The 138,871-nt window shown below is 46.2% G+C and overlaps 1 protein-coding gene and 49 non-coding genes across 50 annotated transcripts; 32 read left to right on the forward strand and 18 right to left on the reverse strand.

Moving 5' to 3' along the window:
• Window positions 1-5,647: 5,647 nt before the first annotated feature.
• Window positions 5,648-5,740, reverse strand: trnar-ucu (transfer RNA arginine (anticodon UCU)). The gene is made up of 2 exons: window positions 5,704-5,740; window positions 5,648-5,683 (listed from the first exon to the last, which is right to left on the reverse strand). It is a non-coding gene; the product is annotated as a tRNA-Arg (tRNA).
• An 8,413-nt stretch (window positions 5,741-14,153) lies between these two features.
• trnav-cac (transfer RNA valine (anticodon CAC)) lies at window positions 14,154-14,226 on the forward strand. The gene has a single exon. It is a non-coding gene; the product is annotated as a tRNA-Val (tRNA).
• Window positions 14,227-15,941: 1,715 nt separating this feature from the next.
• On the forward strand, window positions 15,942-16,014 carry trnaf-gaa (transfer RNA phenylalanine (anticodon GAA)). Its single transcript has one exon. It is a non-coding gene; the product is annotated as a tRNA-Phe (tRNA).
• Window positions 16,015-16,123: 109 nt separating this feature from the next.
• On the forward strand, window positions 16,124-16,196 carry trnav-aac (transfer RNA valine (anticodon AAC)). The gene has a single exon. It is a non-coding gene; the product is annotated as a tRNA-Val (tRNA).
• A 1,332-nt stretch (window positions 16,197-17,528) lies between these two features.
• trnav-cac (transfer RNA valine (anticodon CAC)) lies at window positions 17,529-17,601 on the forward strand. Its single transcript has one exon. It is a non-coding gene; the product is annotated as a tRNA-Val (tRNA).
• Window positions 17,602-18,834: 1,233 nt separating this feature from the next.
• On the forward strand, window positions 18,835-18,907 carry trnaf-gaa (transfer RNA phenylalanine (anticodon GAA)). The gene has a single exon. It is a non-coding gene; the product is annotated as a tRNA-Phe (tRNA).
• A 109-nt stretch (window positions 18,908-19,016) lies between these two features.
• On the forward strand, window positions 19,017-19,089 carry trnav-aac (transfer RNA valine (anticodon AAC)). Its single transcript has one exon. It is a non-coding gene; the product is annotated as a tRNA-Val (tRNA).
• A 1,340-nt stretch (window positions 19,090-20,429) lies between these two features.
• On the forward strand, window positions 20,430-20,502 carry trnav-cac (transfer RNA valine (anticodon CAC)). Its single transcript has one exon. It is a non-coding gene; the product is annotated as a tRNA-Val (tRNA).
• A 621-nt stretch (window positions 20,503-21,123) lies between these two features.
• Window positions 21,124-21,195, reverse strand: trnad-guc (transfer RNA aspartic acid (anticodon GUC)). The gene has a single exon. It is a non-coding gene; the product is annotated as a tRNA-Asp (tRNA).
• Window positions 21,196-22,219: 1,024 nt separating this feature from the next.
• trnaf-gaa (transfer RNA phenylalanine (anticodon GAA)) lies at window positions 22,220-22,292 on the forward strand. Its single transcript has one exon. It is a non-coding gene; the product is annotated as a tRNA-Phe (tRNA).
• A 109-nt stretch (window positions 22,293-22,401) lies between these two features.
• Window positions 22,402-22,474, forward strand: trnav-aac (transfer RNA valine (anticodon AAC)). The gene has a single exon. It is a non-coding gene; the product is annotated as a tRNA-Val (tRNA).
• Window positions 22,475-23,048: 574 nt separating this feature from the next.
• trnay-gua (transfer RNA tyrosine (anticodon GUA)) lies at window positions 23,049-23,120 on the reverse strand. Its single transcript has one exon. It is a non-coding gene; the product is annotated as a tRNA-Tyr (tRNA).
• A 686-nt stretch (window positions 23,121-23,806) lies between these two features.
• trnav-cac (transfer RNA valine (anticodon CAC)) lies at window positions 23,807-23,879 on the forward strand. Its single transcript has one exon. It is a non-coding gene; the product is annotated as a tRNA-Val (tRNA).
• A 1,233-nt stretch (window positions 23,880-25,112) lies between these two features.
• On the forward strand, window positions 25,113-25,185 carry trnaf-gaa (transfer RNA phenylalanine (anticodon GAA)). Its single transcript has one exon. It is a non-coding gene; the product is annotated as a tRNA-Phe (tRNA).
• A 109-nt stretch (window positions 25,186-25,294) lies between these two features.
• Window positions 25,295-25,367, forward strand: trnav-aac (transfer RNA valine (anticodon AAC)). The gene has a single exon. It is a non-coding gene; the product is annotated as a tRNA-Val (tRNA).
• Window positions 25,368-26,707: 1,340 nt separating this feature from the next.
• trnav-cac (transfer RNA valine (anticodon CAC)) lies at window positions 26,708-26,780 on the forward strand. The gene has a single exon. It is a non-coding gene; the product is annotated as a tRNA-Val (tRNA).
• A 621-nt stretch (window positions 26,781-27,401) lies between these two features.
• Window positions 27,402-27,473, reverse strand: trnad-guc (transfer RNA aspartic acid (anticodon GUC)). The gene has a single exon. It is a non-coding gene; the product is annotated as a tRNA-Asp (tRNA).
• Window positions 27,474-28,497: 1,024 nt separating this feature from the next.
• Window positions 28,498-28,570, forward strand: trnaf-gaa (transfer RNA phenylalanine (anticodon GAA)). The gene has a single exon. It is a non-coding gene; the product is annotated as a tRNA-Phe (tRNA).
• A 109-nt stretch (window positions 28,571-28,679) lies between these two features.
• trnav-aac (transfer RNA valine (anticodon AAC)) lies at window positions 28,680-28,752 on the forward strand. The gene has a single exon. It is a non-coding gene; the product is annotated as a tRNA-Val (tRNA).
• Window positions 28,753-30,092: 1,340 nt separating this feature from the next.
• trnav-cac (transfer RNA valine (anticodon CAC)) lies at window positions 30,093-30,165 on the forward strand. The gene has a single exon. It is a non-coding gene; the product is annotated as a tRNA-Val (tRNA).
• Window positions 30,166-30,786: 621 nt separating this feature from the next.
• Window positions 30,787-30,858, reverse strand: trnad-guc (transfer RNA aspartic acid (anticodon GUC)). Its single transcript has one exon. It is a non-coding gene; the product is annotated as a tRNA-Asp (tRNA).
• A 1,024-nt stretch (window positions 30,859-31,882) lies between these two features.
• trnaf-gaa (transfer RNA phenylalanine (anticodon GAA)) lies at window positions 31,883-31,955 on the forward strand. Its single transcript has one exon. It is a non-coding gene; the product is annotated as a tRNA-Phe (tRNA).
• Window positions 31,956-32,711: 756 nt separating this feature from the next.
• Window positions 32,712-32,783, reverse strand: trnah-gug (transfer RNA histidin (anticodon GUG)). The gene has a single exon. It is a non-coding gene; the product is annotated as a tRNA-His (tRNA).
• Window positions 32,784-33,469: 686 nt separating this feature from the next.
• trnav-cac (transfer RNA valine (anticodon CAC)) lies at window positions 33,470-33,542 on the forward strand. The gene has a single exon. It is a non-coding gene; the product is annotated as a tRNA-Val (tRNA).
• A 1,233-nt stretch (window positions 33,543-34,775) lies between these two features.
• On the forward strand, window positions 34,776-34,848 carry trnaf-gaa (transfer RNA phenylalanine (anticodon GAA)). The gene has a single exon. It is a non-coding gene; the product is annotated as a tRNA-Phe (tRNA).
• Window positions 34,849-34,957: 109 nt separating this feature from the next.
• trnav-aac (transfer RNA valine (anticodon AAC)) lies at window positions 34,958-35,030 on the forward strand. The gene has a single exon. It is a non-coding gene; the product is annotated as a tRNA-Val (tRNA).
• An 8,774-nt stretch (window positions 35,031-43,804) lies between these two features.
• LOC138216494 (5S ribosomal RNA) lies at window positions 43,805-43,923 on the forward strand. Its single transcript, XR_011180206.1, has one exon. It is a non-coding gene; the product is annotated as a 5S ribosomal RNA (ribosomal RNA).
• Window positions 43,924-44,522: 599 nt separating this feature from the next.
• LOC138243655 (U1 spliceosomal RNA) lies at window positions 44,523-44,687 on the reverse strand. Its single transcript, XR_011192305.1, has one exon. It is a non-coding gene; the product is annotated as a U1 spliceosomal RNA (small nuclear RNA).
• A 7,696-nt stretch (window positions 44,688-52,383) lies between these two features.
• Window positions 52,384-52,456, forward strand: trnaf-gaa (transfer RNA phenylalanine (anticodon GAA)). The gene has a single exon. It is a non-coding gene; the product is annotated as a tRNA-Phe (tRNA).
• Window positions 52,457-53,205: 749 nt separating this feature from the next.
• On the reverse strand, window positions 53,206-53,277 carry trnah-gug (transfer RNA histidin (anticodon GUG)). Its single transcript has one exon. It is a non-coding gene; the product is annotated as a tRNA-His (tRNA).
• A 694-nt stretch (window positions 53,278-53,971) lies between these two features.
• Window positions 53,972-54,044, forward strand: trnav-cac (transfer RNA valine (anticodon CAC)). The gene has a single exon. It is a non-coding gene; the product is annotated as a tRNA-Val (tRNA).
• A 1,227-nt stretch (window positions 54,045-55,271) lies between these two features.
• On the forward strand, window positions 55,272-55,344 carry trnaf-gaa (transfer RNA phenylalanine (anticodon GAA)). Its single transcript has one exon. It is a non-coding gene; the product is annotated as a tRNA-Phe (tRNA).
• A 9,696-nt stretch (window positions 55,345-65,040) lies between these two features.
• Window positions 65,041-76,538, reverse strand: LOC138242655 (RING finger protein 112-like). Its single transcript, XM_069198208.1, has 12 exons — window positions 76,466-76,538; window positions 75,324-75,379; window positions 74,900-75,170; window positions 74,345-74,554; window positions 74,053-74,175; window positions 73,117-73,240; window positions 71,272-71,384; window positions 70,576-70,629; window positions 70,311-70,382; window positions 69,991-70,206; window positions 66,481-66,696; window positions 65,041-65,421 (listed from the first exon to the last, which is right to left on the reverse strand). Exons 2-12 carry the CDS (start codon window positions 75,353-75,355, stop codon window positions 65,041-65,043), a joined length of 1,812 nt encoding a protein of 603 aa, XP_069054309.1. The 5' UTR covers window positions 75,356-75,379; window positions 76,466-76,538.
• Window positions 76,539-94,720: 18,182 nt separating this feature from the next.
• trnal-aag (transfer RNA leucine (anticodon AAG)) lies at window positions 94,721-94,802 on the forward strand. The gene has a single exon. It is a non-coding gene; the product is annotated as a tRNA-Leu (tRNA).
• A 1,011-nt stretch (window positions 94,803-95,813) lies between these two features.
• Window positions 95,814-95,887, reverse strand: trnat-agu (transfer RNA threonine (anticodon AGU)). The gene has a single exon. It is a non-coding gene; the product is annotated as a tRNA-Thr (tRNA).
• A 1,678-nt stretch (window positions 95,888-97,565) lies between these two features.
• Window positions 97,566-97,647, forward strand: trnal-aag (transfer RNA leucine (anticodon AAG)). The gene has a single exon. It is a non-coding gene; the product is annotated as a tRNA-Leu (tRNA).
• Window positions 97,648-98,658: 1,011 nt separating this feature from the next.
• On the reverse strand, window positions 98,659-98,732 carry trnat-agu (transfer RNA threonine (anticodon AGU)). Its single transcript has one exon. It is a non-coding gene; the product is annotated as a tRNA-Thr (tRNA).
• A 1,678-nt stretch (window positions 98,733-100,410) lies between these two features.
• trnal-aag (transfer RNA leucine (anticodon AAG)) lies at window positions 100,411-100,492 on the forward strand. The gene has a single exon. It is a non-coding gene; the product is annotated as a tRNA-Leu (tRNA).
• A 1,012-nt stretch (window positions 100,493-101,504) lies between these two features.
• Window positions 101,505-101,578, reverse strand: trnat-agu (transfer RNA threonine (anticodon AGU)). The gene has a single exon. It is a non-coding gene; the product is annotated as a tRNA-Thr (tRNA).
• A 1,678-nt stretch (window positions 101,579-103,256) lies between these two features.
• On the forward strand, window positions 103,257-103,338 carry trnal-aag (transfer RNA leucine (anticodon AAG)). The gene has a single exon. It is a non-coding gene; the product is annotated as a tRNA-Leu (tRNA).
• Window positions 103,339-104,350: 1,012 nt separating this feature from the next.
• On the reverse strand, window positions 104,351-104,424 carry trnat-agu (transfer RNA threonine (anticodon AGU)). Its single transcript has one exon. It is a non-coding gene; the product is annotated as a tRNA-Thr (tRNA).
• Window positions 104,425-106,102: 1,678 nt separating this feature from the next.
• On the forward strand, window positions 106,103-106,184 carry trnal-aag (transfer RNA leucine (anticodon AAG)). The gene has a single exon. It is a non-coding gene; the product is annotated as a tRNA-Leu (tRNA).
• Window positions 106,185-107,185: 1,001 nt separating this feature from the next.
• On the reverse strand, window positions 107,186-107,259 carry trnat-agu (transfer RNA threonine (anticodon AGU)). Its single transcript has one exon. It is a non-coding gene; the product is annotated as a tRNA-Thr (tRNA).
• Window positions 107,260-108,937: 1,678 nt separating this feature from the next.
• Window positions 108,938-109,019, forward strand: trnal-aag (transfer RNA leucine (anticodon AAG)). Its single transcript has one exon. It is a non-coding gene; the product is annotated as a tRNA-Leu (tRNA).
• A 1,012-nt stretch (window positions 109,020-110,031) lies between these two features.
• On the reverse strand, window positions 110,032-110,105 carry trnat-agu (transfer RNA threonine (anticodon AGU)). Its single transcript has one exon. It is a non-coding gene; the product is annotated as a tRNA-Thr (tRNA).
• Window positions 110,106-111,783: 1,678 nt separating this feature from the next.
• On the forward strand, window positions 111,784-111,865 carry trnal-aag (transfer RNA leucine (anticodon AAG)). Its single transcript has one exon. It is a non-coding gene; the product is annotated as a tRNA-Leu (tRNA).
• A 1,012-nt stretch (window positions 111,866-112,877) lies between these two features.
• Window positions 112,878-112,951, reverse strand: trnat-agu (transfer RNA threonine (anticodon AGU)). Its single transcript has one exon. It is a non-coding gene; the product is annotated as a tRNA-Thr (tRNA).
• A 1,542-nt stretch (window positions 112,952-114,493) lies between these two features.
• Window positions 114,494-114,567, reverse strand: trnat-agu (transfer RNA threonine (anticodon AGU)). The gene has a single exon. It is a non-coding gene; the product is annotated as a tRNA-Thr (tRNA).
• Window positions 114,568-120,560: 5,993 nt separating this feature from the next.
• trnal-caa (transfer RNA leucine (anticodon CAA)) lies at window positions 120,561-120,673 on the reverse strand. Its single transcript has 2 exons — window positions 120,636-120,673; window positions 120,561-120,606 (listed from the first exon to the last, which is right to left on the reverse strand). It is a non-coding gene; the product is annotated as a tRNA-Leu (tRNA).
• A 16,839-nt stretch (window positions 120,674-137,512) lies between these two features.
• Window positions 137,513-137,625, forward strand: trnal-caa (transfer RNA leucine (anticodon CAA)). The gene is made up of 2 exons: window positions 137,513-137,550; window positions 137,580-137,625. It is a non-coding gene; the product is annotated as a tRNA-Leu (tRNA).
• The last annotated feature ends 1,246 nt before the right edge of the window (window positions 137,626-138,871 follow it).

Raw genomic sequence — 138,871 nt, forward strand, 5'->3', positions numbered from 1 at the left:
TACATGGGGATAGGGGGCTGCTATTCACGAGTCAATAGCTCTTCAAGCACAACAGCCACAGTGCTGCAACCAGGTGTTTTACACACCAGACAGCTCCCCTAACCTTATACAACCTTGCTGTGGCTGTGGCCCCTTTCTTTATTTTTTATGATTTTTTCAATATGGCACCATTAGACAGGCGGAACATGGGGATGGGCGGGTGGTATTCACGAGTCAATAGCTCTTCAAGCACAACAGCCACAGTGCTGCAACCAGGTGTTTTACACACCAGACAGCTTCCCTAAACTTATACAACCTTGCTTTGAGTTGTGGACCATTTCTTTATTTTTTAATTATTTTTTTACTGTGATCAAGTGTTGTGCTCACTAGGCAGGCCTCCTGACCTTTCACAGTCATGCTTTGTTGTGTGAAACTTTAATTCTCTTTTTAGGATTTTTTGAACATGGCAACTTCCACCGAGATGTGTAGGGGGTGTCACCGACACCGTTTTTTTCAATGTATTTTCAGTACATATTTGATCAAACTGAGAAACAGGAACGTATCCTAGCCCGAGCAGATAAATTATAACCTATAGTATTCATACCGGGAACTCAGATGCAGATAAGAGCTACAGCTATCACAACTAGTGTTTAAAATAGTAATAGCTCCTGTCTATTTACACTGTAATTTACACTAGCGTTTCCATAAACAATTTGCTTGTAAGAATGCTAAAAAATTAAATGGGTATTCTAAAAAAAAATATTCTGAATCTTTTCGCCATTAACAGTTTCACTGTGACTTTGCAGGCAACACGTCCATTATGAAAATCATCTTTCGAACGCGATCAATAACCGCACTGGAAAAAGAATATCGGGGAAAAAATCGCGAAAATCGGCTCTTCAGAAATTGGAAATATATTCCCGAGAGGAGTGCTTTTCTCGACGATTAACACTCTTTGCAGGAGTCACTTCTCCCAGCGAACATCTGCAGGTTTCCGTAATGTGCCTGCAAAGAGTGATTAATTCGAGACTGGCACATGTCCCGATTTTATTTAACAATGCTACAGTAGATACACATTTACTAATGCAGCCTTCATTACAATACAGTTTATTTATCGAAAGCCTGTTATGTAAAAAAGAGTGCAACAAAAATATATGGATTACAATCTTTCAAAGCTGAAGATGTTACTAAATTGACATTTTACGTATCCAGACGCTTTTTTTTATTATTATTTTTATTTTATTTTATTTTTTATAGACGCTTTTCAACCTCTGCTTTTAGAACTTTGCTGTGCTTTCTGAATCATTTTCAGTGTTATAAACTGGGTGTAGAGGGAGCGATCTCTTTGTAGAGCAGTTGATAGGCTGGAGCTGTTCAGACTACTCTCGTTATTTCTCAAATGCTTCAATCATTTTTCTTTCACACTAGGAAGCGAGTGTGTTTGGTTTTCATTTCACTGATTCTCATTGAAGATTTGGGAATTAACGACGAAAGAATCAGTTGCCTAGGAAAGAAGAAGCTCTGGTTCACAACGATCTTGAAGACACGTCCATGTAGAGCAGCGTGTGATGATTCGTACTATAAAAGACCAAGTGCTCAAAGTGACGTCTGCGTTAACCGTTTAGACTTTTCATCTTGGGCGCACTTTTCGAAAGCAAAGATAGAAAAGTTGTGTTGCATCACACTAAGACAGCTGTCAGCAGAGTGGCGCAGTGGAAGTGTGCTGAATATATGAATATCCATATCAAAGTATTTATGTTTATATATATTACAATTAAGGTACATATTTAAAATAGCAATGCACATTTGTATAATACTTATTTAATAATAATTGTCAAGGACCGTCAAGTTCTCCAACAAATCTGTGTTCTAATTTTAAAATATTTTTGCTAAGGATACAACGGGTGTATAAATGAATTCTCCCAACAGCCAGTTGAAGAAAAATTCCCCATGTGAAGATGGTTTTCTTGGACATTGACTTAGGTACTTAATTCTTTACTTGTAGTTCCACACAAGTAAAACACACATTTGCTGCGAAGTTCAAGAGGGTTTGGGAAGAAATCCCATCAATTTTTAGCGATGGTTATGTTACATCATAACAATCTGAAGCATGTCCCTGAGTGTGCTTGAACCACCAGCTCTTTGTTTAATAGCTGCACAGAGACACATTTTCACCATTCATACGTTTGCAGTTTAAGAAAATAAAATACTGGCATTTTCCTGCCAGCTGGCAGTACTTCTTCTGCACTGACGAAGAATAATCAAGAACTTTATTTCATCTTTCACAGGTTTTTATTTTCATTAAAGGGAGTGAATACTTGTATTAAGCTAAATCAAGACGATGGAGATGCACTGCCGTTGTTTTTCTGCACATTTAGTTAAAATGAGAAAAAATCACTGACATTTTTTTGCAGTATTTCTTCTGTCCTGATAAGCAAGATTTGTATTTTATCTTTCAGAAGTTGTATGAATGTCTTGAAGTTCAGAAACAACTTGTTCCAGAAAGGAAATGAACATTTGCTTCAAAGTAAATCAAGACGTATGTCTCTCTCACTGCGTGTGCTCTTATCTGTCCATCTCTCTCTCTCTTCTTCTCTCTGGCAGTCTGTGTAGAGTATCTAAAGGGGATGTAACACCACCTGGCAAAGAAGAAAAAATCTCTTAGGCAGAATAAAAAATCAATATTCTCTTCTCATTCGGATTCACAGTGTAGACTAACATTCAGACTGAAGCTCAACTCCATACTGCTCACTATCTTCACAATCCAGGACCAGAAAATATTCAGACAATCAGTGCTGCTTCATGAATAATATCAGAACAGCCTGGACTCAAGTCACATCTCCCCCTTTTCTCCTTCCTCACAGCCTCTTAGAGACAGAGAAGAGCTCCTGGTTCTCCTCTCTGTGAACTGGGCTCAGGGGTCACTGATCTGGCAGCTGTGGGCTCTGTTCCAGGTCAGAAGCAAGAAGTTTCTATGAACCCTTTCCAGGACTTCCAGCCCTTCGGTATTACTTTCTTTACTGTATGTCAGCCTCCCAAAATTTATAAATGTTTTATAACACACATGAGTGTGGAATTATCTTATTATTTATATATAGTATTTATGTAATAAACACCAGTAGTGACACTATGATCAGTATATTGATTATTTGTAGCCGATGGTCCGATGGTCTACAATAGTGACCATTTGACCAGTCTGTAGCTCTGAGCAGTGGGACTCAGATCACACAGAAGACCTGTCTGTGTGTGATTCCACACCAGCCCTGGGATTCAGTTACTCTCACAAATGTCTCACAGACTGTCTTATAAATTTACAATTAGATGAAGTCATGTAACAGTTTTACAGATAATTTAAATAATCAGACAGCAGTTTTGGCAGTGGATACATCTCCACATGGGGGAAAGGGACAGTAAAATAGTAAGGAAAATACAAAAGAAGAAACTGAAATATGTGCGCTCACTGTAAAGTACGAAGAGGTGGTCAGACAAGCAAAACAGCTTTGCGGATAATGCGATGCGACATTGTTTTGTGTCAATCAGCTCACGGATTCAGCTTCATGTGCCTTAAGCTGTGCATGCCTTCATGAAGACTCTCTTTAAGATGATTGCACCTTTCATTGTCAAATCGCCTTCTTTGCATACAAAAGTTGCACCAATACTAAGAGAAAGGATGAGGAATGGCTTTTATCAAGCGATTGCAGTGTTTGTTTGACTGAGGATCCTTGTGTGCTGAACTGGCCTCTGGAGAAGTGTAGTGCAGTAAAACAGAAGGTTTGTGTCACTCAAGATTGTTACAGAACAGAACAATACAATTACAATACTTTTGTGAGAGTAAATATTACTGGTGCATCACAGTTCTTATAATGGTGAAAACAGGAGCACCTTCTCTACATTTTTGACTGAAGTATTTAAACGGAAAGAAATACTATCACTATGCAATTCATAAATGCAATTGAGCTCCTCTAAATGTTCTAGTCTGATGAAACAATGTATAGAATTAGGTGACAATATCGGAATTCATTCAAATGCATAAGATTAATTTTCAGCAACAAAAAAAGTGCTCGGAAATATTTTACAAGAATGAAACCTTACATTCACCTAAATAAACATTCACCCTCTACATTACCAGAGAACAGTAGGACAGAAGGTTAGTGTCACTGGACACTGCGTCAGAGAGGCTGATCTCTTCTCCCTCATTATGCAGGCTTACCCACTCATGATGAACTGTCCTCCAGCGATACTCAGCTGCCATCATCGACTCAGACATGACGTTCATGTACATATTATACCTTAATATGGCACTGCGTTACAATGATTTGATCAAAACAACTGGTGAATAAATAATAATCAAATATTTTTTTCCTTTCTTTTAGTAGCTAAAGACCAAAAAAGAAGCATTTATTCTTTTCCTCTCCTACCAGCCCTTACAAGTCACCCAGTTTTTAGTTTAGAGCTGGATTAAAGCTCCAGTCTCTTTGAGGGTTGAGTTGGAATCCCACAGCTGCCAAATATCTCCAACTATCTCAGTGTTAAGAAGCAAAAAAACTCACATTTGCTGCAGAAGGAACAGGAGAATTCGTGCCATTCAGCCTTATAGCGTGATGTCATTTTCTCATTCTCGTTTTTAGATGCTTGTGATCGAATCTATGATCCTTATGAGTATGGTCACCCTCCATAAAGGTAGCACAGATACAACGTGCCACGTTTTCAGAGAATCGCATTAATTACAGGTCAGAAGAAGGCGACACAGTGTCCGCTAGGCAGTTCAGCGATTTCAATGGTGTTCTCTGTTGTTTAGGTCCAGAATGACACCCGTTACAACCAGGAAACACACAGTGTCAGGCATCAAAAAGACTTCCCAAAACCCTGATCCTCTCCTTGATCCGGTGATGGCATCCAGACATTTCCTGCAACACAGCCAGGATACGGTCTTCAACAACATGAGTGAAAAGCTAATTCCCAACCTTTGCAATCCTTTGCAAAGAAGGACCGCATGTGCTCAGTGTTAAATGCACTGTTCATTATTAATAATAATAATAATAATCTTTACATTATATAGCGCCTTTAAAGGTGGCTTTTCAAAGCACTTTACAGAATGACAACAATAAAGTTAAAAAAATACACAAGATAAGCAGGATGAGAATACACAGTTAGAGGAGACAATAGATGGTGGTATTAAATACAGTAGGAACAGAGGGGGTAAAGAATAGTTCATTAAAGGCTCTTCTAAAGAAGAGGGTTTTGAGTCTGGATTTGAAGGAGTTTAGAGAAGGTGACTCTCTGATATCCTTGGGGATAAAGATCCAGAGCTTTGGGGCAAAACAGGAGAAGGCCCTGTCACCCATAGAGTGTAGATGGACTGGGGGACAGATAGGAAAACACAATTAGAAGAGCGGAGGTTGTGAGGTGGGGAGTAGGGTGATAACCCAGACTGGTACTGAGGTGCCAAGCCATGGAGAGCCTTATAGGTGAGCTTGAGGATTTTGAAGTTGACAGGAAGCCAGTGCAAGGACTCCAGGACAGGAGTGATGTGATCACAGTCCAGTGCTTATTTCTTTCTTGTGGCTGCTGGTTCATTTTCAACTGTGGACTCTTAAGAAGTCCTGTATTTGACTTGATCAACACCAATCCCTAGAGGAATTTCGAAAGGTTCAATAAAAATGACACATGACTCTGGGGGGACTCGAACCCACAACCTTTGAATGACTTCATTCTATCAAGGCCTAGAAGTCCAACGCGCTCTCCATTGCGCCACAGAGCCAGCTGTGTGGAAAAGTGTTTGCCCCCTTCCTGATTTCTTATTTTTTTGCATGTTTGTCACACTGAAAGTTTCAGATCATCAAACAAATTGAAATATTAGACAAAGATAACACAAGTAAACACAAAATGCAGTTTTTAAATGAAGGTTTTTATTATTAAGGGAAAAAAAAATCCAAACCTACATGGCCCTGTGTGAAAAAGTGATTGAGATTTATCAGTCTGGAAAAGTTTATAAAGCCATTTCTAAAGACCAAAATTACCCCAAGAGCACAGTGACGACTCATCCAAGAGGTCACAAAAAACCCCACAACAACATCCAAAGAACTGCAGGCTTCACTTGCCTCAGTTAAGATCAGTGTTCATGACTCCACCATAAGAAAGAGACTGGGCAAAAATGGCCTGCATGGCAGAATTCCAAGACGAAAACCACTGATGAGCCAGAAAACATCTTGATGACCCCCAAGACTTTTGGGAAAATACTCTGTGGACTGACGAGACAAAAGTTGAACTTTTTGGAAGGTGTGTCCCATTACATCTGGCGTAAAAGTAACACAGCATTTCAGAAAAGGAACATCATACCAACAGTAAAATATGGTGGTGGTAGTGTGATGGTCTGGGGCTGTTTTGCTGCTTCAGGACCTGGAAGACTTGCTGTGGTAAATGGAACCATGAATTCTGCTGTCTACCAAGAAATCCTGAAGGAGAATGTCCAGCCATCTGTTCGTGACCTCAAGCTGAAGTGCACTTGGGTTCTGCAGCAGGACAATGATCCAAAGTGGGCAAATTCTATGCCCGCTTTGATGCTCTGAACACGGGCAATGCTGAGAAGACCCCAAGTGTGCAGGGCGAGTTTGTTCTGAAACTCTCAGAGCAGGACGTGCAGAAGACTCTGAGCAGGGTGAAAATCCGTAAGGCTGCAGGGCCTGATGGGATACCACCTCACGTCCTGAGGACATGTGCAGCCCAGCTGACCACAGTGTTTATGGACATCTTTAACTCCTCCCTGTCACAGTCCATGGTCCCCATCTGCTTTAAAAAAAACACTATTGTTCCAACCCCCAAAAAGACAAAAGTGACATGCCTGAATGATTACTGCCCAGTAGCATTAACATCTGTGGTGATGAAATGCCTGGAGAAGCTGGTGTTGTCACACATCAACTCCTCCATCACAGAGTCCCTGGACCCCTTGCAGTTCGCCTACCAGAACAACAGATCAGTGGATGATGCTGTCTCCCTGGCTCTGCATACAACCTTGGAACAACTGGACACTAAGAACTCGTATGTGAGAATGCTGTTTGTGGACTACAGTTTAGCATTCAATTCCATCATACCCAGTCAACTGGTGACAAAGCTCAGGGGATTAGGTCTGTGCAACTCTGTCTGCAACTGGCTGCTGGACTTTCTTATCGAGAGACCACAGGTGGTGCAGATAGGCAATAAAACATCAACACCACTCACCCTGAGCACTGGAACCCCACAAGGCTGCTGTCTGAGTCCAAGGTTGTACTCCCTATTCACTCACGACTGCACAGCAAGACACAGCAACAACCGCATCATTAAGTTTGCCGATGACACCACTATAATAGGACTGATCAGTGATGATGACAAGTCCACTTACAGGGATGAAGTTGTACAGCTGCTTAGGTGGTGTCATAGCAATAACCTGGACTTGAACATAAAGAAAACGAAAGAGCTAATAGTGGATTTTCGGAGACACAGGCCATACACTCACAGCCCACTCAGTATTGATGGAACGGAAGTGGAAACAGTCACCAGCTTTAGGTTTTTGGGAATTCACATTAAAGATCTAACCTGGACTGTGAACACTGACTCTATCATGAAGAAGGCTCAGCAGCACCTTTATTTCTTGAGGTGCCTCAAGCGATGCGGGATGCCAATACATGTGTTGGTGAACTTCTACCGCTGCACCATCGAAAGCGTCCTCACCAACGGGATCACTGTGTGGTATGGTAACACCTCTTCGCGAGAAAGAAAGGCACTACAGAGAATGGTCAATATGGCCCAGAAGATCATCGGCTGCGGTCTCACCGAGATTAAACAGCTCTATGAGGACCGCTGCCATGGTAGAATTCTGGCCATCACAGAGGACAGTCACCACCCCGGGCATGAGCTCTTCACCCCACTGCCCTCAGGCAAGAGATATAAGAGCATACGGACACTTAACACTAGATTCTTCAATAGCTTCTATCCACAAGCAGTGAGACTGGCGAACAAATTTAGCCATCCCCCTCGGACCACACCTACACCATCACCATCTACCTCTTTATGATTTCTTATCTATTGCACATCTCCAGTCATTGTTTACACGTCTGTATTGTTTACATTCAAACTGTCTACATGTTTACTTGCACATTGTCTATTGTTTGTTTGTACATTGTCTTGATGCACTGTTTGCACTTTGTCTTGTTTTTTACACTTGTTTACACAATCGAGAGACTTTCTGTAAGTAAGAATTCCATTGTACCAGTACCGGTTACATATGGCAATAAAGTTCAAGTTCAAGTTCAAAACACACCAGCAAGTCCACCTCTGAATGGCTTAAGAAAAACAAAATGAAGACTTTGGAGTGGCCTAGTCAAAGTCCTGACCTGAATCCGATTGAGATGTTGTGGCATGACCTTAAAAAAGCGGTTAAGGCTCGAAAACCCTCCATAGTGGCTGAATTACAACAATTCTGCAAAGATGAGTGGGCCAAATTTCCTCCACAGCATTGTAAAAGACTCATTGCCAGTTATCGCAAACGCTTGATTGCAGTTGTTGCTTCTAAGGGTGGCCCAACCAGTTATTAGGTTTAACTAAATGTTATCCACAACTTCAAACACCTGTGAGAAACGGGCAACTGCAGTGTTACGCCTGCTGGCTCCACAGATAATCCTTTTTTGAAGTTTAAGGAGAGGATTTCTTTGTCAATTCAATTAAACGTTTCAGAAATGCTGAACTATTGATGTGTTTCACACGCAGCACGGACTCTCCTTTGCTTACAAATACAGACACATACCGGAGGTAATTGGCTACGGCGTCGCGCATTGTGATGCGGGATGACGCAAAATACCGCGGTACGTGATTGGTTGACCGACAGGGGCACTCGTAGTCCGTTGGTCGGTCGTAGAAAGATTTACAGTAAATGTCTTTACTGTGCCCATTTTAGCATTGAATATTCATATGGAATTTTACCACTGAAGGGAAATCTTAGTACCTGAGCATAAAAAGAATAGGAGCATACTGTAACGCGTGTGAAGGCCATAAACAATATTAATTTTGGAACATAAACATACAGTATATGGCTGGTCTCTGTACTTTAAATAAAAAATACACACCAGTATTCCATTTCTCCCTTAACATTTTAAGCTTCGAAGTCTTTAACTAATGTGATACTGGAGTCAACAAGCATACTTTTAGAATTTGATTAAAAGGGAATATAATATGGAATTGCGTATCTAAAGAAATTAATAACGATATAATTATATTCATGTACCGCAACACAAGAATAGTACATGCTGTACATTGTCTGTTGATAATGTTTCTGTAGTGCTTTTTCAGCACTCTGCATGTGACCTTGCTGGTGGCACTGTGGGTTAGGCTCCTGGCTCCTACCTCACATGCTGTGTGTTTGAATCCTGCTGGAGTCATGACTTTTTTTTCAACAAACATTTCTTTGAAAAAATAAAACATTTCCCTGGGTCAGAGATTAAATAAAACCTCACTCGCACCAAACAAATTTATATTTCTAAATATCACAACATGATCGAATTTAAGTCATTTTAATAACAATGAATAGTCACCTATGTGTTACAATATAAACATTTATATTGATTTAAATCGCGTTTTGATTTAAATCGCAAACGCAGGTTTAAATATATGTGTTTTTTGATTCACAATCAGACAAATGCAACATAAATTGATATCTTTGTCTTCTAAGTATCTTAATTAACGTTCAGCATAGCATTCTCCCCGTTTAGATTTATTTTTCTTGGGATCCTGGGATCAAACATGGAAAGATTAGATTGTAATCGTTTTTTTTTTTAAATACATTTTAGAAAAGTGTAATCTATGCTAAAAAGTTGTACACCACCTGCTATAAAGATACATATTGTAATACTTTCGGGTTTGGATAGGACAGACACGAGAACTCAGACTTGCGGAGTTAAAGCCTTGATTTTATATATCACCTTTAAAAGCGGCATCTCAAAGCAAAGTAAATACCCAACACTGATTGTACCAATCTGTCATGCTAATAAAGCACCTTGAATTGAGAGAGAGAGAGAAGGGGAGGGCGAGCAAGCGAGAGAGCATAGCCAGGACAGACAGGCACTCCACAGACATTCACAACAGCGACATATCATAAAACATTTGCACATAAAGTTAAATTATTATTTGTTTTTCAGGAAGTTAAAAAAAAAACACTTGAATTACTTATCCAGTCTCTCGAAATAAAATTATTTTTCAAGCAATGCAACTAACGTCGGGCAATGTGTTTTTTTTAATCCAACATTGACAGCCACATCTTAAATCTTGTCAGTCAGCTCTTTTTTCTCTATTTGAATTGTGGCAATTCAAACAACCTGGGATAACAAGTGGTCTCAAAGTCACAGAGCTCACAGACCTTTCACAACAGATGACAATTCCCTTAGTCCTTCCTTAGTCTTCCTGAAATTGTCAGATTATGAGTGAACAAAAACATTTTATTAAAAATTTAATAAAAATTATTTTTTAATCGCGTATCTAAGGAAATAGCAGTATAACCTTGTTCATGCAGTGGCATGTTACATTATTAATTTGGGTGTCTCCTCTTGCCAGAAAGCTCTAAATTGCATTTTGAGTGCGGTTTTTGACTTTTTTTAAATTGCAACCCATAAATAAAGCTGATACTGTTTAGACTTTTAATTATTTTAAACTGTATTACAGCAGCACAATGCAACGCAAATTGCAAAAATGCACTTGGAATCTGTCCAAGCCCTGCTTTGTCAGGCATTTTCTTTTACTGTAATGGACATAAAAACTCCCTTGCTTTTAACAGAGCGTTTCATAATATCTAACTACGAAAATTATTTAAACTGCTACACTTATCATTCAACCAGAGCTCGAAATATTACAAGGATCCTCAAGAGCACAGCAAAGACTGTATTAAAAGTATACTAGTGACAAATTAGTATACTTTAGATCTTTTTTTCTGATACGGGGAAAATCTGATCATGTTTCTCTATAACAATAAAAAAACATTATTTTACATATCACCTTTATGTGATATCACCTTAAGGACAGCACATACAAGTGTTAATTGCACAATGGACCGCGCAAATCAATTTAAAATAGTCTTCTTTGGGTGTGAGGGCAGGAGTGGATCGCAGAAGGCATAATCAGCAAATTAGGAAAACAAAGAACAGGACAGGTGAGACGTGTATCCAGAGAGCGGGTGATCAGAAAAAGGAACAGCTGTTATGCCCAGGTTTTACGCTCTCTCTGCTGAATGAATAAAAGCATTCTATTAAAAACGCGTTTGCGTTTGTCTGGGTATTTACTTTGTAATCTGTGGTTTCCATCTACTGTATTGCTTTGAGATGCCACTTTTAAAGGTGATATGTAAAATAAAGTTTTTTATTATTGTTATAGAGAAACATGATCAGATTTTCCCTGGTTCAGAAAAAAGACGATTAAAATCTGTAATCTTTCCACTTGTATGTCATCGGAAAATACAAGAAGTTTCTGCTTTGTGTAAGGATAGTATCAAAAAGTAATCTAACTGGTGAGAAAGCTGTGCTGCTCAAAGCGCTTTACAGGATAAAAACAATAACAACAATAGTGTTAGGCTGGGCAAACAATTTTTTATAGAAATACAAAATGAGATATAATGATGTGTTCCGGCTAAGACATTAACAAGTACAACCCCCCTCTCTGCGGGAGTGCTGGCTGTGACAAATTAAACCGGTTTCACAGGTATTTTCAAAGTAGAAGGGGGCAAGTTTTCCAGCGAAAGACACCCCCCCCCTCCAAAAGTACATTACTTACTAGTTAAGAAAGCTAGGCTCCTCAATGAAATCGCTTTAACATGCTAATGCTTTGGTGTAACAGTCCGGGCGTGGCAAGCTTCTAATGTCTACCCGACTACGGCAAAAGGAACCATTCTTTCATTGGAAGACAATGAACATATTCTAGCCCTAAATGAATTAATAGCAAACATGGTTTACATAAAAGACATTTTTCCAAGAAAGTTTAGCCTTTGTCACTAATGAAACCACTAAATAAAGACATAAATATAGAAATCTTAAGATTTAAAAAATACATGACTTTGCTAAAATTTATTTAAAAATAAAAACGATTACAAACGCCAGCGGAGAGAGAGAACAGGGGAGGGATGTTGGTTTTGCATAAGGGGTGGGGCTATGGAAATAAGGTCTATTTAGGAATGTGGAGTTACATGTTCTGGTTGTTTGTGAATTATCGTTGTTGAGTATGGAGTGTTGAGGTATTGATTTTGTGTAATGCTTTATGTTGAAAATTGAGGTGGATTTTGTTTATGATAAAGAGGATAAACTGGGATGGGAGAAAGGTTTGGTTTTGCATAAGGGGCGGGGTTATGGTAATTGAGGACTTTGCGAGAGTAAAATGGTTTGATTATTTGATTTTGTATTGTGGTTGTTATCTATGTTTTTGGTTGGTATTATGTTTATATGGTTGTTTTTGTTGGTTGGTTGTTATTATGGTTATTAATAATACGATCTATAGTTGAAATCAGAGCCTAAATAAAAAGAAAAAGCAAGTGATTAGGTTTATGAGCAATCTAATTACTTATTCGTTTAAAACGCTATATAAAATAAAGTTTATTATTAATTTGCTGGACAGAGCGGTGAACATTATTATGCATAAGACAAAGATAACGATCCTGATCAGTTTAGAAATCTGTGTACGCTGTAAGGTTTTTACTTCTTAAACTTTTAAAATACACGTTTTGAATAGAAAGAAATCCTCTTCCTGGTACAGTATGTATAGCACACCAGCACGTCTTTTTTCTCCAATCAGAGGGGTGTCAGATGGTGTCAGCCAATCACCATTCTGCGTTGGGTAGCAACGGGTGACTGTTCTCAGGCGGAAGATGTAAACAGCTTAATGTTCGTGTTTTAAATATTTTTTTTAAATTCAATTAAACGGGCACAGTTAAGACATTAAATATACATATACATACTGTATACAGTACAGTTTGCATACGGTAATATGTTTATGTTACGCGATTAAAAAATAAATAAATAAAAATGAAAAGTCCAGCACCAGCTGGATTTGAACACACAACCTGCTAGTTGGCAGTCACACACCTGAACCAGTAGGCTACAAGACAGCTTGCACGAACAAGCAGGCGAAACAGCCCTACACAGCCCTGCCGCAGTACACGGATATAATCATACCGTTATTAAATTTTTGAGATACGCGATTCCATATTATATTCCCTTTTAATCAAATTCTAAAAGTATGCTTGTTGACTCCGGTATCACGTTAGTTAAAGACTTCGAAGCTTACAATCTTTAGGGAGAAATGGAATACTGGTGTGTATTTTTTTTAAAGTACTGAGACCAGCTATATACTGTATGTTTACGTTCCAAAATTAATATCGTTTATGGCCTTCACACGCGTTACAATATGCTCCTATTCTTTTTATGCTCAGCTACTAAGATTTCCCTTCAGTGGTAAAATTCAATATCTACAATGGGCACAGTAAAGACGTTTACAGTAAGTCTTTCTACGACAGACCAACGGATCACGAGTGCCCCTGTCGGTCAACCAATCACGCACCGCGGTACCCCGTGTCATCTTACCTGCGGTATGTGTCTGTACCGCACACTTTGAATGGCTGCATCTGTATGTAGTTTGCTTGCATGATGCCGGGAACAGCATGGCTGCTCGTTGCCATATAGTCTAGCGGTTAGGGTTCCTGGTTTTCACCCAGGCGGCCCGGGTTTGACTCGGTTTTGCCTTCTGCTTTCCAAAAGATCAGCACGCTGTACGAAAGAGCCGCATTAAAACTACTCGAACGTGCAAAACGTGCGAGAAGAGGGGGCGCTTGTTTCCAACCGAAACTTCTCGCGTGTGAGACGAGCTGATCATCGCTGTGGGAGGGTTACTCTGGTAGACAGGGCTGACCTTCGGCAATAGGATTTATAGTCTCCAAGATGATATTTGCACTTTCTGGAGAGGCGATTTTCTCCACTTCAGTAGCCCGATTTCGTCGATTGCGTGGAGAGGGCTGTAGAATGTGGCGCCGCCTTTCCTGCTCCGTCCATGACAGGCGTGCTGGTCTCTGGAGAGAGAGCACGGTCCATCAGCGCACTCCAATAAAGGCACTGGAAGCAGCTGAATCGCATTGGCGAAGCTCAGGGCTGGGCCGCTGGGTACGTCGTACCACCATTTCCGTAGTGTAGTGGTTATCACGTTCGCCTCACACGCGAAAGGTCCCCGGTTCGAAACCGGGCGGAAACAGACATCTTTTGTCGCCAGGCACAAAAGGGGATTGGGGATTCGCCTAGCGCTGTGATCGAACAGACCCACTGGACCCACCTCTTAGTGTGGCGGGATCTGCACAGTGCATGTCACAGCGCATCCTGCTTTCACTTCAAGGCGCTTCCTGATGCACCCCAGTCTCCCACGTGACAGGTGGGGACAGGTGACAGGTCCTATACTAACGAGGAAGACATCGCTCTCTCCGACCCCCGGCATCGTGTCCCGACCCACCGTGCTGGAAGCCGACGCGTGCTGTGATTCCTTTACGGAGCAGAAATGACAACCGAGGAGCCGAGAGATCATTTCAGCATATCGCGTCTGAACGGAAAACACAAACGACCAACTCGGAATGACTTGCCTTTGACGCTTCTCAAAGCGTTCTTTGTGCATCGAACAGACCCACTCACCTCTTAGTGTGGCGGGATCTGCACAGTGCATGTCGCAGCGCTTCCTGCTTTCACTTCAATGTGCTTCCTGATGTCGAGTCGACTGCCGTGCGGAGGCTCTGAAAGCGAGAGCAATGAAAAGGTGCACGACGCTGTGAAAGAAAACAGAGAAGTGAAAGGCAGTCATTTCTCTAAGGAGGTGAAAGAAAAGCTACTCCCCATCGGGGAATCAAACCCCGATCTCCCGCGTGACAGGCGGGGATACTTGCCACTATACTAACAAGGAAGACATCGCTCTCTCCAACCCCCGGCATCGTGTCCCGACCCAGCATGCTGGAAGCCGACGCGTGCTGTGATCCCTTTACGGAGCAGAAATGACAACCGAGGAGCCGAGAGATCATGTCAGCATTTCGCGTCTGAACGGAAAACACAAACGACCAACTCGGAATGACTTGCCTTTGACGCTTTTCAAAGTGTTCTTTGTGCACGACGACTGCGCCGCCTAGCAGATACAAAGGGGTTGTACAACTTTGAACTAGCAAATGGAAGAGGGCTAAGCCCCCTCTCTTTTAGCCCAGGTTCGATCTGTCTCCCAGAATCACCAGGGCGCACACACACACACCCGTGCCGTTGAAGTGCTCTGCTTCATTTCTAAGGGCAACTCAACATTCACTCCTACCCCGAGTGCAGAAAAGACAGCATCCACAGCAACAACAGCTCAGGTCTCTGCACAGGAGCTAAGCTGCCCTCATCTCCTCTGCTCTGCGGCTCCTGTGGAGTGGGGTCCTGCCTGGAGCCGTGTTTGCAGGCGGCGGCTCCCCGCGCCCTGTCTGGGCGTCGTGTCCAAGAGCTCCTGGGAGGAAGAGAGAGCCCTCCCACTCGGGGGCTTTTCCACGGTCTGTGTGAGAAGGGGCGGGTGTGTCCAGTAGCTTATCGAGCGGAAGCCTGGGGCGGCGGAGAGCTGTGATCGTGCAGACCTTGAGGTGTCACCTCTTTGTCTGCTTTCCCGCCCCCCCTCCGCCCAAGCTCTGCTCCAAAGTAGCCCGGCAACCCCTCACACCTGCACGTGTCACAACCTAAGGTGCGGTCATGAGACACCCATGGGGTGTCGTTCTGTTCTTGCTAATTGTTTCCTGCCCGTCGCAGGCAGGAGTCCATGCGAGGAAGATGCGCTGGACAGAGCTCAGAGGGCGCAGCTGGGTGGCTTTCCTTCTGAGTGACGTTCCTGCAACACTCTCCCGCTACTCTTGGTGCGCTCATGCCACAACACAGGAAGGCTGGAGCAGGTGGCTGTGGGCTTTGCGCACTGCCGAAATAGCTCAGTTGGGAGAGCGTTAGACTGAAGATCTAAAGGTCCCTGGTTCGATCCCGGGTTTCGGCATTTTGTTTCATCGCGCCCTTTGTTCCTCTCTCCAGCGCCACCTGCCTAAAGTGACGCGTCCCTTTCTCAGCCCGAAACGCAAGCGAGACACCAGCAGCAGTTCCTTCAGGTTTCCGTAGTGTAGCGGCTATCACGTTCGCCTAACACGCGAAAGGTCCCTGGTTCGAGACCGGGCGGAAACAGCCTTGTTTTGCACGCTCCTGTACTTCACAGAGGTCTTGAGCGACCGGTCATTTGTTCCCAATGTATTTCCGGTGCCTTCGTGCACTCTTGTACCAAACGCACGTTCCTTCTGTACGCGGAGCCGATCATTTGCAATTGGGCTGTGCCGACAGACCAGGTCGAGCTCTGTCGGCTCAAAAGCAGCGCAGGACCTGCAAGAACAACAGAAAGATTAGCATCCAGCGGGGGCCTCTTAGTGAGCCCAAGAGCTCATCAAGAATCGGCTCCAGCAACAGGGCTGGGCGCATTGTTCCATTCTCCGCCCACTCTCGGTGTAAACAAGTCCCTCCTGGTCTCTGCTTGAAATGCACTTTCCTGCGTTTGCTTTGGTGTAACTGGCTTCCCCTGCATGGGCGAATGTGAAGAAGATCCTTAGTAAGTCATTGAAGAAAACCGAGAAGAGGTCGGAGTAGCCTCTGTCGTTCATCAACGATCCAGTCAGGCAGTACTCCTCTGTAAAGCGCCGTTCGTTCACGTCGATTGGCTTTTTTTTGCCTTCATTCGTGCGAGTAGTAAAAGCAGACGCCCCTATTCTGCCGTGACCCGGATTCGAACCGGGGTTGTTGCGGCCACAACGCAAAGTACTGACCACTATATGATCACAGCGAGTTACCGAGACACACGCGGAAAGGGCTGTGCTCTCTTCGTGTGACATAATTCAGAAAAGTCCTGACGTTGCATTTCAACTGAGCCCCAGTATACATCGACCCTTCGACACTCTGAGTGACAACTCTCTTGCGTGTTTTCTCATATTTATGTAGTTTGCTTGCTTGATGCCGGGAACAGCATGGTTGTTCGCTGCCATATAGTCTAGCGGTTAGGGTTCCTGGTTTTCACCCAGGCGGTTCGACTCGGTTTTGCCTCCTGCTTTCCAAAAGATCAGCACCGTGTACGAAAGAGCCGCATTAAAACTACTCGAACGTGCAAAACGTGCGAGAAGAGGGGGCGCTTGTTTCCAACCGAAACTTCTCGCGTGTGAGACGAGCTGATCATCGCTGTGGGAGGGTTACTCTGGTAGGCAGGGCTGACCTTCGGCAATAGGATTTATAGTCTCCAAGATGATATTTGCACTTTCTGGAGAGGCGATTTTCTCCACTTCAGTAGCCCGATTTCGTCGATTGCGTGGAGAGGGCTGTAGAATGTGGCGCCGCCTTTCCTGCTCCGTCCATGACAGGCGTGCTGGTCTCTGGAGAGAGAGCACGGTCCATCAGCGCACTCCAATAAAGGCACTGGAAGCAGCTGAATCGCATTGGCGAAGCTCAGGGCTGGGCCGCTGGGCACGTCTTACCACCGTTTCCGTAGTGTAGTGGTTATCACGTTCGCCTCACACGCGAAAGGTCCCCGGTTCGAAACCGGGCGGAAACAGACATCTTTTGTCGCCAGGCACAAAAGGGGATTGGGGATTTGCCTAGCGCTGTGATCGAACAGACCCACTGGACCCACCTCTTAGTGTGGCGGGATCTGCACAGTGCATGTCACAGCGCATCCTGCTTTCACTTCAAGGCGCGTCCTGATGCACCCCAGTCTCCCGCGTGACAGGTGGGGACAGGTGACAGGTCCTATACTAACGAGGAAGACATCGCTCTCTCCGACCCCCGGCATCGTGTCCCGACCCACCGTGCTGGAAGCCGACGCGTGCTGTGATTCCTTTACGGAGCAGAAATGACAACCGAGGAGCCGAGAGATCATGTCAGCATTTAGCGTCTGAACGGAAAACACAAACGACCAACTCGGAATGACTTGCCTTTGACGCTTTTCAAAGTGTTCTTTGTGTACGACGACTGCGCCGCCTAGCAGATACAAAGGGGTTGTACAACTTTGAACTAGCAAATGGAAGAGGGCTAAGCCCCCTCTCTTTTAGCCCAGGTTCGATCTGTCTCCCAGAATCACCAGGGCGCACACACACACACACCCGTGCCGTTGAAGTGCTCTGCTTCATTTCTAAGGGCAACTCAACATTCACTCCTACCCCGAGTGCAGAAAAGACAGCATCCACAGCAACAACAGCTCAGGTCTCTGCACAGGAGCTAAGCTGCCCTCATCTCCTCTGCTCTGCGGCTCCTGCGGAGTGGAGTCCTGCCTGGAGCCGTGTTTGCAGGCGGCGGCTCCCCGCGCCCTGTCAGGGCGTCGTGTCCAAGAGCTCCTGGGAGGAAGAGCGAGCCCTCCCACTCGGGGGCTTTTACACGGTCTGTGTGAGGAGGGGCGGGTGTGTCCAGTAGCTTATCGAGCGGAAGCCTGGGGCGGCGGAGAGCTGTGATCGTGCAGACCTTGAGGTGTCACCTCTTTGTCTGCTTTCCCGCCCCCCCTCCGCCCAAGCTCTGCTCCAAAGTAGCCCGGCAACCCCTCACACCTGCACGTGTCACAACCTAAGGTGCGGTCATGAGACACCCATGGGGTGTCGTTCTGTTCTTGCTAATTGTTTCCTGCCCGTCGCAGGCAGGAGTCCATGCGAGGAAGATGCGCTGGACAGAGCTCAGAGGGCGCAGCTGGGTGGCTTTCCTTCTGAGTGACGTTCCTGCAACACTCTCCCGCTACTCTTGGTGCGCTCATGCCACAACACAGGAAGGCTGGAGCAGGTGGCTGTGGGCTTTGCGCCCTGCCGAAATAGCTCAGTTGGGAGAGCGTTAGACTGAAGATCTAAAGGTCCCTGGTTCGATCCCGGGTTTCGGCATTTTGTTTCATCGCGCCCTTTGTTCCTCTCTCCAGCGCCACCTGCCTAAAGTGACGCGTCCCTTTCTCAGCCCGAAACGCAAGCGAGACACCAGCAGCAGTCCCTACAGGTTTCCGTAGTGTAGCGGCTATCACGTTCGCCTAACACGCGAAAGGTCCCCGGTTCGAGACCGGGCGGAAACAGCCTCGTTTTGCACGCTCCTGTACTTCACAGAGGTCTTGAGCGACCGGTCATTTGTTCCCAATGTATTTCCGGTGCCTTCGTGCACTCTTGTACCAAACGCACGTTCCTTCTGTACGCGGAGCCGATCATTTGCAATTGGGCTGTGCCGACAGACCAGGTCGAGCTCTGTCGGCTCAAAAGCAGCGCAGGACCTGCAAGAACAACAGAAAGATTAGCATCCAGCGGGGGCCTCTTAGTGAGCCCAAGAGCTCATCAAGAATCGGCTCCAGCAACAGGGCTGGGCGCATTGTTCCATTCTCCGCCCACTCTCGGTGTAAACAAGTCCCTCCTGGTCTCTGCTTGAAATGCACTTTCCTGCGTTTGCTTTGGTGTAACTGGCTTCCCCTGCATGGGCGAATGTGAAGAAGATCCTTAGTAAGTCATTGAAGAAAACCGAGAAGAGGTCGGAGTGGCCTCTGTCGTTCATCAACGATCCAGTCAGGCAGTACTCCTCTGTAAAGCGCCGTTCGTTCACGTCGATTGGCTTTTTTTTGCCTTCATTCGTGCGAGTAGTAAAAGCAGACGCCCCTATTCTGCCGTGACCCGGATTCGAACCGGGGTTGTTGCGGCCACAACGCAAAATACTGACCACTATTCGATCACAGCGAGTTACCGAGACACACGCGGCAGGGTGGAAAGGGCTGTGCTCTCTTCGTGTGACATAGTTCGGAAAAGTCCTGACGTTGCATTTCAACTGAGCCCCAGTATACATCGACCCTTCGACACTCTGAGTGACAACTCTCTTGCGTGTTTTCTCATATTTATGTAGTTTGCTTGCATGATGCCGGGAACAGCATGGTTGTTCGCTGCCATATAGTCTAGCGGTTAGGGTTCCTGGTTTTCACCCAGGCGGTTCGACTCGGTTTTGCCTCCTGCTTTTCAAAAGATCAGCACCGTGTACGAAAGAGCCGCATTAAAACTACTCGAACATGCAAAACGTGCGAGAAGAGGGGGCGCTTGTTTCCAACCGAAACTTCTCGCGTGTGAGACGAGCTGATCATCGCTGTGGGAGGGTTACTCTGGTAGACAGGGCTGACCTTTGGCAATAGGATTGATAGTCTCCAAGATGATATTTGTACTTTCTGGAGAGGCGATTTTCTCCACTTCAGTAGCCCGATTTCGTCGATTGCGTGGAGAGGGCTGTAGAATGTGGCGCCGCCTTTCCTGCTCCGTCCATGACAGGCGTGCTGGTCTCTGGAGAGAGAGCACGGTTCATCAGCGCACTCCAATAAAGGCACTGGAAGCAGCTAAATCGCATTAGCGAAGCTCAGCGCTGGGCCGCTGGGCACGTCTTACCACCGTTTCCGTAGTGTAGTGGTTATAACGTTCGCCTCACACGCGAAAGGTCCCCGGTTCGAAACCGGGCGGAAACAGACATCTTTTGTCGCCAGGCACAAAAGGGGATTGGGGATTCGCCTAGCGCTGTGATCGAACAGACCCACTGGACCCACCTCTTAGTGTGGCGGGATCTGCACAGTGCATGTCACAGCGCATCCTGCTTTCACTTCAAGGCGCGTCCTGATGCACCCCAGTCTCCCGCGTGACAGGTGGGGACAGGTGACAGGTCCTATACTAACGAGGAAGACATCGCTCTCTCCGACCCCCGGCATCGTGTCCCGACCCACCGTGCTGGAAGCCGACGCGTGCTGTGATTCCTTTACGGAGCAGAAATGACAACCGAGGAGCCGAGAGATCATTTCAGCATTTCGCGTCTGAACGGAAAACACAAACGACCAACTCGGAATGACTTGCCTTTGACGCTTCTCAAAGCGTTCTTTGTGCATCGAACAGACCCACTCACCTCTTAGTGTGGCGGGATCTGCACAGTGCATGTCGCAGCGCTTCCTGCTTTCACTTCAATGTGCTTCCTGATGTCGAGTCGACTGCCGTGCGGAGGCTCTGAAAGCGAGAGCAATGAAAAGGTGCACGACGCTGTGAAAGAAAACAGAGAAGTGAAAGGCAGTCATTTCTCTAAGGAGGTGAAAGAAAAGCTACTCCCCGTCGGGGAATCGAACCCCGGTCTCCCGCGTGACAGGCGGGGATACTTGCCACTATACTAACGAGGAAGACATCGCTCTCTCCAACCCCCGGCATCGTGTCCCGACCCAGCATGCTGGAAGCCGACGCGTGCTGTGATCCCTTTACGGAGCAGAAATGACAACCGAGGAGCCGAGAGATCATGTCAGCATTTCGCGTCTGAACGGAAAACACAAACGACCAACTCGGAATGACTTGCCTTTGACGCTTTTCAAAGTGTTCTTTGTGCACGACGACTGCGCCGCCTAGCAGATACAAAGGGGTTGTAAAACTTTGAACTAGCAAATGGAAGAGGGCTAAGCCCCCTCTCTTTTAGCCCAGGTTCGATCTGTCTCCCAGAATCACCAGGGCGCACACACACACACACCCGTGCCGTTGAAGTGCTCTGCTTCATTTCTAAGGGCAACTCAACATTCACTCCTACCCCGAGTGCAGAAAAGACAGCATCCACAGCAACAACAGCTCAGGTCTCTGCACAGGAGCTAAGCTGCCCTCATCTCCTCTGCTCTGCGGCTCCTGCGGAGTGGAGTCCTGCCTGGAGCCGTGTTTGCAGGCGGCGGCTCCCCGCGCCCTGTCTGGGCGTCGTGTCCAAGAGCTCCTGGGAGGAAGAGCGAGCCCTCCCACTCGGGGGCTTTTACACGGTCTGTGTGAGGAGGGGCGGGTGTGTCCAGTAGCTTATCGAGCGGAAGCCTGGGGCGGCGGAGAGCTGTGATCGTGCAGACCTTGAGGTGTCACCTCTTTGTCTGCTTTCCCGCCCCCCCTCCGCCCAAGCTCTGCTCCAAAGTAGCCCGGCAACCCCTCACACCTGCACGTGTCACAACCTAAGGTGCGGTCATGAGACACCCATGGGGTGTCGTTCTGTTCTTGCTAATTGTTTCCTGCCCGTCGCAGGCAGGAGTCCATGCGAGGAAGATGCGCTGGACAGAGCTCAGAGGGCGCAGCTGGGTGGCTTTCCTTCTGAGTGACGTTCCTGCAACACTCTCCCGCTACTCTTGGTGCGCTCATGCCACAACACAGGAAGGCTGGAGCAGGTGGCTGTGGGCTTTGCGCACTGCCGAAATAGCTCAGTTGGGAGAGCGTTAGACTGAAGATCTAAAGGTCCCTGGTTCGATCCCGGGTTTCGGCATTTTGTTTCATCGCGCCCTTTGTTCCTCTCTCCAGCGCCACCTGCCTAAAGTGACGCGTCCCTTTCTCAGCCCGAAACGCAAGCGAGACACCAGCAGCAGTTCCTACAGGTTTCCGTAGTGTAGCGGCTATCACGTTCGCCTAACACGCGAAAGGTCCCCGGTTCGAGACTGGGCGGAAACAGCCTCGTTTTGCACGCTCCTGTACTTCACAGAGGTCTTGAGCGACCGGTCATTTGTTCCCAATGTATTTCCGGTGCCTTCGTGCACTCTTGTACCAAACGCACGTTCCTTCTGTACGCGGAGCCGATCATTTGCAATTGGGCTGTGCCGACAGACCAGGTCGAGCTCTGTCGGCTCAAAAGCAGCGCAGGACCTGCAAGAACAACAGAAAGATTAGCATCCAGCGGGGGCCTCTTAGTGAGCCCAAGAGCTCATCAAGAATCGGCTCCAGCAACAGGGCTGGGCGCATTGTTCCATTCTCCGCCCACTCTCGGTGTAAACAAGTCCCTCCTGGTCTCTGCTTGAAATGCACTTTCCTGCATTTGCTTTGGTGTAACTGGCTTCCCCTGCATGGGCGAATGTGAAGAAGATCCTTAGTAAGTCATTGAAGAAAACCGAGAAGAGGTCGGAGTAGCCTCTGTCGTTCATCAACGATCCAGTCAGGCAGTACTCCTCTGTAAAGCGCCGTTCGTTCACGTCGATTGGCTTTTTTTTGCCTTCATTCGTGCGAGTAGTAAAAGCAGACGCCCCTATTCTGCCGTGACCCGGATTCGAACCGGGGTTGTTGCGGCTACAACGCAAAGTACTGACCACTATACGATCACAGCGAGTTACCGAGACACACGCGGAAAGGGCTGTGCTCTCTTCGTGTGACATAATTCAGAAAAGTCCTGACGTTGCATTTCAACTGAGCCCCAGTATACATCGACCCTTCAACACTCTGAGTGACAACTCTCTTGCGTGTTTTCTCATATTTATGTAGTTTGCTTGCATGATGCCGGGAACAGCATGGTTGTTCGCTGCCATATAGTCTAGCGGTTAGGGTTCCTGGTTTTCACCCAGGCGGTTCGACTCGGTTTTGCCTCCTGCTTTCCAAAAGATCAGCACCGTGTACGAAAGAGCCGCATTAAAACTACTCGAACGTGCAAAACGTGCGAGAAGAGGGGGCGCTTGTTTCCAACCGAAACTTCTCGCGTGTGAGACGAGCTGATCATCGCTGTGGGAGGGTTACTCTGGTAGGCAGGGCTGACCTTCGGCAATAGGATTTATAGTCTCCAAGATGATATTTGCACTTTCTGGAGAGGCGATTTTCTCCACTTCAGTAGCCCGATTTCGTCGATTGCGTGGAGAGGGCTGTAGAATGTGGCGCCGCCTTTCCTGCTCCGTCCATGACAGGCGTGCTGGTCTCTGGAGAGAGAGCACGGTCCATCAGCGCACTCCAATAAAGGCACTGGAAGCAGCTGAATCGCATTGGCGAAGCTCAGGGCTGGGCCGCTGGGCACGTCTTACCACCGTTTCCGTAGTGTAGTGGTTATCACGTTCGCCTCACACGCGAAAGGTCCCCGGTTCGAAACCGGGCGGAAACAGACATCTTTTGTCGCCAGGCACAAAAGGGGATTGGGGATTTGCCTAGCGCTGTGATCGAACAGACCCACTGGACCCACCTCTTAGTGTGGCGGGATCTGCACAGTGCATGTCACAGCGCATCCTGCTTTCACTTCAAGGCGCGTCCTGATGCACCCCAGTCTCCCGCGTGACAGGTGGGGACAGGTGACAGGTCCTATACTAACGAGGAAGACATCGCTCTCTCCGACCCCCGGCATCGTGTCCCGACCCACCGTGCTGGAAGCCGACGCGTGCTGTGATTCCTTTACGGAGCAGAAATGACAACCGAGGAGCCGAGAGATCATGTCAGCATTTCGCGTCTGAACGGAAAACACAAACGACCAACTCGGAATGACTTGCCTTTGACGCTTTTCAAAGTGTTCTTTGTGCACGACGACTGCGCCGCCTAGCAGATACAAAGGGGTTGTACAACTTTGAACTAGCAAATGGAAGAGGGCTAAGCCCCCTCTCTTTTAGCCCAGGTTCGATCTGTCTCCCAGAATCACCAGGGCGCACACACACACACACCCGTGCCGTTGAAGTGCTCTGCTTCATTTCTAAGGGCAACTCAACATTCACTCCTACCCCGAGTGCAGAAAAGACAGCATCCACAGCAACAACAGCTCAGGTCTCTGCACAGGAGCTAAGCTGCCCTCATCTCCTCTGCTCTGCGGCTCCTGCGGAGTGGAGTCCTGCCTGGAGCCGTGTTTGCAGGCGGCGGCTCCCCGCGCCCTGTCAGGGCGTCGTGTCCAAGAGCTCCTGGGAGGAAGAGCGAGCCCTCCCACTCGGGGGCTTTTACACGGTCTGTGTGAGGAGGGGCGGGTGTGTCCAGTAGCTTATCGAGCGGAAGCCTGGGGCGGCGGAGAGCTGTGATCGTGCAGACCTTGAGGTGTCACCTCTTTGTCTGCTTTCCCGCCCCCCCTCCGCCCAAGCTCTGCTCCAAAGTAGCCCGGCAACCCCTCACACCTGCACGTGTCACAACCTAAGGTGCGGTCATGAGACACCCATGGGGTGTCGTTCTGTTCTTGCTAATTGTTTCCTGCCCGTCGCAGGCAGGAGTCCATGCGAGGAAGATGCGCTGGACAGAGCTCAGAGGGCGCAGCTGGGTGGCTTTCCTTCTGAGTGACGTTCCTGCAACACTCTCCCGCTACTCTTGGTGCGCTCATGCCACAACACAGGAAGGCTGGAGCAGGTGGCTGTGGGCTTTGCGCCCTGCCGAAATAGCTCAGTTGGGAGAGCGTTAGACTGAAGATCTAAAGGTCCCTGGTTCGATCCCGGGTTTCGGCATTTTGTTTCATCGCGCCCTTTGTTCCTCTCTCCAGCGCCACCTGCCTAAAGTGACGCGTCCCTTTCTCAGCCCGAAACGCAAGCGAGACACCAGCAGCAGTCCCTACAGGTTTCCGTAGTGTAGCGGCTATCACGTTCGCCTAACACGCGAAAGGTCCCCGGTTCGAGACCGGGCGGAAACAGCCTCGTTTTGCACGCTCCTGTACTTCACAGAGGTCTTGAGCGACCGGTCATTTGTTCCCAATGTATTTCCGGTGCCTTCGTGCACTCTTGTACCAAACGCACGTTCCTTCTGTACGCGGAGCCGATCATTTGCAATTGGGCTGTGCCGACAGACCAGGTCGAGCTCTGTCGGCTCAAAAGCAGCGCAGGACCTGCAAGAACAACAGAAAGATTAGCATCCAGCGGGGGCCTCTTAGTGAGCCCAAGAGCTCATCAAGAATCGGCTCCAGCAACAGGGCTGGGCGCATTGTTCCATTCTCCGCCCACTCTCGGTGTAAACAAGTCCCTCCTGGTCTCTGCTTGAAATGCACTTTCCTGCGTTTGCTTTGGTGTAACTGGCTTCCCCTGCATGGGCGAATGTGAAGAAGATCCTTAGTAAGTCATTGAAGAAAACCGAGAAGAGGTCGGAGTGGCCTCTGTCGTTCATCAACGATCCAGTCAGGCAGTACTCCTCTGTAAAGCGCCGTTCGTTCACGTCGATTGGCTTTTTTTTGCCTTCATTCGTGCGAGTAGTAAAAGCAGACGCCCCTATTCTGCCGTGACCCGGATTCGAACCGGGGTTGTTGCGGCCACAACGCACAATACTGACCACTATTCGATCACAGCGAGTTACCGAGACACACGCGGCAGGGTGGAAAGGGCTGTGCTCTCTTCGTGTGACATAGTTCGGAAAAGTCCTGACGTTGCATTTCAACTGAGCCCCAGTATACATCGACCCTTCGACACTCTGAGTGACAACTCTCTTGCGTGTTTTCTCATATTTATGTAGTTTGCTTGCATGATGCCGGGAACAGCATGGTTGTTCGCTGCCATATAGTCTAGCGGTTAGGGTTCCTGGTTTTCACCCAGGCGGTTCGACTCGGTTTTGCCTCCTGCTTTTCAAAAGATCAGCACCGTGTACGAAAGAGCCGCATTAAAACTACTCGAACGTGCAAAACGTGCGAGAAGAGGGGGCGCTTGTTTCCAACCGAAACTTCTCGCGTGTGAGACGAGCTGATCATCGCTGTGGGAGGGTTACTCTGGTAGACAGGGCTGACCTTTGGCAATAGGATTGATAGTCTCCAAGATGATATTTGTACTTTCTGGAGAGGCGATTTTCTCCACTTCAGTAGCCCGATTTCGTCGATTGCGTGGAGAGGGCTGTAGAATGTGGCGCCGCCTTTCCTGCTCCGTCCATGACAGGCGTGCTGGTCTCTGGAGAGAGAGCACGGTTCATCAGCGCACTCCAATAAAGGCACTGGAAGCAGCTAAATCGCATTAGCGAAGCTCAGCGCTGGGCCGCTGGGCACGTCTTACCACCGTTTCCGTAGTGTAGTGGTTATAACGTTCGCCTCACACGCGAAAGGTCCCCGGTTCGAAACCGGGCGGAAACAGACATCTTTTGTCGCCAGGCACAAAAGGGGATTGGGGATTCGCCTAGCGCTGTGATCGAACAGACCCACTGGACCCACCTCTTAGTGTGGCGGGATCTGCACAGTGCATGTCACAGCGCATCCTGCTTTCACTTCAAGGCGCGTCCTGATGCACCCCAGTCTCCCGCGTGACAGGTGGGGACAGGTGACAGGTCCTATACTAACGAGGAAGACATCGCTCTCTCCGACCCCCGGCATCGTGTCCCGACCCACCGTGCTGGAAGCCGACGCGTGCTGTGATTCCTTTACGGAGCAGAAATGACAACCGAGGAGCCGAGAGATCATTTCAGCATTTCGCGTCTGAACGGAAAACACAAACGACCAACTCGGAATGACTTGCCTTTGACGCTTCTCAAAGCGTTCTTTGTGCATCGAACAGACCCACTCACCTCTTAGTGTGGCGGGATCTGCACAGTGCATGTCGCAGCGCTTCCTGCTTTCACTTCAATGTGCTTCCTGATGTCGAGTCGACTGCCGTGCGGAGGCTCTGAAAGCGAGAGCAATGAAAAGGTGCACGACGCTGTGAAAGAAAACAGAGAAGTGAAAGGCAGTCATTTCTCTAAGGAGGTGAAAGAAAAGCTACTCCCCGTCGGGGAATCGAACCCCGGTCTCCCGCGTGACAGGCGGGGATACTTGCCACTATACTAACGAGGAAGACATCGCTCTCTCCAACCCCCGGCATCGTGTCCCGACCCAGCATGCTGGAAGCCGACGCGTGCTGTGATCCCTTTACGGAGCAGAAATGACAACCGAGGAGCCGAGAGATCATGTCAGCATTTCGCGTCTGAACGGAAAACACAAACGACCAACTCGGAATGACTTGCCTTTGACGCTTTTCAAAGTGTTCTTTGTGCACGACGACTGCGCCGCCTAGCAGATACAAAGGGGTTGTAAAACTTTGAACTAGCAAATGGAAGAGGGCTAAGCCCCCTCTCTTTTAGCCCAGGTTCGATCTGTCTCCCAGAATCACCAGGGCGCACACACACACACACCCGTGCCGTTGAAGTGCTCTGCTTCATTTCTAAGGGCAACTCAACATTCACTCCTACCCCGAGTGCAGAAAAGACAGCATCCACAGCAACAACAGCTCAGGTCTCTGCACAGGAGCTAAGCTGCCCTCATCTCCTCTGCTCTGCGGCTCCTGCGGAGTGGAGTCCTGCCTGGAGCCGTGTTTGCAGGCGGCGGCTCCCCGCGCCCTGTCTGGGCGTCGTGTCCAAGAGCTCCTGGGAGGAAGAGCGAGCCCTCCCACTCGGGGGCTTTTACACGGTCTGTGTGAGGAGGGGCGGGTGTGTCCAGTAGCTTATCGAGCGGAAGCCTGGGGCGGCGGAGAGCTGTGATCGTGCAGACCTTGAGGTGTCACCTCTTTGTCTGCTTTCCCGCCCCCCCTCCGCCCAAGCTCTGCTCCAAAGTAGCCCGGCAACCCCTCACACCTGCACGTGTCACAACCTAAGGTGCGGTCATGAGACACCCATGGGGTGTCGTTCTGTTCTTGCTAATTGTTTCCTGCCCGTCGCAGGCAGGAGTCCATGCGAGGAAGATGCGCTGGACAGAGCTCAGAGGGCGCAGCTGGGTGGCTTTCCTTCTGAGTGACGTTCCTGCAACACTCTCCCGCTACTCTTGGTGCGCTCATGCCACAACACAGGAAGGCTGGAGCAGGTGGCTGTGGGCTTTGCGCACTGCCGAAATAGCTCAGTTGGGAGAGCGTTAGACTGAAGATCTAAAGGTCCCTGGTTCGATCCCGGGTTTTGGCATTTTGTTTCATCGCGCCCTTTGTTCCTCTCTCCAGCGCCACCTGCCTAAAGTGACGCGTCCCTTTCTCAGCCCGAAACGCAAGCGAGACACCAGCAGCAGTCCCTACAGGTTTCCGTAGTGTAGCGGCTATCACGTTCGCCTAACACGCGAAAGGTCCCCGGTTCGAGACCGGGCGGAAACAGCCTCGTTTTGCACGCTCCTGTACTTCACAGAGGTCTTGAGCGACCGGTCATTTGTTCCCAATGTATTTCCGGTGCCTTCGTGCACTCTTGTACCAAACGCACGTTCCTTCTGTACGCGGAGCCGATCATTTGCAATTGGGCTGTGCCGACAGACCAGGTCGAGCTCTGTCGGCTCAAAAGCAGCGCAGGACCTGCAAGAACAACAGAAAGATTAGCATCCAGCGGGGGCCTCTTAGTGAGCCCAAGAGCTCATCAAGAATCGGCTCCAGCAACAGGGCTGGGCGCATTGTTCCATTCTCCGCCCACTCTCGGTGTAAACAAGTCCCTCCTGGTCTCTGCTTGAAATGCACTTTCCTGCGTTTGCTTTGGTGTAACTGGCTTCCCCTGCATGGGCGAATGTGAAGAAGATCCTTAGTAAGTCATTGAAGAAAACCGAGAAGAGGTCGGAGTGGCCTCTGTCGTTCATCAACGATCCAGTCAGGCAGTACTCCTCTGTAAAGCGCCGTTCGTTCACGTCGATTGGCTTTTTTTTGCCTTCATTCGTGCGAGTAGTAAAAGCAGACGCCCCTATTCTGCCGTGACCCGGATTCGAACCGGGGTTGTTGCGGCCACAACGCACAATACTGACCACTATTCGATCACAGCGAGTTACCGAGACACACGCGGCAGGGTGGAAAGGGCTGTGCTCTCTTCGTGTGACATAGTTCGGAAAAGTCCTGACGTTGCATTTCAACTGAGCCCCAGTATACATCGACCCTTCGACACTCTGAGTGACAACTCTCTTGCGTGTTTTCTCATATTTATGTAGTTTGCTTGCATGATGCCGGGAACAGCATGGTTGTTCGCTGCCATATAGTCTAGCGGTTAGGGTTCCTGGTTTTCACCCAGGCGGTTCGACTCGGTTTTGCCTCCTGCTTTTCAAAAGATCAGCACCGTGTACGAAAGAGCCGCATTAAAACTACTCGAACGTGCAAAACGTGCGAGAAGAGGGGGCGCTTGTTTCCAACCGAAACTTCTCGCGTGTGAGACGAGCTGATCATCGCTGTGGGAGGGTTACTCTGGTAGACAGGGCTGACCTTTGGCAATAGGATTGATAGTCTCCAAGATGATATTTGTACTTTCTGGAGAGGCGATTTTCTCCACTTCAGTAGCCCGATTTCGTCGATTGCGTGGAGAGGGCTGTAGAATGTGGCGCCGCCTTTCCTGCTCCGTCCATGACAGGCGTGCTGGTCTCTGGAGAGAGAGCACGGTTCATCAGCGCACTCCAATAAAGGCACTGGAAGCAGCTAAATCGCATTAGCGAAGCTCAGCGCTGGGCCGCTGGGCACGTCTTACCACCGTTTCCGTAGTGTAGTGGTTATAACGTTCGCCTCACACGCGAAAGGTCCCCGGTTCGAAACCGGGCGGAAACAGACATCTTTTGTCGCCAGGCACAAAAGGGGATTGGGGATTCGCCTAGCGCTGTGATCGAACAGACCCACTGGACCCACCTCTTAGTGTGGCGGGATCTGCACAGTGCATGTCACAGCGCATCCTGCTTTCACTTCAAGGCGCGTCCTGATGCACCCCAGTCTCCCGCGTGACAGGTGGGGACAGGTGACAGGTCCTATACTAACGAGGAAGACATCGCTCTCTCCGACCCCCGGCATCGTGTCCCGACCCACCGTGCTGGAAGCCGACGCGTGCTGTGATTCCTTTACGGAGCAGAAATGACAACCGAGGAGCCGAGAGATCATTTCAGCATTTCGCGTCTGAACGGAAAACACAAACGACCAACTCGGAATGACTTGCCTTTGACGCTTCTCAAAGCGTTCTTTGTGCATCGAACAGACCCACTCACCTCTTAGTGTGGCGGGATCTGCACAGTGCATGTCGCAGCGCTTCCTGCTTTCACTTCAATGTGCTTCCTGATGTCGAGTCGACTGCCGTGCGGAGGCTCTGAAAGCGAGAGCAATGAAAAGGTGCACGACGCTGTGAAAGAAAACAGAGAAGTGAAAGGCAGTCATTTCTCTAAGGAGGTGAAAGAAAAGCTACTCCCCGTCGGGGAATCGAACCCCGGTCTCCCGCGTGACAGGCGGGGATACTTGCCACTATACTAACGAGGAAGACATCGCTCTCTCCAACCCCCGGCATCGTGTCCCGACCCAGCATGCTGGAAGCCGACGCGTGCTGTGATCCCTTTACGGAGCAGAAATGACAACCGAGGAGCCGAGAGATCATGTCAGCATTTCGCGTCTGAACGGAAAACACAAACGACCAACTCGGAATGACTTGCCTTTGACGCTTTTCAAAGTGTTCTTTGTGCACGACGACTGCGCCGCCTAGCAGATACAAAGGGGTTGTAAAACTTTGAACTAGCAAATGGAAGAGGGCTAAGCCCCCTCTCTTTTAGCCCAGGTTCGATCTGTCTCCCAGAATCACCAGGGCGCACACACACACACACCCGTGCCGTTGAAGTGCTCTGCTTCATTTCTAAGGGCAACTCAACATTCACTCCTACCCCGAGTGCAGAAAAGACAGCATCCACAGCAACAACAGCTCAGGTCTCTGCACAGGAGCTAAGCTGCCCTCATCTCCTCTGCTCTGCGGCTCCTGCGGAGTGGAGTCCTGCCTGGAGCCGTGTTTGCAGGCGGCGGCTCCCCGCGCCCTGTCTGGGCGTCGTGTCCAAGAGCTCCTGGGAGGAAGAGCGAGCCCTCCCACTCGGGGGCTTTTACACGGTCTGTGTGAGGAGGGGCGGGTGTGTCCAGTAGCTTATCGAGCGGAAGCCTGGGGCGGCGGAGAGCTGTGATCGTGCAGACCTTGAGGTGTCACCTCTTTGTCTGCTTTCCCGCCCCCCCTCCGCCCAAGCTCTGCTCCAAAGTAGCCCGGCAACCCCTCACACCTGCACGTGTCACAACCTAAGGTGCGGTCATGAGACACCCATGGGGTGTCGTTCTGTTCTTGCTAATTGTTTCCTGCCCGTCGCAGGCAGGAGTCCATGCGAGGAAGATGCGCTGGACAGAGCTCAGAGGGCGCAGCTGGGTGGCTTTCCTTCTGAGTGACGTTCCTGCAACACTCTCCCGCTACTCTTGGTGCGCTCATGCCACAACACAGGAAGGCTGGAGCAGGTGGCTGTGGGCTTTGCGCACTGCCGAAATAGCTCAGTTGGGAGAGCGTTAGACTGAAGATCTAAAGGTCCCTGGTTCGATCCCGGGTTTTGGCATTTTGTTTCATCGCGCCCTTTGTTCCTCTCTCCAGCGCCACCTGCCTAAAGTGACGCGTCCCTTTCTCAGCCCGAAACGCAAGCGAGACACCAGCAGCAGTTCCTACAGGTTTCCGTAGTGTAGCGGCTATCACGTTCGCCAAACACGCGAAAGGTCCCCGGTTCGAGACTGGGCGGAAACAGCCTCGTTTTGCACGCTCCTGTACTTCACAGAGGTCTTGAGCGACCGGTCATTTGTTCCCAATGTATTTCCGGTGCCTTCGTGCACTCTTGTACCAAACGCACGTTCCTTCTGTACGCGGAGCCGATCATTTGCAATTGGGCTGTGCCGACAGACCAGGTCGAGCTCTGTCGGCTCAAAAGCAGCGCAGGACCTGCAAGAACAACAGAAAGATTAGCATCCAGCGGGGGCCTCTTAGTGAGCCCAAGAGCTCATCAAGAATCGGCTCCAGCAACAGGGCTGGGCGCATTGTTCCATTCTCCGCCCACTCTCGGTGTAAACAAGTCCCTCCTGGTCTCTGCTTGAAATGCACTTTCCTGCATTTGCTTTGGTGTAACTGGCTTCCCCTGCATGGGCGAATGTGAAGAAGATCCTTAGTAAGTCATTGAAGAAAACCGAGAAGAGGTCGGAGTAGCCTCTGTCGTTCATCAACGATCCAGTCAGGCAGTACTCCTCTGTAAAGCGCCGTTCGTTCACGTCGATTGGCTTTTTTTTGCCTTCATTCGTGCGAGTAGTAAAAGCAGACGCCCCTATTCTGCCGTGACCCGGATTCGAACCGGGGTTGTTGCGGCCACAACGCAAAGTACTGACCACTATACGATCACAGCGAGTTACCGAGACACACGCGGAAAGGGCTGTGCTCTCTTCGTGTGACATAATTCAGAAAAGTCCTGACGTTGCATTTCAACTGAGCCCCAGTATACATCGACCCTTCAACACTCTGAGTGACAACTCTCTTGCGTGTTTTCTCATATTTATGTAGTTTGCTTGCATGATGCCGGGAACAGCATGGTTGTTCGCTGCCATATAGTCTAGCGGTTAGGGTTCCTGGTTTTCACCCAGGCGGTTCGACTCGGTTTTGCCTCCTGCTTTCCAAAAGATCAGCACCGTGTACGAAAGAGCCGCATTAAAACTACTCGAACGTGCAAAACGTGCGAGAAGAGGGGGCGCTTGTTTCCAACCGAAACTTCTCGCGTGTGAGACGAGCTGATCATCGCTGTGGGAGGGTTACTCTGGTAGGCAGGGCTGACCTTCGGCAATAGGATTTATAGTCTCCAAGATGATATTTGCACTTTCTGGAGAGGCGATTTTCTCCACTTCAGTAGCCCGATTTCGTCGATTGCGTGGAGAGGGCTGTAGAATGTGGTGCCGCCTTTCCTGCTCCGTCCATGACAGGCGTGCTGGTCTCTGGAGAGAGAGCACGGTCCATCAGCGCACTCCAATAAAGGCACTGGAAGCAGCTGAATCGCATTGGCGAAGCTCAGGGCTGGGCCGCTGGGCACGTCTTACCACCGTTTCCGTAGTGTAGTGGTTATCACGTTCGCCTCACACGCGAAAGGTCCCCGGTTCGAAACCGGGCGGAAACAGACATCTTTTGTCGCCAGGCACAAAAGGGGATTGGGGATTTGCCTAGCGCTGTGATCGAACAGACCCACTGGACCCACCTCTTAGTGTGGCGGGATCTGCACAGTGCATGTCACAGCGCATCCTGCTTTCACTTCAAGGCGCGTCCTGATGCACCCCAGTCTCCCGCGTGACAGGTGGGGACAGGTGACAGGTCCTATACTAACGAGGAAGACATCGCTCTCTCCGACCCCCGGCATCGTGTCCCGACCCACCGTGCTGGAAGCCGACGCGTGCTGTGATTCCTTTACGGAGCAGAAATGACAACCGAGGAGCCGAGAGATCATGTCAGCATTTCGCGTCTGAACGGAAAACACAAACGACCAACTCGGAATGACTTGCCTTTGACGCTTTTCAAAGTGTTCTTTGTGCACGACGACTGCGCCGCCTAGCAGATACAAAGGGGTTGTACAACTTTGAACTAGCAAATGGAAGAGGGCTAAGCCCCCTCTCTTTTAGCCCAGGTTCGATCTGTCTCCCAGAATCACCAGGGCGCACACACACACACACCCGTGCCGTTGAAGTGCTCTGCTTCATTTCTAAGGGCAACTCAACATTCACTCCTACCCCGAGTGCAGAAAAGACAGCATCCACAGCAACAACAGCTCAGGTCTCTGCACAGGAGCTAAGCTGCCCTCATCTCCTCTGCTCTGCGGCTCCTGCGGAGTGGAGTCCTGCCTGGAGCCGTGTTTGCAGGCGGCGGCTCCCCGCGCCCTGTCAGGGCGTCGTGTCCAAGAGCTCCTGGGAGGAAGAGCGAGCCCTCCCACTCGGGGGCTTTTACACGGTCTGTGTGAGGAGGGGCGGGTGTGTCCAGTAGCTTATCGAGCGGAAGCCTGGGGCGGCGGAGAGCTGTGATCGTGCAGACCTTGAGGTGTCACCTCTTTGTCTGCTTTCCCGCCCCCCCTCCGCCCAAGCTCTGCTCCAAAGTAGCCCGGCAACCCCTCACACCTGCACGTGTCACAACCTAAGGTGCGGTCATGAGACACCCATGGGGTGTCGTTCTGTTCTTGCTAATTGTTTCCTGCCCGTCGCAGGCAGGAGTCCATGCGAGGAAGATGCGCTGGACAGAGCTCAGAGGGCGCAGCTGGGTGGCTTTCCTTCTGAGTGACGTTCCTGCAACACTCTCCCGCTACTCTTGGTGCGCTCATGCCACAACACAGGAAGGCTGGAGCAGGTGGCTGTGGGCTTTGCGCCCTGCCGAAATAGCTCAGTTGGGAGAGCGTTAGACTGAAGATCTAAAGGTCCCTGGTTCGATCCCGGGTTTCGGCATTTTGTTTCATCGCGCCCTTTGTTCCTCTCTCCAGCGCCACCTGCCTAAAGTGACGCGTCCCTTTCTCAGCCCGAAACGCAAGCGAGACACCAGCAGCAGTCCCTTCAGGTTTCCGTAGTGTAGCGGCTATCACGTTCGCCTAACACGCGAAAGGTCCCCGGTTCGAGACCGGGCGGAAACAGCCTCGTTTTGCACGCTCCTGTACTTCACAGAGGTCTTGAGCGACCGGTCATTTGTTCCCAATGTATTTCCGGTGCCTTCGTGCACTCTTGTACCAAACGCACGTTCCTTCTGTACGCGGAGCCGATCATTTGCAATTGGGCTGTGCCGACAGACCAGGTCGAGCTCTGTCGGCTCAAAAGCAGCGCAGGACCTGCAAGAACAACAGAAAGATTAGCATCCAGCGGGGGCCTCTTAGTGAGCCCAAGAGCTCATCAAGAATCGGCTCCAGCAACAGGGCTGGGCGCATTGTTCCATTCTCCGCCCACTCTCGGTGTAAACAAGTCCCTCCTTGTCTCTGCTTGAAATGCACTTTCCTGCGTTTGCTTTGGTGTAACTGGCTTCCCCTGCATGGGCGAATGTGAAGAAGATCCTTAGTAAGTCATTGAAGAAAACCGAGAAGAGGTCGGAGTGGCCTCTGTCGTTCATCAACGATCCAGTCAGGCAGTACTCCTCTGTAAAGCGCCGTTCGTTCACGTCGATTGGCTTTTTTTTGCCTTCATTCGTGCGAGTAGTAAAAGCAGACGCCCCTATTCTGTCGTGACCCGGATTCGAACCGGGGTTGTTGCGGCCACAACGCAAAGTACTGACCACTATACGATCACAGCGAGTTACCGAGACACACGCGGCAGGGCGGAAAGGGCTGTGCTCTCTTCGTGTGACATAATTCGTAAAAGTCCTGACGTTGCATTTCAACTGAGCCCCAGTATACATCGACCCTTCGACACTCTGAGTGACAACTCTCTTGCGTGTTTTCTCATATTTATGTAGTTTGCTTGCATGATGCCGGGAACAGCATGGTTGTTCGCTGCCATATAGTCTAGCGGTTAGGGTTCCTGGTTTTCACCCAGGCGGTTCGACTCGGTTTTGCCTCCTGCTTTCCAAAAGATCAGCACCGTGTACGAAAGAGCCGCATTAAAACTACTCGAACGTGCAAAACGTGCGAGAAGAGGGGGCGCTTGTTTCCAACCGAAACTTCTCGCGTGTGAGACGAGCTGATCATCGCTGTGGGAGGGTTACTCTGGTAGACAGGGCTGACCTTCGGCAATAGGATTTATAGTCTCCAAGATGATATTTGCACTTTCTGGAGAGGCGATTTTCTCCACTTCAGTAGCCCGATTTCGTCGATTGCGTGGAGAGGGCTGTAGAATGTGGCGCCGCCTTTCCTGCTCCGTCCATGACAGGCGTGCTGGTCTCTGGAGAGAGAGCACGGTCCATCAGCGCACTCCAATAAAGGCACTGGAAGCAGCTGAATCGCATTGGCGAAGCTCAGCGCTGGGCCGCTGGGCACGTCTTACCACCGTTTCCGTAGTGTAGTGCTTATCACGTTCGCCTCACACGCGAAAGGTCCACCGGAGTAAAGTTAGCTTGAAGTTCGAAAACGATTTTGGCACGCCTGTAGCGTTTACACGAAACCTCTTAGAATCGCGAGAATACTTGCTTTGTGTATAAAATACATTGTGAATGCTTTCTCAGCCTTTACTTTTTCGTTTATATGACATTTTTGTGACCAATCACGAATATTATTTTTTCCATATCTTCGCAACGGAAGCACAGAACGCCTTCAAACCAAATACATTTTAAAGACCACGACATGTGGATATTTCCACAGCCTCTACATCAAAGTATCAGTGAGCTAATTATCTTTTTTTAAACCTCCGGTTTTTCATCGATGCGTAATTACGCACTAACTGGAACCTGGGGGACCGCTGTATACACAAGATCACAACGCGAGAAATACTGTTCAATACGGCTTCATGCGAAAAACCCGTATATGACTATAGGCAACAGAATAGTGCAGTCTCCAATTACTCAGACTGTAAGCACGCAAATAAAGCTTTGTCTGAATTCTGAAACCCTTTCTTTACGTCCTGTTTTCATTCAGGTAAGGGTCAACTATATGCACAATACTACTGACAGCAGGAAGATTAAAATATTCTTTACTCAGCAGCTTATTAAAAACAGCTCCCATGATGTTCAAACCGATTTTTTACACAGAACACTGACACAGCTTTGCGTTCTGAATCTCTTTTTCTCGTGCGTTTATTTAATGTGGCACAATGCACTGGGATAGGGGTATTCTGTTCACAAACCAATAGCATTTAAACCACAGCACCCACAATGCTGCAAGTAAGTGTTTTGCACACTAAGCAGAGAGCGATGTCTTCCTCGTTAGTATAGTGGCGAGTATCCCCACCTGTCACGCGGGAGACCGGGTTACATCAGGACGTGCATTGAAGTGAAAGCAGGATGCGCTGCGACATCCACTGTGCAGATCCCGCCACACTAAGAGGTGAGTGGGTCTTTTCGATCAGAGCGCTAGGCGAATCCCCAAACAGTGTGCGTGGCAACAAACGAAACAGGCCTGTTTCAGCCCGGTTTCGATCCGGGGAAATCGGGCCCAGTAGTGGCGGGATCTGTACAGTGCATGTCGCAGCGCTTCAATGTGCTTCCTGATGTCCTACCCCGAGAACAGAAAAGACAGCATCCACAGCAACAACAGCTCAGGTCTCTGCACAGGAGCTAAGCTGCCCCCATCTCCTCTGCTCTGCGGCTCCTGCGGAGTGGAGTCCTGCCTGGAGCCGTGTTTGCAGGCGGCAGCTCCCCCCCCCCCCTGTCTGTGGGTCGTGTCCAAGAGCTCCTGGGAGGAAGAGAGAGCCCTCCCACTCGGGGGCTTTTCCACGGTCTGTGTGAGGAGGGGCGGGTGTGTCCAGTAGCTTATCGAGCGGAAGCCTGGGGCGTCGGAGAGCTGTGATCGTGCAGACCTTGAGGTGTCACCTCTTTGTCTGCTTTCCCGCCCCCCCTCCGCCCAAGCTCTGCTCCAAAGTAGCCCGGCAACCCCTCACACCTGCACGTGTCACAACCTAAGGTGCGGTCATGAGACACCCATGGGGTGTCGTTCTGTTCTTGCTAATTGTTTCCTGCCCGTCGCAGGCAGGAGTCCATGCGAGGAAGATGCGCTGGACAGAGCTCAGAGGGCGCACCTGGGTGGCTTTCCTTCTGAGTGACGTTCCTGCAACACTCTCCCGCTCCTCTTGGTGCGCTCATGCCGCAACACAGGAAGGCTGGAGCAGGTGGGTGTGGAGAGTGTTAGACTGAAGATTTAAAGGTCCCTGGTTCGATCCCGGGTTTCAGCGTTTTGTTTCATGGAGCCCTCTGTTCCTCTCTGCAGCACCCCCTTCCTAAAGTGACGCTTCCCTTTCTTGTTTCAGCGTTTTGTTTCATGGAGCCCTCTGTTCCTCTCTGCAGCACCCCCTTCCTAAAGTGACGCTGAAACCTGAAAAGTCCCCGGTTCGAGACTGGGCGGAAACAGCATCGTTTTGCACGCTCCTGTACTTCACAGAGGTCTTGAGCGACCGGTCATTTGTTGCCAATGTATTTCCGGTGCCTTCATGCACTCTTGTACCAAACGCACGTTCCTTCTGTACACGGAGCAGATCATTCGCAATTGGGCTGTGCCGACAGACCAGGACGAGCTCTGTCGGCTCAAAAGCAGCGCAGGACCTGCAAGAACAACAGAAAGATTAGCATCCAGTGGGGGCCTCTTAGTGAGCCCAAGAGCTCATCAAGAATCGGCTCCAGCAACAGGGCTGGGCGCATTGTTCCATTCTCCGCCCACTCTCGGTGTAAACAAGTCCCTCCTGGTCTCTGCTTGAAATGCACTTTCATGCGTTTGCTTTGGTGTACCTGGCTTCCCCTGCATGGTCGAATGTGAAGAAGATCCTTAGTAAGTCATTGAAGAAAACCGAGAAGAGGTCGGAGTGGCCTCTGTTGTTCATCAACGATCCAGTCAGGCAGTACTCCTCTGTAAAGTGCCGTTCGTTCACATCGATTGGCTTTTTTTTTGCCTTCATTAGTGCAAGTAGTAAAAGCAGAAACCCCTTTAGCCTGTCAGCACATGGAGTTTTCCCCTTCTGAAGCTCTCCATAGCCTCTCAGCTCTTCTACTGTCAAATCCCCCTCAAGTACTTCCCTATCTTCTTCACTCAAAACATTTTCTAGCTTTGAGGTAAAAAAATGAATTTCTTCATCCTTTACCTCTGTAGAGTTGTACAGTCTTGAGTAGAAGTGTCACGCCCTCTGCAGCCAGAGGGCGGTATTCTCTGTCCTGTCCCTAGTTTCTGGTCTGCTGTCCTTCCTGTCCCTCTCTTTCCCTTGGGCTAAATATTTCAGGGTCTTGCACTCTGTCCTCGCTCAGCACTGACGTTCGGATGTCCTGAGACCCGCCTAGCACCAGGGCGCACAGGTTTCTATACGGCATTCCTGAACTCTTTGCACTAATGAGCCTGGGCCTTTTTCCCGTCTCGCCGCTACGCATATGGGTCTTTTTCCGCCCTCCTGCTCCCCACGGTTAGTCCCCTTGGACGTCCGTGACAAGAAGGCCTCGATGCAGGAGAGGATAGCACTCAGCTCTGTACTCTCTCTTCCCTCCTCATCAACTACACTTTCCATGACAGACTTGGAGCCTACCACTTTCCTGAAAAAGAAGCAAGTACACTTCTCATTTTCTTCCGAGAACTGCACTCAGCTTCTTAACAGCACTCCTCGACTACTTTCTTCCGCTATGCTCCGGATGTCCTTTTTTAAAAGGGTGATATCCTCGAGCACATCCAAGCCACTGTCTCGTGTAGAGACGCTGCAGCTGCCTCTGTTTCCTGGCTAGCACTCCTCTCCGTCTGGCAGCAGCCTTCCTTCCCTCAGCCATGAAAAAGGCCCTTGTCCTCACCTTCACCTCCTCCCACCACTCTCCTACTGACCCGTACAGACACTGCAAGGACAGCCACTGTGATAGTTTCTCCTTGTAGCGGGATACTACCCCCTCGTTCTCTAGCAGCTTTGTGTTGAGTTTCCAGAGGCCTGGGCCAAAGACAGTCCCGCCCTGGAGTTCCACTCTACACCCTAAAGCCTGATGATCTGAGAAGAAGACAGGCTGAAGAGCGACCCCAAAAACTTTCACTCTCTCTGAGACAAAGCAATAGTCAATTCTGGAGCTGCTATTCCTCCCTGACCATGTATATCCTGCTGTTGTGGGATATATACATCTATATGTGTCTGAGAGTTTAAAGTCTTGAACTAAGTTTTGCAGGGCCAGTGAGCTGGAATCCAATTTTATCGGAGAGCTAGACTGCCTGTCTGTATGCTTTAAGATACAATTAAAATCCCCTCCCACTATCACGTCTGTGCTACATAACAATAGGGGAGAGAGTGCCTTGAGTAGCTCCACCCTTCCTCCCACGTTAGTAGGGCAATACACATTGATTAGCCGCAGGTTAACGGTCCCCCATTCCACATCCACACACAGCAACCTGCCATCTATGACCCTCTGAATACTTTTCAATTTGAATGCCCATCCTTTGAAAAGAATGGCCATGCCAGAGGTTCTGTTGTTATTGTCCCCTGACCAAACAGAAGGCCCTTTATCCCACCTATCTTCAAAGCTTTTATACCTCTCTTGATTTACTTCTTTTTCTTTTTCTTCTTACCAATTTCCTGCCAGCCATCCTCTGAATGAGCCTTCATCAGGGTGGCAGCAGTAAAAGCGTTCACGGAGTCCATTTCAAGGAAGGGGGTAGAGGGAGGGGTGCAGGGGTTCCAGCTGTCCCCATCACCATGCTCTCCTTCCTCCTCGCTCGGGGAGAAAACAGAGTCATTTTTCCTTTTCCTCAAGTCCAGCTCCTGGGAGCACTGAGGGGGAAAGGGGTGCAGCCGATTCACCAGTCTCCTCTTTCCTCTCACCCACCAGCTGCTGCAGATCCTCCGTGATGGACTGGATGGAGGAGAGGAGGACATCTCTAGCACTTGCAGAGTCTGAGAAAAGCAGCTCCGCTGAATCCTGGGTATCCTCGCTGGACCCGCTCCACTGGGGGACCCCACACTGGCCCTCGTTCTGAGGAGCAGGAGTGGGGGAGGGGTCCTCGCTGTTCTCGGGGGTTTTCAAACCCTCGTGCTTGTCTGGTGCAGTCTGCAGTTGTGGGGGCGTAGTGGATCTCTCTTCCACCGGCCCCGGAGCCACAGCAGGACTGATCCTGGCTGGAGGCTGAGAGTCTTTGTCCAACAAGGGTTCTTTGTTTGACTTGTTGTTTGCTTTGGATTTTCGGGCCGGTTTGGCTGAAGCAAGCACTGCCTCATCCTTTCTCATTTTGAGTTTATTGGCATAGGCGTGAGGGCAGTTCTTAAAAACGTGTCCTTCCGAGCCACATAAATTGCACTTTGGCAGCATTGAACAGTCAGAGGCTAAATGTCCCTGTTTGCCACAGGTCTTGCAGCATTTCACAGTGCAGGACAATGCCAGGTGTCCCACAGCACCACAGCGCCGACACACCTTTGGTTGTCCCACATAAAAAACATAGCCATTGCATGCGCCCAGCAGGATTGTAGAGGGCAGGTGCCTTAAGCCTCCATTTACATTGTCCGGTAGCAAGCGAACCTCAAATTTCCTTGCTCCCGTTTTTATACCGTCAACATCTCTAACCTCAGTTCCATGGTGGACGGTGCAGTACTGGTTAAGCCAGGTGTGAATGTCCTCCGTCTTTGCCAGTTCCGAGAACATAACAACATGCACCGTTTTCCTCTCTCTGTGTGTCAGAGACTGCAAGTTGATCTTCTCAAGGGCAGGAACTTTCCCTCTTTTTGCCTCAAACACATCCACACATTGTTCAAACAGAGAATAGGTAGCAAAAACAACCTCAAATGCTTTCTGACCTGGGAGAGCAAAGATGAAATCCAAGTGCCGAGGTTCAAAGCCAAGTTCCTTCTGCAACACTTTTCTGCTGAACTGCATGCGATCCATGAAGAGGTCATCCAAAAGCTCAAAACGCACAGGATTCTTGCGGGATCCAAAAGTTGCCATTTCGTAAACTGCAAAACAAACACTGCTTCCACAAAACAAGAAAACAATCCAACTACTCTACCTACAGGATGATCAAAGTATCACCCCTGCCAGGTAAGTATGAGCTGTACAAGCCCCTGCAAGCGGCCCGCACCCACAGCACAAAGCACGCAGCCTAGGCCAGCTCCTCGCCCCGCACACCACCGCCTCCTGCTGGGCCCACTCTTTCGCACACTCACACGCCACACTAACACTCAAAAGGGTGGGCAAAACGAGAAAACGAGCGCACCGTTTCCTACACATCTGCAGTCGCCAATGCGCATTCGCAGCATGTCCCAGGATGCAATTCGGCCTCATTTGGATAACACCAGACCCGCAAATCGCTACGCAAGCTCACGTCATGCGCCTGCCACTCACCGAACAAACACCGGAGCCTTTTCAGCAATTTCCAAAAAACGGGCCTGCTCGCCTGCCCACAAGGCTCCGTCTCTTACCCGCTCTCCAGAGCCTGCTGCCTTCTGTGCTGTTCTCTCGGCATCGCTGCAGCGCACACAACACGCTCCGCCGCAGGGAAGGCTCGCTCCGTGCGCACACGTCCTTTCAATGCCAGTTCAACAAGTGCTCCGCATTAGCAGCGTCGGGGCTCCAGCATGTCGCACCTCACCTCACCTCGCACAGCCCCCTCCTCGAAAGTCTGGCGCTGGGCATGCCCCGCTCTCCTCCACCTTATCTTACCGCGTGTGACCACCGACAATGGCCACAATGCCGGGGAATGGCACCTGTAAAGTGTTAATTGGGGCACAGGAACAGCCCGTCTCGTCCTGGGGGCCGGCTTCAAAGACAATACAGCAAACACAGCGGGGCGGGGGAAGAAGACAACACGACACATGCAGGTACATTCAGCTCCGGTGGGAACGAGTCATTTGTCGGTCTTTTCAAGTGCTGGGAGCCGAGTAATCCTTCGCTTGTATCGTTTCTCCCCGGTGACTAGATCTCACCCTGCGACTCTCGACTGGGCTCACCCACGGCAGCCCAGCAGGTGTGAGCCTAGCCGGCACCCGGATGGGAGATTCCCCCCGGAAAAGCTCAGGTTGCTGCTGCTCCTACAAGAGGTGTGACTGGGACCAGTAGGGAGTGCTCACCCTGCGGTCTGTGTGGCTTTCTTATGCCCCAGCATCCTGATGGCGACACTCTGCTGCACAAACAGGCGCCGTCCTTCGGGGGAGGCATAAAACCGAGGTCCCGATCCTCCTTGGCCATTAAGAAGGGTGTCTCTCTGGTGTTAGTGTTCCCCTTTACCAATCAGTCGGGGTCTCCTCCTAATCCCCGTCTCATATGTAACAATCAATGACGAGGCCCCCCTGTCCCGCGATATTGTATTTGTCTCCTGGCCGCTGGCTGGCGCCATGAGATTTAGTACTCGCGCAAGAGACCGGGGGCAGAGCGCGAACGCGGTCCCCCGCCCCCCACAAAGTGTGCGCTCCAGGTTCCCTCTCGGGGCTCTGCAACACAGCGAAAAGGCAACGAGAAGGAGCCTCTTGCTCTGACGCCGCAAGGCCACAAGAGGGCGGAGGCGCCGCGCGCCCGGCCAACGTGTTGGACTGGTGCGCTTTATGTGCTGAAATAAACACGCAACAGCCCAGAAATGTTTTCAGAGTGCTGTGCACTGGAGGTTTTTGTCTTGTGAAGACTTGCCTTGTGCTCCTCCGTGCAGTTTGTTTGTTCTCCTCCAGTGCGGGACAAGCCAACACAAGGGAGCACATTTGCCAACATCCAGGTACGCAATGCGATTTGGAAAGAGGCTCCTTTCCAAAGAGTTGCACACGAACGATCCTTCAGTCCCGCTCGGGGGGCACAGAGCCCCAGCCACACACAGCTTCAAGTAACGAGTCAGGGGCCATGGCTTTCGCTTGCAGCCACACCACCCTGAATGTGCCCAATCTCATCTGATCTCAGAAACTAAGCAGGGTTGGGCCTGGTTAGTACTTGGATGGGAGACTTCCTGGAAATACCAGGTGCTGCAAGCTTTTGCTCTCTCGGCCAGCAGGGGTCGCCGTTGGTGCCGTAGGCTTTGGGAGGAAAACCTGGAGGATGGAAAGGTGATCTATAGCCTCATCCCTAGAGATGTTTTGTTGCTATGGCATGTGTGTGACCCATATAAAAAAAAACCCGTTTGTAAAACGAATATCGAAGCTGCTTCTAAATCTGCAAATGAAGATGAGTCGATAAACCACTTGTTTTTCGTATAACTATACATATATTCATTTATTACTGATTTCATTCATTGAGCACAGATCCAATAGAGGTACAGCCATTCACTGTTTGACATGTCTGCACTGGTACAGAACCTAGCAATCAGAAAACGGGTGAAACTGTCTTGAGAATTAGCATACAGTACCGAGGCCCCCATGACCAAATAAATTGGCCTTAATAATGCAGACTACAGCAAAACGACTGACTTTGAAAAGGGAATGAATGTCCGGAAGGAGTAGTGTAACCAGCTTGAAATGCTTCTCCGGACCTCTAACTAAAAGAAACCGGGAACCAGCAGTGGCTTTCGAACTGGGATCCTATCGCAGCACGTGGTGTCGTAACTCTTCCGTATCTGATTTTGGACCAAGCACATCAGGGGAGAGCGCGAACGCAGTCCCCCAATACCAGAAATTATGCAGTCGAGATTCCCACATTTGGGGAATTCGCAGGGGTCAGCACAGCCGGAGTGCAATGGCCGAGCCTCGCCTTGGGTGAATCGATTTTTTAAGAACTTTATTTTCTTTTCACAAAAAAATACAGGACATCACAAATTAGAAAGCTTTACATTAATATACATACTTAAAACAGTATATATGATCACATCTCATTACATTTTGACACGGTACCAGTTACATAGCAACAATTGCTTTTTTTCTGGTGCAAATCACATTCTTTACTTAAACATGATAATGTTTTTCACAGTTTCTTGAGATATTGACCTATGCTCTCTATTTCCCACAGATTTTCTGCTTCCTCCCTCCCTTCTCTCCCTTCTCTGAGGTAATAGTTCTCTCGGGTGATGAACAGGGCCAGGCTACCTGCTCCTTGACTGGGACCTTGATGCCTTTGAACAGCCCCATGTTCCTCACTCTCCACGGGGCGTCTTTCCCACTGTTCACCATGGCCCAGATGTCAAACACGTCAGGAGGAAGTTTGTCAGGAGAGATGCCGTATATGACAAAAGCAGCGGTCAGGGTAAATTGGGGCGAGAGAGCTTGCAACCAATCTTCAAACTGTGCCCAGAAGGCCTTAGCAAAAAAGCAGGACCACAGGAGATGGGTCACAGTCTCCTCCTCGCCGCAGCCCACCCTAACGCAGCGAGGGCTGGGGGTGAGGCCCCTACGGTACAAGAAAGTTCGTACCGGTAAGCACTGGTGGACGACACTCCAGGCTAAATCTCTGTGAATGTTGCACAGAAACTTAGAGGATGTGTGTTTCCACACCTTCCTTGTTTGGGCTGATGTTAAAATGCCCACAGGGGTCTGCCCATTGTTCTGGGTTGCAACGAAATCTTCCAGTTTTTGGATGCTGACATCTCGGAGGGGAATATGGCCAATTGGGTGAGATCTTAGAAAACTTTTAACTGTCCCATAAATTGCAGGGCATGTGTCAGAGAGTGGGACATCAAGCTTGGGTCTGACACCCCACACTCTGAACACCTCCCTATCTACCCAGAGCCTGGAAAAATAAGTCCAGGTACGTGCTGCAAGTGCTGTTGCAATGCCTCTCAGCACAGAGGCCAGGAAAATGCACAGCAGCTTCGTAAGAATATCTGGGACAGACTTCCCCCCTCAGGGTAGCGGCCTGTACATTATTTCCCTTCTGAGTCTTTCCTGCTTCCCACCCCATAGAAATTGAAACATCAATCTCCTTGGCACCGCCGCAACACGGTGTGGGATTGGGAAGGTAGAAGCCAGAAAATTCAAGACAGGCAAGAGCTCGGCTTTGATGACCAGCACCTTCCCTGTCATGGTGAGGTCTCGGTCCTTCCATTGCATCAGTTTTTTGTTTAAGATTGGCAATTTGTTCTGCCAATTTACTGTTCCCACCTCTTCTCCAAAATACACCCCCAGGACCTTAATTCTCTTCTCTTGCAGCCTTAGATCATGTCCTTCTTTTGGCTCCCTCCAGTTCTGATAAAAAATCTCACTCTTAATGGTAATTCTTTCAGGTGGCTTGGCAAACTTCCTGCCCCAGCTAAGACAGGTACTTCAGATGTTAATGCTTGAAACTAGACATCTTTAGAAATGGTCATTCTTTCCGAGGGCTTGGGAAACTCTGTTTCTTTGAATGCACCTGCACTGTTGAATATACTTTAAAGCCATGCTTAGCCATGTTTTTAAAATTATATTATAACGATTTCTGTGTTTGATAATGGTAGCAAAGGCTTCATCCACCCACTGCTTTGCCAAAGGGAAGTGCTGTTTTCTGGGAGGGGTGGAGTCTTTGCTCGGGGTAACTTTCTGCTGAGTGCAATATACCTTTCACTTTTCACCTGCAATCGAGACAGGAGGTACAGTAACTCTGAGACTTGACTAAGGTCCTGGATATTGAATCACCACTACGATCAAGAGGTAAGACTTGACATTTTTACTTTTAAATGCATTTGCTGATAACCTTTTAAAACTAATATGCAGTCAGGCAGATGCATCTTTATTCTTAAGCATCTCTCAGTGCATTGATATTGTTTTTACTAATCTAATATCAAGAATCTCATCATGTGCATGCTGAGGTGTGGAATATATCTTTGTGTTAAATGGTATTGTTTTATATATTGTATAATTGAAATACAGCCTCTTTCTGGTTACAAGTATTGGCTTAGAAGACTTTTCCTTGCATTGTATAATCAGGGCCAGTTCAATGGGGCATTTAATTAATTGAGAGCTGTTTCTAGTAGATATGAATGCAGAATGGATACAGATTAATTGCAATAGTGTAACTGCAAATTAATATAGATGAGAATGTATGTTTGTTCTTACACAATGGCAGGAGCAGTTTCTCATTGCAGTGGATTTTCAGGGCCAATTCATCTCTCCATCTTATACTGAATATGAAAGGTAGTTGTTTCTATATGGACTCAGTCTTTGGAATTTGTATATATATATATTTTAGTGATCCCTCAGCCATTCTTTCTGTATTGTAAGTCAATTTCTCTTTTAAAATTCCTTCCCCACTTCTAGGACCTGCAGTTGCTGAACTCCACAATGGCTCCTATTAGAAAGTCTGTGACTGAGACCAAGTAAGTGTTCACTTTTTTATGAAACCATTATTTATTTTGGAGCAATGAGCATTTCTTATATAAATGCAATAAAATCATTATGTTCAAACTATGAGAGAGAAAATTAAGGATAATTTAAGAAATCAGTCTTAGCTTGTTTCTATACACAGATGGTATTATTTATTTTCAAAGGAAACCCGCGAGGATTCCCCTGGTGTGCAAGATGTGCCTGAATACTTTTGATCAGCTTCCTGCTCACTTGAAGAGGGCGTGTATGAAGCACGCCACGGCAGAAGAGATCAGGATGGCCTCTCAACAGGCGAGGAAGGACATGATAAATCACCTGAAGAACGGGTCATCGTGGATTACAACAGAATAGAGATCGTGTCTGGTGAGGCAAACAGGATAGCGGTTGTAAGACTGCTAGAGTCCTTGGGCCTTTTTGTACGTGGGAAGCCTGAAGACACATTGGCAAGGTGAGATATTATTAATCTGTAAGGCTTCTGTAGTTTCTTTTTGAAATCATTGTTACAACACATTATGTAAAAGCATGTTGAAAAGAATCTACCTGCATTCCAGCGGCCCAGAGCAAGAGGCCACTGTCCAGGAGGAAGAGATGCCAGAGGCTGCTCTAGAAACTGAAGCAGAAGCGGATAAGGAAGGGGAAGATGTGAGATCTGAAGAACTCTATCAGCAGTAAGACTTTTTAATTTTCAGATCTATTTTTTACTAAAATTCTAATTTGTCTTATAGGTATAAAATGTTTAAACCGGTGTTTTATATCCTTACAGGCCCCAAGTAGTTAAAAAGTATCAGCAGGCTCTCCAGAAGAGAGCGGCCCAAGCTGGACTCTATAGATGGATGCTCCTCTCCTGATTGGATTCAAACAGTACCTTACCACGGATCTGGTAGTGGCAAATTATTCTCAGGAGGTATTTATTTTTTAAAGGCATTTAAAATTAAGCAATGGTATCTTCATTGTAAATGTTTTTATTTCTTAGCTTAAAATTCACCCATGTGAAATGATGTTAGCCATAAACATCATGACTCTATATTTTCTACCTGAATCTATTCTACTTAAATTATTACATTATACACAATTTGAGTTCATTTTAAAAAGTAAAAGGTAATGAAAGGAATGCATTTTCATAAGAAAGATAATACCGATATGCATGTGATAATCTTCCTTATATCATGTAGTGCGTCATTTGGACACTTTGTGGGCTTGAAATACAAAGATAAACATGTTCTATGGTACAAGATAAATACAAAACTTAAGCTTTTATTTTAATTAGATTTGTTTATAAAGCATAAGCAATAATTTATTACATCACTTCTTGAATTAAATCTTTTGACAATAGGTAAGACTTCTATTTTACATTTAAACCCATGTTTAGCTGTGTTTTTTAGATTTAACTGAACCAATTTCTGTGTGTGATAATGTCCTTGAATGTCCTTGAACATCACACTAAATTACATGATATAAAACAGCTAATGTTTCTAGAGATAAAGTTTCTGGGATGCTTCTAATTACTTTGCATTACCAGTGACAGTTTAATTCACCTTGTACAGTACTGAAAGACCAAGATGCTTTTTTTTAAAGTTATTTAACATTTTATAGAACTTTGTCTACTATGCAACATGATGAGCTTGGTGAAACTTGGAAAAATACTGCTTGGCCACTTATCTTAAGATAAAGATAGGATAAAGGTTTATCTTTTGCACCTACCTGCCCCCCAGGGAAGGCCAATGCTTTCTAAGTTGATGGTTCCCTACAGTAGACTGTACCTTATCTTCAAAGGTAATGTATATTGACCCAAATCAGTTTTGGAATCCAATCTACTGACGAGATGGAGCACATCCTTTTTTCAGGATTTTAGCATCATACGTTTAGTATATTTAGTCCCTAATGCTGAAAGAAATAATCATAGAACATTTGGACACTTTGTGGGCTTGAAATAGAAAGAAAATCATGTTCTATGGTACAAGATAAATACAAAACATAAGCTTTTATTTTAATTAGATTTGTTTATAAAGCATAAGCAATCAGTTATTACATTAATATATGTGAAAATAACATTTTAGCATCATACGTTTACTATATTTAGTCCCTAATGCTGAATGAAATGATCATAGAACATGACATCTAACCTTACCTGTGGTGTCTTCAGTCCCTATTGCTCAATGCATGGTGTACGTACTGCATACATGTGTCTTGAGAATGAGGAATGGGCCCCTGAGACAGTCATTTGCCTGTTTCACAAATGATCGTATTTTACTAGAGATTCTGTTTGGGATTCAGATGTGCATTCGGACAGCAATCCCTTTCAAGAAATGATACGTTCTGGATGAGGTCAAAAGTGCTGAAACGCTGTATTTAGGATGTGTTTGCAGTGACTGTGTGTCTCCTGCTTCAACGCAGTGATATATAGATGTGCTCCTGTAATTTCCTGGTATATGCCCAGGGCAGTAAGCAGCCTGAGGATTTATTTCCAGATGTGCTAGAGGTAGTGTTGTGAAATTCTTCAACACACTGGATCGCAGGTTTAAACCCCCTGCACTCTTACTCCTTAAAAACCAACAAATGCAGATATGTTGCAATCATATTGTAGCAGACACTCATTTGTCTGTTTCACAAATGATCATATTTTACTAGAGATTCTGTTTGGGATACGGATGTGCATTCTGACAGCAATCTCTTTCAAAAAAGGATTTTACCTTATTGCGGCTTTGCCCTTCTTGCCTCTTTGGACAATATCTCTATCTTGTGGTCGTTGTTGTGTTCTTATGCCCTTTTTATATTTCAATTCTCTATTAGTTGATTCTTGAATCTCTACTATAGAGTTGAAAACATCAGTTTTATAGCAGACAATATGCCATTATTTATAGTCCAATTAAGAAGTTATTACCTTGTTTTTAACATAATAACAAATTAAAATTGATTAAAACTAAGTTTGGAACACCAGGGAACATAAAAAAAGATTTTTAGGAAAACCATGAGGTTCTCTGTGTCCGATGCCTGCAAGGGGAGAAAGCTAGAATCCTTTTTTCAAAATTTGAAAATAAACATCATATAACAACAGCTTTCATTCCTAGGAGTGAAAAATAACAATTTTTGAAGACATATTAGTTTCTAAAACACTACAATAAAGTTAAAAACATCCGTTTTATATTACATTATTTTTCGTGAAATTAGTCATTTATTGCACTATTTTAAATATAATCTCTAATTAAAAGTGATTAGAATTAAGTTTGGAACAACAAGGAACACCAAAAAAATATTTTAAGGAAAAAAATGATGTCTTCAATTCCAGGTGCCTGCAAGGGGAGAAAGCTAGAATCCTACCCAGGCTCCTGGAGCTCTGTCCTGGCTAAAGGAGGGTGAATCCATCCCCTTCAAAGCTCCATGAAAAAATGATATTTTTAAATTTGAAAAAAAAAAAACATTATAGAGCATTATCTCTTGGTCCACAGAGTGTAAAAATCTAACTTTGAAGAAAATCCATTGACTGATCCCCGAATCCTGAAGGTTTTTCGCATGATATCAGGTTTGCAACCACTTTCTGGAAATTGATGAAAAATGCCAAAAATGAAAAAAAAAGTTATCAATTCTAGAGCCTAAGAGGAAAACAAGACAAATGTATATCTCCAAATAATGTTATGTGCTTCAGAAGAACCCAGGAAAGTTTTTTTGCACGTAAGCAGAAATGGTTGCACACACGACGGCAAAACCGCATGTGTGCATGCGAATTCAAGCTCACTGTCTGTTCCTCAGGCTGGGGCAGAATATCACACGCTGTTCTATTATTATTGAGAGACATGCTCACGGTTTGTTCTTCAGACTGGGACAGGACATTCCGCACTAGGTTATCATTATTGAGAGACATGTTCGCATTGGCGAAGCTCAGCGCTGGGCCGGTGGGCATGTCTTACCACTGTTTCCGTAGTGTAGTGGTTATCACGTTCGCCTCATACACAAAAAGTCCCTGGTTTGAAACCGGGTGGAAACAGACTTCTTTTGTCGCCACGTACAAAAGGGGATTGGGGATTCGCCTAGCGCTGTGATCGAACAGACCCACTCACCTCTTAGTGTGGCGGGATCTGCACAGTGCATGTCGCAGCACATCCTGCTTTCACTTCAAGGCGCGTCCTGATCTACCCCAGTCTCCCGCGTGACAGGTGGGGACAGGTGACAGGTCCTATACTAACGAGGAAGACATCGCTCTCTCCGACCCCCGGCATCGTGTCCCGACCCACCGTGCTGGAAGGCGACGCGTGCTGTGATTCCTTTACGGAGCAGAAATGACAACCGAGGAGCCGAGAGATCATTTCAGCATTTCGCGTCTGAACGGAAAACACAAACGACCAACTCGGAACGACTTGCTTTGGACGCTTTTCAAAGCGTTCTTTGTGCACGACGACTGCGCCGCCTAGCAGATACAAATGGGTTGTACAACTTTGAACTAGCAAATGGAAGAGGGCTAAGCCCCCTCTCTTTTAGCCCAGGTTCGATCTGTCTCCCAGAATCACCAGGGCGCGCACACACACACCCGTGCCGTTGAAGTGCTCTGCTTCATTTCTAAGGGCAACTCAACATTCACTCTAACCCCGAGAACAGAAAAGACGGCGTCCGCAGCAACAACAGCTCAGGTCTCTGCACAGGAGCTAAGCTGCCCCCATCTCCTCTGCTCTGCGGCTCCTGAGGAGCGGAGTCCTGCCTGGAGCCGTGTTTGCAGGCGGCGGCTCCCCGCGCTCTGTCTGTGCATCGTGTCCAAGAGCTCCTGGGAGGAAGAGAGAGCCCTCCCACTCGCGGGCTTTTCCACGGTCTGTGTGAGGAGGTGCGGGTGTGTCCAGTAGCTTATCGAGCAGAAGCCTGGGGCGGCGGAGAGCTGTGATCGTGTAGACCTTGAGGTGTCACCTCTTTGTCTGCTTTCCCGCCCCCCCTCCGCCCAAGCTCTGCTCCAAAGTAGCCTGGCAACCCCTCACACCTGCACGTGTCACAACCTAAGGTGCGGTCATGAGACACCCATGGGGTGTTGTTCTGTTCTTGCTAATTGTTTCCTGCCCGTCGCAGGCAGGAGTCCATGCGAGGAAGATGCGTTGGACAGAGCTCAGAGGGCGCAGCTGGGTGGCTTTCCTTCTGAGTGACGTTCCTGTAACACTCTCCCGCTACTCTTGGTGCGCTCATGCCACAACACAGGAAGGCTGGAGCAGGTGGCTGTGGGCTTTGCACACCGCCGAAATAGCTCAGTTGGGAGAGCGTTAGACTGAAGATCTAAAGGTCCCTGGTTCGATCCTGGGTTTTGGCATTTTGTTTCATCGCGCCCTTTGTTCCTCTCTCCAGCGCCCCCTGCCTAAAGTGACGCGTCCCTTTCTCAGCCCGAAACGCAAGCGAGACACCAGCAGCAGTCCCTGCAGGTTTCCATAGTGTAGCGGCTATCACGTTCGCCTAACACGCGAAAGGTCCCCGGTTCGAGACCGGGCAGAAACAGCCTCGTTTCGCACGCTCCTGTACTTCACAGAGGTCTTGAGCGACTGGTCATTTGTTCCCAATGTATTTCTGGTGCCTTCGTGCACTCTTGTTCCAAACGCACGTTCCTTCTGTACGCGGAGCCGATCATTTGCAATTGGGCTGTGCCGACAGACCAGGATAAGCTCTGTCGGCTCAAAAGCAGCGCAGGACCTGCAAGAACAACAGAAAGATTAGCATCCAGCGGGGGCCTCTTAGTGAGCCCAAGAGCTCATCAAGAATCGGCTCCAGCAACAGGGCTGGGAGCATTGTTCCATTCTCCACTCTCGGTGTAAACAAGTCCCTCCTGGTCTCTGCTTGAAATGCACTTTCCTGCATTTGCTTTGGTGTAACTGGCTTCCCCTGCATGGGCGAATGTGAAGATCCTTAGTAACTCATTGAAGAAAACCGAGAAGAGGTCGGAGTGGCCTCTGTCGTTCATCAACGATCCAGTCAGGCAGTACTCCTCTGTAAAGCGGCGTTCGTTCACATCGATTGGCTTTTTTTTGCCTTCATTCGTGCGAGTAGTAAAAGCAGACGCCCCTATTCTGCTGTGACCCGGATTCGAACCGGGGTTGTTGCGGCCACAACGCAAAGTACTGACCACTATACGATCACAGCGAGTTACCGAGACACACGCGGCAGAGCGGAAAGGGCTGTGCTCTCTTCGTGTGACATAATTCGGAAAAGTCCTGACGTTGCATTTCAACTGAGCCCCAGTATACATCGACCCTTCGACACTCTGAGTGACAACTCTCTTGCGTGTTTTCTCATAGTTATGTAGTTTGCTTGCATGATGCCGGGAACAGCATGGTTGTTCGCTGCCATATAGTCTAGCGGTTAGGGTTCCTGGTTTTAACCCAGGCGGTTCGACTCGGTTTTGCCTCCTGCTTTCCAAAAGATCAGGACCGTGTACGAAAGAGCCGCATTAAAACTACTCGAACGTGCAAAACGTGCGAGAAGAGGGGGCGCTTGTTTCCAACCGAAACTTCTCACGTGTGAGACGAGCTGATCATCGCTGTGGGAGGGTTACTCTGGTAGACAGGGCTGACCTTCGGCAATAGGATTTATAGTCTCCAAGATGATATTTGCACTTTCTGGAGAGGCGATTTTCTCCACTTCAGTAGCCCGATTTCGTCGATTGCGTGGAGAGGGCTGTAGAATGTGGCGCCGCCTTTCCTGCTCCGTCCATGACAGGCGTGCTGGTCTCTGGAGAGAGAGCACGGTCCATCAGCGCACTCCAATAAAGGCACTGGAAGCAGCTGAATCGCATTGGCGAAGCTCAGCGCTGGGCCGCTGGGCACATCTTACCACCGTTTCCGTAGTGTAGTGGTTATCACATTTGCCTCACACGCGAAAGGTCCCCGGTTCGAAACCGGGCGGAAACAGACATCTTTTGTCGCCAGGCACAAAAGGGGATTGGGGATTCGCCTAGCGCTGTGATCGAACAGACCCACTGGACCCACCTCTTAGTGTGGCGGGATCTGCACAGTGCATGTCACAGCGCAGCCTGCTTTCACTTCAAGGCGCGTCCTGATGTACCCCAGTCTCCCGCGTGACAGGTGGGGACAGGTGACAGGTCCTATACTAACGAGGAAGACATCGCTCTCTCCGACCCCCGGCATCGTGTCCCGACCCACCGTGCTGGAAGCCGACGCGTGCTGTGATTCCTTTACGGAGCAGAAATGACAACCGAGGAGCCGAGAGATCATTTCAGCATTTCGCGTCTGAACGGAAAACACAAACGACCAACTCGGAATGACTTGCCTTTGACGCTTTTCAAAGCGTTCTTTGTGCACGACGACTGCGCCGCCTAGCAGATACAAATGGGTTGTACAACTTTAAACTAGCAAATGGAAGAGGGCTAAGCCCCCTCTCTTTTAGCCCAGGTTCAATCTGTCTCCCAGAATCACCAGGGCGCACACACACACCCGTGCCGTTGAAGTGCTCTGCTTCATTTCTAAGGAAACTCAACATTCACTCCTACCCCGAGTGCAGAAAAGACAGCATCCACAGCAACAACAGCTCAGGTCTCTGCACAGGAGCTAAGCTGCCCTCATCTCCTCTGCTCTGCGGCTCCTGAGGAGCGGAGTCCTGCCTGGAGCTGTGTTTGCAGGCGGCGGCTCCCCGCGCCCTGTCTGTGCGTCGTGTCCAAGAGCTCCTGGGAGGAAGAGAGAGCCCTCCCACTCGCGGGCTTTTCCACGGTCTGTGTGAGGGGTTGCGGGTGTGTCCAGTAGCTTATCGAGCGGAAGCCTGGGGCGGCGGAGAGCTGTGATCGTGCAGACCTTGAGGTGTCACCTCTTTGTCTGCTTTCCCGCCCCCCCTCCGCCCAAGCTCTGCTCCAAAGTAGCCCGGCAACCCTCACACCTGCACGTGTCACAACCTAAGGTGCGGTCATGAGACACCCATGGGGTGTCGTTTTGTTCTTGCTAATTGTTTCCTGCCCGTCGCAGGCAGGAGTCCATGCGAGGAAGATGCGCTGGACAGAGCTCAGAGGGCACAGCTGGGTGGCTTTCCTTCTGAGTGACGTTCCTGTAACACTCTCCCGCTACTCTTGGTGCGCTCATGCCACAACACAGGAAGGCTGGAGCAGGTGGCTGTGGGCTTTGCACACCGCCGAAATAGCTTAGTTGGGAGAGCGTTAGACTGAAGATCTAAAGGTCCCTGGTTCGATCCTGGGTTTTGGCATTTTGTTTCATCGCGCCCTTTGTTCCTCTCTCCAGCGCCCCCTTCCTAAAGTGACACTTCCCTTTCTCAGCCCGAAACGCAAGCAAGACACCAGCAGCAGTCCTTGCAGGTTTCCGTAGTGTAGCGGCTATCACGTTCGACTAACACGCGAAAGGTCTCCGGTTCGAGACCGGGTGGAAACAGCCTCTTTTTGCACGCTCCTGTACTTCACAGAGGTATTGAGCGACCGGTCATTTGTTCCCAATGTATTTCTGGTGCCTTCGTGCACTCTTGTACCAAACGCACGTTCCTTCTGTACGCGGAGCCGATCATTTGCAATTGGGCTGTGCCGACAGACCAGGACGAGCTCTGTTGGCTCAAAAGCAGCGAAGGACCTGCAAGAACAACAGAAAGATTAGCATCCAGCGGGGGCCTCTTAGTGAGCCCAAGAGCTCATCAAGAATCGGCTCCAGCAACAGGGCTGGGGGCATTGTTCCATTCTCCGACCACTCTCGGTGTAAACAAGGCCCTCCCAGTCTCTACTTGAAATGCACTTTCCTGCGTTTGCTTTGGTGTAACTGGCTTCCCCTGCATGGGCGAATGTGAAGAAGATCCTTAGTAAGTCATTGAAGAAAACCGAGAAGAGGTCGGAGTGGCCTCTGTCGTTCATCAACGATCCAGTCAGGCAGTACTCCTCTGTAAAGCGCCGTTCGTTCACATCGATTGGCTTTTTTTTGCCTTCATTCGTGCAAGTAGTAAAAGCAGACGCCCCTTTAGGGAGCCTGTCAGCACCTGGAGTTTTCCCCTTCTGTAAGCTCTCCATAGCCTGTCTCAGCTCTTCTACTGTCAAATCCCTCTCAAGTACTTCCCTATCTTCTTCACTCAAAACGTTTTCTAGCTTTGAGGTAAAACAATGAATTTCTTCTTCCTTTACCTCTGTAGAGCTGTACAGTCTTGAGTAGAAGGCCTCGGTGCAGGAGAGGATAGCACTCGGCTCTGTTCTCTCTCGTCCCTCCTCATCAACTACACTTTCCATGACAGACTTGGAGCCTACCACTTTCCTGAAAAAGAAGCGAGTATACTTCTCATTTTCTTCCAAGAACTGCACTCAGCTTCTTAACAGCACTCCTCGACTACTTTCTTCCGCTATGCTCCGGACATCCTTTTTTAAAAGGGTGATATCCTCGAGCACATCGAAGCCACTGTGCAGCATCGTGTAGAGACACTTCAGCTGCCTGTTTCCTGGCTAGCACTCCTCTCCGTCTGGCACCATCCTTCCTTCCCTCAGCAATGAAAAAGGCCTTTGTCCTCACCTTCACCTCCTCCCACCACTCTCCTACTGACCCGTACAGACACTGCAAGGACAGCCACTTTGATAGTTTCTCCTTGTAGCGGGATACTACCCCCTCGTTCTCTAGCAGCTTTGTGTTGAGTTTCCAGAGGCCTGGGACAAAGACAGTCCCGCCCTGGAGTTCCACTCTACACCCTAAAGCCTGATGATCTGAGAAGAAGACAGGCTGAAGAGTGACCCCAACAACTTTCACTCTCTCTGAGACAAAGCAGTAGTCAATTTTGGAACTGCTATTCCTCCCTGACCATGTATATCCTGCTGTTGTGGGATATCTATATGTGTCTGAGAGTTTAAAGTCTTGAACTAAGTTTTGCAGGGCCAGTGAGCTGGAATCCAATTTTATTGGAGAGCTAGACTGCCTGTCTGTGTGCTCTAAGATAAAATTAAAATCCCCTCCCACTATCACATCTGTGCTACATAACAATAGGGGAGAGAGTGCTTTGAGTAGTTCCACCCTTCCTCCCAAGTCAGTAGGACAATACACATTGATTAGACGCAGGTTTTATGGTCCCCCATAACCCTCTGAATACTTTTCAATTTGAATGCCCATCCTTTGAAAAGAATGGCCACGCCAGAGGCTCTGTTATTATTGTCTCCTGACCAATCAGAAGGCCCTTTATCCCACCTATCTTCAAAGCTTTTATACCTCTCTTGACAGGCTAAAGCACACTCCTGCAACATCAACACATCTCCCTCTCTCTGCTGGAGGTAATCAAAGACAGACTGGCATTTAACTCTGTCATTGATACCTCTGGTGTTCAGAGAAATTATGTTTAGAGCCATATTACATAAGAAAGTGGAACCAGTCTTTACAAAACACATTTCTCTTCTGTCTCACCTGTTACCTTCTTCTTTTTCTTCTTACCAATTTCCTGCCAGCCATCCTCTGAATGAGCCTTCATCAGGGTGGCAGCAGTAAAAGCGTTCACGGAGTCCATTTCAAGGAAGGGGGTAGAGGGAGGGGTGGAGGGGTTCCAGCTGTCCCCATCGCCATGCTCTCCTTCCTCCTCACTTGGGGAGAAAACAGAGTCATTTTTCCTTTTCCTCAAGTCCAGCTCCTGGGAGCACTGAGGGGAAAGGGGTGCAGCCGATGCACCAGTCTCCTCTTCCCCCTCACCCACCAGCTGCTGCAGATCCTCCGTGATGGACTGGATGGAGGAGAGGAGGGCATCTCTAGCACTTGCAGAGTCTGAGAAAAGCAGCTCCGCTGAATCCTGGGTATCATCGCTGGGCCAGTTCCACTGGGGGACCCCACACTGGCCCTCACTGTTCTCGGGGGTTTTCAAACCCTCGTGCTTGTCTGGTGCAGTCTGCGGTTGTGGGGTCGCAGTGGATTTCTCGTTCTGAGGAGCAGGAGTGGGGGAGGGGTCACTATTCTCCTCGCTGTTCTCCTCCTTTTTGATCAAGGTATCTCCCCTGCCAGGTAAGTATGAGTTGTACAAGCCCCTGCAAGCGGCCCGCCTCCTGATGTGCCCACTCTTCCGCCACACTAACACTCAAAAGTGTGGGCAAAACGAGAAAACGAGCGCGCCGTTTCCTACACATCTGCAGTCACCATTTTGCATTCGCAGCATGTCCCGGGATGCAATTCGGCCTCATTTGCATAACACCAGACCGGCAGATCGCTACGCAAGCTCGCGACATGCGCCTGCCACACACCAAACAAACACTGGAGCCTTTTCAGCAATTTCCAAAAAACGAGCCTGCTCGCCTGCCCACAAGGCTCCGTCTCTTACCTGCTCTCCAGAGCCTGCTGCCTTCTGTGCTTTTCAAGTGCCGAGAGCTGAGTAATCCTCCGCTTGTATCGTTTCTCCCCGGTGACTAGATCTCACCCTGCGACTCACGACTGCGCTCACCCATGGCAGCACAGCAGGTGTTAGCCTGGTCTGCACCCGGATAGGAGATTCCCCCCGGAAAAGCTCAGGTTGCAAGAGGTGTTACTGGGACCAGTACGGAGCGCTCACCCTGCGGTCTGTGTGGCTTTCTTATGCCCGAGCATCCTGTTGGCGACACTCTACTGTGCAAACAGGTGCCGTCCTTCGGGGGAGGCGGAAAACTGAGGTCCCGACCCTCCTTGGCCATTTACAAATCCCACGGCGTCTCTCAGAAAGAGACACCGGGTTGTTACTCTGGTGTCAGTGTTCCCCTTTACCAATCAGTTGGGGTCTCCTCCTAATCCCCGTCTCATATGTAACAGTCAATGATTATGCCCTCTGTCCCACGATATTGTACTTGTCTCCTGGCCGCTGACTGGTGCCGTGAGATTTAGTACTCATGCAAGAGACCGGGGGCAAAGCGCGAACACAGCCCCCCGCCCCCCTCAAAGTGTGCACTCCAGGTTCTCTCTTGGGGCTCTGCAAAACAGCATCCTTGTAGTATAGTGAGTAGACATCGCAAGACAACAGAAAGAGAGAGTAGAAGGCGGGAAAAAATGGTATAAGGGTGTGATTTGTGTAGTTAATAAAATAGTCAAAATGATATAAGAACAGCTCTTTATTTACATTTATAGCGACAAGAGATGAGTGCTTGACGAACTCAATGCGAGCAGAATACTGCTGACTTTAGTTCTCTTGCTGGTAGAAAAGAACATTTGATTTTTCGGACTGTTCGTTTAGCTTGCGCCATGGAAGATATGGCCGCCGCGCCGAGAAGCTTTGCTTATGCCCAGCTTTCTCCACCGCTTCCACTGAACCTCGGAGCCCCGGATTTGTATACGGAATACAAGATATGGATGGAGTCGTACATATTTTTTTAAATAGCCAGTGGATCTACAGACGCTCAAGATGCCGTGAGACGGGCTACATTACTGCACTGTATCGGGGCTCCCGTGCAGCGGATTTTCGCCAACCTCCCTGGAGAAAAAGGTACATATGAACAGACTGTAGCTGCCTTAGACGCTTACTTTACACCGCGGAGAAATGTGGTTTTGGAATGGCATAAATTTAGGCAGAGAACTCAGTCTCAGGACGAATCTGTTGATGCTTTTGTGAATGCACTAAGAGAACTGGCTAAATCGTGTGACTTTGGAGTATTGGAAGCTGACATGTTAAGAGATCAACTTGTGGAAAAATGTGCACATAAGAGACTGCTTGATAAATTGTTGCAGGAGGAAGGGCTGACTTTAGAAAGAGCTCTTACAGTCGCTAGAATTCATGAAGCAGCTCAAGCAGAATCAAGAATGCTTTCTGACCACAGTGACAAAGTGACACTGAACGGGGCGCTCGCTCAAAATTTACAAACAAAAGCCGAGCAGCAGGACGCAGTCATGCAAGAGATACAGAACAGGGGACGGCTGACATTACATGTTACAGGTGCGGACTAACAACGCACAAAGCAGATGAATGCGGAGCGCGAACAGCAAAATGTCTACACTGTAAGAAAACAGGACATTATGCATGAGTGTGTAGAAAGAAAGACGGTTCCCATCAGGAAAAGAAACTTAATACAAATAAGGAAGGGACAAAACTACGAACAATTCAAGAACCTTCTTCAGACTCAGATGAATTTGTTAATTCCATTGACCCTGAAGGTAAAGAAACTGTTCGAATAAATGGCCAAGAGATAAAAATGGTGATAGATACAGGAAGTCAAAGAAACTTCATTGGAGTAGAACTTTTCAAGAAAGTGTTTGCACACAGAACAGAACTTCAGCAGACTAAGAAGAAATTTTATGCCTATGCACAAATTAGTCCACTTAAGTGTGTTGGCTACTTCGAGGCACAGCTGAAATGGCAGAAAAATGTAATAAAGGACAAAGCCTATGGAATTGAAGGAAATGTAGAAGCATTGTTGGGAAGAAAAGCTTGTTTTGATCTGAAGATTCTGAATGTAGGAGACACTGTCAATGCAGTTGACCAGTCTTCAGAGAGGTTTAAGCGCTTAGCACAGGAATATGAGTCACTCTTTAAAGGTTTAGGACAGATCAAGGGTTACAGTCACAAGGTTACAGTAGATGAGAAAGTTTCGCCAGTAGCTCAAAGTCTGAGACGAGTACCCTATCCAATGATAGAAGCTGTTAATCAGGAGTTAGATAAAATGTTGGATGATGGAATTATTGAAGACGTGAATGAAGATGCAGAATGGATCTAAAATATTCTGATAATGCCTAAAAAAGACACCAAGGAAGTGAGACTGTGTGTGGATCTGCGAGAAGTGAATAAAGCAGTTATCAGAGAGAGATATCCAGTACCAACGGCTGACAGCATATTGCAAGCAGTGCAAGGAGCCAAAGTTTTTGCAAAGTTAGATGCTTGAAAAGGGTTGTGGCAAGTTGAGTTGGCCCCGGAATCAAGACACCTGACTACCTTCATCACACACAGGGGTTGTTACCTTTTCAGAAAAGTTCCTTTTGGCTTGTCTAGTGCCCCAGAGGCTAGTCAGAAGGCTATGGACTCAATGTTGTGTGCAATACCAGGTGTTGTATGGTATATGGATGATGTTGTAGTACATGCGGAAAATGAAGAACAACTAGAACAGAGGCTCAAGCAAGTATTCCAAAGATTCCAAGACAGAGGCTTAACTTTAAATAAAGATAAGTGTATATTTGGCCTGAAAGAGATCGAGATACTGGGACATTTGGTCACTGCAGAAGGAATAAAACCAGACCCAAAAAAGGTGACAGCTCTTTGCAGTGCACGAGACCTGAGAATGTTGCACTTTTGCGCTCGTTCTTAGGCACTTGTGGATTTTTGATGAAATTCATTCCTAATTATGAGGATATATCAGAACCCCTTAGAAAACTAACGAGGAAAGGACAGAAGTGGGAATGGACATCGGAAACTGAGAAAGCCTTTGCCGAGTTGAAAAGAGCACTTGTAACTGAACCGTGTCTGGCATACTTCAAACTAGATGCGCCAACAGTAGTGATCAGTGACGCGAGTCCTGTAGGGCTTGGAGCAGTATTCCTACAAAGACAAGAAGATGGACAGAACAAGCCAGTGGCATATGCAAGTCGCTCACTTACCCCAATAGAGAGGCATTACTCGCAAATAGAGCGTGAAGCCTTGGGTTGTGTTTGGACAGTGGAACATTTTAGGACATATTTATGGGGAGACAAGTTCACACTTCAAACGGATCATAAACCCCTCATTTACATGTTCAATCCCAAAAAGGCAACATTGTTACCACCCAGGATACAAAGACTTGGATTGAGATCACGGCCATATGATTACAAAATTGAACACATAGTAGGGAAAACCAGTGTCGCAGACTCATTAACACGTCTTCCTTTACCAGACACAGAAGACACTGGTTATGTAGACACCTATGTTGATAGAGTGCTTTCAATCAGCACTTATGAACCGCATGCACTGACACTTGAGGAACTTAAGCAAGCAACAAACGAAGATGGCACATTGAAATTGTTGATGTCCATATTGGAAAAAGGACAATGGCCTAATCCAATTCCAGAAGAACTTCAGCCATACCACTGGTGTAGGTTGGAGTTATCTATATATGATGGACTGCTTTTAAGAGGACAGAGGATTGTGTTACAGAAAACAAAAATCAGACAAGCATTGAAATTAGCACATGAGACACATCAGGGTGTGATTCGTACAAAACAGTACCTGAGAAGCAAATTTTACTGGCCCAACATGAACAGTGATGTTGAAAGACTAGTCAGGAATTGTTCCACTTGTGTGTTGAAACAGCCATTGTAGGAGGATCAACTTCTCCAACCACTTGAATTACCACCAAGGCCTTGGACAAAATTGGGCATTGATCTGGTAGGTCCCATTCAGAATGAATACATATTGACTCTCATAGACTATTATACCTCTTACCCTGAGGTGGTTGTTGTATCAGACATATCTTCAGCCACAGTTATTAGAGAGCTGATGAACATCTTTGCATGATTTGGTTATCCACTAGAGGTAGTACCAGATAATGGCAGGCAATTCAGTTGTTTGAATCATTTCTGACTAACTGTGGAATTAAACACATCCGTGCATCACCTTACTATCCGAGCAGTAATGGCAAAATTTAAAGATTTCACAGATCCCTGAAAAAGGCCTTGAGAGCAGCTGCGACAGAAGGAAAAAAATGGAGAGAGGAACTCCCTAAGATTCCGCTGGCTTATTCATCAACACCTCACAGGGCATCTGGAGAAACCCCAGCTAATCGTATCTTTGGACGTGATATCCGGACTAAACTACCAAACGTGGAAAAGAAAGAAGAAGAGCCAAGGGACATTCAATAGACAAAATATTTCCATAGACATCATGAGGAGTACGCACACAAAATGAAATTATATGCAGACGAGACACATCGATCAAAGGGATCACAACTTCAAGGTCGGTGATGTAGTGTTTGTGGCTGGCCTAGACAACGGTAAATTGGATGCCAAGTTCAAAGACACTCGCTATGTGTTATTGAGAAACAGCTCTTGTAAGTCTTTTGAGTTAGTGAATGTGGAAGATGGCTCAAAAATAATGAGAAATGTAAAACATCTTCGACACGCTCCTGTAACGGAGATGGACTGGAATCCGTGTCAGATCTTATAGAAGACCCTATGTGATGCGGTAAGAGCTGGAGAAAACAGGAGGCGTGGTAAAAAGGAACACACAGGGGTTTAATAGTGCACAAAATAATAGTGACAGTCCGTGAGACAGTGTAAAGGGGAAGACAAAACGGCATCCAAATCCAAACGGGTCCAAGGGGAGGTCAAAGCACAGTCCAAGAGTCCATCAACTAGAAATCCATCCTGGGACGCGACAAAGTTAAAATCCCCGGGAGGGGGGAGCACACGGACAGACGAGACATGGAGGTCCAAGGGTGACGGGGCGAGATCCTCCAGACCCCGGGCTCAGGAAACGGGAGGTGTCGGGGATGAGGCCTATGCCCTCAGGAGACGGACGTAGGGTTTCCTGGTGCTAGGCGGGCCTCGCGACATCTTACCCTAATGATGAGCCCCGAGGACTGGAGGAGCTGGTCTTTAAATAATGACACTAAAAGGCTACACCTGGAGAGCTAAATGACACGAACAATAATGAGAGCAGTGGAGCGCCCTCTAGGGAGGGATGTCGGGCGTGACAGCTCCTCCATTGGATCTTGATTTTGAATCTGCAGAAACAGAAAATGTTGAGAATACTGGACTTTCTGACGTGCAGGAAGTGCCAAGTTCTCAGATAGTGGAGAGTACATCCATAGGAGAGCAAGTAACTTTGCCCAGAAGTGAAGTAACAACCAGAAGTGGCAGGGTTATCAGGAAACCGGCTCGTTACAGAGACATTTAAAAATATAAGACTTGCATAGCTCTCCAAATGTTAAATGGCCCTTTTTTGTTTGTGTTATCTATGTACAGTAGATGTTGCTTAGACTGCTAGAAATGAGGTGATATTTAGAAGTGACTTAAGTAGAAATTGAACTAAAATTTGAGTTGGTACGCATAGAAATAGTTGAAAAAAAAAGTTGTAGGTGTTGAATAGAAATGGAAGGTTTTACATACATTTTGTTGTAATAGTTAATAACCGTTTACTGTTTGTTGATATAGAATTGTTACAATTGTATGGTAAAGTTATGACTTTAAAAATAACAAAGGAAGGGATGCAGTTTAGTGAATAGACATTGCGAGACAACAGAACGAGAGAGTAGAAGGCGGGAATATATGGTGTAAGGGCGTGATCTGTGTAGTTAATAAAATAGTTAAAATAATATTAGAACGGCTCTTTATTAAGATACACAACAGAGATATTTCAAAGTTGATGGGAAATTTATTTTTTGACATAGAATCAGATTGAAATAACACAGATGACCGGGATATGTAATATGACTTTAATCTCTGAAAGTCAAAATCAGCTTGACACAAAGTACATAAGGAGTCCTCTCTGCACTAGAGTTCAAAGACCAGTCGGGCAGGCTCATAGTTCCTATTAGCTGTAGACCTGAGAAGAGCTAACCTGCACTAATTAAGACTGTAGACCTGAGGAGTTACTCTGCACCAGTGAGTAAGAAAAATGTTTAAAGGCTTTTTCTGGTTTTGAGTCTCTGTAAGAGGCGAAGCAGACTTGGCTCTTGAATGCAGGAGAGAAATCCAGAGGATTCCTACCCACCCCCCCATCCAGGAAGGCCAATGTACAGGGTGTGAATCCAGCTCTGTAGGGGAATGTTGGGCTCTGTGGACACTGTGGACAGAGAGTCAGCACCAGGAATGGCTACTGGTGGATATTTCCTCATTACTGAAAACTCTGCCAGATGCTGTAGCACCCCCTGGCGTTCACCCATCTGCACAGTGCACAGTGGTTCCCTTGTCTGCACTGGTGCACCCTGTAGCTGTGGCCATAGTCAAGACAGGACACCTGAAGATAAAGAGTGCAGTGCCTCTCTCACCAGCCGTGGCTCAGTGTTTGAGAGGATAGGTATCACTGTTATGGCCTGTTCCTCTTGATCCGCTCGTAGACGGCTGACGCTGCTCTACCCACCCATACACTGGCCGTAGTGCCGACTATAGTTCCTGTGGCGATCCCAGCCTGCACAGTTATAGCGCCCCCGACCAAGAAGGCCCCAGCCACGCCTCCAGCCACACCCCCAGCCACGGTCAGCACAGGTATGGTCACCACACAGCCCACAGTCAGGCCAAACTTGATCTGATAGATCTGCAGGAACTTCTCACTCTTAGTGGCTGTGTACTCGCAGAGCTCCTCAAACTCCCGCTGGCTGACTTTGTCCTTTACATAGTCCAGCAGTTCTGTCTTCTTTACCTCCAACATCTCCCTCATCTTCTTTGGACGTTTCAGCATGTTATTGCTCTACAGAACATTGAGGGGTAAGTACACTTCAGAGTAAAGGATAGCTCCATATATCTTTTGAACATTCCAGTACACCCCAGAAACTCTTCTCTGAGGAAACAGAGTGCAAGGTCATTTTAGAGCAGAGAGAATCACACTATGGAGTGGATATTTGAAATCTGACACTGAAATTGGTAGCTGTCGCTTTAAGACATGCACGTATGAGTGACGTCAGTGCACCAGTAATTGTGGAAGTGTACATCGTAAAGTTGAGCTTGGTGTGTGGTTCCGTGTGATGTGAATGCAGAGGTAAATGTTCAGAATTTAGTTGATGGTGTAGCTATCAAAAATGAAATGTATATTGTTGATATATGAGGGGAGGGTGATATATTAGTTAGACAAAAGTGGTGGATGTTTAGGGATGAAGTGATCCCGACTCCCATGAGGTTCCAGTGCTGTGTGAGTGGGTTAGCGGGAATAATGTCCGTAACGGTAAATGGTCATACATTTTTGTTAGTTTGCATTTCTTTAACCATCGTTTGTGGAGGAAATGATTTGTTTTGTTCTTTGAGAATGATCTTATTCTGTTTAAATTGTTCAGAGCGTGTTAAAAGAAGACTGTGATATTCTGTGCGTCTTGGATTAGACGAGATAAAAGGGTGAGTAGTCTAGTTTTTTTATATTTCTGTGATGTAATGGGACCAATGAAGAATGTGGCATTCAGACTAATGTGGAGTATTTCTTTCCTTAGGGAAATTGCCACTACCGTATTTTTTTCTTTTGTCTTTGTTATTTTAGTAGCACTTTGTGCATCCTGGTGTGTGTATATCTCCATGTATATCTATGTAAAGCTTTCGAGTTAAAGGTTATACTGCATCCAATCTAAGTTCTGTAACAGAAAATAATACAACCACTAGTTTTTATGATTTCATGCAGATCCAGAATAAAAAGAATCCCCATTTAAGTTTATTGTAGTACGGTGTTCTTTCCCGGGCTACATACACACACTCTCTCACTTCCTCTCAGTTTCTCACTCTCACACTCTCTTTCATACACACGCACTCTCACATACACCCTCACCTGCTCATGCAGAAAGTTTGTGAATTCCTGCATCGCCCTCTTGATGATGAGGAGAGTGTATTCCTTCAGGAATGTCTCACGCTGAGAGTCCAGGATCTCTGAGAGCTCCTGGAAATCCTGCTGACTGACTTCATCCTGCACATGGGACAGCAGCTCGAACTCCTTCTGTTCTACAGTCCTCCTCATCCCCTGTGTGGGGTCGGGCATGAACCTTCTCTGAGGAAACAGAGTGCAGAGTCACTTTAGAGTGGAGGGCATCACACTACACCCTCTGCACTGCCCAGGACTCCCCAGAAACAAAATGAAGCCCACCCAAAGATACCCCAGAAACAAGCAGAAGACATCCCAGTGGCATCCAGTAAAATACACAGACAATGTGACTTACAAACACTCTCTCATACCCTCCTTGGTTGTCACACTTTCACAGCCTCCATGTTTCACACACTAACACACCCTCCTTGTTTCTCTTACACAAACACTCTCACACCCTCAATCACACACACTTACTCCTCATTTCACACACATACCCTTCTTGTTTCTTTCACACTCTCACTCTCACACACCCTCCTTGTTTCACACACTCACACCCTCCTCATTTCTCATACACACTCCTTGTTTCACACTCATACCCTTCTTTATCACTCTCACACCCTCCTTGTTTCTCACACTCTCACACCCTCCATGTTTCTCCCTCTTACACACCCTCAATGTTTCTCACTCTAACACACTCACACACCCTCCTTGCAAGACTTTAACATATCAAAGGATCCTCAGTTCCTCGCAATATTGTCTGCAAGGTGAACCATTGTAGGGATGTCCGAGAACATTTTTGGGTAATGTTTCTTTCTTGAGGTTTGGGAGCGAGCCATAAACTCTACTGGAGCTTTCAGAGGAGTAAATGGTTTTCTGGAAGTCAGGTTGTCTCAGTATCTAAGACACATAGAGCGCACAGACTAAGATCTGAGAGAAGTCAGAGAGTAAGATCTGACTTCAAGCAGAACCTTTTCAAATCTTAGGTCCTTTTAAAACCCTGTGTGGTTTTACGGACGGTACAGTACACGACACACATTATCCCACAAGTTACATCTGTTGTGCATCCACTTTCCTGTCAGTTAGCTAGCTCATGAGGGTGCACCCTCGTGGCTTGGCTGGCAGTTTCCCATTTCATACACGCAAAACATTACCAGAATTTATTTTAAAATCGGTTTCCTGTTATCTGTAGTAAATCAGACACAAACACAAACTCTGAAGGGCTAACATTATAATTTCTGTTTATTTGTACTTAGCTGTGTGAGAGAGCTGATAGGGCCTAAGTGTGTTGGGACTCCTGGTTTGTAATTATCAGAGGAAGGGTTTATTATTTTTTGTGTATATTTGTTTCATTTCTTTACTTTTCCACTATATATAATTGTTTGTTGGTTTGTGGGGAGCACTGTCCTAATAAATCATCACTTTTGCACCTAAATGCTATTGTGGCCGAGCCATTGTTCTGTATTAAAATAACTAACTTGGGCACCCCTCCTGCCTTCCCTGTGACACCCTGCTCCCTGATATTGTGACAGACAAGAAGTAGGATTGCTTTGTAGTAACAATAATGGAAAATAAAGAAATTCTTACTGATCATAACTGATAATTCTGTTGCTGTATGCTGTAGGTCAGAACCAGTAGGTTCTTGAAATACCTCTAGCAGTCACAGGACTTGAACTGTAATGAAAACATTAGGGGAAAGAGAAACACAGAGAGGACATTGCTGCACAACAGATTGAAAGCAGGAGTGTGAAAATATCAAATCTTCAGAAAGATGAGGGGACCCATGGTTAGTATCGCTGTCTCGCGCCGCTGGTGCCTTCATATCAGTTCTGGTCCTGGGGCTCTATCTGGGTGGAGTTTGCATGTTCATGTGGGTTTTCTCTAGGTGCTCCTGTTTCCTCCCAAACTCCAAAGACATGCTGGTAGATAAACTGGCTTCCAATGCTGGGAGTACCCTGTCTTCTGCCTGCAATCTAAAAATGCTCTTGGAAAACTAGTTTACACAAATCTTGTTGCATGGAACCTAATTATTTTCTGTGACCCCTAATGTAACGTTTATAATGTGCTGGCTGTCTTTGCTGTTTAGTTAATACATTTGATGTTGTTTTGTAATATTTTGCAGAGTCTATATGTATTTGCCCTTCATTGTAGTATTTCGTCTCCGAATAATATACTTCAAAAAAAGAAAACAGAAGGATTATAAGTAGAAAACACACACACTTCTTGTTTCATACTCACACCCTTCTTCATCAGTCCCACACCCTCCTTGTTTCTCTCACACACAGCCTCTCACTCTCCTTGTTTCACACACTCACATGCTCTCCTTGTTTCTCTCACACACAGCCTCTCACCTTCCTTGTTTCACACTCACACGCTCTCCTTGTTTCACACACTCACACGCTCTCCTTGTTTCTCTTACATAGTCTCACACCCTCCTTGTTTCACACACTCACATGCTCTCCTTGTTTCTCTCATGCACTCTCACACCCTCCTTGTTTCTCTCACACACAATTCAATTCAATTCAAGGTGCTTTATTAGCATGACCGATGGGTACAAGCAAATAAAAATAATAAAATTAACATAGAACAAAACAAAAAATAGAAGTAAAATAAAATCTACAGACATGTTACAGACATTTACAACAAAGACATATTATATAATATTGACATATACTGTAGGCGGCTGGAGCATTATTGGAAGACGGACTCACTGTTCCTCAGGCTCTCTCACACAACTCACACGCTCTCCTTGTTTCTCTCACACACTCTCACACCCTCCTTGTTTCTCTCACACACTTTCATGCCCTCCTTGTTTCTCTCACACACTCTCACACCCTCCTTGTTTCTTTCTCACACACTCTCACGCCCTCCTTGTTTCCTCGTTTCTCACTCTCATACCCTTCTTCTTCATCACTCACAGACCCTCCATGTTTCTCACTCTCACACACAAACCTTCCTTGTTTCTCATTCACAAACCCTCGAAGAAAAAAACTCAGTCTTCACTCAGCTTTCCAGACAAGATTGTCAGAAGATTGTCAAACAGAGATCTTTAATTCAATAAGCCGAAGGGGAGCATATCACAGAGAATGGGTTTCTCCTAGCACTCAGTAAGATATGCTCACTTAACTGAAGTTACACTTTCCTTATTATACATTAAAAGTAGGCTAGACTTTAACATATCAAAAAAATATACAGGGAAAAGACAGTGTCAGAAGTCTTTCAAGCATAAACAAAACAGGACAGGAAGATGCCATTTATCTCTAGTTGAATACAGGCTTTAGTTGCAGAAAGACAGCAGTCTTAGGTGCAAACAGAAAACCTTTCCTGCGCATCGTCACTGTCTAAACCCATGTCACTCAGTCTTCCACACCCTCCTTGTTTCTCACCCTCCCCCCTCCAGTTTCTTACATGCACACACACAGTCTCACACCCCCCCAGTTTCTTACACGCACACACACACACTCTCACACACACACTCACCTGCTCATTCAGAAAGTTGGCGAATTCCTGCTTCTCCCTCGTGATGATGAGGAGAGTATATTCTTTCAGGAATGTCTCACGCTCAGAGCCCAGGATCTCCAAGAGTTTCTGGAAATCCTGCTGACTGACTTCACCCTGCACACGGGCCTTCAGCTCAGCCTCTTTCAGCTCCACAGTCCTCCTCATCCCCTGTGTGGTGTTGTGCATGATCATTCTCTGAAGAAAGGGGGAGCAAGGTCAACAAGCCCAGGAGTTCAAACACACACACACTCTCTGACACCTTTATACTAACATTGTCACACACTTTCACACACTGTTACCTGCTCATTCAGAAAGATGGTGAACTCCTGCTTCACATGCTGGAGAGTGAGCTTGTTGAGGGCATGGATTAGCTGGAGGAGGAAGCAAAGGAGTTACCGATTTAATTGACATTGATAGAGATGTTCTGGAATGAAACACACTTTTCAAGGAATGATCTGTCCTGACAGATACCCTCCTGAGTCTCTGTATTCTGAAGGAACTGAAGACAGGAACAGAGAACAGTTGAAAAGGTTTTCTGGGTCAGCAGGGAAGAGAGGGACACACCTCTGCAGGAGAGGAAATTCTGTATGTGCTTGTGAGAATCACATGTGCCACTTCCTGTGAAGACAAGAACAAGTTCAGTGTGGTTTCATTGTGTAGTGTGGGGTCACAGCTTCACAGTTTCCATCACAGGCTATGCAGGTGCTAGTTACCCCCAGTTCTGTCAAATTGGGACTGACACCTACACAGCTTCTTCCCCCAGGCCATAACTCTTATAAACAAGGACACTCCTCTCATCCCTCCTCTGTGATCAGCTGTATATCTTCATTTGTAGTGCAAAAACAAAATCTACAGATAAAAAGTGATATGTACAATTTAACGATACACACAGTTAAGTAATAAAATGTAAAATTAATACTGTGTATATTTACAGAAAATATCAGTAGAATGTGCCATTAAATATATATATATAGATATTCCTTTTGTGTTATTGGAATTTATGTCAATACCTGCACCAAGAGAAATGTATTGTACTTTTTGTAATAAATGAATAAGGTTTCTGAATTCATTCTCAATAATTGACAGACAACACATCAGAACAACTAACAGTTCATATCACACTGTATCCACTGTATGGCTTGTAGTCCATAGGGCTTTACTGCACTGTACTGCTTTTTAACTTTTTAACATGATCTTTGATGTGTTTTACCCTAGTGGTGTATTGATGGCTGTTGACTGGTTCAATGAATAATGTCTTACCTTGAATATCTCTGCCAGTGTCTTTCCTGTCACAGTTGACTGTATTGTCTGCAGGACCTGGACAATGTGGTTGATGTACTCTTTCAAGCAGTGCTGAAACTGTTCATTCATTTCTTAGAAAAACACGAGAAAACAAATGAGTAATAGAAGCTAGTCTTGAATTTAGACTAGACTACTAATTTTTGCTATTCACAATCCTCACAAACTCTGACACATGCAACCCAGTGGATTTCCTCAAAATGAACACTAAACCACCAACCAGACACAAATGGAAACAAGTGCATTAAAAGTGAGAGCAGAAGGTGCATCTTTACACAAAGAGCAGTGAGAGTGTGACACAAGCTATCCAGCTGGATGAGATTCTCAGATCAATGATCTGCTATCTACTACAGAAGCTGGATGTCCTCCTCTTGTTTGTAACCTGTGTGGTGCCATGGGGGTAGTTAACACCACATTGGGCATGATCAGGCTCTCATTCTCCCTGTCACACTCCTTTATAAGCTCTTTGGGGTTTCTTTTCTTTATCATACACACACTTTCCACTGAGGGTGGCAATCACACTAACCACATCATTGAGGTAGCAGGATACATAAATCCATAATCCATTACATCTGGGCCCTTTGACTTCAGAGTCTCCAGTTCATCCGTTTCTCCTCACTGCTAGGAACCTCCTGCTTCCAGACCCCAACACAGAGCCTCATGCTTCTACTCCATTAGGTCACTGTTTCAGACTCAACAGGTGCCTCAGATTCCCAGGTCCACCTCCAGCCATGATGTCCTCCCCTGACGCCACCAGGTTGAGTTACAACCCGGTGGCTCACACAAGCTCACACTACCTACATCACAGAGTCTATTCGGCACTACACACTGTGCCGAGACCCAACACACTGTCCCTCTCTAACACACACTCACAACCTCTCTGGTTTCTCACTCTCACACCTTTAGGTAATGAACTCACAGCTGCCAGCGCACCACTGTGTTACACCTACGTAGCTGCCAGCTCACTTCATTGTGCCCAGCCACCACCGCACTATCTCCCAGAGGGTGCAACTAGATAGACCCCACTCGCTTCCCCGATAACAATGTATTGCCAGGGGGAGGGTCCCTCTACCACACAACCCTCTCTGATCCACACACACTAACTCACAACTCACACATATAGTGGACACGACAGCCCTGCTCTCACACACTAGCAGGATGCTGTCCCTTTAAATCTTTCTATGATCTCATAAAGCTCAGTTTCTTCTGTCAGTCTCCTCACAGACTGACGTTTTCACTCTTTTCCCCGCAGGCTATTCCTCTCATAATCCCCGCTGGAATTGTCATTCGTCTCCACCCCCTCACAAGGTTAATACATCAGCGAATCATTCTTTATTCACTCATACTAGACATGGCGGCACACTCTTCTAACATCGTCCCGACTAGTAGCGGCTCACAGCAGCTCACAGCCGCTACTGTCAAGCTTCAGCCCGGCTCTCCCACAGCAGAGCCTCCACATTTGTCCTTTCACTACTGCAGCCACAGCCACACTATGTTCTTGCTGGATGTCCCCCCACTTTTAAACCACTTCTACAGCTGCAGTTCATTCACCTATTCAAGTCTGGTGTGGTTTCCATGGCAACGTGTCTTCCTTAATCCGAGTTTCCACCCTCCACACCAAACACTCCCTGCATTGTACCACACATGCTTCCAGGCCATTAACAAACTCACAGCATTGCAGAACTTTACCACCCGGAGCTACCTGTAGCTGGTTTGCTACTCAACAGTACCTCCCTGTGGTTGACCAGAACACCTGTCTACAAGATTTGGGCAGCTGCTCTGGGAGTGGAGGTGTCCGGTTTTTACCTTGCATGGTTCCCTGTTGACTCCAAAGCAGTCGGTCCCCAGGAAAGGGCATGAGGTGGCAGCATGGGCTCTTCTCCCTGAGGATCCTCAGAATCTGTTTGTTTGTCCCTGACTCCTCCAAGCGCTGAAAGCACAGACAGACATGACGACAGGAAAGGGGTAGGATCCCATCCCTCTGTGTCTAAAATAATGCAGCTCTGAGCCTGAAGGAACAGGCTCTGGAGGGGGTTTCTTTAGTCTTGAGTCCCAAAATGACAGTCTGAAGGAACTGAGTCTCTTTAGTCTGAAGGGTGTGTCCCACACTGCCAAGCTGGAGGAACAGAGTCTTTTTTAATCCAAAAGGAGTGTCCCACACTGACAGACTGAAGGAACTGCTTCTCTTTAGTCTGTGGCCTGTAGTTGTCTGTATGAGGCAGTGTTGTAGCTCCTGACCGGTCTAGAGTATCAGTATGTCTCTGCCTTTCTCAGCACGGGTCAGGGTTATATATACAGATGCAGCCATTCAAAATGCGCGGGCGATACCGCATTATTTTCCGGTATGCTGTACGCAGTCTACCGCAAGCTACCGGTAAATACCGCGAGTTACCGTAAATTCTCCTATAATACGACAAGCAAAATAATAGTATCCGGAATTTCCGCAAGGTGGAGCTAATAACGCTCAACCTCTCATGTTTGAGCTGTGGCCATCAGTCTTTAATGAAGATATTACTAATAGTATTAGTAATGAATGACCTTGGACAAGCTGTAAGTGTAAACTCAAAGTATTGCCCTGGTCAACATTCTTTTTTTCATTGACCGTCTTTGTAAAAGTACAGAAAATACAGAAAATGTAGAAATGCATTAGCCTGATTATGATTAAAAAACACATAATTAAACATGCGTTTGCGCAGTTGCGCCCCCTACAACAGATGAATTCCCAGCTTGCCCAGCCCTTGCCTTGCCCTCCTGTGTCTCCAGAAACAGAGGCTGGCTCCAGATGAACACACCCTTCGTCATGGTCTCAGTTCCAGGCTGCCACTCGAACCCTCGCAGAGGCTCATCGTCACTCATCCAGATGTCCTGTGTTCACAGGTAAAGGAGCATTCACAACCATGGTCATAAGACGGGACTTTACACAGAGAGTGGTGGGGGTGGGATGTCAGGGCTGTATGACACTGCTTTATACAGAGAGCGGAGGGGGTGGGGTGCTCTCTGTATAAAGCAGTGTCATACAGCCCTGACATCCCACCCCCACCACTCTCTGTGTAAAGTCCCGTTTGCGCAGGAGGTAGTTGAGGAGGAAAGACTTGCCCTTCCTCCTCTCCCCGACAATGGCCACCACACAGAGTGGAGTCTCCCTTACATCTGAGCGCAGGAAACACTGCCGAAGCACATTCTCTTTCAACAGGAGGGAGCCATCAGGACTGACATGGACCAGCTGAATGGGCTTGCCAGAGCCCTGGAGGTGGGAGACAACATTTAGAACTGAGACCAGGAGGCATTTAACTTTACACAGAGGGTAGTGGAAGTGTGGAGCAGAGTGCTGATGCCCACTGGACGGGCATCTCTCTCTGACATCCCCCAGGTCAGAGTGTTTGCTGTTGCACCAGGAGCACAGGGCATCTAAAGTCTACCCATCTCACAGTGTACACTGTGCACCTGCCACACCAGGATTCTCCAGCAAGTGTATCTGGGTTTCAAAATGTTCCCCGTAGCCTGACTGTCAGGAAAGCTTCTAATGGAAAAAGAGACGCAGCCTCTGTGTCACCCTGCAGCCCTCGCAGAAAACAATACTACAACTCACCTCCTCTCTCTTGACTGTGCTCGCACGCTCACACACCTTGTGGCATTGGGGACAGGTGACCACGAGGTCGACCCAGAAGGACTCGATGCAGTCTTGGCAGAACTCGTGGCCACACTGGATAATCACTGGCTTGGAGAAACTGCCCAAGCAAATGGAGCACTGAGGCTCAGACAACAAGGAGCTTCCTATGTCCTCCTGCTCGAGATCGGGAAACAGAGAGCTCTCTACTGCCTCCTGCTGCTGCTCGGACATCAGGCAGGCCGAAGACATGCTGGAGCAGAGGGAAGAGAGAGACCGAGACACAGTCAGCAGCCAATCCACAGCCAAAGACAGAAAAGGACTTGGATGGCAGGACCAGCTGTCCTGGAACTGAGTTGTCTTCTAAACACATTATTATGATTTTAAGTTTAAATCATAATAATACCTTTTTTCTGATGGGCACTGAGAATTCCCCATTGACTGTCCCAAGTCACAATAATCCTGTTTAGACAAAGATAAAAACAAGAACAAGGACCAATTCAAGTACGATAGCATTTATAAATACACACACTGACAGATCAGAGCAGTGTAACTCACAGTATCAATCACTGACAGCCCACAGCAGTGTAACTCACAGTATTAATTACATACTGACAGATGAGTGCAATGTAACACACAGTATCGATCACACACTGACAGATCAGAGCAGTGTAACTCACAGTATCGATGACACACTGACAGATCAGAGCAGTGTAACTCACAGTATCAATCACTGACAGCCCACAGCAGTGTAACTCACAGTATTACATACTGACAGATGAGAGCAATGTAACACACAGTATCAATCACACACTGACAGATCAGAGCAGTGTAACTCATAGTATCAATCACTGACAGCCCACAGCAGTGTAACTCACAGTATCAATTACATACTGACAGATGAGTGCAATGTAACACACAGTATCGATCACACACTGACAGATCAGAGCAGTGTAACTCAGTATCAATCACTGACAGCCCACAGCAGTGTAACTCACAGTATTACATACTGACAGATGAGAGCAATGTAACACACAGTATCGATCACACACTGACAGATCAGAGCAGTGTAACTCACAGTATCAATCACTGACAGCCCACAGCAGTGTAACTCACAGTATCAATTACATACTGACAGATGAGAGCAGTGTAACACACAGTATCGATCACACACTGACAGATCAGAGCAGTGTAACTCACAGTATCAATCACTGACAGCCCACAGCAGTGTAACTCACAGTATCAATTACATACTGACAGATGAGAGCAATGTAACAATCAGACACCGACATTTACTTAGCAGTGTAGCAGACAGCAGTGATCACACACTGAAAATCAGCAATATTTAACACTGATCACATTACTAAGTATTTATGTTTCAGATACAGGTCCAGTATTTTCACAGTGTTAAATAGATTTTAAATTTCTCTGAAGCCATAATAGGCTCTTGAACCAAGAAGAAGTATAGTAAGACAGTAATAATAAGAGGAACAGCCACACAGAACTCAACACCACACAGTCCGTCCTATAATAATAATTTTTGCTTACACTTAATATAGCGCTTTTCTGGACATTCCACTCAAAGTGCTTTACAAGTAATGGGGAATCCCACTCCACCACCAGTGTGCAGCCCCACCTGGATGATGATAATAACTTCAGCTCTGCTACTCTAACACATCCGTACGATTTGCTCTAATTTCACTGGGCTGTACTGAAATACCACAGCTGTCTGGGCTCTCCTGATCCCTGTCTGTGTGGATGAGAAGATTTAATTTGTATTACTCACCAAAAGCAGCAGCTCCTTTTTCAGCAGAGTTGAAGTGAAAGTGAAAGATGTTCCATTTAAGGAAATTAGAACTATCAATTATGAGCTGCTCACTCAGAAGGGTTCACAGAAATTGTTATGAAAGACTCTACTGCTAGAACACTTTCGGCCCGACAGTCTTCTTTTAAATTCTGATCTCACTGGACTTTGTTGCATTGGACCTGTTTTATACCCCAATTACACTGGGCTTCATTGCACTGGACTGTGTTTTTACCCTGGTCTCATAGGTTCTTCTTCATTGCACTGCATTTTTACTCTGATCTCATAGGTTCTACTGCACTGTGCTTTTGTCATAATTTCACTGGGTTTACTCCACAGACTGGGTTTTTACCTGAAATCACTTGGTTTTATTGCATTACACTGTGATTTTATCCTGATCTCTTTGGGCTTTACTGTACTGTACTGTGAGGATGTGGTCTGTTTGACTGGAGAGCAAACATAAATCATACTGATAGATCAGAGCAGTGTAACACACAATATCAATCGCACACTGAAAGCCCAGAGCAGCGTAACACACAGTATTGGTCACACACTGACAGATCAGAGCAATGTAACACTCAGAATCGATCATGTTATGTATTTTTACACTGTTAACTGGATTTTATATTTCTCTGTAGGAATAGCAATAACAGCCTCTTGAACCAAGAAAAAGTCTACAGTAAGACCGCAGTAATAAGAGGAAAAGCCACACAGGTACCATTTGTACTATAGTAACTTCACCACTGTTTGTCTAACACATATCTGTGTGCTTTGCTCTAATCTCACTGGCCTGAAATCACACAGCTGACTGGGCTCCCCTGATCACCGCTGACAATGGGCCGCAGTTTGTGTCTGGAGAGTTTGAGTCTTTTTTGACTGATCAAGGCATTTGACACATTCGCATTGTTTTCTACAACCTGAAGGCAAACGGGTGTGTGGAACGCGTGATCCAGACTCTCAAAAATGGCACGCACCCACAGCAGGGTGGCCGAACGCCAGCGCCACATGAAAGGTGGAATGACATGTCGCACAGGGTGAATGAAGCCGCTTGGGATCGTTGTCCAGGTGGATCCGAAGGCCCAATTGGGAGCACAAGCTGCAGTCTTTTTGTGTTCTCCTTTACAGGTCACAGAGTAGCTGGGTCCCTCCACCTTCTGCCTCTCTTTTGATGGCACGCCAGCTGCCTCCGCAGAGTGACAGCGCCCACACACTCTGACGTGGAGGCCGAGCCTGCCCCTTCTGGACTCCCAGGCGAAAGGTCAAAGTCCCGGTGGAGCCGTCTGTTCCTGTGACGGAGCAACCCATAGCTCCTTCTCCATGGCCAGCCAGAGTCAGGTCCAGACCAGCCTGGCTTAATGTGTTTATTACTGATTTTTTACAGCTTTTATTGTGCTGGCCAGCCCTACTTCCAGCAGGGCTTTTCAATGTCTGGAAGAACTGTGTTTGTTTCATCTTCTGATGGGTGGATGGGGTTGTCATACACAGCGTCCATTTGGGGTTTATGATGCTGTGGCACTTTGGGTTTTGGGGTTTACCACTTTGCGGCACTTGGGTGCCTTGGCGGGTTTTTGCTGTTCTGTGTCTGTTATGAGTTATGCACAATAAAGAGCAGACGTCTGTGAAATCTGTCCACCTCATTCCCCACTCTTACATGGTGTAATGCCTATGTATTTCATTTAACTGGATAGAATTTATAATCTCTTCTGCTTGTGTCTATGTTGTGCTATGTTGTGTTAAAGCAGCTTACGTGCTTTGTGTATTGTTTAAACACATTGAAATTTGGAAAGATAGCCTTGCCCTCAGAGTACAATATGTTTCAAGATATGAAATGTAATAATGTTTATGTACATTATTTTGTGAAGTTGTATACTAATAACGAATACATTTAGATACTGGTATAATGATTGACTTGGGTGAGTAAAAAGCAAGGTTTTTTTTTCTCAGCTTCATGATCATTAAGGGAAGGGGAATGGAGGGTGGAAGCTTGAGACAGCATTTTGGAGTCATCACTTTGGTGGTTGGGATATACAACATTGTAACATACTCTCTCACTCTTACACTGTATTTGTTTATGTTTAATGGATAATTCTCAACATTGTGACATGGAATAATAAAGGTGTCAATAGTATAACCAAACGCTCTAAGATATTGAATAGATTGAAATGGTTAAAAACACAAGTGTTACGAGTTCGGTAACAGGGACCGAACGAGTGAGTGAACCCACTTGCAGGAGCGAACAAAGCCAAGTCGTAATCCGAAAGCAAACCGTAATCGTAGGAACGAGCCGAGAGTCCAGGGGAAGCCAGATATCCAAAAGGGTACGTGTACCGAAGCCGAAGAGTAATCTGAAGCCGTAGTCCGTAGAGCAATCCGAGAATCCAGAGGTAGCCAGAAATCCAAAACAGAGCGAAAGCACCAATCCAAGCCGAGATCCGAAAAGCCGAAGTCCAAAGGGAAAAACCGAAAGCCGAAATCCAAGACAAACACAGAGTAGAAGAAGCGCAACCAGGAAGCTCGATAGGGAAAACCAACACTGAGCAACAAGTTAGGGAAGGACAGGTGTTTAAGTAGGATGAGACGGGGGTGTGGTGGTGAATGGGAAAACTGATAGGTGAACTGATAGATAGGGGCTACGCCTACTTCTGCCTCCTCCGTTGCCGGGAGGCAGGGTTCGTAACATTACCGCCCCCTCTATGGGTGGCTCCTGACGCCCTAACGGGACGATCCGGGAAGTTAAGGTGGAAGTCTTGGATGAGGTTGGGGTCCAGAATATCCTTCTCCGAGACCCACGAGCGCTCCTCCGGACCGTAGCCTTCCCAATCGATGAGATATTGTAGGGATCCACGAGACCAACGGGAATCCAGGATTTTATTGACTGTGTAAGCAGGGAGTCCATCAATTACTCGAGGCGGTGGGTTTTTTTTTGCGGTTTAGACAGGGTGGATCTGTGAAAGGGTTTAAGGAGGGAAACATGGAAAGTAGGGTGGATCCGCAGGGTGGGAGGCAAGGCCAGTCGGTAAGTCACAGGGTTGATCTGGGCGAGGACACGAAAAGGACCAATGTACCTGGGAGCAAGCTTGCCAGAGGTTGCTTAAGAGGAAGGTTACGAGTAGATAACCAAACAAACTGACCGCGACGAAGTCTGGGTGGGATACGACGGCGCCGATCAGTCACCTTCTTCCGCTGAGCTGAGGTGCGAAGAAGGGTGGCTTTGGCCTTCCTCCAGAAGGTCTTCAGTTTAGAGATGTAGTCCTGAACCGAAGGTACCTCTGTGTTGTGGTGGGAGTCAGGGATAAGAGGAGGCTGATAACCTAAAGCACACTTAAAGGGAGACATGCCGGTAGCTGTAGTATACAGAGAATTGTGTGCATACTCTGCCCATGGGAGCAAAGACACCCAATTGTCATGGGTAGAGGAGATATAAGTCCGTAAATAGGTCAGCAGTTCCTGATTCATTCGTTCAGTCTGACCGTTGGCCTGAGGGTGATAAGCTGAGGTAAGTGAGACTGAGGCGCCCAGCGACTTACAGAAGGCCCTCCAAAATCGGGAGACAAACTGGGGGCCCCTATCAGAAACAATATCCTTAGGGATGCCATGCAGTCGGAAGATATGTTGTACAAACAATTCTGCTAGTTCCCGAGCTGTCGGTAAGGATGGTAGGGGAATAAAATGGGCAGATTTGGAAAAACGGTCTACCACCACCATAATAGTCGTGTGTCCATGGCTGGGTGGAAGGTCAGTAATAAAATCTACTGAGAGGTGGGTCCAAGGACGGTCCGGGATGGGTAAGGGTTGAAGAAGGCCCGCTGCCTTCATCCGGGAAGACTTTATTTGGGAGCAGATAGAGCAGGCCTGGACATATTCCTTGACATCCTTGGCCATAGACGGCCACCAGAAGTCTCTGGAGATGAAATCCAAGGTACGGTGGAATCCAGGGTGTCCGGCGAAGCGGGAGTCGTGTCCCCATTGTAAAACTGCCGATCTGACGGAATTAGAGACAAATAACTTGTCCTGAGGGCACTGAGGTGGTACCGTCTGTCCTACCAAAGCTCGTCGAACAATTACCTCAATGTCCCATCTTACAGCTGCCAGGAACTTACCAGACGGGATGATAGGTTCTGGAATCAATTCGGCCTCAGGGGGGTCGTGGATCCGTGAAAGGGCGTCTGCCTTGACGTTCTTGGAACCTGGAGTGTAGGTGATCAAGAAATTAAATCTGGAAAAAAAAAGGGACCACCTAGCCTGGCGAGGACAAAGACGTTTGGCCGACTGCAGATACTCCAGGTTTTTATGATCAGTGTAAATTAAAAAAGGGTGATGAGCACCCTCTAACCAGTGCCTCCATTCCTCCAATGCCAGCTTAATGGCCAAGAGCTCACGGTTGCCGACATCGTAGTTCATTTGGGCAGGTGATAGCTTCTTAGAGAAGAAGGCACAGGGATGAAGAATCTGTTTTTCTCCATGACGTTGGGAGAGAACAGCACCCACACCATGGCCAGAAGCATCCACTTCGACCACAAAGGGCAAAGTAGGATCAGGGTGTTTTAGGATGGGGGCTGTAGTGAACAGATGTTTCAGACGCTGAAATGCTTCTTCGGCTTGAGGGGTCCATTTGCCTTGTTTAGGTCCATTACGGGTCAAAGAGGTTATGGGAGTGACCACCGAGCTGAAATTTCGAATAAACTTCCTGTAAAAGTTAGCAAAGCCGAGAAATCGTTGAATGTGTTTTAGATTCTTGGGAGTGGGCCAATCAGTAATCGCCGAGACTTTACTCGAATCCATTTCCACCCCATCCGGCGAGATGACGTACCCTAAAAAGTGAATCCTTGAAGCATGGAAGGTACACTTCTCTAGTTTGACATATAGCTTATTCTTAATGAGCCGGGAGAGTACTTCTCTGACATGGAGAACATGATCCTGGAAGGAATCAGAAAAAATTAATATGTCATCTAGATAAACCAATACAAATCTTTGTAGGAGATCCCGAAAGATGTCATTAATAAAAGATTGAAACACTGCTGGAGCATTAACTAAACCAAAGGGCATGACCAAATATTCATAATGTCCATGGGTTGTCATAAATGCCGTCTTCCATTCATCCCCCTGCCGAATGCGGATTAGGTTATAGGCCCCTCGTAAATCCAGTTTAGTAAAGATCTTGGCTCCATGCACCGACTCAAGTGCTGCTGGAATTAAAGGCAAAGGGTACCGATTCTTGATGGTGATCTCATTGAGGCCACGATAGTCGATGCAGGCACATGCTGGTGAGGTGGATGGACGTATAAGCCCAGCCTTCAGAGAATCCTGTATATAGACTTTCAGGGCCTCAGACTCAGAATTGGAGAGTGGAAAAATACGACCTTTGGGAGGGATAGTACCAGGCAAAAGGTCAATGGCACAATCGTATGGTCGATGAGGGGGGAGGGCCAAGGCCTCCTGCTCATTAAAGGCTTCCTGAAGATCAGAGTATTGAGGGGGTATGGTAGGAACCCCTGAAGGGGGCGTCGCCATGAGTGCAATCTTCACTGGTAGGCGACAGCATTTTCTAATACATCTGGGTCCCCAAGCTACAATCTCTTTACGGGACCAAGAAATGTGTGGGTCATGCTGCTGTAGCCAAGGAAATCCTAGAACCAGAGGATGTGTAGGAGTCTCAAGGAGATAAAACCAGATGTCTTCGACATGGGTGGCGCCTATCTGCAGGCTTATAATTTCCGTTTGCCACCTAATAAGTCCTGGAGATACGGGGGAGCCATCAATAGACTGGACACGAAGAGGGGTGGACACCAGGGTCAAGGGTAATTTCCAAGCTCGAGCGACGGAGGCGTCTATAAAGTTTCCTGCCGCCCCCGAGTCAATAAAAGCAAGAAGAGGTCTCCTTTCATTATCCCAGAATAGGGTAGAACAAATAAAAAATCCTGAGGAAAACTGAGGGAATTGAGTAGTCTCACTCACCTTAGGATTCCGAGAAGGTGGGCGGCGCCTCAATGACGAGTATGCAGCAGGGCATGCCGCTTTAAAGTGTCCAAGTTTCCCACAGTACAGGCAGCGACCCTATCGTTGGCGCCTCTCACGTTCTTCAGGGGTTAACCGGGTGCGGGCTATTTCCATAGGCTGTTCCAAGTCGGCAGATCTGAAAGGTGATAGCCGAGGAGCCTCTAGTATAGAGGACCGGGATCTCTCAGCACTCCTATGACGAATTCTGAGTTCCAATTGCAAAACCTGTGAAATAACTTCCTCCAAGGTATTGCCCAATTGTGGCATATTTACCAGATGGTCCTTAATTTCTTCACTGAGTCCTTGACGGAAAAGAAAAATAAGGACCTCATCGTCCCAGTGAGTCTCTGCTGCCGCTACTCGAAAATCAATAGCATAATCATGTACAGACCGGCGGCCTTGGTGGATGGAGGAGAGGCGGAATGCTGAGTCTTGGCCAACTACGGGGCGACAAAAAACCCCCTTAAATTTTTCTAAAAAAAAATCATAATCCTGAACTTCAGGAGCCCCGCGATCAAGCAGAGCAGTAGCCCATTCCAGAGCGCGGCCGGTTAGCAGTGAAACTACGAAGGCAATCTTGTCCTGAGGAGAAAAAAAAGTTTCCGGATGGAGCCTGAAAACCAGCGCACACTGTGCTAAGAAGCCCCGGCATTTGGTAGGGTTGCCGTCAAACCTGTCAGGTGGAGTTAGTGGAAGAGGTCGAGGGGCAGGTGTAGCAGCTGGCGGGGGCGGAGCCGCAGCGGCAGCGGCAGCTCCAGCGTTGCTTCCTCGATTGCCGATGGGCGGCATTGCAGACAGGTGCGCAGAGATCTGTTGGACAGAAGCCTGGAGCTGGAGTAAGGCTTGTCCGTGCTGATCCAAAGCCGTGCGAATCTCCTGTTGCTCCGCTGGGTCCATGTTAATGGCTCAGTATTCTGTTACGAGTTCGGTAATAGGGACCGAACGAGTGTGTGAACCCACTTGCAGGAGCGAACAAAGCCAAGTCGTAATCCGAAAGCAAACCGTAATCGTAGGAACGAGCCGAGAGTCCAGGGGGAGCAAGATATCCGAAAGGGAACGTGCACCGAAGCTGAAGAGTAATCCGAAGTCGTAGTCCGTAGAGCAATCCGAGAATCCAAAGGTAGCCAGAAATCCTAAACAGAGCGAAAGTACCAATCCAAGCCGAGATCCGAAAAGCCGAAGTCCAAAGGGAAAAACCGTAAGCCGAAATCCAAGACAAACACAGAGAAGAAGAAGAAGAAGAAGAAGAAGAAGAAGAAGCGCAACCAGGAAGCTCGATAGGGAAAACCAATACTGAGCAACGAGTTAGGGAAGGACAGGTGTTTAAGTAGGATGAGACGGGGGTGTGTTGGTGAATGGGAAAACTGATAGGTGAACTGATAGATAGGGGCTACGCCTTCTTCTGCCTCCTCCGTTGCTGGGAGCCAGGGTTCGTAACAGCCACATAAAAAACTAGAAAAGAAGTATGTGTTTCTTTTAAAAAAATACCCCAAATTGTTTTTGTTTTTTTTAAAAAGTCAACATATCTGGGTTGTGTTTGCAAGATTTTTAAAAATTGCAAAGTTTGTGTGGGTATGATTGTAAAAAATCAAATCTTAACTGAAGAAGGCTCCATGGTCAAAACATTGTGTTTTCTTCTTCTCTTTTCAGCATGGAATAAACGTATTACTTGTTCCTCGGAGATTACCATGTGCCAATAAGATATGATCACTGTATTGACCATATACAATATCTTGCATTAGAAATTCCTATTTTGCATATCCCAGCTTGCTCTCCTTGAGACACACATACAGGGAGAGAAGCTGGGGGTCAGAGCGCAGGGTCAGCCATTTATACGGCACCCCTGGAGCAGTTGGGGTTAAGGGCCTTGTTCAGGAGCCCAATGGAGTAGGATTCCTCTGCCGACCGTGGGATGTAAACCAGCAACCTTCCAGCCACAGGTGCAGATCCTTAGCCACAGAGCCGCCGCTCTGCCAAATGTGCCAATTCTTTAAAAGAAGTCCCAAAAAATGCAAATTTATTTTTAAAAATAGCTGTTGTACATAACATCAGTGGCTATTGAAGAGTACATACAAGCACAGAGACAAGTTAATAAACTTGGAATGACTACTTACAGCTCTGGAAAGACCGAAGATATTGTTTCCGGTTGTTAAGGAACAAGTAATAGGTTTATTCCATGCTGAAAAAAAAGAAGAGAGAAAACAATGTTTCGGCCATGGAGCCTTCTTCAGGTGTGAGAGAGAGAAGGCAGTAGGCAAAGGTAATGTAATGGGAGAACAAAGGCTGGGAGGGAGGAGGAGTGAGAGGCGGGAGCAGGGGACAGAAAGAGAGGCCAATCAAGAGGTGTGAAGTCAGAATAGGTGTTGAGAGGTGTGAAATGAAACTTCCAATGAATGGAGAAAATTTAGTAGAATAGTAGTCTGTCGTTTAGAGAAGAGGGAAGGTGTGATCCTAGCTGCAGGATACGTTTGGTTTTGGTATTCCTTCTAATGTATGTGTTCAGAAAACCATCTTTGAGAACAAAGACGGAGAGATTAGAGTGGTCATGGCCATCAGAGGTGAAATGAGAAACAATGGTTTTTGGAGAGATCTTTAATCTTCACAGCCCTGACATGTTCTCTGAAGCGGTCTCCAAGTCTCCTTCCTGTTTCTCCAATATAGAGAGAAACTGGGCATTTACTGCAAGAGATACAGTAAATAAGGTTGCTGGAGGTACAAGATGCCATCTGGGTGATCCAGAATTGTCCTGAGGGGCCTCGAATGAGTGTGGTGTTGGATGTGTACTTGCAGGCGATACAGTGAGCTCTGTTGCAAGGGAAAGTACCTGGTGTGGATGGTTGCTGAGGGCGGTCAAGGGAGCTGTGAACAAGAAGGTTGTGCAGATTAGGTCATTGGCGATATGAGATGATGGGGCGGTCAGAAAAGAGGGCCCCAACAGAGGGATCTTCCTGTAGGATGGAAAAGTTGTCGTTAACAGTCCTGGGGATAGGAAGTGTGTTAGGGAAGCACCAAAGGAATGCGGTTGTTATGGTGGGAGTTCCTGATTGGGTTGATGGTCCGAGGGGTGTTTTTGGCTCGGCAAGGGTCCTGTCAATAACACTGCTGGGGTATCCTCTGTTGATGAAAAAGGATTACATTTTGAGGGTTTGGTTCTGGAATTCGATGTCGTCGCTGCATATTTGTTGTAGCCGAAGGAACTGTGAAAAAGGGAGAGATTTTTAGTATGTTTGGGGTGAAATGAGCTATACAAGAGATAGCTGTGTGAATCCGTATGTTTGTAATAAACAGAAGTGGAGAGTCTGTGGTAGTTGATGTCCAGAAACTCAAGAGTAGTGGAAGATATGTTAACTATATATTTGAGGGACAGGTGGAAGTTGGTGAAATGGTGCAAGAAGCACTTAAGCTGATCGTTGGAGTATGTGGCGGCACTGACGCAGTCATCAATATATCGCTTGTAGAGGTCAGGGACATAGCCAGTGTAGGAAGTGAAGAAGCGTTCTTCTACCCAGCCAACAAAGATATTGGCATAGCTGGGTCCCATTCTGGTGCCCATGGCAACTCCACTCACCTGTTGGTAAAAAAGTTTTTGAAGGAGAATGCGTTCAGTCTGAGAACCAGTGTTTCTGGTTGTTGTCCTTTAATTGATCTGCCACCAAAACATTAATCCTAAACAGTCAAACAAGTCCATGTGATGAAAACCCTTATGCTCTTCAATGTTTTTTTATGGATTGTGCATCTGCACTAATTTCCCCCCCTCCCTCTCATCAGCTTTTGGATGAGAGATTCTGACCACTGTATAAGATCAGAAGCAGTAGAAGAAACAGGCTTCTTTTCTGCTTATTTAACACACTCCTAATGCAAACAACACATTAAGAGTACAACGGAAAGGTTGCACCAAATGGGATCAAGCAATTTAAAACATATGTTCAGGGTACAGGGTACAGGGTACAGGAAAGTTGTTATAGAGATGAATGGTATTCATGGTATTCATGAAACAAATAATGTTGCAAAAAACTTTGCCAAAAGTCACAAAGTCACAACCCATTTAACATTCATCAGACAGGTTGAATCAGTTGGATATCTCTTAGGTTCAAAATGCACTCAACGGCTGTATAATGCAAGCTCAAGAGTCAAAAGAACAGTAGTGAACTACAGTTCTTACAATAATAAACAGCCATTTGATCTTGTGAACGATCTATCATACACCCTTGAAATGATGTTACAGATTTGGAAGTTTGCACAGCTTGTAGTCTTTCTAACTCCATGAGACACACAGACAGGGAGAGACAGGGAGAGAAGCTGGGGGTCAGAGCGGGTCAGCCACTGTGCTCTTGTGTCAAACAGGTCATACAAAGACTGCCATTCCTTATATCTTTCCCTGAACCTGTGCGTCACTTCCTCACCTTCCAGAAGCAAAATATCGAGCTTCCACACACCCTTCCCCACAGTAACAGCTGTTGGAATAGAAATTGTACATGACAGCAGACAATGGTCAGAGAAAAAAAAACAGGGGTTAGGCCTGCGGTCGTGCAAGTAAAATCACGTATCAAACAAAATGCGTGAGGCTTGGGTCCCATTAGACTAGTCCCATGTGAAACCTGCCCTCCCCTGACTATGAAGTTTGAAGCCATCTTTCAGTTTAAAATCTTTACATAATGTTTGCAATAATATTGATGATTTATCAAATGGGACCCGTCTCTTGCCCCTCATTCTGCCTTCTCTTTCTAAAAGAGAATTAAAATCCCCAGCTAAAACCACTGGTTCCCATCCCAATAAATATACTCAGTTCCTGAATTAGGACATATCTGTCATGTGAGCAACTCAGACAATATATATTTAAGAGTTTAAATTAGACATTCATGAAACCCAGATACACCACCAGTGCTCTCCCTGGTTTCACTACAAGGTGCTGACGTACCTCTACCATCTTATTTTTAATTAGAACAGCTATACCATCAGATTTATTTTCTTTGGACCCACTCCAGATTGATGGGCCCAATGTCCCCAGTTCTTCCATATCCTTATGGCAGTTTTTAAAGGGTAACCCACACTCCTGTAACAACACAATATCAGCATTTACCTTCCTCACAAATGATAGTATATTCCTTGCCCTTAACTTGGAGCGAATGCTTCTCACATTTATGGACACAATATTAAGAGCCATACTTAAGTAGGACCAGGGGAGACTTAAAGCTCTGGCTACAATCATTCAGTAGGTGACACCTACTATACAGGCCTCCCCCCCCTTTTGCATTAATTGTCTCCTCCTCCACCACCCCCACAATCCATAGGATATATCTCCACCTGCCTTCCTTGAGTCTCTGGTTCTAAAGCTTGGTCAGTAAGATCACATATATTGGAGACATCTAAACCCATTGTTCCACTTCACAATTGTGTCCCACTTGTTGGTGATTCTTCACATAAAATAAAAAATTTATATCTTTATGTTTGAAGCCTGAAATGTGGCAAAAGGTTGAAAAGTTCAAGGGGGCCGAATACTTTCGCAAGGCACTGTATATTGTAGACATCTAAACCCATGGGAGAACCTACCTGAGGACTCGGAAAATGATCTTCCCTCACTCTTCTGCTCAGAGTTAAATCATTTTCTAAATCTAATGTCTCTTTTAGACTGCACCCTCTGTTCTGTACATTTCATTTGAGCACTTTCAGTCTCCACAGGTGGCAGGCTATTGGAAGAGCATTGGTCTTCCCAGTTTTGTTCTATTTGCAAAGGAATTTGGACAGTCTTTAAACACATGACCTTCACACTCACAGAGATTACATTTCCTCACGCTTGTACATTCAGTATATGCATGTCCAATTTCCTTGCACATACCACACACCACCTTTGTACAGGCATCCACAAAGTAACCCAGCTCCCCACATCTCCTGCACGGTTTTGGCTGCCCTTGGTAGAACACAAGGCCTCTATTTTCACCTAATCCAATCAAAGAAGGAATGTGTTTAAATCCACCATAACCATTTTTTGTCTTCATGCAATGAAACAGGTACTCTCCATGCACAGTTCCAGATGCCATCATCATCCAAGACTTTCTGAAGCTCACCTTTCACTAAACAATACTTAGACAACCATGTCACAACATCTTCCTTCATCACCATCTCATTAAACATACGAACAATCACAGTCCTATTAATTAATAATAATTGCTTACACTTATACAGCGCTTTTCTGGACACTCCACTCAAAGCGCTTTACAGGTAATGGGGACTCCCCTCCACCACCACCAATGTGCAGCATCCACCTGGATGATGCGATTGCAGCCATAGTGCGCCAGAACGCTCACCACACATCTGCTCTCAGTGGGGAGGAAAGCAGAGTAATGTAGCCAATTCATAGGGGGGGATTATTAGGAGGCCATGATTGGTAAGGGCCAATTGGAAATTTGGCCAGGACACCGGGGTTACACCCCTACTCTTTTCGAGAAACGCCCTGGGATTTTTAATGACCACAGAGAGTCAGGACCTCGGTTTTAAGTCTCATCCGAAGGACGGCGCCTGTTTACAGTATAGTGTCCCCGTCACTATACTGGGGCATTAGGACCCACACAGACCACAGGGTGAGTGCCCCCTGCTGGCCCCACTAACACCTCTTCCAGCAGCAACCTTGGTTTTTCCCAGGAGGTCTCCCATCCAGGTACTGACCAGGCTCACACCACATTAGAAAGATCCATCAGCTTCTGCCATTCAAACATTCTAATCAGGCCCACATCTTTTTTTCTACTCTATTTTTATCCAAAATTGTTCCAGTAACTTCACCGATTGAAACTAATGTCAAAACCAATTCCCTTCAGCAAAGTGATTAAGCATTTGACATCTAATGCCTTAATCCTTTCTGTAACACCTTCCTTGAAAAGTCCAACCGTGAAATATCACCCGAGTGAGCCGAACCCTCACCACCCTTATACACCAAAAGTGAGCAAAAGTAACGGTGCATGCCGACCCTACAGGCCGCCATGGCCGTTACAAATGTTTCAAAAGCAAACTAAACCTAAACCGAAACCTCTGCTGTGCACCAAACCCACCAAAACCCTATTCCCTTAATCTTACACTTATACAAAAACTCCACTCTCGACTTCTGGGTTTAACCCTTTACATCTCGAACACTGGTTAGAGACTCAGTGTGTCCCAGGCTCAGCGGTTATATAGGACAGGACTCGGTGAGCTGCAGGTGAAACTCGTTGTTCTGCGCTCCCCGTGCGGAATGCTCGTCTCCTCCCTCCAGACTCATCAAACCGCCTTCATACTCTACAGCGGGAAAAAAAAAACTCCCTTTACTGTCTTCATACAGTACATCCCTCTTAAATCCCAGAAACACAGAAACTCCGGGGCGTTTCTGTGAGTCAGTACTAGGTTTCTCTGTTCGTGGTTACAAGCAGAAACAATAAAAGCGCTGAAAGCAGGAAGTTATTTCTGCTCGTAGGCATAAATGTGTAAAAATAAATGTTCTGATTCCTAAAACCTAATAAAATCCATGTAAGTCTCCTTTTCGTCCCCAATGCATATAACTGAATATAAACCAGTCACGTTCAGCTACTTTTCTGATGTATATGAATACACTAGTTCTGGTGCAGCTCTTACAACAAAGATACTTAAGAACTTTTTTTTCATACGAGCTCTTGCCGTTTTTAAATTGAATATTTTTTCATTTCAGTAAATAACACGAAACACCAGCAACACTCATTGTAAGCATCTGACCAATCACATTCCTGAATTTTAAACCCATTTAGTATTTATTTTTAACTTGTTTTATTTTTTAAAAATTTTAAAACCTGTTTTAAGTATTCTTGCCATTTTTAGCATATTGTAAGTGGATTTTTTCAAATATTTTATTTTTTAAATCATATCAACCCATTGTAAGTTCCCATTGATAATTCCTGAGCTTTATAACTGTGTATTATTTCTTTTTACCTTTTTTAATTTTTTTATTATTTTACAGAGCTTTTTAATATATTGTGAGCATTTTAGTGTCATTTTAAAATAGGACTATCAATGCTCCTGACTTTTAAACCTGTATTTATTCTGACATTATTCTCTCCACCTGCAGATGAGGGAGTTATTTGATTTTAAATTTGTTGATTTGGGGGGAAAATGTACATTCATTTCCTTGTATGTATCACCAGTGGGAAACTTTTTTTGGATGAATTGCATTTTTGGATGAATTGCAATCTTTACTTCAAGGCCTTCAGGCTGATATAGAAATGACGGGAGATTTAAATGACACATTTGATAAATCAGACAGGAACAGCATAACATCTAAAATGGCAGAACCCTCTAAAGTACTGAAAAAATTCCGGCACATTCATAATAAATACAATTTATTTAATTTAAAGCATAAAATTTGCTTTAAAAAGAAAACCACAATTTGTACGATATCATATTTCAATATCGACATTCAGATGAAGAATTTGAGGATTTGAATATCATTGAAGAGTACATCGATTTTGGGACAATGTTTGCATCTGAATAATCCTTCCTCCTGGAAAGAAGGAAAAAAAAGTTTTGAGTCTCAGTCTTCAGGATCCCCCCCAAAAAACGTGCAAATTTGTTTCCGATGTATTTTGGATAAAGATATAACTTTCATAGAAGATACATTTTATCAGTTGAATGCAGTCGATACTTTCGACTTTTTATATGATGATAGGACCTACATTTAGGGCTCAGTACTGATAACACTGCTGCTATTGATGGAGTAGAAATAACTGATGTACTGGCAGTTTTTTTTTCTGAGGCAAGAGGTCCTAGAACACCTCCTATAAAAATGTTAAGATTCAGAGCAAGAAATATTTTTCCACCTCACCTAATGCTATTGCATTAACAAGGCTGAAGTTGGCTTCTTATTCGCCAGCTGCTGCTTTGTGTTTTTCGTTCCATCTTAAATGCGACTGCTGTGATGTTATGTCGTCTTTCGCCTGTAGATGGCTCTCTACAGTCATTTTTAAAAATACTTCTCCGGATGTATTATTGTACATTTCCTCAGTAAAGTGGAATATGTAAGTAGAGACTGTCCAAATTGCATTTTTGTATGAAACACATTTCAGAAACACAACTCACAATAAAACAAACTGGCATGTTATACCACGAGTAAATAAGACAAAGGCAAAATGTAAATTCACTGGCACTTCCTGGCACTACCTCCTGGTTATGAAAATGTCTAAAAATTCTGACACAGATGTGTGAGAGACAATGGAAAAGACTATCAAAATCCTGAACTTCAGGACATTTTACTGTACCGTTTTTTAAATATGACCCTCTGAACATGGCACGAGAGAATACATTGTCAATGCAATGCAATGTTTGCTATATTCTAGGGCCCTCCCTCCTGATTTTAAAATCATCTCATATTTCTGACATCAAGGTGTGAGACACAATATAACAGACTGTCAAAATCCTGAACTTCAGGACATTTTATGATACCATTTTAAAAATATGACCCTCTGAGCTTGTGAGAAAATGGCATGTGAGAATGCATTGGGAAAAGGTGAATGCAATTTCTGCTGAATTGCTATTGCCCTCCCTCCTGATTACAAACTTGTCTCACAATTCTGAGACTGAGGTGTGAGACACAATGAAACAGACACTATTAAATTTTGAAGTACAAGAGATTATACTGTTACGTTTTTTTTTAATATTGACCCTCTGGCATGTGAGGACTTGTAGTCAACAAAATAGCACACATTCTGCCAATTTGCTTTGTCCGTCCTTCCTCGTTACCAAAACATCTTAGTATACCGACACTAAGGTAAATGTCTCTAAATCCAGAAGTTAAGTTGTCAAAGTATATCGGAGTCAACCGATACTGATCAGGTTCTGCTGCTGCTGAGCCCGCAGCCTTCACCATAAGGTCCAATTCCCCAAGCCTGTACCCTTCAGAAATTGCAGTATAGAATGAAAAAAACTCCAATAGATATCGGCCACTGTTGGCGATTTTCCTTTAAGAGAGATAGATAATACTTTATTAATCCCGTAGGGAAACTGACAAATGATTCTCCAGAAATTTTATGGAGTGTATCACTTTCACTGAGACCGAGGAGTGTTAAGCTGTACATGAGTCTTTGTGGTTCGGTTGTTAACAAAAAGGGTGGTGGTTTGAGCCTTCCCAGGGACGCTATGAGCCTTTTAATGTACACACCCGTCTCACTTTATCTCCACGGCCGGTCTTGTACCGCAATCAAATACAGAGCCCGCAGGGGGCAGTAGACTCGCAAATATAGCTCACTGTGTATATAATGAAGAAGCGGAGGTTAGTTTCTCATCTGCATGTTGCAGAGCCTTATGCAACTCGCAACAACAGTTGGGGTTTGATCCCTGCACGGGCTATTAGTTGAAAGACCATTGTAAATGACGTGTAACAGATTTATCCAGCTGGCTTTTATGTTTCATACTAAATTGCTATCTTGAAACCAAAATAATTAGAAATATGGAACACAACTGTTGTTCCCCATGAAGGAAAGCTGTTTTACACTGACGTCACTCCTTTTTATTTAATCCAGATTTTAAAAACAACTCCGCCCTATCAAAGGAAAATGTTACACAAAAGTTGGAAAGCACACTCTGAATCCATCTGTATATTTGATTTCCGCAATCCGTTCAAGGCTGCCTATGTTAATCGTAAGTGTATAGATGAAACATTTAATATATTGTTCAGTTTAAATCAAAATGCTTTACTACTACAAGAGAGAAGTATAGTATGGAGGATGCGACAAATGTGTGATTTCTTGGAAGAAAACTACTTTTCTTTGCGTTCGAAATTAATTCGAAACAATTGACACACAAACCCTTTGTCTTTTTTAAAGAGATTATATCTTTAAACAGACAAATGTATAAAATGTGTTTTTTTTACCTAGAGATTTTGGACAGGGGCGATGTATTACTAGTAGAGGCTGCTGACTAACACTGTACTGTCTGGAGATCAGCTCCATTTGCAATAAAAAACCATGCGTAACAAAGCTGGAGAGCAGCTGAACTTGTGCTCAGTAGTCAGTATGGTGCTGAGGGTTCAATACTGGCGTTGTTGTATTAGCACAAGCTGCACAGGCTCTGAATCAGACCATTTCAATTAGTCTGATCAGTGCAGGACAAGTTAGCCCATGTCACCCAGCTCTGATTCAAGATCGAGTTGCATCTTCAACATTTTGTTTTTGTTTCTGATCATAATTTTCTTTAGTTATGATCGATATTGAACATTTTCTAAGTAAAACAAAACTAATCAAACATGCAGGTAGATTTTTGAAAAGTATTAGGAGTTGACAGGGCGCTCCTTCGGAATAGTCGTCAGAAAATGTGAGAAAAGGAAAGTTACGTAAACTCTCACACACAGCATTAAAGACTGGAATCTGGTCATAAAAAAAACTAGCTGTCTCCCCGTCGGCAATCAAACCCCGGTTTCCCGCGTGACTGGCAGGGACACAAACAACTTTACTAACTAGGAGCGCTTGCTAGCTATTAGGAGGCATTTACTCTTAAATATGTTACTGTTTTGGGTTTCGACACAATTACACACATTACGTCCGAGTTTAGTGACAACTACCTCAGAGATTGTAAGCTGGGTAGTTTCAGATCACTTTTTTTTAAAGGTTCAAGCAAACCCGAATACCTTTGTGTAATCGTTTTTCATAAAGTGTAATTGTATTATAGCAGGTCCCCTTGATGGTTTTCTTGATACGTTATATGTGCTCTTGTTTGTATTGTATGTAGTTTTGTTGTTCAAATAAAACGTAAAAGACACAACTTTCCAGATGCGGCTGCTGTAAAAATAAAATGACATCAAGGGTGCTGTACGCAGAGGTCTGAAACCTGCTCCACAGAAGATCTTTATCCAGAGGTGTTAAAGAAGTCGAGATCTCGCCATGAGAGGAGAAGCATCTCAGAAAAAGCAGGTGCAGTCGGTTCCACGGTCATAACGCCACTAATTCGGGCGACAAGAGCAAAACCCACCCGGCTTCCTCCGGGCAAGTAATGAGACAAAGAGACCACACACAGCGGGTAGCGTGGCCGAGCGGTCTAAGGCGCTGGATTAAGGCTCCAGTCTCTTCGGGGGCCTGGGTTCGAATCCCACCGCTGCCAGGTGCTTCTGTCGAGACCCCCTTTCAGCTGGCTTCAGACGAAAGGGAGGGAACTGCTTTTTGGCAGTCTCTCGAGAAACTAAGCAAAGTGTTTAAAGATACTTTCTCAGCTTGACATCAAGGCACAAAACAAAAACCTTCTTGCGTCCTCTCAACCCAAAAGCGCTTTGCCACTTTTTGCGTTATGCAGGGAACGACGTCTGCCCAGATCACTTTTGTGTCAATGCAAATCGTAGTGTGCCCTCCGTTTTAATGTTGGCTGTGCTGGCGTGCTGCTTCTGTCTGTGAAACTTGAATGTTCTGCTTCTTCACACCAAATCGTCGGCGGGGGTTGAGCTTGTTAAATCTTTGCGCATAGCGCTCCTTTGGAAGTACTTTGTCCAAGTTCAAAAGCAATCGTGGGATTTACTTCATGCGTGCAAAAAGCATGCCTCGCACGACAGATTTAAATGGGGAATGGAGCCTGCTTCTTGCTGTTTTTCCTGTGGTTGCAGTTACAAAGTTGATCGTGCTTTCACATTCTGTTAACAGTATTCACTGGCTGAGCTTTATCAGTTGGTTCGTAAAGGAATCTCTGCTTCGGTTCCAGAAAAGTCATCTGTGGTGTGTTTTTTTCCGTGCCCATGGCAGTCTTTTAAAGCTGGTAGTAGTGGCGGCGAAGTTAATTTTTTATCCTCTTTAAAAGAATAAGGACGGGCTGGGGCGAGCTCCATTTACCACTCTTTCAGCTAACCGCCGAACTCCCGAACTGATTACACTGCAGAGCCACAGGCGCCTCGCTTTTCTCCATTCTCTGGGTCAGGGTGAAAAAAAACTTGCTGGTATTAGCTGGCCTGCTGGGAGCACCTCTTCTTCACTGATAAGCAAGATTTGTGTTTCATCTTTCTCAAGCTGTATAGATTTCTTTCAAAACAAGTTGTTCCAGAAAGGAAACGAACACTTGCATTCACCTGAATTAAAAGGCATGGGATTTGCCCGTAAGGATAAATTCTGTACAGTAAGACAGGAAGAAAGGCACCGCTGGGAATCGGACCCAGGATCTCCTGTTTACTAGACAGGCGCTTTAGCCAACTAAGCCACGGCGCCGGCAAAGTGCTGTCCTTTGACAGCCACATGGACACGTCTCAACTGCTCTGAGACATCTGCATTCGGTGTGCACCGAGCCTGCTCGCCTTGCAAGTTTCCTCATTTACATGCGATAGCTCCACCACTAAGAGAAAGGATGAGAAATGGCTTTTATCTGGCACTTTTCATGTCAGAGGATCTCAATCTGCTTTCCGTGTACAAGAGGATGTCCAACTCATGTAGCTAAAGACGTAGACGACAGTGCTCCACTGAAATCTTGATCTCACAACCCTCGGCATGACTCCGCTGTGTTCTGCTTTAGACAAAGGGGGGAAAAGACTTCTTTCATCACACGTTTTGCACTGTTTACGGTGTTTGCAGTGCTCTTTCTTAAATGAAAACCAGGAATCGGCACCATATGAGGTGAGACTAGATAATATTGGATCAAGTAGCCTCGCCATTCCATGCGTGACGTGCGCAAAGTGTAATTCCTGTCTTTATAGTGTGCTTGTTAGAGACTTAGCTGGCACCCAGAGCGCTTTAAATCCGGGAGTCAGCAGCCCAAGACAATAGAGCTTCCTTCGTCTATGTTTTTTGCGTGATGGGGGAAACCATGCGTGTGCTGCAAATGATCTTAGTATCGAAGTGCCGTCCCACATAACCGATCCGAACAATCTGCTTTACAGAGGAGCACTGCCGGAGCTTATCGTTGGCAAACTGAAGACCAGGCTGACCTCTTCTGTGACTCTTGAACACTGAGTCTCAAGGTTGTGAATTCAAGCTCCACGCTGGCGGGAAATTCCATAGGTAATGATCACATTTTCTTGCATGCTAATCAAAAGAAATATTAAGAAACTTTTCCCGATACCAGTTTTTTACAAAAGTAAAGGCACACGGCACATGTGTGCCACATCACGTCCGAGTTTAGTGACAACTACCTCAGAGATTGTAAGCTGGGTAGTTTCAGATCAGATCACTTTTTGTATCAAAGGTTCAAGCAAACCCGAATACTTTTGCAAGAGACATTTCAGAATCCCAGTCAAATCCAGTACGATTGCTGGATCCTTTGAATTCGACTGAACTATAGCACAGATCTGCAGTCCACCATTAGAATACTGTGGGTGTGCTGTATAAGCCATACCGCCCAAAATAGTTCTAAAACAGGAGAAGCATCCTCGTTTAGGAATGTGGTATAAAGTGAAATGGTCTGGGAAGAGTCCTACGTTTGAACAGTTCAAAATAGACGTCAAGGGGTATTTACGGACTCTTTCGAAATGTAAGAACAAGCTGTGCGGACCTTATCTTTATTTACCTTGTGTAATCGTTTTTCATAAAGTGTAATTGTATTATAGCATGTGCCCCTGACGATTTTCTTGATACGTTATATGTGCTCTTGTTTGTATTGTATGTAGTTTTGTTGTTCAAATAAAACGTAAAAGACACAACTTTCCGGATGCGGCTGCTGTAAAAATAAAATGACATCAAGGGTGCTGTACGCAGAGGTCTGAAACCTGCTCCACAGAAGATCTTTATCCAGAGGTGTTAAAGAAGTCGAGATCTCGCCATGAGAGGGGAAGCATCTCAGAAAAAGCAGGTGCAGTCGGTTCCACGGTCATAACGCCACTAAGTCGGGCGACAAGAGCAAAACCCACCCGGCTTCCTCCGGGCAAGTAATGAGACAAAGAGACCACACACAGCGGGTAGCGTGGCCGAGCGGTCTAAGGCGCTGGATTAAGGCTCCAGTCTCTTCGGGGGCCTGGGTTCGAATCCCACCGCTGCCAGGTGCTTCTGTCGAGACCCCCTTTCAGCTGGCTTCAGACGAAAGGGAGGGAACTGCTTTTTGGCAGTCTCTCGAGAAACTAAGCAAAGTGTTTAAAGATACTTTCTCAGCTTGACATCAAGGCACAAAACAAAAACCTTCTTGCGTCCTCTCAACCCAAAAGCGCTTTGCCACTTTTTGCGTTATGCAGGGAACGACGTCTGCCCAGATCACTTTTGTGTCAATGCAAATCGTAGTGTGCCCTCCGTTTTAATGTTGGCTGTGCTGGCGTGCTGCTTCTGTCTGTGAAACTTGAATGTTCTGCTTCTTCACACCAAATCATCGGCGGGGGTTGAGCTTGTTAAATCTTTGCGCATAGCGCTCCTTTGGAAGTACTTTGTCCAAGTTCAAAAGCGATTGTGGGATTTACTTCATGCGTGCAAAAAGCATGCCTCGCACGACAGATTTAAATGGGGAATGGAGCCTGCTTCTTGCTGTTTTTCCTGTGGTTGCAGTTACAAAGTTGATCGTGCTTTCACATTCTGTTAACAGTATTCACTGGCTGAGCTTTATCAGTTGGTTCGTAAAGGAATCTCTGCTTCGGTTCCAGAAAAGTCATCTGTGGTGTGTTTTTTTCCGTGCCCATGGCAGTCTTTTAAAGCTGGTAGTAGTGGCGGCGAAGTTAATTTTTTATCCTCTTTAAAAGAATAAGGACGGGCTGGGGCGAGCTCCATTTACCACTCTTTCAGCTAACCGCCGAACTCCCGAACTGATTACACTGCAGAGCCACAGGCGCCTCGCTTTTCTCCATTCTCTGGGTCAGGGTGAAAAAAAACTTGCTGGTATTAGCTGGCCTGCTGGGAGCACCTCTTCTTCACTGATAAGCAAGATTTGTGTTTCATCTTTCTCAAGCTGTATAGATTTCTTTCAAAACAAGTTGTTCCAGAAAGGAAACGAACACTTGCATTCACCTGAATTAAAAGGAATGGGATTTGCCCGTAAGGATAAATTCTGTACAGTAAGACAGGAAGAAAGGCACCGCTGGGAATCAGACCCAGGATCTCCTGTTTACTAGACAGGCGCTTTAGCCAACTAAGCCACGGCGCCGGCAAAGTGCTGTCCTTTGACAGCCACATGGACACGTCTCAACTGCTCTGAGACATCTGCATTCGGTGTGCACCGAGCCTGCTCGCCTTGCAAGTTTCCTCATTTACATGCGATAGCTCCACCACTAAGAGAAAGGATGAGAAATGGCTTTTATCTGGCACTTTTCATGTCAGAGGATCTCAATCTGCTTTCCGTGTACAAGAGGATGTCCAACTCATGTAGCTAAAGACGTAGACGACAGTGCTCCACTGAAATCTTGATCTCACAACCCTCGGCATGACTCCGCTGTGTTCTGCTTTAGACAAAGGGGGGAAAAGACTTCTTTCATCACACGTTTTGCACTGTTTACGGTGTTTGCAGTGCTCTTTCTTAAATGAAAACCAGGAATCGGCACCATATGAGGTGAGACTAGATAATATTGGATCAAGTAGCCTCGCCATTCCATGCGTGACGTGCGCAAAGTGTAATTCCTGTCTTTATAGTGTGCTTGTTAGAGACTTAGCTGGCACCCAGAGCGCTTTAAATCCGGGAGTCAGCAGCCCAAGACAATAGAGCTTCCTTCGTCTATGTTTTTTGCGTGATGGGGGAAACCATGCGTGTGCTGCAAACGATCTTAGTATCGAAGTGCCGTCCCACATAACCGATCCGAACAATCTGCTTTACAGAGGAGCACTGCCGGAGCTTATCGTTGGCAAACTGAAGACCAGGCTGACCTCTTCTGTGACTCTTGAACACTGAGTCTCAAGGTTGTGAATTCAAGCTCCACGCTGGCGGGAAATTCCATAGGTAATGATCACATTTTCTTGCATGCTAATCAAAAGAAATATTAAGAAACTTTTCCCGATACCAGTTTTTTACAAAAGTAAAGGCACACGGCACATGTGTGCCACATCACGTCCGAGTTTAGTGACAACTACCTCAGAGATTGTAAGCTGGGTAGTTTCAGATCAGATCACTTTTTGTATCAAAGGTTCAAGCAAACCCGAATACTTTTGCAAGAGACATTTCAGAATCCCAGTCAAATCCAGTACGATTGCTGGATCCTTTGAATTCGACTGAACTATAGCACAGATCTGCAGTCCACCATTAGAATACTGTGGGTGTGCTGTATAAGCCATACCGCCCAAAATAGTTCTAAAACAGGAGAAGCATCCTCGTTTAGGAATGTGGTATAAAGTGAAATGGTCTGGGAAGAGTCCTACGTTTGAACAGTTCAAAATAGACGTCAAGGGGTATTTACGGACTCTTTCGAAATGTAAGAACAAGCTGTGCGGACCTTATCTTTATTTACCTTGTGTAATCGTTTTTCATAAAGTGTAATTGTATTATAGCATGTGCCCCTGACGATTTTCTTGATACGTTATATGTGCTCTTGTTTGTATTGTATGTAGTTTTGTTGTTCAAATAAAACGTAAAAGACACAACTTTCCGGATGCGGCTGCTGTAAAAATAAAATGACATCAAGGGTGCTGTACGCAGAGGTCTGAAACCTGCTCCACAGAAGATCTTTATCCAGAGGTGTTAAAGAAGTCGAGATCTCGCCATGAGAGGGGAAGCATCTCAGAAAAAGCAGGTGCAGTCGGTTCCACGGTCATAACGCCACTAAGTCGGGCGACAAGAGCAAAACCCACCCGGCTTCCTCCGGGCAAGTAATGAGACAAAGAGACCACACACAGCGGGTAGCGTGGCCGAGCGGTCTAAGGCGCTGGATTAAGGCTCCAGTCTCTTCGGGGGCCTGGGTTCGAATCCCACCGCTGCCAGGTGCTTCTGTCGAGACCCCCTTTCAGCTGGCTTCAGACGAAAGGGAGGGAACTGCTTTTTGGCAGTCTCTCGAGAAACTAAGCAAAGTGTTTAAAGATACTTTCTCAGCTTGACATCAAGGCACAAAACAAAAACCTTCTTGCGTCCTCTCAACCCAAAAGCACTTTGCCACTTTTTGCGTTATGCAGGGAACGACGTCTGCCCAGATCACTTTTGTGTCAATGCAAATCGTAGTGTGCCCTCCGTTTTAATGTTGGCTGTGCTGGCGTGCTGCTTCTGTCTGTGAAACTTGAATGTTCTGCTTCTTCACACCAAATCATCGGCGGGGGTTGAGCTTGTTAAATCTTTGCGCATAGCGCTCCTTTGGAAGTACTTTGTCCAAGTTCAAAAGCGATCGTGGGATTTACTTCATGCGTGCCAAAAAGCATGCCTCGCACGACAGATTTAAATGGGGAATGGAGCCTGCTTCTTGCTGTTTTTCCTGTGGTTGCAGTTACAAAGTTGATCGTGCTTTCACATTCTGTTAACAGTATTCACTGGCTGAGCTTTATCAGTTGGTTCGTAAAGGAATCTCTGCTTCGGTTCCAGAAAAGTCATCTGTGGTGTGTTTTTTTCCGTGCCCATGGCAGTCTTTTAAAGCTGGTAGTAGTGGCGGCGAAGTTAATTTTTTATCCTCTTTAAAAGAATAAGGACGGGCTGGGGCGAGCTCCATTTACCACTCTTTCAGCTAACCGCCGAACTCCCGAACTGATTACACTGCAGAGCCACAGGCGCCTCGCTTTTCTCCATTCTCTGGGTCAGGGTGAAAAAAAACTTGCTGGTATTAGCTGGCCTGCTGGGAGCACCTCTTCTTCACTGATAAGCAAGATTTGTGTTTCATCTTTCTCAAGCTGTATAGATTTCTTTCAAAACAAGTTGTTCCAGAAAGGAAACGAACACTTGCATTCACCTGAATTAAAAGGCATGGGATTTGCCCGTAAGGATAAATTCTGTACAGTAAGACAGGAAGAAAGGCACCGCTGGGAATCGGACCCAGGATCTCCTGTTTACTAGACAGGCGCTTTAGCCAACTAAGCCACGGCGCCGGCAAAGTGCTGTCCTTTGACAGCCACATGGACACGTCTCAACTGCTCTGAGACATCTGCATTCGGTGTGCACCGAGCCTGCTCGCCTTGCAAGTTTCCTCATTTACATGCGATAGCTCCACCACTAAGAGAAAGGATGAGAAATGGCTTTTATCTGGCACTTTTCATGTCAGAGGATCTCAATCTGCTTTCCGTGTACAAGAGGATGTCCAACTCATGTAGCTAAAGACGTAGACGACAGTGCTCCACTGAAATCTTGATCTCACAACCCTCGGCATGACTCCGCTGTGTTCTGCTTTAGACAAAGGGGGGAAAAGACTTCTTTCATCACACGTTTTGCACTGTTTACGGTGTTTGCAGTGCTCTTTCTTAAATGAAAACCAGGAATCGGCACCATATGAGGTGAGACTAGATAATATTGGATCAAGTAGCCTCGCCATTCCATGCGTGACGTGCGCAAAGTGTAATTCCTGTCTTTATAGTGTGCTTGTTAGAGACTTAGCTGGCACCCAGAGCGCTTTAAATCCGGGAGTCAGCAGCCCAAGACAATAGAGCTTCCTTCGTCTATGTTTTTTGCGTGATGGGGGAAACCATGCGTGTGCTGCAAACGATCTTAGTATCGAAGTGCCGTCCCACATAACCGATCCGAACAATCTGCTTTACAGAGGAGCACTGCCGGAGCTTATCGTTGGCAAACTGAAGACCAGGCTGACCTCTTCTGTGACTCTTGAACACTGAGTCTCAAGGTTGTGAATTCAAGCTCCACGCTGGCGGGAAATTCCATAGGTAATGATCACATTTTCTTGCATGCTAATCAAAAGAAATATTAAGAAACTTTTCCCGATACCAGTTTTTTACAAAAGTAAAGGCACACGGCACATGTGTGCCACATCACGTCCGAGTTTAGTGACAACTACCTCAGAGATTGTAAGCTGGGTAGTTTCAGATCAGATCACTTTTTGTATCAAAGGTTCAAGCAAACCCGAATACTTTTGCAAGAGACATTTCAGAATCCCAGTCAAATCCAGTACGATTGCTGGATCCTTTGAATTCGACTGAACTATAGCACAGATCTGCAGTCCACCATTAGAATACTGTGGGTGTGCTGTATAAGCCATACCGCCCAAAATAGTTCTAAAACAGGAGAAGCATCCTCGTTTAGGAATGTGGTATAAAGTGAAATGGTCTGGGAAGAGTCCTACGTTTGAACAGTTCAAAATAGACGTCAAGGGGTATTTACGGACTCTTTCGAAATGTAAGAACAAGCTGTGCGGACCTTATCTTTATTTACCTTGTGTAATCGTTTTTCATAAAGTGTAATTGTATTATAGCATGTGCCCCTGACGATTTTCTTGATACGTTATATGTGCTCTTGTTTGTATTGTATGTAGTTTTGTTGTTCAAATAAAACGTAAAAGACACAACTTTCCGGATGCGGCTGCTGTAAAAATAAAATGACATCAAGGGTGCTGTACGCAGAGGTCTGAAACCTGCTCCACAGAAGATCTTTATCCAGAGGTGTTAAAGAAGTCGAGATCTCGCCATGAGAGGGGAAGCATCTCAGAAAAAGCAGGTGCAGTCGGTTCCACGGTCATAACGCCACTAAGTCGGGCGACAAGAGCAAAACCCACCCGGCTTCCTCCGGGCAAGTAATGAGACAAAGAGACAGCACACAGCGGGTCGTGTGGCCGAGCGGTCTAAGGCGCTGGATTAAGGCTCCAGTCTCTTCGGGGGCGTGGGTTCGAATCCCACCGCTGCCAGGTGCTTCTGTCGAGACCCCCTTTCAGCTGGCTTCAGACGAAAGGGAGGGAACTGCTTTTTGGCAGTCTCTCGAGAAACTAAGCAAAGTGTTTAAAGATACTTTCTCAGCTTGACATCAAGGCACAAAACAAAAACCTTCTTGCGTCCTCTCAACCCAAAAGCGCTTTGCCACTTTTTGCGTTATGCAGGGAACGACGTCTGCCCAGATCACTTTTGTGTCAATGCAAATCGTAGTGTGCCCTCCGTTTTAATGTTGGCTGTGCTGGCGTGCTGCTTCTGTCTGTGAAACTTGAATGTTCTGCTTCTTCACACCAAATCATCGGCGGGGGTTGAGCTTGTTAAATCTTTGCGCATAGCGCTCCTTTGGAAGTACTTTGTCCAAGTTCAAAAGCGATCGTGGGATTTACTTCATGCGTGCCAAAAAGCATGCCTCGCACGACAGATTTAAATGGGGAATGGAGCCTGCTTCTTGCTGTTTTTCCTGTGGTTGCAGTTACAAAGTTGATCGTGCTTTCACATTCTGTTAACAGTATTCACTGGCTGAGCTTTATCAGTTGGTTCGTAAAGGAATCTCTGCTTCGGTTCCAGAAAAGTCATCTGTGGTGTGTTTTTTTCCGTGCCCATGGCAGTCTTTTAAAGCTGGTAGTAGTGGCGGCGAAGTTAATTTTTTATCCTCTTTAAAAGAATAAGGACGGGCTGGGGCGAGCTCCATTTATCACTCTTTCAGCTAACCGCCGAACTCCTGAACTGATTACACTGCAGAGCCACAGGCGCCTCGCTTTTCTCCATTCTCTGGGTCAGGGTGAAAAAAAACTTGCTGGTATTAGCTGGCCTGCTGGGAGCACCTCTTCTTCACTGATAAGCAAGATTTGTGTTTCATCTTTCTCAAGCTGTATAGATTTCTTTCAAAACAAGTTGTTCCAGAAAGGAAACGAACACTTGCATTCACCTGAATTAAAAGGCATGGGATTTGCCCGTAAGGATAAATTCTGTACAGTAAGACAGGAAGAAAGGCACCGCTGGGAATCGGACCCAGGATCTCCTGTTTACTAGACAGGCGCTTTAGCCAACTAAGCCACGGCGCCGGCAAAGTGCTGTCCTTTGACAGCCACATGGACACGTCTCAACTGCTCTGAGACATCTGCATTCGGTGTGCACCGAGCCTGCTCGCCTTGCAAGTTTCCTCATTTACATGCGATAGCTCCACCACTAAGAGAAAGGATGAGAAATGGCTTTTATCTGGCACTTTTCATGTCAGAGGATCTCAATCTGCTTTCCGTGTACAAGAGGATGTCCAACTCATGTAGCTAAAGACGTAGACGACAGTGCTCCACTGAAATCTTGATCTCACAACCCTCGGCATGACTCCGCTGTGTTCTGCTTTAGACAAAGGGGGGAAAAGACTTCTTTCATCACACGTTTTGCACTGTTTACGGTGTTTGCAGTGCTCTTTCTTAAATGAAAACCAGGAATCGGCACCATATGAGGTGAGACTAGATAATATTGGATCAAGTAGCCTCGCCATTCCATGCGTGACGTGCGCAAAGTGTAATTCCTGTCTTTATAGTGTGCTTGTTAGAGACTTAGCTGGCACCCAGAGCGCTTTAAATCCGGGAGTCAGCAGCCCAAGACAATAGAGCTTCCTTCGTCTATGTTTTTTGCGTGATGGGGGAAACCATGCGTGTGCTGCAAACGATCTTAGTATCGAAGTGCCGTCCCACATAACCGATCCGAACAATCTGCTTTACAGAGGAACACTGCCGGAGCTTATCGTTGGCAAACTGAAGACCAGGCTGACCTCTTCTGTGACTCTTGAACACTGAGTCTCAAGGTTGTGAATTCAAGCTCCACGCTGGCGGGAAATTCCATAGGTAATGATCACATTTTCTTGCATGCTAATCAAAAGAAATATTAAGAAACTTTTCCCGATACCAGTTTTTTACAAAAGTAAAGGCACACTGCACATGTGTGCCACATCACGTCAGAGTTTAGTGACAACTACCTCAGAGATTGTAAGCTGGGTAGTTTCAGATCAGATCACTTTTTGTATCAAAGGTTCAAGCAAACCCGAATACTTTTGCAAGAGACATTTCAGAATCCCAGTCAAATCCAGTACGATTGCTGGATCCTTTGAATTCGACTGAACTATAGCACAGATCTGCAGTCCACCATTAGAATACTGTGGGTGTGCTGTATAAGCCATACCGCCCAAAATAGTTCTAAAACAGGAGAAGCATCCTCGTTTAGGAATGTGGTATAAAGTGAAATGGTCTGGGAAGAGTCCTACGTTTGAACAGTTCAAAATAGACGTCAAGGGGTATTTACGGACTCTTTCGAAATGTAAGAACAAGCTGTGCGGACCTTATCTTTATTTACCTTGTGTAATCGTTTTTCATAAAGTGTAATTGTATTATAGCATGTGCCCCTGACGATTTTCTTGATACGTTATATGTGCTCTTGTTTGTATTGTATGTAGTTTTGTTGTTCAAATAAAACGTAAAAGACACAACTTTCCGGATGCGGCTGCTGTAAAAATAAAATGACATCAAGGGTGCTGTACGCAGAGGTCTGAAACCTGCTCCACAGAAGATCTTTATCCAGAGGTGTTAAAGAAGTCGAGATCTCGCCATGAGAGGGGAAGCATCTCAGAAAAAGCAGGTGCAGTCGGTTCCACGGTCATAACGCCACTAAGTCGGGCGACAAGAGCAAAACCCACCCGGCTTCCTCCGGGCAAGTAATGAGACAAAGAGACCTCACACAGCGGGTAGCGTGGCCGAGCGGTCTAAGGCGCTGGATTAAGGCTCCAGTCTCTTCGGGGGCGTGGGTTCGAATCCCACCGCTGCCAGGTGCTTCTGTCGAGACCCCCTTTCAGCTGGCTTCAGACGAAAGGGAGGGAACTGCTTTTTGGCAGTCTCTCGAGAAACTAAGCAAAGTGTTTAAAGATACTTTCTCAGCTTGACATCAAGGCACAAAACAAAAACCTTCTTGCGTCCTCTCAACCCAAAAGCGCTTTGCCACTTTTTGCGTTATGCAGGGAACGACGTCTGCCCAGATCACTTTTGTGTCAATGCAAATCGTAGTGTGCCCTCCGTTTTAATGTTGGCTGTGCTGGCGTGCTGCTTCTGTCTGTGAAACTTGAATGTTCTGCTTCTTCACACCAAATCATCGGCGGGGGTTGAGCTTGTTAAATCTTTGCGCATAGCGCTCCTTTGGAAGTACTTTGTCCAAGTTCAAAAGCGATCGTGGGATTTACTTCATGCGTGCCAAAAAGCATGCCTCGCACGACAGATTTAAATGGGGAACGGAGCCTGCTTCTTGCTGTTTTTCCTGTGGTTGCAGTTACAAAGTTGATCGTGCTTTCACATTCTGTTAACAGTATTCACTGGCTGAGCTTTATCAGTTGGTTCGTAAAGGAATCTCTGCTTCGGTTCCAGAAAAGTCATCTGTGGTGTGTTTTTTTCCGTGCCCATGGCAGTCTTTTAAAGCTGGTAGTAGTGGCGGCGAAGTTAATTTTTTATCCTCTTTAAAAGAATAAGGACGGGCTGGGGCGAGCTCCATTTACCACTCTTTCAGCTAACCGCCGAACTCCCGAACTGATTACACTGCAGAGCCACAGGCGCCTCGCTTTTCTCCATTCTCTGGGTCAGGGTGAAAAAAAAACTTGCTGGTATTAGCTGGCCTGCTGGGAGCACCTCTTCTTCACTGATAAGCAAGATTTGTGTTTCATCTTTCTCAAGCTGTATAGATTTCTTTCAAAACAAGTTGTTCCAGAAAGGAAACGAACCTGAATTAAAAGGCATGGGATTTGCCCGTAAGGATAAATTCTGTACAGTAAGACAGGAAGAAAGGCACCGCTGGGAATCGGACCCAGGATCTCCTGTTTACTAGACAGGCGCTTTAGCCAACTAAGCCACGGCGCCGGCAAAGTGCTGTCCTTTGACAGCCACATGGACACGTCTCAACTGCTCTGAGACATCTGCATTCGGTGTGCACCGAGCCTGCTCGCCTTGCAAGTTTCCTCATTTACATGCGATAGCTCCACCACTAAGAGAAAGGATGAGAAATGGCTTTTATCTGGCACTTTTCATGTCAGAGGATCTCAATCTGCTTTCCGTGTACAAGAGGATGTCCAACTCATGTAGCTAAAGACGTAGACGACAGTGCTCCACTGAAATCTTGATCTCACAACCCTCGGCATGACTCCGCTGTGTTCTGCTTTAGACAAAGGGGGGAAAAGACTTCTTTCATCACACGTTTTGCACTGTTTACGGTGTTTGCAGTGCTCTTTCTTAAATGAAAACCAGGAATCGGCACCATATGAGGTGAGACTAGATAATATTGGATCAAGTAGCCTCGCCATTCCATGCGTGACCTGCGCAAAGTGTAATTCCTGTCTTTATAGTGTGCTTGTTAGAGACTTAGCTGGCACCCAGAGCGCTTTAAATCCGGGAGTCAGCAGCCCAAGACAATAGAGCTTCCTTCGTCTATGTTTTTTGCGTGATGGGGGAAACCATGCGTGTGCTGCAAACGATCTTAGTATCGAAGTGCCGTCCCACATAACCGATCCGAACAATCTGCTTTACAGAGGAGCACTGCCGGAGCTTATCGTTGGCAAACTGAAGACCAGGCTGACCTCTTCTGTGACTCTTGAACACTGAGTCTCAAGGTTGTGAATTCAAGCTCCACGCTGGCGGGAAATTCCATAGGTAATGATCACATTTTCTTGCATGCTAATCAAAAGAAATATTAAGAAACTTTTCCCGATACCAGTTTTTTACAAAAGTAAAGGCACACGGCATATGTGTGCCACATCACGTCAGAGTTTAGTGACAACTACCTCAGAGATTGTAAGCTGGGTAGTTTCAGATCAGATCACTTTTTGTATCAAAGGTTCAAGCAAACCCGAATACTTTTGCAAGAGACATTTCAGAATCCCAGTCAAATCCAGTACGATTGCTGGATCCTTTGAATTCGACTGAACTATAGCACAGATCTGCAGTCCACCATTAGAATACTGTGGGTGTGCTGTATAAGCCATACCGCCCAAAATAGTTCTAAAACAGGAGAAGCATCCTCGTTTAGGAATGTGGTATAAAGTGAAATGGTCTGGGAAGAGTCCTACGTTTGAACAGTTCAAAATAGACGTCAAGGGGTATTTACGGACTCTTTCGAAATGTAAGAACAAGCTGTGCGGACCTTATCTTTATTTACCTTGTGTAATCGTTTTTCATAAAGTGTAATTGTATTATAGCATGTGCCCCTGACGATTTTCTTGATACGTTATATGTGCTCTTGTTTGTATTGTATGTAGTTTTGTTGTTCAAATAAAACGTAAAAGACACAACTTTCCGGATGCGGCTGCTGTAAAAATAAAATGACATCAAGGGTGCTGTACGCAGAGGTCTGAAACCTGCTCCACAGAAGATCTTTATCCAGAGGTGTTAAAGAAGTCGAGATCTCGCCATGAGAGGGGAAGCATCTCAGAAAAAGCAGGTGCAGTCGGTTCCACGGTCATAACGCCACTAAGTCGGGCGACAAGAGCAAAACCCACCCGGCTTCCTCCGGGCAAGTAATGAGACAAAGAGACAACACACAGCGGGTAGCGTGGCCGAGCGGTCTAAGGCGCTGGATTAAGGCTCCAGTCTCTTCGGGGGCGTGGGTTCGAATCCCACCGCTGCCAGGTGCTTCTGTCGAGACCCCCTTTCAGCTGGCTTCAGACGAAAGGGAGGGAACTGCTTCTTGGCAGTCTCTCGAGAAACTAAGCAAAGTGTTTAAAGATACTTTCTCAGCTTGACATCAAGGCACAAAACAAAAACCTTCTTGCGTCCTCTCAACCCAAAAGCGCTTTGCCACTTTTTGCGTTATGCAGGGAACGACGTCTGCCCAGATCACTTTTGTGTCAATGCAAATCGTAGTGTGCCCTCCGTTTTAATGTTGGCTGTGCTGGCGTGCTGCTTCTGTCTGTGAAACTTGAATGTTCTGCTTCTTCACACCAAATCATCGGCGGGGGTTGAGCTTGTTAAATCTTTGCGCATAGCGCTCCTTTGGAAGTACTTTGTCCAAGTTCAAAAGCGATCGTGGGATTTACTTCATGCGTGCCAAAAAGCATGCCTCGCACGACAGATTTAAATGGGGAATGGAGCCTGCTTCTTGCTGTTTTTCCTGTGGTTGCAGTTACAAAGTTGATCGTGCTTTCACATTCTGTTAACAGTATTCACTGGCTGAGCTTTATCAGTTGGTTCGTAAAGGAATCTCTGCTTCGGTTCCAGAAAAGTCATCTGTGGTGTGTTTTTTTCCGTGCCCATGGCAGTCTTTTAAAGCTGGTAGTAGTGGCGGCGAAGTTAATTTTTTATCCTCTTTAAAAGAATAAGGACGGGCTGGGGCGAGCTCCATTTACCACTCTTTCAGCTAACCGCCGAACTCCCGAACTGATTACACTGCAGAGCCACAGGCGCCTCGCTTTTCTCCATTCTCTGGGTAAGGGTGAAAAAAAACTTGCTGGTATTAGCTGGCCTGCTGGGAGCACCTCTTCTTCACTGATAAGCAAGATTTGTGTTTCATCTTTCTCAAGCTGTATAGATTTCTTTCAAAACAAGTTGTTCCAGAAAGGAAACGAACACTTGCATTCACCTGAATTAAAAGGCATGGGATTTGCCCGTAAGGATAAATTCTGTACAGTAAGACAGGAAGAAAGGCACCGCTGGGAATCGGACCCAGGATCTCCTGTTTACTAGACAGGCGCTTTAGCCAACTAAGCCACGGCGCCGGCAAAGTGCTGTCCTTTGACAGCCACATGGACACGTCTCAACTGCTCTGAGACATCTGCATTCGGTGTGCACCGAGCCTGCTCGCCTTGCAAGTTTCCTCATTTACATGCGATAGCTCCACCACTAAGAGAAAGGATGAGAAATGGCTTTTATCTGGCACTTTTCATGTCAGAGGATCTCAATCTGCTTTCCGTGTACAAGAGGATGTCCAACTCATGTAGCTAAAGACGTAGACGACAGTGCTCCACTGAAATCTTGATCTCACAACCCTCGGCATGACTCCGCTGTGTTCTGCTTTAGACAAAGGGGGGGAAAGACTTCTTTCATCACACGTTTTGCACTGTTTACGGTGTTTGCAGTGCTCTTTCTTAAATGAAAACCAGGAATCGGCACCATATGAGGTGAGACTAGATAATATTGGATCAAGTAGCCTCGCCATTCCATGCGTGACGTGCGCAAAGTGTAATTCCTGTCTTTATAGTGTGCTTGTTAGAGACTTAGCTGGCACCCAGAGCGCTTTAAATCCGGGAGTCAGCAGCCCAAGACAATAGAGCTTCCTTCGTCTATGTTTTTTGCGTGATGGGGGAAACCATGCGTGTGCTGCAAACGATCTTAGTATCGAAGTGCCGTCCCACATAACCGATCCGAACAATCTGCTTTACAGAGGAGCACTGCCGGAGCTTATCGTTGGCAAACTGAAGACCAGGCTGACCTCTTCTGTGACTCTTGAACACTGAGTCTCAAGGTTGTGAATTCAAGCTCCACGCTGGCGGGAAATTCCATAGGTAATGATCACATTTTCTTGCATGCTAATCAAAAGAAATATTAAGAAACTTTTCCCGATACCAGTTTTTTACAAAAGTAAAGGCACATGGCACATGTGTGCCACATCACGTCAGAGTTTAGTGACAACTACCTCAGAGATTGTAAGCTGGGTAGTTTCAGATCAGATCACTTTTTGTATCAAAGGTTCAAGCAAACCCGAATACTTTTGCAAGAGACATTTCAGAATCCCAGTCAAATCCAGTACGATTGCTGGATCCTTTGAATTCGACTGAACTATAGCACAGATCTGCAGTCCACCATTAGAATACTGTGGGTGTGCTGTATAAGCCATACCGCCCAAAATAGTTCTAAAACAGGAGAAGCATCCTCGTTTAGGAATGTGGTATAAAGTGAAATGGTCTGGGAAGAGTCCTACGTTTGAACAGTTCAAAATAGACGTCAAGGGGTATTTACGGGCTCTTTCGAAATGTAAGAACAAGCTGTGCGGACCTTATCTTTATTTACCTTGTGTAATCGTTTTTCATAAAGTGTAATTGTATTATAGCATGTGCCCTTGACGATTTTCTTGATACGTTATATGTGCTCTTGTTTGTATTGTATGTAGTTTTGTTGTTCAAATAAAACGTAAAAGACACAACTTTCCGGATGTGGCTGCTGTAAAAATAAAATGACATCAAGGGTGCTGTACGCAGAGGTCTGAAACCTGCTCCACAGAAGATCTTTATCCAGAGGTGTTAAAGAAGTCGAGATCTCGCCATGAGAGGGGAAGCATCTCAGAAAAAGCAGGTGCAGTCGGTTCCACGGTCATAACGCCACTAAGTCGGGCGACAAGAGCAAAACCCACCCGGCTTCCTCCGGGCAAGTAATGAGACAAAGAAACAACACACAGCGGGTAGCGTGGCCGAGCGGTCTAAGGCGCTGGATTAAGGCTCCAGTCTCTTCGGGGGCGTGGGTTCGAATCCCACCGCTGCCAGGTGCTTCTGTCGAGACCCCCTTTCAGCTGGCTTCAGACGAAAGGGAGGGAACTGCTTCTTGGCAGTCTCTCGAGAAACTAAGCAAAGTGTTTAAAGATACTTTCTCAGCTTGACATCAAGGCACAAAACAAAAACCTTCTTGCGTCCTCTCAACCCAAAAGCGCTTTGCCACTTTTTGCGTTATGCAGGGAACGACGTCTGCCCAGATCACTTTTGTGTCAATGCAAATCGTAGTGTGCCCTCCGTTTTAATGTTGGCTGTGCTGGCGTGCTGCTTCTGTCTGTGAAACTTGAATGTTCTGCTTCTTCACACCAAATCATCGGCGGGGGTTGAGCTTGTTAAATCTTTGCGCATAGCGCTCCTTTGGAAGTACTTTGTCCAAGTTCAAAAGCAATCGTGGGATTTACTTCATGCGTGCCAAAAAGCATGCCTCGCACGACAGATTTAAATGGGGAATGGAGCCTGCTTCTTGCTGTTTTTCCTGTGGTTGCAGTTACAAAGTTGATCGTGCTTTCACATTCTGTTAACAGTATTCACTGGCTGAGCTTTATCAGTTGGTTCGTAAAGGAATCTCTGCTTCGGTTCCAGAAAAGTCATCTGTGGTGTGTTTTTTTCCGTGCCCATGGCAGTCTTTTAAAGCTGGTAGTAGTGGCGGTGAAGTTAATTTTTTATCCTCTTTAAAAGAATAAGGACGGGCTGGGGCGAGCTCCATTTACCACTCTTTCAGCTAACTGCCGAACTCCCGAACTGATTATACTGCAGAGCCACAGGCGCCTCGCTTTTCTCCATTCTCTGGGTCAGGGTGAAAAAAAACTTGCTGGTATTAGCTGGCCTGCTGGGAGCACCTCTTCTTCACTGATAAGCAAGATTTGTGTTTCATCTTTCTCAAGCTGTATAGATTTCTTTCAAAACAAGTTGTTCCAGAAAGGAAACGAACACTTGCATTCACCTGAATTAAAAGGCATGGGATTTGCCCGTAAGGATAAATTCTGTACAGTAAGACAGGAAGAAAGGCACCGCTGGGAATCGGACCCAGGATCTCCTGTTTACTAGACAGGCGCTTTAGCCAACTAAGCCACGGCGCCGGCAAAGTGCTGTCCTTTGACAGCCACATGGACACGTCTCAACTGCTCTGAGACATCTGCATTCGGTGTGCACCGAGCCTGCTCGCCTTGCAAGTTTCCTCATTTACATGCGATAGCTCCACCACTAAGAGAAAGGATGAGAAATGGCTTTTATCTGGCACTTTTCATGTCAGAGGATCTCAATCTGCTTTCCGTGTACAAGAGGATGTCCAACTCATGTAGCTAAAGACGTAGACGACAGTGCTCCACTGAAATCTTGATCTCACAACCCTCGGTATGACTCCGCTGTGTTCTGCTTTAGACAAAGGGGGGAAAAGACTTTTTTCATCACACGTTTTGCACTGTTTACGGTGTTTGCAGTGCTCTTTCTTAAATGAAAACCAGGAATCGGCACCATATGAGGTGAGACTAGATAATATTGGATCAAGTAGCCTCGCCATTCCATGCGTGACGTGCGCAAAGTGTAATTCCTGTCTTTATAGTGTGCTTGTTAGAGACTTAGCTGGCACCCAGAGCGCTTTAAATCCGGGAGTCAGCAGCCCAAGACAATAGAGCTTCCTTCGTCTATGTTTTTTGCGTGATGGGGGAAACCATGCGTGTGCTGCAAACGATCTTAGTATCGAAGTGCCGTCCCACATAACCGATCCGAACAATCTGCTTTACAGAGGAGCACTGCCGGAGCTTATCGTTGGCAAACTGAAGACCAGGCTGACCTCTTCTGTGACTCTTGAACACTGAGTCTAAAGGTTGTGAATTCAAGCTCCACAGAAGATCTTTATCCAGAGGTGTTAAAGAAGTCGAGATCTCGCCATGAGAGGGGAAGCATCTCAGAAAAAGCAGGTGCAGTCGGTTCCACGGTCATAACGCCACTAAGTCGGGCGACAAGAGCAAAACCCACCCGGCTTCCTCCGGGCAAGTAATGAGACAAAGAAACAACACACAGTGGGTAGCGTGGCCGAGCGGTCTAAGGCGCTGGATTAAGGCCTGCTTCTTGCTGTTTTTCCTGTGGTTGCAGTTACAAAGTTGATCGTGCTTTCACATTCTGTTAACAGTATTCACTGGCTGAGCATTATCATTTGGTTCGTAAAGGAATCTCTGCTTCGGTTCCAGAAAAGTCATCGTTAGTGTGTTTTTTTTCTGTGCCCATGGCAGTCTTTTAAAGCTGGTAGTAATGGCGGCGAAGTTAATTTTTTATCCTCTTTAAAAGAATAAGAATAAGGACGGGCTGGGGCGAGCTCCATTTACCACTCTTTCAGCTAACCGCCGAACTCGCGAACTGATTACACTGCAGAGCCACAGGCGCCTCGCTTTTCTCCATTCTCTGGGTTAGGGTGAAAAAAAAACTTTGCTGGTATTAGCTGGCCTGCTGGGAGTACCTCTTCTTCACTGATAAGCAAGATTTGTGTTTCATCTTTCGCAAGCTGTATAGATTTCTTTCAAAACAAGTTGTTCCAGAAAGGAAACGAACACTTGCATGCACCTGAATTAAAAGGCATGGGATTTGCCCATAAGGATAAATTCTGTACAGTAAGACAGGAAGAAAGGCACCGCTGGGAATCGGACCCAGGATCTCCTGTTTACTAGACAGGCGCTTTAGCCAACTAAGCCACGGCGCCGGCAAAGTGCTGTCCTTTGACAGCCACTTGGACACGTCTCTACTGCTCTGAGACATCTGCATTCGGTGTGCACCGAGCCTGCTCGCCTTGCAAGTTGCCTCATTTACATGCGATAGTTCCACCACTAAGAGAAAGGATGAGAAATGGCTTTTATCTGTCACTTTTCATGTCAGAGGATCTCAATCTGCTTTCCCTGTACAAGAGGATGTCCAACTCATGTAGCTAAAGACGTAGACGAAAGTGCTCCACTGAAATCTTGATCTCACAACCCTCGGCATGACTCCGCTGTGTTCTGCTTTAGACAAAGGGGGGAAAAGACTTCTTTCATCACACGTTTTGCACTGTTTACGGTGTTTGCAGTGCTCTTTCTTAAATGAAAACCAGGAATCGGCACCATATGAGGTGAGACTAGATAATATTGAACAAGTAGCCTCGCCATTCCATGCGTGACGTGAGCAAAGTGTAATTCCTGTCTTTATAGTGTGCTTGTTAGAGACATAGCTGGCACCCAGAGCGCTTTAAATCCGGGAGTCAGCAGCCCAAGACAAGAGAGTTTCCTTCGTCTATGTTTTTTGCGTGAAGGGGGAAACCATGCGTGTGCTGCAAACGATCTTAGTATCGAAGTGCCGTCCCACATAACCGATCCGAACAATCTGCTTTACAGAGGAGCACTGCCGGAGCTTATCGTTGACAAACTGAAGACCAGGCTGACCTCTTCTGTGACTCTTGAACACTGAGTCTCAAGGTTGTGAATTCAAGCTCCACGCTGACGGGAAATTCCATAGGTAATGATCACATTTTCTTGCATGCTAATCAAAAGAAATATTAAGAAACTTTTCCCGATACCAGTTTTTTACAAAAGTAAAGGCACACGGCACATGTGTGCCACATCACGTCCGAGTTTAGTGACAACTACCTCAGAGATTGTAAGCTGGGTAGTTTCAGATCAGATCACTTTTTTTGTCAAAGATTCAAGCAAACCCGAATACTTTTGCAAGAGACATTTCAGAATCCCAGTCAAATCCAGTACGATTGCTGGATCCTTTGAATTCGACTGAACTATAGCACAGATCTGCAGTCCACCATTAGAATACTGTGGGTGTGTTGTATAAGCCATACTGCCCAAAATAGTTCTAAAACAGGAGAAGCATCCTCGTCTAGGAATGTGGTATAAAGTGAAATGGTCTGGGAAGAGTCCTACGTTTGAACAGTTCAAAATAGACGTAAAGGGGTATTTACGGACTCTTTCGAAATGTAAGAACGAGCTGTGTGGACCTTATCTTTATTTACCTTGTGTAATCGTTTTTCATAAAGTGTAATTGTATTATAGCATGTGCCCCTGACGATTTTCTTGATACGTTATATGTGCTCTTGTTTGTATTGTATGTAGTTTTGTTGTTCAAATAAAACGTAAAAGACACAACTTTCCGGATGCGGCTGCTGTAAAAATAAAATGACATCAAGGGTGCTGTACGCAGAGGTCTGAAACCTGCTCCACAGAAGATCTTTATCCAGAGGTGTTAAAGAAGTCGAGATCTCGCCATGAGAGGGGAAGCATCTCAGAAAAAGCAGGTGCAGTCGGTTCCACTGTCATAACGCCACTAATTCGGGCGACAAGAGCAAAACCCACCCGGCTTCCTCCGGGCAAGTAATGAGACAATGAGACAGCACACAGCGGGTAGCGTGGCCGAGTGGTCTAAGGCGCTGGATTAAGGCTCCAGTCTCTTTTGGGGTGTGGGCTTGAATCCCACTGCTGCTAGGAGTTTTTGTGTTACAACCACCAAATGGAGCAATGTGTTAAAAGCTACTTTATCAGCTTAACATCAAAGCAGGGAGAAAAAACTGTTTCTTCTTCTCAACACAAATTATCGTTTCCACCTTCAGCAGGGAAGTTTGTCTACCAAGATCACTTTTGAGTCAGTGCAAATCACACGGGCACACGGCACATGTATGGCACATCACGTCCGAGTTTAGTGACAACTACCTCAGAGATTGTAAAGCTGGGTAGTTTCAGATCACTTTTTTATTAAAGGATCAAGCAAACCCGAATACCTTTGCAAGAGACATTTCAGAATCCCAGTCAAATCCTTTGAATTCGACTGAACTATAGCACAGATCTGCAGTCCACCATTAGAATACTGTGGGTGTGTTGTATAAGCCATACCACCCAAAATAGTTCTAAAACAGGAGATGCATCCTCGTTTAGGAATGTGGTATAAAGTGAAATGGTCTGCGAAGAGTCCTACGTTTGAACAGTTCAAAATAGACGTAAGGGTTTATTTACAGACTCTTTCGAAATGTAAGAACAAGCTGTGTGGACATCATCTTTATTTACCTTGTGTAATCGTTTTTTAAGTGTTATTGAATTATAGCATGTGCCCCTGACGATTTTCTTGATACGTTATATGTGCTCTTGTTTGTATTGTATGTAGTTTTGTTGTTCAAATAAAAAGTAAAAGACACAACTTTCCAGATGCGGCTGCTTTAAAAATAAAATGACATCAAGGGTGCTGTACGCAGAGGTCTGAAACCTGCTCCACAGAAGATCTTTATCCAGAGGTGTTAAAGAAGTCGAGATCTCGCCATGAGAGGGGAACCATCTCAGAAAAAGCAGGTGCAGTCGGTTCCACGGTCATAACGCCCCTAAGTTGGGCGACAAGAGCAAAACCCACCCGGCTTCCTCCAGGCAAGTAGAGACAAAAAAAGAGGGCCCAGTGGGTAGCGTGGCCGAGCAGTCTAAGGTGCTGGATTAAGGCTCCATTCTCTTTGGGGGTGTGGGCTTGAATCCCACTGCTGCTAGGAGTTTTTGTGTTACAACCACCAAATGGAGCAATGTGTTAAAAGCTACTTTATCAGCTTAAAATCAAAGCAGGGAGAAAAAAGTGTTTCTTCTTCTCAACACAATTTATCGTTTCCACCTTCAGCAGGGAAGTTTGTCTACCAAGATCACTTTTGAGTCAGTGCAAATCACAGTGCGCCCTCAATTTTAATGTCGGTTGTGCTCCTTTTATCTGTGAAACGTTAATGTTCTGCATTTTCAAGTCGAGTCATCCTCAGGGGTAGAGCTGATTATGTCTTTCCGCATAGCGCTCCATCAGAAATAACTTGTCTAAGTCCAAAAGAGATTGTGGGTTTCACTTCAAGCAATCACAAAGCATACCTCACATGTCAGATCTAAATTGGGAATTTGTTGGTTACGAAGCTGAACGTTTGTCCATGTTCTGCTAGAGTATCCACTGGCTTGCCTTTATAAGCAGTCTTGGAAAGATAAGCTGTGCTTCATCTCAGGAAAAATCATCAGTACTGTCATTTTATTCTGTGTGTATGGCAGTTATTTAAAGTATATAAAAATCACGAGTTCATAGACTTATCCAAATATCAACGGGACCTTGTAAACCTGTCAGAAGAATTCCTTCAATCCAATAGTTTCACTCCAGGGACAAGGCAGGGAAACATAGAGAATTCTTATTTAAAGACAACATCCGTATTGGATTGCATGTAAGCAGGCACCACTCAGAATTCCTAATATGATTTTGAATTCAGTTTTGCAGTGCTTTAGTGCTTTACTACTTTCAGAGAGTCCTTTATTGACCTTGCTGAAGCAGAGAAGCGACATAATCACAATTGTGACCAGTTTTTCTGCTGTTTCTGGTTAATACTGATTATTATTTTGTATTTTGATTAGTATTTTTCGTAGCGTTCTTCCTCAGCTTTTTAGTTATTTGGTGAGCAAGAACCACTGAGAACGAGTCTGAATCAATCAAGAACACATATGGTACTGCTGTCCTGTGTATTACTGCTTCATCCTAATTGAGCTTTTCAGTGTTGAAGAAGACGTTTCCAATTTCGATTGCTGGTTTCAGAGGATGTGCTACAAGATCACAGATTCATTTGAAAAGATTTGGAGATGCATTGGCTGGGATTCAAACCTGGCTCAATTGCATGAAGGCACCTATACTCAGCAACGAGAGGAAAGGAGAAGGGGCCAGAGGTAGTGTGGCTGAATGGTCTAATATGCTGGATTTTAGGCTCCACTCTCTCAGGGGCATGGGTTTAAATCCCACTACTGCCCAATGTTTCAAGACCTTACTTCCTGTGATTTGTAATATGGTCAGTAAAAGCACTTTATGTAAGTATCTCTTATGTCAGTGCTACAAGTCACTTACTGCTCCACAGGTCCGGGGTTCAATCCCTGGCATCTTCAGGTGTTTTATATAACTGTACTCACATTGAAATCTTCTGTTGAGTGAGAACTCTTTGCTCGTGTTCATAGAGAGCCAGCTTTACCTTTTGAATCTCACCCGGGATTTCCTGAGAGATGATTCAGCGAGCGAGTCCTCCCTCTGGACTCCGCACTGAGCTGAAAGCTTTACGAATTCCTCACTGTGTGTCCTGTACTGTTACAGGTGGTCCAGCGTAAATGTGCAGCACAGTGATATGAACAACTTGAACTTTTTCTGTATGTGAAGGAAAATGCAAAAGAGCATGTAAAGTATTGATCATATAAAATATCCATGGTACAACTCGATAAAAAACTGAAGCACAAAACAGCGACTTTTGATGATTACAAGAGATTCAAGAAACACAACCGTCCGCAGATGGGTTCGGATCCTGAACGCTTAAGTCAAAAGAACAAAAGCGAAGTAAACTCTCTTCATTGTCTTATAGTTTATGTAATAAAACAATTTTTTACTTTCTTTATAATTTCTTACTGTTGATAGACGATTTATTGAATTTTAACAGAATCACAATTACAAATATTTGGGGTTAAACTGTTATTCACATACTCTAACAAAGAGAAACGTTAGTGTCTTCCGGGGTGTGAGCCAATTTCTCAAAACATTAAAAAATAAGTTATAGAAATTGAATTGTTCTACTTTTTAGGCTTGCATAGTCTTATTCATATTTCAGTAAGCCTTTTCTTCTGTAGTAATTTCATTTGATATTAAAATTAGTCCTGATTTACAAGAATTTTGTAATAAGTTTCAGTTTAGGAAAATCGTGCCCAGAAGCTACCAAAACTGGTAATGTTCACATAATGTGTAATGCCAAAGCAACAGTTGGGGTGGGAAACAAAAGGCATTTCTTGGTATGAATCCTAAAACTTCATAGATGGCGTTCTAGGACTTCTTGCTTCAGATAAAGCTGTCAATACATCATAGATTTCTACTCAATCAATATTAGCAGTGTTATCACTACCGAACACTAAATATAGATCCTGGCAATAATTCATGAGTTGTTTGTAAGAAAATTGTTTATGGTTTTTTTTTAACATATTTTCAATACCAGACAAAAAGTCGAAAGTTTCAATTTCATGCAACTGATGAAATCTCTCTTCAATGGAAGTTATAAGTACAGTACATCCAAAATACTGCGGAATCAATCAAATTTACATGTTTCTTGTGGATCCAGAAGATCATTTTGAGACTCAAAACATGCCTGTCTTTTCTTTTTTCGAGGACGAAGGAGTAGCAGCAGGAGTAGCAGTTATGGCAAGAACGTGTTTAGAGTTCAGCACTTCTCATTTCTAATGCAGAGCCATCGACTCGGAAAGCACCGCCCGCGATAAAAGAAATTGCAGAATTGGTCTGTTCATGCTGCCTACACGCTTTGAATTGCTGGCATTTTCTGCAAGCGTTCCTTTTTGAGGGTTCATGAAATTCCTCACATTTGAGCCAACACTAAAATATTTCATTCGGGGTCGCCTAATTCATAGTGCAAACCAAATCTACAGGGGAATGCTGTGGCACATGAAGCCGTTTGTTATTCTGTTGTGAGGTGTGAGGGGCGGAATGCAAATCGAGTTGGTGAATAGAAAATGAAACAGGAGTCACTTCTTGAGCTACGAATTCCAAAAAGTATGAAAACCTGTGCATTTTAACAGTGCAGAATACTCACAAATTGCACTGAGTTGCTTGCTTTCTTCTGCTGCTTTTATATTTCAGTCATTCACTGTAGCACTGGAACAATTCAAGAGAGCTAAAAGCAGAAGCTGTCAGGAGTGGGATTTGAACCCACACCTCCATTTGGAGACCTGAACACCCAAGCCAGCTGGAAAGACACATGTCCTTGAGTCTGGCGCCTTAGACTACTCGGCCACCCTGACAAGCGAGAGCAGGTGGTGTGCTGAATGCACCAGTAGTTGACTAAACTGAGTTTCCATCCTGAAATGATTTGCTTGCGAAGAGCCAAGTTGCCTTGAATGGATCTTGGAAAACAAATATATGGATGGATTGTTATTCGGTTGTGAGTTTTGAGGGGCGTATTATAAATTGAGTTGGTGAAAAGGCGCTTTTTGTTAGTCTGTCGGGAGGCTGCACAAGGTGTTTAGAGGGAGAACTTCTAAAAGGCAGGCTCTCTATGTTTAACATCAAGAAAGATTTTTTTTCTCAATGGAAATGCTCTTTGGCGCTTTCAGCTTTACGTAGGGAACAACGTCTGCCGAGACCACTTTTGAGCCAGTGCAAATGGTAATGTGCCACCAAGTACATTTAATATTGGCTGTGGTAGCGAGCTGCTTTTGTTTGTGAAGCTTTTACTTCTTTAAGCTGAATCATCGGCAGGAGTAGCTTATTAAATCTTTGCTCATAGCTCTCCATCAGAAATACCTTGTCCATGTTCAAAAGAGATCAGAGGATTTACTTCATGCTTTCACATGGCATACCTAACACGAAAGATTTAAATGGGGAATTGATTGTGCTTCTTGATGTTGTTCCTGTGGTTGCCTCGGTTACAATGGTGATCGTTCTACCACGTTCTGCTAGAGTATCCACTGGGTGGGCTTTATCAATTGGCTCGGATAGGTCATCAGTGCTCCCTCTCCAGAAAAATAATCAGCACTGTCTTTTTTCTGTGCGCATGACCGTCTTTTAAAACATATAAAATCAAGAGTTCATTGATTTCTCCAAATAACAACAATACATTTTAACCCTTCAATCCAATAGTTTTACTCCAAGTAAAAAGCAGCGCAATATATAGAGAGATGATATTCAAAGATTTCAACGTTATTTTTGGATTGCCTGTATGCAGATATCGCTCAGAATTGCTAATATGATTTTAATTCGGTTTTTCTCTACTACTTTCAGAGTCTTTTATTGACCTTGCTGAAGCAGAGAAGTGACATAATCACAAATGCGGCCAGTTGTGCAGCTGTTTCTGGTTAATAATTAATGCGAAAAAAAAAACAGCTCCTTGCATTAAGAGCAAGAGCAACCAACGCGCTCGCATGTTGAGTTGGGTATTTTCCGAGCTACTCTTCCTTAGCTGTGTAGAGGTTTGATGGGTTTACTGAGACAATTATTCATTGCAGCAGTAATCACGAGGTGATTCGTTGTGGCTTTTAGAAAATCAATCGTCAGAACAACTAACAACGCACACACACGGGTTCAATACACGAGATACAGTTATTAATATAAATTGTGCACCAAACATATACCAGTCTGCCTGGATACAAGCGGCAGAACTTACTGTGAGGGTTATCAATATACAAGGTATATAATGTCGAAGAGATGCAAATACAAAGAGATACACAACAGAGAATATATGTCAATATATATCGTTCGGTTACCAAATCGCTAATCAGTGTTATTCCCCACTGTTACTCTAAACTCGGAAGTAAATGCAATACTCATGAATTAAATTGATAACAACTTGTGTTGAGGTACAATTGAATTCTCGAGACGCAATGTAGAACATGGGGTTTACTTATCCACTGTGTATGGATTTGGAATATTCCGGCACGAACACCAAACCAGCTGACAGGCTCTGTTGCAGCCTCGGTTCCAGCGGTTGTCCAATGGGCATTGTCCCGGCGTCCTCTGGCTACCGGCCAACCAGTCGAGGTGCAGCTCGGAGTTGGACGGGCGCGCAGGGTAGTTGTTGCTCCGAGGGGATCTACCAGCAGTCCGGCTGGCTAGTAGAAATCTATGCACAGAGTGTGACCGCAAGTCCTCACAAGTCACTCTTTTGCCCGGGAAGAAGCTGGTTCGTTCCCGGACCAGCGCTGCTTCTGAATAAGCTATTCAGGTTGTTGACGAGGGTCCAACTGTAGGCTGCCGTTGATCAAGCAGAGCATTCACGTTGGTAGAATTCTGAGTACGTACGGGATCCTCAGCCTCGCGCTTAGAACAAAGTCCAAGTCCCAGTGCAGACAACAGCAGTTGTCACGTGATTGTCTCTGAGGATGCGCGGAAATGGCCAAGGAGAGCCCCGATCTGAGCTTGCGCTCCCTTTTTGACCAAGACACAGATGTGTGCTGATTGGTTGAGAGTTTGGCGGGCATTGGAGACCCACGTGGTGTTACCACGCCCTGCCAATCCCTGATTGGTTGATCAAGGTGAGATATGAGTCACTTACTCCTGACACTTAGGAATACAGTCCAGATGTCCATTCGGCACTCCCTAGACAGATAGGCGCCAATGGATGACCATTGATCATGATAGTTAGGCTTAGCTAAGTGCATCTCCGTTTAAGAGCTGTCCCTTATCAAAAGAAAACATCTTAAATCAGCCTGCATGAATACTTTCTCAGTGGCTGCACCACAGAAAGGGAGAGTGAGATGGGGCCTCATTTAGCTTTTAAGATTTTTGGTGAGCAAGAACCACTGAGAACGAGTCTGAATCAATCAAGAACACATATGGTACTGCTGTCCTGTGTACAACTGCTTCGTCCTAATTGAGCTTTTCAGTGTTGAAGAAGATGTTTCCAATTTCGATTGCTGGTTTCAGAGGATGTGCTACAGGATCACAGATTCAATTGAAAAGATTTGGAGATGCATTGGCTGGGATTCAAACCTGGCTCAATTTCATGAAGGCACCTATACTCAGCAACGTGAGGAAAGGAGAGGGGGCCAGAGGTAGTGTGGCTGAATGGTCTAATATGCTGGATTTTAGGCTCCACTCTCTCAGTGGTGTGGGTTTAAATCCCACTACTGCCCAATCTTTTAAGACCTTACTTCCTGTGATTTGTAATATACGTAAAAGCACTTTATGTGAGTATCTCTTATGTTAGCGAATTCCTCACTGCGTGTCCTGTACTGTGCAGCACAGTGACAAGAACGCCTTGAGTTCTTTTCCGTATGTGAAGAAAAATGCAAAAGAGCATGAAAAGTATTGATGGTATAAAATATCCATGGTACAACTCGAGAAAGAACTGACGGACAAAACAATGACATTTGATGAGTACAAGAGAAACACAACCGTCCGAACATGGGCTTGGATCCTGACCGCTTGCGTTAAAAGACAAAGCAAAGGATATAACCTGTAAATGTCTTCATGTCTTACAGTTTATGAAATAACACAATTTCTTACTTTCTTAATAATTTCTTACTATTGATAGATGCTTTTTTTAATTTGAACAGAATCACAATTACAAACATTTGGGGTTAAACTGTTATTCACATACTCTAACGAAGAGAAACGTTAGTGTCTTCCGGTGTGTGAGCCCATTTCTCAAAAAATAAAAAAATAAGTTATAAATATTGAATTGTTCTATTTTTCAGGCTTGCATAGTCTTATTCATATTTCAGTTAAGCCTTTTCTTCTGTAGTAATTTCATTTTATATTAAAATTAGTCCTGATTTACAATTTTTGGACATGGTTCATCTTAAAGAATTTTGTAATAAGTTTCAGTTTAGGAAAATCGTGCCCAGAAGCTACCAAAACTGGTAATGTTCACATTATGTGTAATGCAAAAGCAGTAGTTGGGGTGGGAAACAAAAGGCATTTCTTGGTATGAATCCTAAAACTTCATAGATGGCGTTCTAGGACTTTTCGCTTCAGATAAAGCTGTCAATACATCATAGATTTCTACTCAATCAATATCAGCAGTGTTATCACTACCGAACGCTAAATATAGATCCTGGCAATACTTCGTGAGATCTTCGTAAGAAAATCCAAAAAAGTACAGAAGCAATCAACGTTTCTTTTGGATCGAGAAGAGGATAATTATGAGACTCAAAATATGCCTGTCTTTTCTTTTTTCGAGGACAAATGGATTATTGAGGTGTAAAGATGGGTTCAAAACCAAAATCATCTGCTATTGCTGCTGTTTCTTTGATAGTTTCTTCAAATCCTTCAATTGATCATTGATATCGAGGAATAATATTATACAAATTGTGGTTTTCTGTTAATTGCCAATTTTATTGTAATTACATCTTCGTTTACAGATGTCTTGCATGTATCACAAGGTATAATAGTCGCCGTGTGTCCTCAGCTAAAATGTTTTAAAAAGTACGACAAAAGTTCAATATGCTTAACATCATTTATGGTTATATCTATATTAAAATGAAGGTAAATATACCAAGATATTAAAAAACAATTTTACAGTCCTAACCTAATAATGCTTGTGAAGTTTTCTAATAAATCCGAACTGTAATTTTGAAATATTATTGGTCATTACTTGCCCGGAGGAAGCCGGGTGGGTTTTGCTCTTGTCGCCCGACTTAGTGGCGTTATGACCATGGAACCGACTGCACCTGCTTTTTCTGAGATGCTTCCCCTCTCATGGCGAGATCTCGACTTCTTTAACACCTCTGGATAAAGATCTTCTGTGGAGCAGGTTTCAGACCTCTGCGTACAGCACCCTTGATGTCATTTTATTTTTACAGCAGCCGCATCCGGAAAGTTGTGTCTTTTACTTTTAATTTGAACAACAAAAATACATACAATACAAACGAGCACATAAAACGTATCAAGAAAATCTTCAGGGGTTCATGCTATAATACTGTACTGTTTTCAGGTTCCCTCAGGAAAAGGACAAGTGGCGACGTGATAGTTAACCAAGCGACAGCTTTATTCTTTTATCGAAACCACACAAAACCAAACACAGGACATACACACACATGAGGAGACTGATGGAACACGTTCACATATTTAGGGTGGTAATTACTTAACAACAGGCTATACACTTATAAGGCTACACAGGACACTAAAACTACTATAACACTATTCACATATGCAGAGTCAGCTGCTGGTCATCGAGCTGACCCTCACTCTCCCCGGCTACATCTCCCAACCTGCTCCACGGTACCATGAGTGCCTAGGTGCACTTCCTCCTCACCACCGGGCCAGGGGGGTTACACTGTCCCCACCTGAAGTGTCTGGCGTCCCGCCGACATCGAACACCCCCCTCAGGCTATACTCATACTAGGCTAAAGGCTGTGGAACTCTGCGTGAGCAGCTGTTACGAAGCGGTGGTTGCCGGCGGCCCGCGGTCACCCCATTGTCGGTCGGCTCCGGCCCTGGCTGCTCCTCCGGAGCCTCCCCGCGGGGCTCCTCCTCCCGGTCCCAGTAGGGGGCCAGGCGGTCTCGGTGCAGAACCACCACTCTCCCCTGGTAGCAGTCCTTGCCTACCACCCTGAGGACCTCAGCGGCCCCCTCCCACAAAGGCGCCAGCTTAGGTCTGAGGCCTTTGCGGCGGTGCGGGCTGTACACCCAAACCAAGTCCCAGGGCAGGAAGGCAGGCCCCCTGCAGAGCAGGTCGTAGTGCCGCTTCTGCCGGACTCCCGCCTGAGTCAGATGGGTCCGGGTTAAGCTGTCCGGTCGTAGTCCGGTCCAGCTGGTGGTGCCGACTCGTCTCCGGGCGGCGGGCCGAAGACCAGGTCCACCAGGGTTTGCATTTCCCGGCCCAGCATGAGTGAGGCCAGGGTACACCCGGTAGATTCCTGGACTGTGGTCCGATAAGCCCAGAGCTCGAGGGGGAGGTGGCGGTCCCAGTCCCGTTGGTGACAGGACACCAGGGAGGCCAGCTGGGTGGGGAGCGTCCGATTAAACCGCTCCACAGACCCGTCGCTCTGGGGATGCAGCGGGATGGTCTGAGTCTTAGAGATCCCCAGGCGCTGGCACACTCTGGCGAAGACCTGGGACTTGAAGTTACGCCCCTGGTCACTGTGTAACTCCTCCGGCACCCCCAGCCTGGCAAACATCCCCTCCAGTAGTGCATCGGCCACCGTGGGGGCACTCTGGTCCAGGAGGGCATAGGCCTCCGGCCACTTCGTGAAATAGTCCATTGCTACCAGGATATAGTGGTTTCTGGCCTCGGTGCGCGGAAACAGGCCCAAAACATCCACCCCCACCCGCTCCATAGGAGCCCCCACCTGGTGTTGTTGGAGGGGGGCCCGAGAGCACTCGAGGGGACCTTTCTGCGCCACCCACACCGCACACGTTTGGCAATACCGCCCCACGTCCCGGTGGCAAAGACCCCAATAAAAATGGCCTCGGAGACGCTGCAGGGTTTTTTTACAGCCGAAATCCCCCATGCCCGGCTGGCCATGCACCACTCTGAGCACAGCCGCGCGGAGCGACTGTGGCACCACCAGCTGCCACCATATCTCGCCACTGGAGGGTACCTGCCACCCCCGGCGCAGCACCCCGTCCTTTACCTCCAAGGCCTCCTACAGGACGCAGAGGGCCTTGACGGACTTTGGGTGCTGGGGGAGCTCCTCTCGCACAGGCCGCACTCCTGCTGCCTTCCAGCGGAGCACCGGCCCCACGTCAGGATCAGCTGCCTGTTGCTGTGCCAGGTCTGACATGCCCACCCCCAGCAGCCCCTCCAGGGCTGTGGCCGAGGTGCTCGCCTCCGTCACTGTGCAGACGGCTCCCTCACACTGCTCCCACCGGGCGCAGTAGTGGCAGTCCGCAACCTCACAGGGGCGCCGCGAGAGAATGCCGGCATTGAGATGGCGAGATCCAGCACTTTGCACAACAGTGAAGTCATACTCCTGCAGGACCTCTATCCATCGCACCATCTGCGCCTCCGGCTCCTTAAAGTGGAGCAGCCAGGTGAGGGACGCATGGTCGGTCCTCAACAGGAATCGGGTCCCGAATAGGTATGGCCTGAAGCTCGCGACGGGTCACGCAGTAGTTCCGTTCAGCCTTATTCAAAGCCCGACTGTAGTAGGCAACTACCCGCTCCCATCTGGCCCCTCCTGTGCCAGCACCACGCCCACCCCCAAGTCACTTGCATCGGTATCCAGGATATACGGTAACCACGGATCGGGATAGGCTAGCACGGAGGGAATGGGAATGACAGTAAAGTGCCAGGGGCCCTGGCCGATGGAAAAGGCTGTCTTCGAGCGAGCATTGGGAGCGAGCGGTACCTGTCATTACCTGCTTAGTGAGCCCAAGATCTCATCAAGAATCGTATACAGCAACAGCATTTGGCGCATTGTTCCATACTCCGACCACTCTCGGTGTAAACAAGTCCCTCCTTGAAATGCACTGGTCTCTGCTTGAAATGTACTTTCCTGCATTTGCTTTGGTGTAACTGGCTTCCCCTGCATGGGCAAATGTGAAGAAGATCCTTAGTAAGTCATTGAAGAAAACCGAGAAGAGGTCGGAGTGGCCTCTGTCGTTCATCAACGATCCACTCAGGCAGTACTCCGCCGTTTGTTCACATCGATAGGCTTTTTTTTGCCTTCATTTGTGCAAGTAGTAAAAGCAGACACCCCTATTCTGCCGTGACACGGATTCGAACCGGGGTTGTAGCAGCCACAACGCAAAGTACTGACCACTATACAATCACGGCGAGTTACCAATACACACGTGCAGGGCAGAAAAGGCTGTGCTCTCTTCGTGTGACAGGAGTCGGAAAAGTCCTGATGTTGCATTTCAACTGAGCCCCAGTATACATCGACCCTTCGACACTCTAAGTGCAAACAGCAATTACAGTTTGCTTGCATGACACACGGAAGAAGGCTGCATGCTCCCATATGGGCTAGTGGTTAGGATTCCTGGTTTTCACCCAGGCGGGCCAGGTTCATTTCCCGGTATGGGAATGTGTCAGTTTTGCCTCCTGCTTTCCAAAAGATCAGCACCGTGTACGAAGGAGCCACACTAAAACCACTCGATCATGTGCAAAACGTACAAGAAGAAGGGGCGCGTGTTTCCAACCGAGGACCTCTCGCTTGTGAGCCGAAGTGATCATCACTGCAGCTCGGAAACCTGCAGGAGGTGGGAGGGGTGACTCTGGTAGATAGTGTTGACCTTCGGCAATAGAATTTATACTCTCCAAGATGATATTTGCACTTTCTGGAGAGGAGATTTTCTCCACTTCAGTAGCCCGATTGCGTCGATTGTGTGGAGAGGGCTGTAGAATGTGGCGCAGCCTTTCCTGCTCCGTCCATGACAGGCGTGCTGGTCTCTGGTGAGCACGGTCAATCAGCGCACTCCAACGAAGGCACTGGAAGCAGCTGAATAGCATTGGCGAAGCTCAGCGCTGGGTCACTGTGCATGGTTTCCCATCGTTTCCGTTGTGTAGTGGTTCTCACGTTTGCCTCACACGCGAAAGGTCGCTGGTTCAAAACCGGGTGGAAACACAGTGGCCACGCTCACTGTTTGGGGATTCCTAGTGTGGGGATCTATGGGATCTGCACAGTGCATGTCGCAAAGCTTCCTGCTGTCACTTCAATGCGCATCCTGATGTCGAGTCGTGTGCTGTGCACAGGCTCTGAAAGTGATTAAAAGGTGCACGACGCTGTGAAAGAAAATGCAGAGAAGTGAAAGGCAGTCCTTTCTATAAGGAGGTAGAAGGAGAGCAACTCGCTGTCGGGGAATCAAACCACGGTCTCTAACGAGGAAGACATCGCTCTCTGTCTCCCGGTATTTCACATCTGAACGGAAAACACAAACGACCAACTCGGAATGACATGCTTTTGATGCTTTTCAAAGCCTTCTTTGTGCACGACAACTGCGCCGCCTAGCAGATACAGCTTCGGCTGTGGAGACTTGTTCGGCTGGCGTTCTGGGAGTCGCGTTTTTCAGAATTGTATTGAGATCGTTTTCCACAGAGCTCAGATGTCAAAGCACAGCAGCAGCTCTTCACATTGATCATCTATAACGCCCTTTCTCCCGCAGCTCCGTCCTTATTGGAAGGAAGCAAGAGTGAAATAGTGCAGGGAAATAGACTGTGTGTAGTGTCTATGTGAGTATTAATGATCATGACATTACTGATAGTTTCAGTATTAATGCTAGTATTCATGTTAATATTAGTGAGAGTATATCTGGTAGTTTTACTAATAATACAAGTATACATGTGACTTTGTGATGATAGATACTTTTAAATTTAGTTTTAATGCTAGTTTTCATGTTAAATTTAGTGATAATTATACTGTTAGTGTCAGAGTATTAACACTCATCATCATGTTAGGTTTCATGACAGTATTACTGTTATTATACATATTATTAGTCTAGTAGTTGTTTTTGTCAGTGTTAGTAACAATGATAGGGTTTGATGATAGTGTTAGTGTTGTAATATTGGCAGTATCTGCATTAGTGTTAGTTATAGTGTATCTGTACCTAAGAGTGGATGCGGTGTCTATGTGTGTACAGATGCAGCCATTCAAAGTGAGCGGTACAGACACGTACCGCAGGTAAGATGACACGGGGTACCGCGGTGCGTGATTGGTTGACCGACAGGGGCACTCGTGGTCCGTTGGTCTGTCGTAGAAAGACTTACTGTAAACGTCTTTACTGTGCCCGTTGTAGATATTGAATTTTACCACTGAAGGGAAATCTTAGTAGCTGAGCATGAAAAGAATAGGAGCATACTGTAACGCGTGTGAAGGCCATAAACGATATTAATTTTGGAACATAAACATACAGTACATGGCTGGTCTTGGTACTTTAAAGAAAAAAATACACACCAGTATTCCATTTCTCCCTAAACATTGTAAGCTTCGAAGTCTTTAACTAACGTGATACTGGAGTCAACAAGCATACTTTTAGAATTTGATTAAAAGGGAATATAATATGGAATCGCGTATCTCAAGAATTTAATAACGGTATGATTATATCCGTGTACTGCGGCAGGGCTGTGTAGGGCTGTATCGCCTGCCTGTTCATGCGAGCTGTCCTGTAGCCTACTGGTCTAGGTGCGTGACTACCAGCTTGCAGGTTGTGTGTTCAAATCCAGCTGGTGCTGGACCTTCCAGTTTTATTTATTTATTTTTTAATCGCGTATATGGCGCTGAAATATGTGTGACACACTGGTGGCCTGACACGGTGAGGTGCCCTGGCGCCATATATTTCATGGATATTATGGAATATAATGGATGGATATCTTAGTTATCTTTCTAGTTCACAGGTTTGCATGCATAATTTAATTTTGAAAGCCACTGAGACATCAGGTACTACTGTTGTATTTATGAAAAAGAAACAAAACAAAAAACATACTAACAACTGTGCCATCCTACTCCTTAGTTAATACATTTTATTATTCATAAACAGTTAACATTGTTAGCAAAATATTTTGAATTATATTTAACCCTATTTTTTCTTTAGTTTTGTATTTAACTTATTATATGATAGTCAGACTTAATGTATATTTGAACAATGAAAATATATTTTTACAAGATTTTACATTAAGCACTTAAAATTAATATGGTTAATAATAGTAAACTGTAACATGCTGTAGCAAGATCGGTTAAACTGCGAAGAAAATGCTTTCAGAGAAAATGTTTCAGGTGTGAAGAACATAGATCTCCAATGCAATTTCAACCAAACCTGTTCCCACACACCCTGCCCCCACTACCATTAGAATATACACAAACATTTTAGCGTTTCATTCTGAGCAGAAGACCCTCACACCTGAAGAGTGCTGGCTGTGACGAATTAAACCGGTTTTACAGGTTTCAATCACAGACCATGTGACATAGGACTCAGTAAAGTAACACACAGCGCCACTGGATTTGATAATACCTAACCAAAATCCGCAATATGGAAACAGAACCTGTGTGATTGTTGATAGATGATGTACTCGTAACATTTTTTCAAGACGAACTACAACATTTAAAAAATGACTTGTATGTACTTGATATCTCTAATCAATCCACGGGTTCCAGCACAAAACAAAAGTAAAACGCATACCGTTTCGCGCTTCTTATTAGTTGCTCAAAAGTAATTTGACCGTATGAAATGCATAATATAAACCTAGAAACATATACGTGAGCAGTACTTAAGCACTGTAGTATCGGTGTTAAGACATACCTCTCAAATACTGTAAATCAAGTTAAAAATATCTCAAGACCGATTCTGGTCGTAATGAAACCATGCAAGGGAGTTTTTATGTCCGTTGCAGTTCTTTTGCAACATGAATATAATTATATCGTTATTAATTTCTTGAGATACGCGATTCCATATTATATTCCCTTTTAATCAAATTCTAAAAGTATGCTTGTTGACTCCGGTATCACGTTAGTTAAAGACTTCGAAGCTTACAATGTTTAGGGAGAAATGGAATACTGGTGTGTATTTTTTTCTTTAAAGTACCGAGACCAGCCATATACTGTATGTTTATGTTAAGATTTCCCTTCAGTGGTAAAATTAGATATGAATATTCAATACTTAAACGGGCACAGTTAAGACATTAAATATACATATACATATTGTATACAGTACAGTTTGCATACAGTAATATGTTTATGTTACGCGATTAAAAAATAAATAAATAAAACTGGAAGGTCCAGCACCAGCTGGATTCGAACACACAACCTGCTAGCTGGTAGTCACGCACCTAGACCAGTAGGCTACAAGACAGCTCGCATGAACAGGCAGGCGATACAGCCCTACACAGCCCTGCCGCAGTACACGGATATAATCATACCGTTATTAAATTCTTGAGATACGCGATTCCATATTATATTCCCTTTTAATCAAATTCTAAAAGTATGCTTGTTGACTCCGGTATCACGTTAGTTAAAGACTTCGAAGCTTACAATGTTTAGGGAGAAATGGAAAACTGGTGTGTATTTTTTTCTTTTCATGATAGGTGTCGCATTTTAAATCATTTTCGTAGTTAGAAATTATGAAACGCCCTGTTAAAAGCAAGGAAGTTTTTATGCCCGTTGAAGTAAAACAAAATGCCTGACAAAGTATGGCTTGGACAGATTCCAAGTGCTTGTACAAATGTGCTAAAGAAATTATACTTTGAGTATACAGCTTGTCCAAAGTCATCCATTATTAATACTATTAGTAATATCTTCAGTAAAGGCTTTGATGCATAAATATTTCTGATAAAGGTAGGTTGTGTACTTTTGTCCAACTGAGCAATCTTGCTTTCATAAAATATACCAACATTTTAATGACTGATGATTAACATGCTGTAATACACAGTTCAAAATTAAAGGCTCAAATGCTGTACATGAGACGTTAAGCTCCCCCTGGCGGTTTTACAAGGCGACGCCGGATAGTTAGTCACGTGACACACGTGAACCGCGTGATACCCCGGTGGGCGTCGCGGTATGCCGCGAAATACCTCACCCATTTTGAATGGCTGCATCTGAACATCCCCGACATAGAAGGTTGTGGAAGTGACTTAGAGATGTGCAGGTGCTCACAGAACACAATCCATCTTTTGCATCTTTTAAGTGCTCTTGATTAAACTATGCATAGTAAAACAGCAGTACTGATGATTTTCATGGACTGATGCACACTTGTTCACAACTCCAGTGATAAAACCTTGTCTGTAAATATTGTAGAACGTAAAAGGGTGAAACAACGCTCCAACCGCAGGAATGGTAACAGAAAGGATAATTTTCTTATTTAATACGTCCTTTTGAGATGCCTTGTCAACGCACACAGACGTTAGAGCTGAACAAATATTTTGTACACAAGACGGCAGTGCGATATTAGAATTCCTGTCTTCTTGATGGATTCAGACTCCTTCTCAGAGGTCCATGCTCACCAAATAAGTTTACAGCTGTAGCGGCAATGCTTGTTAATAAGACAGAATTAAGCATTGCTGAGCTTTCCTAAATGAGGCCCCATCTCACTCTCCCTCTCTGTGGTGCAGCCACTGAGAAAGTATTCATGCAGGCTGATTTAAGATGTTTTCTTTTGATAAGGGACAGCTCTTAAACGGAGATGCACTTAGCTAAGCCTAACTATCATGATCAATGGTCATCCATTGGCGCCTATCTGTCTAGGGAGTGCTGAATGGACATCTGGACTGTATTCCTAAGTGTCAGGAGTAAGTGACTCATATCTCACCTTGATCAACCAATCAGGGATTGGCAGGGCGTGGTAACACCACGTGGGTCTCCAATGCCCGCCAAACTCTCAACCAATCAGCACACATCTGTGTCTTGGTCAAAAAGGGAGCGCAAGCTCAGATCGGGGCTCTCCTTGGCCATTTCCGCGCATCCTCAGAGACAATCACGTGACAACTGCTGTTGTCTGCACTGGGACTTGGAAGCTCAGATCGGGGCTCTCCTTGGCCATTTTCGTGCATCCTCAGAGACAATCACGTGACAACTGCTGTTGTCTGCACTGGGACTTGGACTTTGTTCTAAGCGCGAGGCCGAGGATCCCGTACGTACTCAGAATTCTACCAACGTGAATGCTCTGCTTGATCAATGGCAGCCTACAGTTGGACCCCCGTCGACAACCTGAATAGCTTATTCAGAAGCAGCGCTGGTCCGGGAACGAACCAGCTTCTTCCCGGGCAAAAGAGTGACTTGTGAGGACTTGCGGTCACACTCTGTGCATAGATACTTTCTACTAGCCAGCCGGACTGCTGGTAGATCCCCTCGGAGCAACAACTGCCCTGCGCGCCGCGGTTAGATTCCTCCGCCCGTCCAACTCCGAGCTGCACCTCGACTGGTTGGCCGGTAGCCAGAGGACGCTGGGACAACGCCCATTGGACAACCACTGGAACCGAGGCTGCAACAGAGCCTGTCAGCTGGTTTGGTGTTCGTGCCTGGAAATTCCAAATCCATACACAGTGGATAAGTAAACTCCATGTTCTACATTGCGTCTCGAGAATTCAATTGTAAATCAACACAAGTTGTTAACAATTTAATTCATGAGTATTGCATTTACTTCCGAGTTTAGAGTAACAGTGGGTAATAACACTAATTAGCGATTTGGTAACCGAACGATATATATTGACATATATTCTCTGTTGTGTATCTCTTTGTGTTTGCATCTCTTCGAGATTATATACAGTGCCTTGCGAAAGTATTCGGCCCCCTTGAACTTTTCAACCTTTTGCCACATTTCAGGCTTCAAACATAAAGATATAATTTTTTTATTTTATGTGAAGAATCACCAACAAGTGGGACACAATTGTGAAGTGGAACGAAATCTATTGGATTTTTAAAACTTTTTTAACTAATAAAAAAATGAAAAGTGGGGCGTGCAAAATTATTCGGCCCCTTTACAGCAAACTCACTCCAGAAGTTCAGCGAGGATCTCTGAATGATCCAATGTTGTCCTAAATGACTGATGGTGATAAATAGAATCCACCTGTGTGTAATCAAGTCTCTGTATAAATGCACCTGCTCTGTGATAGTCTCAAGGTTCTGTTGAAAGCGCAGAGAGCATCATGAAGACCAAGGAACACACCAGGCAGGTCCGTAATACTGTTGTGGAGAAGTTTAAAGCTGGATTTGGATACAAAAAGATTTCCCAAGCTTCAAACATCCCAAGGAGCACTGTGCAAGCGATCATCTTGAAATGGAAGGAGTATCAGACCACTGCAAATCTACCAAGACCTGGCCGTCCCTCTAAACTTTCAGCTCAGACAAGGAGAAGACTGATCAGAGATGCAGCCAAGAGGCCCATGATCACTCTGGATGAACTGCAGAGAACTACAGCTGAGGTGGGAGAGTCTGTCCATAGGACAACAATCAGTCTTACACTGCACAAATCTGGCCTTTATGGAAGAGTGGCAAGAAGAAAGCCATTTCTCAAAGATATCCATAAAAAGTCTCGTCTAACGTTTGCCACAAGCCACCTGGGAGACACCCCAAACATGTGGAAGAAGGTGCTCTGGTCAGATGAAACCAAAATCGCAACTTTTTGGCCACAATGCAAAATGATATGTTTGGCGTAAAAGCAACACAGCTCATCACCCTCAACACACCATCCCCACTGTCAAACATGGTGGTGGCAGCATCATGGTTTGGGCCTGCTTTTCTTCAGCAGGGACAGGGAAGATGGTTAAAATTGAGGGGAAGATGGATGCAGCCAAATACAGGACCATTCTGGATGAAAACCTGTTGGAGTCTGCAAAAGACCTGAAACTGGGACGGAGATTTATCTTCCAACAAGACAATGATCCCAAACATACAGCAAAATCTACAAAGGAATGGTTCACAAATAAACGTATCCAGGTGTTTGAATGGCCAAGTCAAAGTCCAGACCTGAATCCAATCGAGAATCTGTGGAAAGAGCTGAAAACTGCTGTTCACAAACGCTCTCCATCCAACCTCACTGAGCTCGAGCTGTTTTGCAAGGAAGAATGGGCAAGAATTTCAGTCTCTCGATGTGCAAAACTGATAGAGACATACCCCAAGCGACTTGCAGCTGTAATCGCAGCAAAAGGTGGCTCTACAAAGTATTAACGCAAGGGGGCCGAATAATTTTGCACGCCCCACTTTTCATTTTTTTATTAGTTAAAAAGGTTTCAAAAATCCAATAGATTTCGTTCCACTTCACAATTGTGTCCCACTTGTTGGTGATTCTTCACATAAAATAAAAAATTTATATCTTTATGTTTGAAGCCTGAAATGTGGCAAAAGGTTGAAAAGTTCAAGGGGGCCGAATACTTTCGCAAGGCACTGTACCTTGTATATTGATAACCCTCACAGTAAGGTCTGCCGCTTGTATCCAGGCAGACTGGTATATTTTTGGTGCACAATTTATATTAATCACTGTATCTCGTGTATTGAACCCGTGTGTGTGCGTTGTTAGTTGTTCTGACGATTGATTTTCTAAAAGCCACAACGAACCACCTCGTGATTACTGCCTCAGTCTCAGTAATTGTCTCAGTAAACCCATCAAACCTCTACACAGCTAAGGAAGAGTAGCTCGGAAAATACCCAACTCAACAAGCGAGTGCGTTGGTTGCTCTTGCTCTTAATGCAAGGAGCTGTTTTTTTTTGCATTAATTATTATTAACCAGAAACAGCTGCACAACTGGTCGCATTTGTGATTGTCACTTCTCTGCTTCAGCAAGGTCAATAAAAGACTCTGAAAGTAGTAGAGAAAAACTGAATTAAAATCATATTAGCAATTCTGAGCGATATCTGCATACAGGCAATCCAAAAAGAACGTTGAAATCTTTGAATATCATCTCTCTATATATTGCGCTGCTTTTTACTTGGAGTAAAACTATTGGATTGAAGGGTTAAAATGTATTGTTGTTATTTGGAGAAATCAATGAACTCGTGATTTTATATGTTTTAAAAGACGGTCATGCGCACAGAAAAAAGACAGTGCTGATTATTTTTCTGGAGACGGAGCACTGATGACCTGTCCGAGCCAATTGATAAAGCCCACCCAGTGGATACTCTAGCAGAACGTGGAAGAACGTTCACCATTGTAACCAAGGCAACCACAGGAACAACATCAAGAAGCACAGTCAATTCCCCATTTAAATCTTTCGTGTAAGGTATGCCATGTGAAAGCATGAAGTAGATCCCCTGATCTCTTTTGAACATGGACAAGGTATTTTTGATGGAGCGCTATGAGAAAAGATTTAATAAGCTACTCCTGCCGATGATTCAGCATAAAGAAGTAAAAGCTTCACAAACAAAAGCAGCTCGCTACCACAGCCAATATTAAATGTACTTGGTGGCACATTACTATTTGCACTGGCTCAAAAGTGGTCTCGGCAGACGTTGTTCCCTACTTTACGTAGCGCCAAAGAGCATTTCCATTGAGAAAAAAAAAATCTTTCTTGATGTTAAACATAGAGAGCCTGCCTTTTAGAAGTTCTCCCTCTAAACACCTTGTGCAGCCTCCCGACAGACTAACAAAAAGCGCCTTTTCACCAACTCAATTTATAATACGCCCCTCAAAACTCACAACCGAATAACAATCCATCCGTATATTTGATTTCCAAGATCCATTCAAGGCAACTTGGCTCTTCGCAAGCAAATCATTTCAGGATGGAAACTTAGTTTAGTCAACTACTGGTGCATTCAGCACACCACCTGCTCTCGCTTGTCAGGGTGGCCGAGTAGTCTAAGGCGCCAGACTCAAGGACATGTGTCTTTCCAGCTGGCTTGGGTGTTCTGGTCTCCAAATGGAGGCGTGGGTTCAAATCCCACTCCTGACAGCTTCTGCTTTTAGCTCTCTTGAATTGTTCCAGTGCTACAGTGAATGACTGAAATATTAAAGCAGCAGAAGAAAGCAAGCAACTCAGTGCAATTTGTGAGTATTCTGCACTGTTAAAATGCACAGGTTTTCATACTTTTTGGAATTCGTAGCTCAAGAAGTGACTCCTGTTTCATTTTCTATTCACCAACTGGATTTGCATTCCGCCCCTCACACCTCACAACAGAATAACAAACGGCTTCATGTGCCACAGCATTCCCCTGTAGATTCGGTTTGCACTATGAATTAGGCGACCCCGAATGAAATATTTTAGTGTTGGCTCAAATGTGAGGAATTTCATGAACCCTCAAAAAGGAACGCTTGCAGAAAATGCCAGCAATTCAAAGCCTGTAGGCAGCATGAACAGACCAATTCTGCAATTTCTTTTATCGAGGGCGGTGCTTTCTGAGTCGATGGCTCTGCATTAGAAATGAGAAGTGCTGAACTCTAAACACGTTCTTGCCATAACTGCTACTCCTGCTGCTACTCCTTCGTCCTCGAAAAAAGAAAAGACAGGCATGTTTTGAGTCTCAAAATGATCTTCTGGATCCACAAGAAACATGTAAATTTGATTGATTCCGCAGTATTTTGGATGTACTGTACTTATAACTTCCATCGAAGAGAGATTTCATCAGTTGCATGAAATTGAAACTTCCGACTTTTTGTCTGGTATTGAAAATATGTTAAAAAAAAACCATAAACAATTTTCTAACAAACAACTCATGAATTATTGCCAGGATCTATATTTAGCGTTCGGTGGTGATAACACTGCTTATATTGATTGAGTAGAAATCTATGATGTATTGACAGCTTTATCTGAAGCGAGAAGTCCTAGAACGCCATCTATGAAGTTTTAGGATTCATACCAAGAAATGCCTTTTGTTTCCCACCCCAACTGCTGCTTTTGCATTACACATTATGTGAACGTTACCAGTTTTGGTAGCTTCTGGGCATGATTAAACTGAAACTGAAACTTATTATAAAATTCTTAAATCAGGACTAATTTTAATATCAAATGAAATTACTATAGAAGAAAAGGTTTAACTGAAATATGATATGCAAGCCTGAAAAATAGAACAATTCAATTTATACATATGCAGCCATTCAAAGTGCCCGGTACAGACACGTACTGGAGGTAATTGGCTACGGCGTCGCGCATTTTGGCGGAATATGACGCAAGATGACGCGGGGTACCGCGGTACGTGATT

Source organism: Lepisosteus oculatus, chromosome 14, assembly GCF_040954835.1.
Source record: "Lepisosteus oculatus isolate fLepOcu1 chromosome 14, fLepOcu1.hap2, whole genome shotgun sequence".
NCBI classification, from domain to species: Eukaryota; Metazoa; Chordata; class Actinopteri; order Semionotiformes; family Lepisosteidae; genus Lepisosteus; species Lepisosteus oculatus.

Coding starts and splice junctions, on each gene's coding strand:
- LOC138242655 (XM_069198208.1), bottom strand. CDS start 75,355: ATGGGGAATTCTCAGTGCCCATCAGAAAAAAG. Junction 70,630..71,271: donor CACTGGCAGAGATATTCAAG/GTAAGACATTAT, acceptor TTGTCTTCACAG/GAAGTGGCACATGTGATTCT. Junction 70,207..70,310: donor CCATCTTTCTGAATGAGCAG/GTAACAGTGTGT, acceptor CCCTTTCTTCAG/AGAATGATCATGCACAACAC.